Below are 142,670 nucleotides of genomic sequence, written 5' to 3' on the forward strand. Positions count from 1 at the left end.
CACGAATCCTAACAGGCTATTTAGGTTATATTATGTGAAACAAACGTGTTTTCTCCTGCTGCTGTCTGCTCACAGGGTGTTTAGGATTCTTGAATGACAATTTGTCAAAACCGGATCAGTCCATTTGGAAAGGGCTGCTGAGCCAAATATCTATCAGGATGCTCTTTCACACGAATACAATGAAAATATCCCAAAAAAACAAGTCACTAAAAGGCTAATTATTTTATAAGAGTTGAAAAAAGGTGTAAAAAAAGACGCAGCGCAGCGCTGTCCGTGGCGCGGATGGTCCAATCAGACCGAGCCTGGCTGCTGCGAGGGCGCACGCATTCACTTTTCCACGTCTGAGGGAAGCACATCGCCGGGAGGAAGATTAAACACTGAAACATCTGACAGTCCGGGTTTATGTCTCCCGAAGTGTCTGCGAAATGTCCACGAAGGCAGAACAGTGTAAGTACCAGTGCGTGTTTTCCCCGCCCCTGTTCTGTGGAAATGTGTTTTTATTTATTTTATTTGAACCAAGAAAGCGAATGTGGGAGCTGTCCTTGGTGATGGAGCAGGTCGCAACACGTCCTCTCGCTGCGGAGGACGGTCTGTGATGATGAAGCGGGTCGTGCTGTTTCATCCTGAAGCACCGTGTGAATGATTGATGTGGCTGGATGGTGGGAGGATGGTCTCAAGGTCGAGATGAAAGGCTCCGTTCTGAAATGATCAGATGGTATTAATAATATTGATCCTTCTCGTGGTTTGGTCCCACAGTATGGAAATCCGTTGCAGAGATTTTCCTTCATTTTTAACAGGTTGCAGCTCCACTCTGCAGCCTTAAAGACAGGAAGGAAGCCTGTTGTCAAGAAATTGTGCCTTTTAAAGTTGTGTGTTGTTCTGATTGTTTGACTGTCAGGGGAAATTATATGGATATTGAAACAATCCACAGCTTTTTTTGACTTAAATTCAACAAAGATTTTCTCTAAAATGCTTTAAGATCAATCTTTTTCTTAATCAAGCCCAGATATTAATAAAACATATTAAAAAACCCTGTAAACATACTGCCTAATAGTGAATTATTGCTTTTTTTTAAATAGAAAATTGATTGCTATTTTTTTAAACTTTCTGATAGATACCACAAAATCATGTTTCTTTAAGGTGTTTATGTTTTATTTATTAGGGAGATGTCTATATACACCAAAGTTAATAAGAAATATCTTCTTATAGGACAGTTCTCAACATGTGAGTTAAATGAATGCATATCATAAACATACAAACTCCTTTTGTGACATAATGGAATAAAAAAACATCAAAGCCAGAGATTTGGACCTCTATAAGGCAGGTTAAACCTGAGCTTATTTCACAATTTTCAGATGAGCATAAGCGCCATTTTCATTCGTTCAAACAGATTCAAATATAAGCAACATAGGGATGTCAGGCTATCACATAACTGTAGAAAGATAACTCCAATGAAATGAACTCTCTGCATGTAACCCATCCCCTTGGGGAGCAGTGGGCTGCCATTGTGCAGCATCCGGGGAGCAGTGTGGGATTAAAGGTCTTTGCTCAGGGACCCAGAGTGGCAGTCTGTGGAAGTGGGGCTTGAATTCAGAACCTCTGGATTCCAAGCACAATGGCCTAACCACTAGGGTGCCCCTCCCTCTGTGGACCACAGATAAATGTGTTTAGAAGTGAAGTATGTAATAATAATAATAATAATAAAGAAAGCCTGTAAAGCTGTGCTCCTGAACTGGAAGGAGAGTGTCATTACACAAACTGAAGCAGGTCAGGTGTTAGCATGGCTAAAAAAGGCCTATCAGTAGAAGCTGTTGCTCTAGATGCATCATGAGAAGCCAGATTACAGTTTTCAGATGCACACTCAGCGACAAATACCTCAGAGACCTTTCAGGGGACATGTCCTGTGGTCTGACTGACCTCACACTGAAGTCTTTTGACATAATAATCATTGTTACATTTGAAAAAAAAGAGGAGGAACATGCAAGACTGATAATGATGTCATGCTAACTGTGAATTAAAACTGGCTGAGGTTTTTGGTGTCCTGAAAGGGCAGAAAAATCAGCAGTTTTGGAACTCAAACAATCAAAACTTCAGGATGCTTCTTTGGAGCCAGTCTGTCTGTTGGAAAGCTAAATGCACGGGACAAAGTTTCCTGTAACAATTTAGGGGTATTGCAAATATAAAATACATAATGCATAATGTACATTGGGGGAAGCATTATGTAGAATGGATGTTTTTCTGCAGAAGAAATGGAAGCAATTTGCAAAATATTTACTATCTTGAAAAAAGAGCATGAAGTAATAAAATCCTAAAAACAGGACAGGGAAGTTTAAGTCCAAATGGGCCTTCCAGATGAACAATGACAATAGTCATTGCATGAGTCTAGTTACAAGGTACTTAAGGACAATAAGCTAAGTTTTTTGGAGTCTCATTCGCTGGCCCATAATTATAATCGTGCAGTCTTAAAAGGTGTGTAAGAAAATGCTGATAAATCTAACCTAGTTATACTAGTTCTACTGGGAGGAATCTCTAAAACTTTAAACATATTAGTGCAAGAAATTATTTAAAGGATACCTAAGATGTTTTACTTAAGTGAGATTGCTTAAAAATGGTGAAATGAACTAGGAGCAAACATGTAAATCTCAGAATTAAAAAAAAATCCCAACATAATGCAGGGTTTAAGGTCAGACAGAAGTACCGTAATTAATAGGTTATATGTGTTTTTATATACAGTTCATTTCAATTTTAGCTTTCAATTATATTTAATTTGTTATTTAGACCCATAGTCTTTATGTTCAGGGTAACAGGTCAGAGAGGAAGAGTCACTACTGAAACCGCATTAAGCAGGTCAGCACGTCTCTGCTCCAACTCTGTTTATTTTTCAAAAACAACAAAGTCCCATGGACACCACAGGGAGCAGAAGGACACAAGCAGCCAGCTGGGTTTGGTGCTGAAACGTCCCATCGTGTCAGAGTTAAAAGAACAGACGAGCTCCTTCTCACGTTCACACAGGCCAGATTTTCCCAGCTAGTCTTGGGACTTGAACCAGCAGCCTTTTGTTCCTGAGCATGTCTCCGTACGCAGTAGTTTGGGGCCTCCTCTGGGGCTTGCGTTGACCTCGCTGCAGCACATTAAAGGTCACCTAGTGCGGGCCGGACAGCCATGGGAACAGAGAACTGTTTAAAGCTGTAATTAAAACATCCGTGTTGGACGCCAGAGAGCAGCAGGAACTTTGCATTTATTGTCATTCATGTGTAGTTCTGTGTGTTTTCACTGAGATAAAATGGTGATTTCTTACTCTGCTCTTTATTTTGTCTAGTTGCCTCTAAGATACGATACTTGCAAGAGTATCACAACCGTGTGCAACACAATATTTACCCTGTGCCCTCCGGAACAGACATTGCAAACACACTGAAATACTTTTCCCAAACCCTCCTCAGGTAAGTACTCTGAGTGCATAGTAAGTACAGAGCTTCCTTCATGCCCACCTGAAGTTCAACACATTAGAATACTTTGACTCACTGCTGAAAGGGATGACAGTGACACCATATAAATCAGGACAGGAAGCGTAGTTAGAGAAGGGGGCAAAGTGTATTTATTATTGGAAAATAGTGTTTTATTAGTAGGTAGAGTATGGAGATGATGCTGTGATGGTTTTTGATTCACGGCTCAGCTGACCTGAGGGTTTCCCCTCCTCATGCCTCCCAGCGGGGCTGGAGAGGTGAGGCTTTACTCCTCAGACTGGGCAGCCTCAGGGTCAGCTCTCTCTCCTGGGTGCTGTGAAAGCCTGAAGAAGGAACAGCATGTTATTTGCCTCTCCAGCAGGCAGCCATTTTAGACACATTCTTTTTATAATGTGTTATTTCCCTTTTTATCTTATCTCATTTACTGGAATGAGTTTTTTTTTTTTTTTTGGTTGTCTGCTATTTCAACTGGATATAGCTGCTCTGTCCTTTCTTATTAGCTTTTAAAAAAAAACGGTGCTGAAGGGTGAACTTTCATGCTCCGCTTTAATCACTATTATCAGCTTATGGAGGACTCTGTTAGAGATTGGCAGCTGGCCTCAATTCTCCACTTTTTTTCTCAACCCCAATAGGATTATTTAATCTGCTGGAGGGTATCCTAGATACTTTCTGCTTTGCTGAGAGGCTGTCCTGCAGCAGCAGCGACAGAATCTGCAGCCTGCATGCTGTTGCACAGACCGACAGCGTCTGCAACTGTTGGAATCCTTGTGGTTTTTGTCACTAAGGCACAGTGACAGCAGAGTGAGAAAACAATCAGGAAGCCTTAGCGCAGCTTTGATGTCTTCCTGAAGAGCAGCCTCTTAGCCTCAGCTATGCAGAGCAACTCCCTCTACCCAGCATTAAGGGAGCTGAGTTGCTGTGCTGGGACTCTGGGATTCTCTATACACTTGTGCCTTCTGCAGCCGAGCGTGGAGAAAACCAGAGAAAAAAGAGAAATATGTGTGCAGGGAGCATTTAGAGTTAAAGAAAGCATTTGTAAAAAATGAAAGTTAAGATTTTCATGCTCGGTTTAATTGTAGTGTTGTTTGGCCGCAGAAAAGGATTTTGTGCATTTGTTTCCCAAAAGATGAGACAAATTAGATTGTTGCTTTTTATTGCATTACCTCCAACACTTGGAAACCAGAGGTACTGTAGCTGACAGAAACCTTTCAGCTTAGATTCACATTCCTTAGAGCACACATAGAGAGCAATGCAGGGTTTGACAGTATATGTACGTCACGTTTCTGTATCCGTGCATTCTACATGTGTTTGGTGTCCTATATGTTTGTAAATCTCTGTGTTGTGTCTGTGTGTGTGTGTGGGTGTGGGAGCTCATATGTGTTTTCTCTCTGTGTATCTGTCCACTGCGTGCGTGTGTGAATGAATGTGACTGTTAACGTCTGTGTTCATTGTTCAAATTAATGATGTCTTCTCTTCTGATGAAACGAGCAGTGAAAAAGTCATACTCTGAGCTGCAGTCTCTGGTCGCGCGTTCGCCCACTTTGAGCCTCGTAAACAAAGCCGACGCAGACCGAGCTCTTCCAGAGTATAACTTTGAGGGGATCAGTCCAATGCTGTACTGTATGTTCTGCTAGTAAATGTAAAAAAAAAATGCTTATATTATAACAGACGTTAATGAAATCCCCTTTCTCACTTGCCTCGGAACTCTATGCTGTAAGTCTACTTTTTGAGTGACCTTTAAGACAAATTAAGATTTTTTTTTTAAGAATCTGGGCTCTTTGTCATGAATCCTAATCATTTATCTGATAGGATAGCTTTAAAAAAAAAAAAAGAGCAATGCTCTCTGGCCCTCCCCCCTGTCCTCCCTCCTCCACCCGAGACACTCCACACTCAACCCAACTAGTTTTTGCTTTTGTTCTCCTTCTCCCAAAGTCCAATTTGTCCACCACCTTCCCCAGGGGACAGCAAACACAATTGTCCATCCTGCATTAGCTCACAAACAGTCATCTCCCCCTCTGATACAACCTATTCCTTTGTCATTAATTCTCTACTGTAGATTAGTTGTTACATTTATTTTAGAAACCTGAATCCATATGCCTGTTGGATCTCATTATTTCTCTTGATGATACTGGTACAGTATCATAACGTATGCATACGGACATTATTTCTCTGGTGCAATAAACATGTGCTGTGACCTAGGAGCACTTGATCTAACCTCACACACATGTTTATTATTGGCTCAAGCATGTTTCAAAAGTGTCACCTCTGTATTTTCCCGAACCAATCTGGTGTCACTCCCATCCTTGACAGCCCCACCAAAGACAAGGAAATTTTATTTGAAATTATGCACACCACGTCCAATTGGCCGTGTCTTGCATGGCAGCTGCAGACTTCTTTTTTGATTGGAAAAACGGCAGCCATTGAGGGACAGTCCATTGCACTGTCCCTTTTTGGAGAAGTATGGGGTTGCCACTGAAAACATGCCATTTTTTATATTTTTGCTCCTTGTCACCAGATACGCATGAGATGCAGTGATCATTTGCAGTTTGTGCTCATGTTTATTTTTTTATTTATTTATTTTTTTTTTATGATTGCAAAGCAAGTCAAAATGAGATGAATTGAATTAAAGTCACTCTGAACTGATGAAGCAGGGGAAAAATTACCCATGCCTTTGGTGACACGGTCCAATAGTGAGACACTGCATCCTATGTGGGGTTTATCTGGGTTTGTTTTTTTCTATTTACGCTGTCTCTGTAGTGCCATTTCAATGTAATGTGCTGTTTTTTTGTGTCTTTGTTGTCTCTTTTTTTCCCTTGTTCCCCTCTCCTACCCTACTCCCCTCCCCTCCCGCCCCCGGAGCAGCATTCTGTCCCGCACAGGCAGGAAGGAGAACCAGGAAGCTTCCAATTTGGCCGTGCCCATGACCATGTGTCTTTTTCCTGTGCCATTCCCACTCACCCCATCTCTAAGACCACAAGTCAGTTCCATCAACCCTACAGTTACTCGCTCCCTCCTTTACAGCGTTCTGCGCGAAGCCCCGTCAGACCGCGGGGGGCAGGGGCAGCAGAGTCGGGACGCTCAGCTCTCAGAGTACCCCTCTCTGGACTATCAGGGCCTCTATGTGACCCTCGTGACCCTGCTTGACCTGGTGCCCCTGCTGCAGCACGGTCAGCATGGTGAGTCAAGGCCCAGTGCACCACTGTTTGTCATCATCATCCTCGAGTCGCCTGGCCTGCATGAAGCCACTGCTGCTTTTTTGGCCTCTTTTTGTAACGGGAGGAGAGAAGTCCTGCTGAGGATCTTGAGGGATGCATGGGGTGCTTGGGAGCACGCTGGATCCAGTCAACTTTCATAAGCCATTGGATAACCCAGACATAATTAAGCCTTCTCTACTGTTTATCATACCTGACTGCATGTTTTTGTTATGCCAAAGAGTTAGATATATTCTAGATATAATGTTGTGCATAGACAGGCTAATGTGATGTTTTAGATATATTAAAAACACATCTGAGAATGATTCCAATATAATCACTCTGCTCTGCACTGCACTACACCTGCATCATAGTATCTTTATTAAAATAACAAAAACCTAATTCTAAAGCATGAAAATCCATCTACTTGATTAGATTTCTCTGATTTGTATCACAGAGTGTTTTTTTTTTCAGACCGCTAACTGACCTCTAAATCCGGTTGTTTTTTTGTTTTTTGTTTTTCTGCTGCTGTAATATTAAAGATCTGCCATTCCTGTTACCCTGTGGCTGCATACAGTATGAGGATGCTGTATGTACAGCTGATTGAAGGCGTGTTTGTGTATCTCTCTCTGTCTTTTTTGTCTTTGTGTTTCCCTTCTCTTTTTCTCATCAGATCTGGGGCAGTCAATATTTTACACAACAACCTGCCTCCAGCCCTTCCTCAGTGATGATATTCTCAGCACTTTGCCCTACACAATGATCTCAACATTAGCCACATTCCCTCCCTTCCTCCATAAAGACATCATAGAGTACCTGAGCACCTCTTTCCTCCCCATGGCAATATGTGAGTATGTCCTGATGAGGGAAAATTTAGAAAATGATTCAAATATTGTTTAAAATGGGAAAGCTAAAGCAGAGAGGCTGAACAACACGTGTTTCTTTTGTTTGTCTACATCTGATCTGTTTACATTTTCATGAGCAAATCTTCAATGATTCAATGACTCCTTACATTTTATCTCACTTAAAGGATTTAGACGATCAAACTCATTTTGATATCAAATATAAACCGAGAAAATACAAAAGCGTTTTTCCATTGATGATTCACTGAATTAAATGATATAAGCTATCAAATTAATCTCAGCCCATAAGCATAGAAGCAATATCCCTAAACTGTTTTAATTCAGCCAAATTAAAAGGTTTTGGAGCATCGTCACAGAATGTCAACCAGCTTTGAGTTTAGCTCCAAACTCTTTTTAGATGTGGCGACTAGGGCTGCAACTAATGATTATTTTGTAAATCAATTAATCTGTCGATAATTTTTTCGAGTATTCAATTAATAATCGGATATCAAAAGGTTCCTTATAGAAGACTTTTTATTAAATTAAACCAGGTGAGGATAGAGTATATTGACAGAAGAAAAAGGTTTTTATTTTAAATGCAATATATTTTTTACAATCAGGGTATAATTACTGCTCTAAGAGGTTTGCTCTGTCAGCTAAAGGCATCTTTTACTCTCTCTATACTCGTTTAACAACTAATCAATTGCTAAATTTATTGACGATTATTTCAATAATCGATTAATCCGATTAATTGTTTCAGCCCTAGTGGCAACGTCCTGGTTCCCTAAGCAAGTCACCCTGGTCCTGAAGCAGCAATGTAACCTCAGACCATCACACTAATACCACATGTTTTAATGTTTTTATTTCTTCTGAAATGCTGTGCTAGTTTTTGTATTACAGAGCAAAACAGCTGGTAACACTGCTGATTGGCAGCAAGAGAGTCTTTGGTTTGAATGCTGGCTTCATCCCAAACTTAAACATCATGAATGTTGGTTTAGTCAGTGTCTTCCTCTCAGAAATAGGAGAAGTTGTGCCTCTTGCTCAGTGTGAAAAAAACCCACTTCATCATAATTTTTATTGTTTGTTTTTACGGATCTTTCTTATAGGATGGAATTTTTACCCAGCCTCTTTCTCAGTCTTGAATCAGTAACTATAAAATGTAACCAAGACGCTACAAAGACGCTATTTTATATGTTTTTTTTCAGTTTTTTTTTTTTGTGACTACCTATGTAAATTGCTGAGCTAATTAAGTAATTTTGGGCATTCCGTTAAAGAATGGGTGGGAGCAGTCTTTGCGGATGTTTGTGACTTTTTTCTGATGCATCAGGAACTTGCATTTTCCTCCAGGGAGGGCAGAGGGCATTTAGTGATTTCTATGGTGTTTATGACCCTCTGCAGGGCAACTTTATCTGTTGCAATGCAGGCATAGCCTTAGAAATGGGTCTTTTAACCCATTCCAGCAATTTTGTCTTTAAACCTCTTGAGTTTCTTTGGTTTAGAATTTGTTGTGTTTCCTGATAAGATATTTTTGCCAACCCCATGCTGTCAGGTTATATCTGGCATATTAAATGGGGAGTGGCGGCCTAGTGGTTACAGCATTGCCCTGGGGATCCAGAGGTTCTGAGTCCCTAAGCAAGACCCTTAACCACAGACTGCTCCCCAGGCACCACACAATGGCAGCCCACTGCTCCCCAATGGGATGGGTTAAATGCAGAGAGTATTTATATATTTTTACAAATTATTCTTTTTATTATTATTTTTTTAAATATTAGGGGAAATTTTATGGCTGCATGAAGTTTAACTTGTTTTGAGTACCTTTCCCCTGAGATATACTGTTTTTTTTTAGCTTTTTTATACAAACCTTTTCTTCAGTACAATTATATCATGATTAAACAAGGGGGACATTTTCCCTTTACTATCCATTTTAAGCGAGCATTATATTTTACTTAACCTATTTTGTCTAATGTTAATTTATTAAGACTATTTTTCTTCACTCTGTTTGCTTGTGTGCAGTGGGTTCAACTCGTAGGGAGGGTGGAGTGCCTGCTTACGTCAATTTATCGGCCTCTTCTATGCTCATGATTGCAATGCAGTACACCTCAAACCCAGGTGAACATCATGCTGGCTGCTATAAAAACACAACTGTTGAATAAAGTGTTGCTATTACCGTTTACTAAATCCAGCCTCTACCTTTTCCAGTCTATCACTGTCAGCTGTTGGAGTGCCTAATGAAGCACAAACAGGAAGTGTGGAAGGTAAATATAGCACCACCCTTTCCCAACTGAATCAACCCTCACTGTAAAGAGGATCTTTATCATTTTGAGAAATATATATCACGTAGCAGGAGCAAAATTTTTTGCCTAAAACATTTGGAGTATTCCACAACTAATTATTATTATTTTTTTTAATTTAAGGTGCAAGTCACTTGTCAATTACATTTGTTTTCAGATTCATTCTCATCGGAAGAGTGAATAAACACATTTGTGTTATTCTTGAAAAAAAAAATCTGTAAATCTTTGCATTGAAATTCCTCTTTGGTAAAACAGCATCACAAACTCAGTAGTTCCATCGGGAACAGGGATGTTTTTGCAATTGCAAAAAACACCAAATAGAATCTAAAGAGACAAGAAAAAAAAGTTAGAGCTCGACATGGCCAGAATAAACCAGAAGTAGAATCAATGAATAATCAATCTCACCTACTTGGATGAAGAAAAATGATTTTAAAACACACAAAGATCTGTTATAGTCGGAGGCTTCATGTCATTAATGTTAAATAGAGATGCAGCTTTTAAAGGATAAAAAAATGTTTGTTGATCATTAAAAAAAAAAATCACATTTCCCCTACATATTTCCCTCATGTTTCCATTGGTTTTAAAAAACAATTTTTTTATATTTTCCTAAAATATTGAACATACTTCTCTACATTTTAAGGCTCTTTATGTTTCAGGACCTGCTTTATGTTATATCTTACGGTCCCTCCCAAGTAAAACCTCCAGCTGTGCAAATGCTGTTTCACTACTGGCCCAACCTGAAGCCACCTGGAGCCATCAGTGAATACAGAGGGCTGCAGTACACAGGTTAGATTCCCTGGATCCCATATTTGCTGCTTTAGAAGTGAGTATTATAATTACCAAGCAATATTTTCCTTCCTTGAATCGTTTTATTTGCACAGCCTGGAATCCTATCCACTGTCAACACATCGAGTGCCACAATGCCATCAATAAACCTGCTGTCAAGGTAAGTAAAGATCAGAAGTCCACCATAACCGGTGTATATTAGGTGTATTTTCAGCTTCCCTTTTAGCCACTCAGTAAATACATGAGAGGTGAGTCAGAGGTATCAGCTGATTTGCTCCACTCAGCTTGCATCTTATCCACTTTATCATCTCCCCCTGCCTTTACTCAACTGTGCTCAGAACTGACAAATAGAGTTTGAACTGGAGAGCAGAGATGGGGGCTGGATTTCAATTACCGGGAGCAGGAAGGCAGCTTGGAGGGAGGGGGGTTTTAATTGGAAGCGGTGACCCCGTGCAGCCCTTGAGGACAGGGTGGCATCAAGTGAGCACAGTAAATTATAGTGCACCATCTGAACATCAAGGCCAGGAGCATTTAGCACAGATCCAGGCACAACATATGCACACAGCCGTTGTTACTGAGTTTAAGAGAGCAGATAAAGGTGTCATGGTGTTTTATTTAAAAGGACACTATAAAACACTGCATGAATGGTCTGTATGAGGGGAAACTGTAGCATATCAGGAGTTGTTTTCACATTTGTTTAAGGGGATATTTTTTTATTGGATCTTTATAGCTTTATTATTTTTATATGAAATAATGATAACTTATCAGGTATTCAAATCAGACTGCACAATATTAGAAGAAAACATGATGTTTCACAGTGTTTGTTGAATACTGCAAACCCTGAATATGATTAATTTACATTTTTCTGGCTCTTTTACTACTTTCTGTTCATCGCATGCAGTGACGTGCGGTCAGGGGAGGCAGGTGAGGCAGTGCCTCACCAGCCATCATGGAAAGAAAGAAAATATATAATCATAAAGTAATTTAAATTGTTATATTCATCCGGTGGTTTGTACTAAAAAATATTCATTTTTCATTTAGCTTCACCAATTTCGATTTTTATTTGTTCAAAATCGCTGAATTTTCTTATTTTCCCATTCAAATGCTTGGAAGCGATGCCGGTGAGGCAGCAGCGAGCTCTGCCTCACCTTGGATTGCGCAACCCCTGGCTCTGCGCTGGCTGCAAAGCGGAGAGAGCATGTTGCTGTACGGCGTCAATAAAATGGTTTAAACAAATGTAATATGTGAACTTATTTCTAATAATTTGGCTTATGTATATAATGTACAGAGCTTTTTGTCACCAACTGTGTTTGTGTAACGTGTTTCGTGTAATGAGCGATTATAAACGGCAGAGAACAAGTTCGAGGTGAGGCAGGCAGTTCTCTTGCCTCATGGCAGGGGGTGCTCAAGAGACTGAAAACATAAGGCAGGAACAGGACGGATCAAGGAAGGCTTTCTTCCCTGGCAGTGATCTCCATTGAGACAGAGAGACTTTTAAAACTGAAGGAAGATAAGGAGGACTTATATTCATTTATAAGTAAAGGTAAGACAGTAATAACATTTATTTTGTTTTGTTTTTTAAGGAAATGTGTGTTTTGTGAGCTACAGTTTGTACGTATGTGTAAGGATGCAGAAGTGAAACATAACCTGTAAACTGCTGTCAATCTATGCATCTATTTGCAAATCTGATTCTGATGACGTCAGTGCCTCACCAGCTATGAACCTCACCGCACGTCACTGATCGCATGTGTCCTGCCTATTTTTGACAGCTTTAGCACTGAACTCACTCCAAATATAACTCATGCTTGGTTATCGAGATCATTGAAGGTCTGTCATAGAGGTTACAATATTATTGGCACATAAAATGTGTATACATCACAATTTAAATGTAATATCTTTTTAAATATTATGCAAGGAGCCCAAATATTATATCCAATAAATTATTTACATCATCAGATTGGTATAGATTAATACTGGGATGATGACATTAACTTGATATATTGTTCAACTCTTTCTTTAAACATATATATAAGTTATCATGAAAATGTACTCACTCAAAAACATCAATATGTCAGATTTTAGCATAAATATATCATATAGGCATACTGAAGGAAAAGAATGAATGAACACTTATCTAAGAGAATTCCCTGGTTCCAATAGGTTTTAGTTGCACACAAAAGTAGGAACAGGGAATTTTGAAAAATAAAGAATCTGCAAAGAAAAAAAGAATAGCATTAAGGCAAAAATGTGAGGTCATAATGTATGAATAGAAATGGTTATTTCAAAGTAAGTTATATAATTTAGTATGTTTTGTGATTGAGGATGTCTCAATCTTTTGCTGAAATAAATTCATGCAGTCAAAACTGTTATGTTGCTTTTACAGATGTGCATAGATCCTACTCTCTCTGTAGCACTGGGAGACAAGCCACCACCTCTTTATTTATGCAAGGAGTGCAGCCAGAGGATTGCAGGGTATGCATCTGTTTCACCTCTTTTCTCCAAAACAAATGCACAATCTCACACAAACTCACACAAACTCACATCTCCTGTTGCCTGCCTCATTGTTCCTGTATCCAACGCAGCCAAAGCGCCAAGCCATGGTTATGTAATTCCCCTGTGCCACTAATGAGATCATCATAAAAAAAAACATGCATGCACTTGTTCCTCATTTATCTAGAATGTGGACAATCATGATTACATGGCTTTGCAGCGTTTTGCAGGATGTGTGGTGTTGCTCTATTCAGGAGCTGAATTTGTTGTGTTTTATGGTGCAAACCTTTGAGTGCAGCATTTTACCATGCTCTCATGCAATGTTTTGTTATTTCTATGACCTTTTCAGAGATCATCCTGAATGGCTTGTTGATGTCCTACTGCCACAAGGTGAGCATATACAGCTGACAAGGTGGCTTTTTAACGTACTGAAAAAGGTTTTCCTCAGCATGAAACAGAGCCTGCAGAGCGCTACATAAATCCACACAAACCACTATCTCCACCAGTTTTCCTGAGTCTCAATTCACATGAGATTTTTTTTTAATTTTTTCTTTGGGCTTTTAAGTCTAAGCTGCTCTAAGAAGATTGGTTGTTTACATATTTCGGTTTTTCTCCTTTCTCTGTACACAATATTAACATCAGACAAAGAGACAATGAATATATAACCATTAAATTACTTAAGCAGGTTAAAAGATCCAAAGATCATAATATTATTCCCCAATGTAAAGAATTTGATATTTACTGTGTAAGTCTGGAAGGGGCCGTAAAACAGCGATCCACACTGAAATAGTGGTGAAGCTACTCAGTTGAGGGCAGTCTACCAAAAACACTCTAACATACTATTCCAAGGAAAAATACTGCGCTGACCAAAAAAAGAAATACAAATGCAGATCTCATATTTGCCAGCAAAACAATCCTCTTGATGGTGGAATCATGAATTCTGCTCTCTACCAGAAATCTTCAATGTCCGATCATAAACATGAGACTTTAAACCTAGAATCACTAATGTTCTGCAACGGGAAAATCATCCAAGTCATGTCCACCTCTGAAGAGCTCAAGGTTTTAAAAAGAAATAAAGGTTTTCCAAATTTCCTAGTAAAGGAGATGATGTGGCATGACTTTAAACACATCAGCTTTTATATCCACCCACAGAGTTCTAAGAACAAATACTTTTTTACCTTACTTAAGTAGAAAGTTTGGCTATTTATACTTTACTGGAGTAAATATTTTTTAGATAACTTTTCATTTGTACTCTTTACGTATTTTTTTTTTGCTATTATCTCTACTTTCTACTCCTTACATAAAAAAAAAAAAGACTGGTTAGTTTTGTTTCATTTGATCTCATTTTCATCATGGCCTGGTTGTATTAAAAAGAAATAAAAAACATTAAAATAATTTGTTTCATCCGGACTATAATTTCTTTGTGGTTGGAGTCGCTCTTGCACCAACTTGTTGTTCGCCACATACCAAAATAAATGATTTTTCAAGATGATGCACAGTTAAATTTGACACTGTTTCCATTAGTTTTAAAACTAAGAAAATTGTATATATTATTGTAAGTATAAGGAAGTTATCCTGCAGAATTGTAAAAAAATGTTAATTTAATAGGGTAGTACCCAATATAAGGTTTAAAGCATCTGTCCTTAACTTTTTTCTTTATTACTTTTATACAAGCAGTTTAAAAAAAAAATTGTACTTTTACTTGGCTAAAAAGCTTAAGTTGATACTCTAACTTCTATAAAACTGTTTTAAACAGTGGGATTTAGACTTCTATTTGATTAACATAATCCTCGGGTGATGTGTTTTTCTACTGTGTTTGCATTTACATGATTTTCTTTTAGTTTGGTTATGTTTTCTGGGGCCTTGCTCATTCTCCCTCCCTGCAGTCAGCTTCAACTGCTCCTCATCATCCTCTGTTTAACACATTAATTCCCAACACTTCCTTTCTGTATTTAAGCTCTCTGTATCCCATTGTTTTCCTCTGGATCCTTCTGTTCTTTTGCCAGATGTTATTTTACGATATTGCTTTGTTTTTCTGCATGTTTCAATTCATGCCAAGTTTCCTTTATCTTAATAATTATTATTGTTTATCATGAAATATCATTTACTCCCCCAACTGCTTTTTTTTGTCAGCATTTTGTTCTTGATGCCCTTTTGTGGCTAGTTGAAATTATTTTGTAATGAAGAGGGGGGCTAATTTCCTCGGGAGGGATAAAAAAATCTCCTCCCCACTTAGCATAAACACTTGATGGTAGCTGTTGCTACTAAGGTGGGACAGCCGGTCATTATGTTTGGGAGCAATCACTACGTTACACACAGCCAGACTGGTTGTTTTATTCCAGTAACACCTAAAATGGTCATTTAAAAGCTTTTTTGCCATCTATTCAGGTTTATCTTTATCTGAGGATCTAAGATCTCAAAGATCTTCAGGTAGATTGAGATATTTAGAATAAAGGAAATAATACATCCAACCACTGAATATGCCAGCATCTTGGTCCTACTTCTTTAGGACAAAAAAACAAAAATGCTGGGAGTCTAAACCAAACAAAATGTTTGTGAATGACTGGATAGATTGTTGTTCTTTTACAATTCCTAAGTGGTGTTTTCTGGAAGAAGTTAGGAATAAAAATAAATCAGTAATATGGCAAGAAGACCTGATTACTTGGGAAGTAATCTACCAAAATGTTTGACTTATAGTCATGGCATGATAAGCAGTGCAATGTTGATGTTGACACTGCTACTGAATTTGGACATTTTTGTAGAAATTGTCTTATAAACAAATGCTGAATTAATTATTCCTTCCATATAAGTAACGTGTATCAATGTATAATTTACCAAAAACAAAACAACTTTCCTAATTGTGTTCCTTCACAACATTTTAGAGAAAGCATGTCTATTTCTGATAAGATTGCACTGCAAACAAATATGTTTATATAAATAAGAAATGATACAAATTTTGGAGGCCTAATTTTACATTTCTGATTCTTCTTTAATACATCTGATCCATGACAGTGCCTTTGTTTTGTTCAGATATGATGTATTTACATGTTTAAGTGTGTTGAAAAGCTCATCCTGTATTATAAGATGTTATCTTTAAATAATATAATCTACAGAATTTCGTTTTGATATTTGTATTTTGAATATATTATGCCAAAGGTGCAAATGATTAGTTTAACATTTAAAGACGATCTGTTTAACATTTGCAATTCCTAACATGCAGTGTTAAATACTGCATACAGCGTTAGATTGAAAGGCAGCTTTATGTCTAATCATTGTAAATACAGAGGCACAGAGAAAGTATGTCTGCATTCATTATTCTGTTTAATGTTTTAAAAGTGATGCATGCTTATCTTAAAATCCAGTAATAAAAGGTTGTTTTTTTCATTCTACATCATTCTTCCTTTTCTTGCAGCAGAGATATCTGCCATTTGTCAAAAAAAGGTAAGCTGTTACCTTTACAACCTTAAAACATCTACAGTATTCTTCATGTTTTCCTTTCTCCCACTGTCTGACTTTAACCCACACTTAACTTTCCCTTCTATGTCTGTTAGAATCAGCAATAATTTGTTTTTGCTAAATGCCAGATCAATGACGAATACATTTTAACAATATTTTTCAGTGTCAAATGATTCTTTTCAAATGATTAGATGCAAGTAGCATGGGAATGTTTAGCCATAGGAAACGGTTTCTGTGTCCAGAAAATACATTTATTCCTAAGCTAAATGTGTGATTGAACCACAGAACATAAGCAGAAGAGCCTGTAAAGATACTAGCTGAAGTTGGGTAAACACATTGAAATGAGTCATGTCCTGAAAGACCAATCAGCGAGGAGGAAGCCTCTGCTGCAGAGGCAACAGAAGAGCCAGATGAAAGTTTGAAAGGGCACTTGGGGGCAATGGTCCTATTGTTTGAGAGATGTCCTATGGTCTGATGAAACTAACATTTAGATCTAATGACAGTTAATGGAGAAAAAGGTGAAGCTTGGAAAATGAGAACATCATCACCTGCTGTGAAGTACAGTGAAGGCACCATCACGTTAAAACGTTAAGCTGCCTCTATGTACATTTTTGAATCATTTATGATTTCTAAGCAAATGGGCCTTCCATTATTGTGTAATTTACTGTATGAAAATAATTTTATCAATACTTACATTGCAAAAACGATCTAGAAATAAGTAAAGAAAATTTTAAATGAAGTGTATTAACCCTTAATTTGAGCAGGTAAATAAGATGATTTGCCAATGGAATGATATTTTTTTCCACTTAAAATAAGATAATTAGATAATATGCACTTGAAATAAGAAAATACAATTGTTTTTTTCTTATTTTAAATGTAAATTGTCTTGTTCCATTAGCAAAGTGTCTCACTTAAGTCCTCAATTCAAGAAGAAAAATGCACTTATTTTAAGAAAAAAATACTTATTTAGTTCTAATTTTTTGCTGTGTAATGCTCTTTTTTTAATATTATTTAATGAAATATCTCTTTATAAATCATCTAATTAAATCTATATATTCCTGTGAAACCCTGTAAAATGTCCACCATAAGACATTTTCTTGCATAGATTTATTTTTTGGTTCATTATATTCACTCTGGACTCTAGGCTGTTTTCTGCGGTTAGATGTAGTCTGAGAAACCAGCCCAGCCTAAGCTACCTTATTTGAAACAAAGCTGCTGCCACAGGGGTAAAATGTTTATTTGCTTTTGCTGAATGAATGGCCACAGGCTAAGTGCTCCTTGCTGGTTTCCAGGGAGACTTTGGTCTCAGGTATTCCTATCAGGCCTGTGTTGTCCGTGGAAACAGACAGGCTCCACCCTGGTTGGTTCAGCAGTTTATAATCTATATTCTCTCCTAATCAGTGGGCCTTGTCCCACTCACCCTGAGTAATTAGATTTATACCCACACAGTCATTACTAACCTGGTCTCTACTTTTCATCTCAGAACCTACCTAAAAATAAACACAGGCCTGAAATAGAGCTTGCTGTTGTATTCTTTGTTGATGAACGGCCAATGAAATTGCTGTTGAACACATGACAGATGTGTTAATTTGATAGGGAGCAGTGTATTTCTCTAATGGCACAAGATTAGAGGCTGATCAGATTACCGCTGCTCTTCTTTTATTTTTAGAAAGCAGTGTGTGGCCACATGAAGCCATTTTCATCTCAGATGTGCTCAGAATTCATATCAGAGTGACAAGCTGCTTTCAAAACAGAGAGCAAGCATATTATAAGAGGGTTATCTTCTGACGTGTGGGGTGATTTTCAGTGTTTGTTAACATCAGAAATAAACCGCCTTCACCTCATCCTCCTCGTTACTCGGCTTGCCATCCTGCAGAACTGCAGCTCTCATGTCAGGAGGGCCGTGGTCACCTGCTTCTCAGCCGGCTGCTGCGAGCGCCATGGCAACAGGCCCGTCCGCTACTGCAAGCGTTGCCATGTCAACCACCACAGCAGCGAGGTGGGGGCTGCGGCGGAGACCCATCTGTACCAGACTTCGCCCCCTCCCATCAACACACGGGAGTGCGGAGCGGAGGAGCTGGTCTGCACGGTGGAAGCTGTCATTAGGTACCAACTGAGATCTTTCTGTGGTTCTATGACGTGAATACAAGGCAAAAATGATTACAGGTGCTGGTCATAAAATTAGAATATCATGAAAAAGTAGATTGATTTCAGTAATTCCATTTAAAAAGTGAAACTTGTATATTATATTCATACGTTACATACAAACTCATATATTTCAGATGTTTATTTTGTTTAATTTTGATGATTACAAATGACAACAAATGAAAATCTCAAATTCATCATATCAGAAAATTAGAATATTACTGAAGACCAATAAAAACAAAGGATTTATAGAAATGTTGGCCAACTGAAAAGTATGAACATGAAAAGTATGAGCATGTACAGCACTCAGTATTTAGTTGGGCCTCCTTTGGCCTGTATTACTGCAGCAATGCGGCGTGGCATGGAGTCGATCAGTCTGTGGCACTGCTCAGGTGTTATGATAGCCCAGGTTGCTCTAATAGTGGCTTTTAGCTCTTCTGAATTGTTGGGTCTGGTGTATTGCATCTTCTTCTTCACAATACCCCATAGATTTTCTATGGGGTTAAGGTCAGGAGAGTTTGCTGGCCAATTAAGAACAGGGATACCATGGTCCTTCAACCAGGTACTGGTAGCTTTGGCACTGTGTGCAGGTGCCAAGTCCTGTTGGAAAATGAAATCTGCATCTCCAAAAAGTTGGTCAGCTGCAGGAAGCATGAAGTGCTCTAAAACTTCCTGGTATGTGGCTGCGTTGACCCTGGACCTCAGAAAACACAATGGACCAACACCAGCAGATGACATGGCACCCCAAACCATCACTGACTGTGGAAACTTTACACTGGACTTCAAGCAACGTGGATGAAGTGCCTCTCTTCTTTTCCTCCAGACTCTGGGACCTTGATTTCCAAAGGAAATGCAAAATTTACTTTCATCAGAGAACATGACTTTGGACCACTCACCAGCAGTCCAGTCCTGTTTCTCTTTAGCCCAGGCAAGACGCTTCTGACGCTGTCTGTGGTTCAAGAGTGGCTTGACACAAGGAATGCGACAGCAGAAACCCATGTCTTTCATACGTCTGTGTGTGGTGGTTCTTGAAGCACTCACTCCAGCTGCAGTCCACTCTTTGTGAATCTCCCCCACATTTTTGAAGGGGTTTTGTTTCACAATCCTCTCCAGGGTGCGGTTATCTCTCTTGCTTGTACACTTTTTTCGACCACATCTTTTCCTTCCCTTCGCCTCTCTATTAATGTGCTTGGACACTGAGCTCTGTGAACAGCCAGCCTCTTTAGCGATGACCTTTTGTGTCTTGCCCTCCTTGTGCAAGGTGTCGATGGTCGTCTTTTGGACAACTGTCAAGTCAGCAGTCTTCCCCATGATTGTGTAGCCTATAGAACTAGACTGAAAGACCATTTAAAGGCTTTTGCAGGTGGTTTGAGTTAATTAGCTGATTAGAGTGTGGCACCAGGGGCCATCAATTTTGAACCTTTTCACAATATTCTAATTTTCTGATATGATGAATTTGAGATTTTCATTTGTTGTCATTTGTAATCATCAAAATTAAACAAAATAAACATCTGAAATATATGAGTTTGTATGTAATGTATGAATATAATATACAAGTTTCACTTTTTAAATGGAATTACTGAAATCAATCTACTTTTTCATGATATTCTAATTTTATGACCAGCACCTGTATGCCTTAATATCCTTCCTGCACAGATGTTTTCTCTCCCCTCATCTCCTTTCTGTGTCCTTCCTCTCATTAAATCCATTCAGCCTTCTGAAGGAGGCAGAAATCTATGCAGAACAGCGAGAGTTTGAGCTGAACAGGCGTCGTCAGATGGGCCTGTCTGCCTCCCACCACTCTCTGGACAACATAGACTTTGACAACAAGGAGGACGACCAGCACGACCAGCGTCTACTTAGTCAGTTTGGCATCTGGTTTCTGGTGGGTGTCAGTAGCGGTGGGGGGTTGATCAGAGTGGATTTGTGGAACGTTCTACCCACTTTGACGGGTTTTGCTTTTGGGTGCAGGTGAGCCTATGTACGCCCAATGAGAACACCCCAACAGAGAGCCTGGCGCGGCTGGTCAGCATGGTCTTCCAGTGGTTCCACTCCACTGCCTACATGATGGACGATGAAGTGGGAAGCCTGGTGGAGAAGCTGAAGCCGCAGTTTGTAACTAAGTGGTTAAAGACGGTGTGTGAAGTCCGCTTCGACGTCATGGTCATGTGTCTGCTGCCAAAACCTGTGGAGTTTGCCAGGGTAGGGTTAACGTTTAGCTATACAGACATGATACAGGTTTTTATCACCGCCTTGCATTTTAACACTAAAGCCCTGTATCCTCTCCAACAGGTGGGAGGTTACTGGGATAAATCATGTAGCACGGTGACACAGCTGAAGGAGGGTCTCAACCGGATTCTGTGTCTGATACCCTACAATGTCATTAGTCAACCACTGTGGGAGTGTTTCATGCCTGAGTGGCTTGAGGCCATCCGTACCGAGGTGCCTGACAGCCAGCTCAAAGAATTCAGGGAGGTGCTCAGGTACAAATTTGGTTTTAAATCAGTTTAAGAGTGTTCCAATCATTTGCCACATGGGCCAAAAATATAAAGATAGTAACACCCTAAACAAATATTCCAAATCAAAAGCCATATTTTGTTGTGAAACTTGTATTTGCCTATCAAGAATGTTTTTTTATTATTTTACCTAGAAGATGCAATGAAAAAGAAAATAATAATCCATATTAATTTTATGTGTATACTAGATTCAAAACATACAAAGGATCTTGCACAAATAGGCAGTTCTGCTCCTACATGCAACTTCTGAACTCACACACAGCCCACACACATTATATTTCGCTGTTGAACATTATTCTCTCATCAGCTTACAGTAGATATAAAAACTGAGGGATAAATTAACATCTAAACATTTGATATGAATCTTGTTGCTCAGGGTGGGGAGCCACACTGACTCTATGAAAATGAGCTCTAATAATAAAGGGGCTCCATGGACTTGTTATCTATTTGATCATAGGTCGTTTTGTCTTCAGGAGAATTTTTTTTAACTCTTTTTATCTTTTCTGTCTTATAGGTTAACTAAAGCTAATTTCCTGTCATTGGGAGTAGTTAGTCTGATCATCAGTCCTTCACAGAACAACTAGAGATATACAGGGCAAACAAACATGCACAAATACCATAGGGAAATTTACAGGCACTAATTGACATAACAGTCATTTTCTAGACAAGTGTGATGGTGATAGGTAGGTGGAGTACCCAGAGAGAACCCATATATACACACAAAGAACATGCAAACCCAATTTAGAAAGAGCTCTGACTTAGATTTGAAACAACGATCTTCTTGCTACAAAGTGAACACCCTGGTTCTGTGAAAAAGACATTTATTCTCTAGATTCTTGTAGATCAGCATGAGCCTAATAGTGTAACTGGGGAAACTAATACTGGTTAGGATAGACTAAAAAAATATATATTTCGATAGTAAGATGGAGAAAGTGCAAATAGAAGAACAGAGGTGAAGTGAACATCACAGCCTGTATTTGCTGATATTTCTGTGTTGATGCATTAACATGAACCTGATCTTCTGCTCTGTGCTCCACTTCCTGCAGCAAGATGTTTGATATTGAGCTGTGTCCCCTGCCTTTCTCCATGGAGGAGATGTTTGGCTTCATCAGCTGCAGATTCTCCGGCTACCCAGCGTCTGTGCAAGAGCAGGCCCTTTTATGGCTGCACGTAAGTAAACACGAACTGACGGATAATTTGCACAGCGCTGTGCCCTGCTCTCCTCCTGCAGCTCCGTCTACAACGCGTGTGAATTGAACAGGTTGTAACCGAGCATGAGAGTCCGGTCGGGGGCCCTGCTGAATATGGATCTGGGTCACAGACTGAGACTGAGAGAGGCAGCAGGGATTTGGGCTTTCATCTCATATGCACTCACAGCTTGCTGCCTGCTATAGGTCAAAGAGTTTCATGATTTCTTTCTCAAGTTTTACTGAGAGATTACTTACGTTTCCTCTCAGAAAACAGGTCAGAGACAGAGCACCTGTGCAACAGACTTCATGTGAATTAAAAACCTTATATTTTGATAATAATCCCCTTCAGGTTGACAAAAAAATTTACCAAAAGACATATTTCTGGAGTCCCATCTTTTGTTAAAAAGAACAAAAAAACCCACAGAGTTTTCTCTTTGGTCCATTAGAGGTTTGTGGTTTCTATGTCTTGTCTGCACTAAGGTGCTGTCAGAGCTGGACATCGTTGTTCCCCTCCAGCTGCTGATCGGGATGTTCTCGGACGGAGTGAACTCGCTGAAGGAACTGGCCAACCAGAGAAAGGCTCGTGCCTCCGACCTGTCTGGCAACACTGGAGCTCGCCAGGTAAGCAAGCCGCAGATATTTAAATAATGGTTCAAATAGAAAAAAAAAATCTCCCTTTTATTTATTTTCCCTCAGTTTGTTTCAGCAGACATGAAACATTCAGAAAAATATTGTCCTACATTCTGTCTACTTTGGAAAACTGAGATGTCCACATTTATTTTAGTTCTTGAGATCTGTATTTTAAGCACTCACAATGACGTGCTGTGGTTGCTATAGTAACCATCACTATCTAAAAATAGTCGTCTTAAAGGGATTTAATTAAAATTGGCTGTGATGTGGGATTTTGTCTAAATTCTACATTTGTGCGGTTCATGATCAAAGAGATGTAAAAAATAAAATAAAGACCGTGGAACATTAAGGTAGGATGCATATCTGTAATGATGGTGCCACATGTTGCTTCAGGTGAGCGTTGTGTCAGATCCGGGCCGACGCGGGCAGCACAACACCCTGAGCCCCTTCCCCAGCCCCTTCAGGAGCCCCTTCCGCAGCCCCCTGCACTGCAGCCCCTTTAAAAACCTGGGTCACGCCACTGGCAATTGTGCCTTGGACCTCGACTGTGATGATGATGACATGAACCTTGGCTGTTTCATCCTCATGTTTGACCTCATCTTGAAGCAGGTGATGAATGACCTTCATTTATCCTCATACGCTTTTCTGTTAGTTTGCATAAAATTATATTACTGTACCTTTAAATTATATGGGGAACCTGGTTAATGACGTCATGGCTTTAAAATCTTCCAATTATTTGATTATCACTGTGGGAAAATTTAAAGAAATTCCGGCCTTTGCACCTTTGTTCCATCCTTTTCTATATGTTCAAATAGCTATATGCAGTTATAAAACACCATTATAAACATCCAGCCATCAGAGAGACAAAAAGGTTTTGGTGTAAAATCTATGAAAGACCCCAGATGAAAAGAGGAAGTTATATTAAAATTCTGGCTGACTCTAGCAAAAGCATTATTAACAGGAGAACAAGTCCTTATATAAGCTAAAATGCCACTCAGTAAGAAAGAAACAATTATTAAAGGAAAGAAACCATATTAAAATTTGTAAAACCTAGAAAGACATAGATATTAAAATTGTGGAGACATGCCCAGTGGTATGATAAAATTAAATCTGAAGCTCTCTCATGTAACACTGGAAGTGCAGCTCTGGAGTACAGCATTGGCCCTATAATGTGGAAATGCATTTTCTGATGCTGGAATTGGTGTAACAATTAAACAAAAGCTAAAAACAGTTGAAAATATTAAAATTTGGCAGAAATGGGTTTCCCAAAGGAATAGAATGGCATAGAAATATCCTTCATTATCACACAGAGGGCCGGATTTATCAAGATCTAATTTTGCGTGCAGTAATTTGCGCTCGCAAACTGGAATTTTGCGCGAGGGGCTGAACCATGGTTTGCGGGTGATTTAACAAGAGCGATTGCGTAACTGGTGGCAGGTGCAAAACTGTTGGAGACGCCCTATTTAAATGATGGTTTTGCGCGTTTTGCAGCAAAGTAGTTTGTTGTTTGTGCAAACTAGTGCATTAAGAAATTTTAATCTTACAGTGACACCCCCACCCCTCCAAAAAAAAAAAAAAAATAATAATAATAATTTTATATATATATATATATATATATATATATATATATATATATATATATATATATATATATATATATATATATATATATATATATATATATACACTTTGGCAACCTTTATTCCCTAAGGTGGTATGTGGCTGAATTTCTACTTCACTGCAGTAAAAAAAAAAAACGCATCCCCGCAGCATTGGCATGTTGTTCCACAGGCGCAAGGACGAGGTCGGGGTTCTCCGTTAGGGCGTCTGGGCGACATGGCATTTAGAACGTCGGACAGCACTTCTGAAAAACGAGATTGGGAGATCCCAGATGCAAAAAAGTGCAATGTTGCAAGGAGTTTTGTTATAGCTGGTATTGCGTGGGTCCTCCTTGTGGCTGGCTCCAAATCCATTCGGAGTTCCCCCAACAGCTCCAAAATGGCAATGCTGGATAAACGATATGTTTTGATGATCGTTTCCTCGTTCATTGCAAAAATATTCACACAGAGTGAAAAAATGCGTTCTCTGCGTCTCCTTGCTTCATTTCGATGTCTCCTTCTTGCGACAATAACCGCTGCCATGTGTGCGCAATTACGCATACAGACCATTTGCACCTTCTTTTGAAACGTGTTAAATATAGTCAGATACCGTTAGCAAAATTGCTTACAAGTTTAATAAATCACTTTGCGAGTGCTATATTAATATATTTACATGTTCTCCTCCCACAAGACGCACTTTTGCGTGTAAACGCCCCATATTGCATATTCATTGCAGAAAAAGTACTAAATGGATAAGAGGCGCTATTTAGCACGTTTTAAAGACCAAATCATTTTAGCACGCTGTTGATAGATCAGTTTGTACATTTTTTAGCGTGCGCAGTGAAATAGCTCACGTTTTTATACACACAAACCTTTGATAGATCCGGCCCACAGGCAGTGTTGTGCCTGAACGCGTTCATTGAACGAAAGTTCATGAACTCGTTCATATTTTGGGCGAACGTGAACTGAACGTACTGCATTCTTGCCTGATGAACGTTATTGTGAACTTGATCATTCTGGTGTCTGTGAACGGCACGCTCTCTCAGTTCAACTCCGTTCAATAGGTTGTCAGATTTCTATAGAGTCCTCCAGGCGAAACCCCGGCTAAATCACACCGTAAACATGCCTTAATATGTAGCGGGAAAAACACCCAATCTGGCAACACCAGCTACCAGCGTCGTAGCCTACAGCCGCGTGCGTCATCTAAACAAAATGCCTTGTGAAAGCCACAGCAGCGTGGAGGCGACAAAGCAGCAGTATGATCACTTAAAACAGGTTTATGACCAGGTGGTCGGTGGGGATGATGGCAACAAGTTTGCCCGCCGGCTTTCAGTAAAAAAATCCGCACTTCAGTAACCTTAAATTCCTACCTCAGCCTGGTCCCTCAGTTTGTGTTAGTAAAATCTTCTTGAGCGGAGGTCTTCAACAGGGGATCCGCGACCCCTAGGGGGTCTACGGAGGTACTGCATGAGGGTCTGCATGGTTAGTTGATATTTTTATATTCCCCCCCCTGCAATTTTCCCCCCACTAATTGAAATGTCTTTAAATACTCATTAACATGAAATCAACACACTGTAGTAAACAGATAAATGGAGACAAAAGATGTCTTTCAGTCATCAATGCACACATTCAGCGACACACAAGAGCTCTTTCAAGCTGGGCACCGTTTCCTTCACAACAACCAGGAATCAGAATCAGAAAAACTTTAATAATCCCAGGGAGAAATTAATTTCTTTACATTACTCCATCTGTAATAGAGTGACTATATGACACAATTTCATACAATATATATAGTTAGGGGGTCCCCGCTCCATCTCGCCATCAGTTTGGGGGTCCTTGGTCTGGAAAACATAGAAGACCCCTGTTCTTGAGGGTTTTACTATCCATGTAACTTGTTTGTTAAACCTGCCTGGTATAATTTTCCAGGATTCCAGTATTCCTTTTTAGTATGTATTGAAATGGCATTTCAAATGGAAAAAATTATAAAAAAATAAAAAAAAAACATTTGCACCTTAAAGACTACTTTCCTATTTTTCTTTTAATAATTACTCATAAAAAAGACCATTCAAGCAGCACATTTTTCCTGATGTTTTTGAGAATATACTGTAGGGGTGAAAGCTGCAGCTGCTACTAGTGTGAAGTGAATGGACAGCAACAAAGCGTTAAAGCAACAATGGGGAAATGCTGTCCCCTCAATGCTAATGTAAACCCTGGTTGGATAAGGATTCAAAACTGGATATGAAGATGAAATCTGACGCACAGTTTCAGTGTTACAACTGATAAAATAATTGCTGTCTGTGGTTCTACAGTAGGCTATGATGTAATTGAGCAATATATATATATATATAAAAAAAAAAAGAACTATGAACTAGTTCATTTTTTGGTTTTGAATTATGAACTATGAACTGAACTAGTTCATTTTAAAATGTGTGAACTAAACTTTGAAGTAGTTCACGTAGAAAGAGAACTTTCCCAACACTGCCCACAGGGTATATTTGGGTGTCTCAGTGGTAAACCAAATAGGCAAATAAAAGCATCTAGGTAGACACAGAACTAAAAATGAAAAAAAAAAAGAAGATTAAAAAAAACGAAAACATACTATACAGAAAAAATACCAAAAACTCCACTTTATGGGTGAAAATAAATGAAAATTCTGACAACCCCAGAAGAGAAACGTTAAGGGAAAAAATAAACTCACAATGCTCCCAAACATACTATGAAAGTATTTAAAAAGCTTCTGAAGAAAAGCAAGGCCAATGTTTTAGTGGTAATATCAGAAATTTCAGGTGAAAAGTTGTGTATGTGAGCAAGACAGCCTATGGACCTAATACCCTAATACATCAGCTCTGTCAGAATGGGCCAAAATTATCAGCGAGTGGAAGAATAGACAAAATGTTTGACCCTATTCATACAGTTCAAACATTAAATAATTTATTATGTAAAAATCTGATCCTGTAAGTTAGCAAAAATAATAAAATTGCAGAATAATTTTTGTTTCTCTCATATACTTTTAGCATTTAATGAAAAGAAATGAGTAAATTCAACAATTTTCCAATGCTGGAGATATCTACTTTATTTTATTCTACCCAACCTAAATCAACTAAAAAATGTAGAAAAAAAAACAAGGTTTCATTTTTATACAATGTAAATATCTGGTCTCAACTGAAAGCAGCAGCTTAAAAAGCACAGACACAGTTTGGTACAACTGTGGCCCCACAGGTGGGATCTTGAAATTTGTGTCGTGCTCCACTTTCTGTCCCGTTACGTGGCTGTTTCCCCCGTGCTGTCGCAGATGGAGCTCCAGGATGACGGTGTGATGCTGGGTCTAGACAGCAGCCTGGGGAAAGATATCGTCGGCATCATCAACAACGTCTTTCAGGCCCCGTGGGGGGGCTCCCACACCTGCCAGAAGGATGAGAAGGCCCTTGAGTGTAGCCTGTGCCAATCCAGCATCCTGTGCTACCAGCTGGGCTGTGAGCTTCTAGAAAGGCTGACCCCCCGGGAGGAGATACGCCTTGTGGTGAGACACGCATAAATTAACCTTGCATCAGGGAGTTATTGCTTTATATGAAAGTCCTCCCGGCTTATTTTCCCCTGGACTGGTGCCTAATATACAACAATCTAGCTGTTAAAGCCTTTTTTTCTGGCTGATTACACAAAAAATAGGAAGTGAAACAGATCTGAGAATTTGAAGTTCAGCTACAAATACAGATGTCTTGCCATGGTTCACTTAGACTGATTTATCTCACAGGAGAGATAAATAAATATATTGTCTCTGTAGGAGCCCACAGATTGCTTGGAGGACACCTTGATCCCCTGTCAACCAGACTTCTCCATTGGGACAGAAAATGGAAGTGAGGAAGAAGAAAACCTGAGTGAAGCAAACAATGATAACCCCAACAACCATTCTCCTGAGAATCCAGGTCTGGATCAGTTTCACCAGAACACTTTGGAATTATTTCAACTACTGCACCTTTGATGCCTGTATCCATCTTACTTAAAGGTATATTGGAGGATTTTAGCGAATTTTTTAAAAGACCCGCACTTTCCACTATAGAAAAAAAAAGCACATGCGCAACCCTTTACCTGCTTCCGAGAAACGCGTGCAAGAGCATGCAGGAGCCCATTTCTCCTAGAGGAGGTGCAGGGACGCAATAAGATGGTCACTCGGATGGATCTCATCTCACCCAAATTTACATATAAAAGGTTTCACTGCAAAGACTACTGGTACTTAAAAAAAATAAATAAAATCATGATATGCTTGTATGTGTGTTTGTACTGCAGTTGAATTTTGGGTGTGTTTGCAGGGTAAATAAGGATCTGTGGCCACTGTATAACTACTAACGATGCACATTACAAAAAAAAATAAACTTGTATTCACTGAAAAGTTACAATATAGACCTAAGTAACTTTTACTAGCAGTTATGTGAAATGGATTCTTCAAATAGCATGCCAAACTTTACCTTTTAAGTAGAAACTTTGCAACTGAGGCATCAGTGGGAAACCTGACCTATGCTTTCAGTTTATGCCATTGCGAGAAAGAATCTCCCAAAAAAGCTGTGAGAAAAGTGAGCTTCAATGACTGAAACTGTAGCTCACCATACATATACGCCTGAAAGTGAGCATGCACAGAAAATGAAAGCTAACGGGACGAGCATGCATGACGGCCTTATGTAAACATATAACCAGAATGGTTGACAATTAGGAGGACCAATTATTTAGATGATCCACCTGGTAAAAGAAAATCCTCCACTATACCTTTAAATGTTTCAGGTCTTGAACCAATCAAAGTTAACCTGAGTTAATACAAAATTCTGTTTTTAAATGTTTTTTTTTATTCATTGTGGGAAAGAAAGCGCCCCCCTTCATTGAATCGCCTATTGTTTTGTCTCAAGTTCTTTAGCCATCCCCAGAGCAATAAATAAAATAAACAACAAAAACAAATCTGTCCGACATTGGGATGCAGGCTAAAGATCTCCTAAAAAAATCCTTAAGTAGAAAACCCATCCCTCTTTTGTGACCTAAGGCTTAAGACGATTTTGCCAGTTTCTGCAAAAAAATTTAAATAAAAAACTCACTGTTCTTGTTGCATCCAAGGGGACACAAAGAGCAATGTTTGTCTAGACAGGTGAAGTAATTATTTAAAAACAGTCTTTTGTATACATTCAGGTTCTGTTCATGATTCAACATTAAAAATGTCTGCAGATGGTCGATGTTAGAACATCATGTCCACTCTACAGCAGTTTCCTTATAATGATGAGAGGAGAGAGCAGTAGATGTGCAATATTAACTGCAAAGCCTGGTTAATAGGAATATTGTATTTACTTTTTTTTTTTTTTGCACTGTGTTCAACAGTTTCCTTTCTTCCAGCAATGAAGAACAATTCTGACAAGAAGTTTTCCTATCAGCAGCTCCCTGTTTCTTTAAAGCTGATATACACTATCCTGCAGGTAACAGCTCTTAGTCTGTCAAAATGAAATCAGACTGTTAAAAAAAATCAGACTGTTAGTCATTCATGTTTCTGGTATTATCAGGAAATGTCCAAGTTTGAGGAGCCCGACATCTTGTTCAACATGCTGAACTGTCTGAAGATCCTGTGCCTTCATGGAGAGTGTCTGTACCTTGCACACAAGGATCACCCTCAGTTTCTGGCCTACATCCAGGAGAAGATGCTCATCCCCAGGTAAACAGAGAACATCAAATCAATGCTGTTAATTTGAGTTTGGATGTTAAAGCTTGGGTGTCCTGTATTTTAGCCTGTGGTCTATGCTGAAGTCAGAGTTCTGCCAGCTGGCCTCTCTGGCTGTGCCGCAGCTTCTCCATGCGCTCTCACTGTCCCACGGAGCTGACATCTTCTGGAAGCTCATTAACACAAACTTCAAGAGCAAAGATTGGAAAATACGTTTTGAAGCTGGTGAGACAATTTTTTTTTAAACATTTTTTTAAGATTAGTATCCTAATCTTCCCAAATATTATTATGTCCTTTACGTATTTTTGCAATATTCTCTACTCTATAAGGATTTATATATTAATAACCTTGACTCTACTCTGAAGCTGATTTTGCCTATATTTTTTTCCATATAGATCAATGAGATGTTTAAGGTCTAAAGATAATGTTACAGCAGATAGAAGCCAGCTTTATAATGCACAAAAAAAAAAGCCATAATCCTTTAAAACAGGTGATAGGACTTATAAATGTACACATACTGACTTTCTGGCTGCTGCACAGACCAACGGCTTCTCCCACACTGACAGTGCTCACTTTTAGCTTTTCTACTTGACTTTGTTTTAGGGAGAGTCTTCATAACAAGTTTATAAATCATTTACTAAGACATCCTTTCCAAAAAGTATTATAAAAATATATATATAAAAAAAGCAAACGTCTATCAAGTCCCTGACTGTAATGATCTGGTCTTATTTCTGGTACACGTTGAAACAATGCAACAGTTTCCAGTTCTGGATGAAGATATAAAAGATAATTTTTCAGAATCATTGTGATGTGACCTAGCAGATGTTAAGGCTCTAAAGGTACTAAATGAAATAAATATATGCATGATGAACTAATTAAACAGATACCTGATATCTCAGTCAATTTTGATAGGTATGCAAACAATTTTATTGGTGCTTGGAAACAATGAATTTAGCATATATTTGATTAAAAAATATGTGTTCTTATAATTTTCTTATAATTGTTTACAATTTTAGGATGCTTTTTTTATGGTTCCAAAAATATAACTCGTTTACTTTTAATAGAGGTCAATTAGGCAATCAAAGCTATTTTGATATAGTTTAAGTATCAATTTTATTGCCTCATTTAAGAGAGAAAAAAGAACTGCTAGAAAATTAAACTCAGGGAACTTATTTAGGTGTGAAATAAAAACCAGAAGACATAAACTAAAAGAAGGGCTAAATGATTTTACCAAAAAACAAAACTTCAAGTTTATCAATTTTTTATTTTCTCACTATAAGCATAGCGCTGTTTCGGAGTTTGAAAACTTGTATGACGAGAGTCCGTTGTGGCAGGACTTAAATCTTACTATTGTAAAGTACTGACCCACATTAAGGGCCTGATCTTTGGGTATTCCAAATAAGGGGTGCTAAATTGGCTGTGCAATTCTTTTTTTGTGCGTGAATTAAGTGTGCATCTTGCAGGTCATGCAGAACCCATTAATGACCATCACGAGTGAAAAAAAACCCTGTTTGCACAGGTCAGAAATGCGCACTTTCAGGCGCATCATATTTAAATTCAGACATTTTTTCCTGTTGATTTAATTATATAAAGATTGCTTGCCATTCTGCAGCATTTGTGCCGTCCTGCTTTATCTTTACTAGTATTATTTGACTATTGTTTTTTTTTTAATACAATGTATGCAATGACTGCAGAAATCTTTGCGTGTGAGTTTGCATCTTAGTTGAAGGAAAAAAAAAGTAAAAATTAGGGCAACATATGAGTTGGAGATTCTAAAACTCGACTTGCATGTGGAATATGTTTTTACTTGCAAGTCCTCCACCAGTTGCATATCTTTGGACACAGTTAATTCATGGTTTAACAATAACGGTAATTATAATTGCTCCTAAGCCCAGGTTGTTTCAATTGATTTTTTTCTTCAAAATACATAAGATGCGGGTTAATAATCTCCTGATTTTCCTAAAATAATATATATTAATTTATATCTGAATAATCCCTTTAATTTGAGTTACTTTGCAGCATTAAGTAGCTTGTTTCTTCGTCTACAGTGTATACTTATCCAGGGTATTCCTGATAAAGACAATTTTTTATTGCATTCCCCTCAGTTGAGAAGGTGGCAGTTCTGTGCCGCTTCTTGGACATTAGTGCTGTGACCAAAAACCACCTGCTGAAGTACACCTTAGCCCATGCTTTCTGCTGCTTCCTGGCCTCCGTGGAGGATGTCAACCCCGCTGTGGCAACAAGGGCCAGACTGCTGCTGGACACCATCAAAAGACCAGCACTGCAGGTGAACTAACAGTGGGAAATTTTCTTTATTTCTTTTTGGATCAAATATATGAATAGAATAGCTTTTTTGCGTGTTTTCTGCTCTAAGTTTCTGATGAAAACCTTACATTTCTTTATAGACTTTAAGGCTATAGTTAGTATTAGAAAAAAAAACTGTCAAGGCTCAGAATGGAGGACCCAGTATCCAAGGCAAGACAGACACTGGGATTATATTAAGCTTATATTAAAACTCTGTTATAGTTATTATATTAAACTCTGTTATTATTAAGACTCTACTGATCTGCAGCAGCAGTAAGGCAGGAAACTCTGCAGGAGAGAAACACAGGTTAGTGACCATGATAATCTGAATGAGGATGATTATGAATGCACTAACCTGGTTAAACAGAACAAGTTAGGATCAAGCTGTTAGGCTGCCAACAAGATGCGGCACCCGCCGCATCTTGTTGGCAGCTTAACAGCTTGATCCTAACTGGCAGCCTAACAGCTTGTCAGGCAAACAGATCAGAGTGGAAAAACTATTTAAAACCTGTTAGGAATACACACAAATTTAAGTCAAATCAAAACAAAATATATTTTGTGGTAGTGAATTGAAAAAAAACAAAAAAAAGTTCCAACATATTAAGTGTAATACATTTACCACTTTATTGTGTATTATCTCCATAATTTGTGAAAGATAGAAAGTTGGATTCCACAAAATTTTTCTTCACATAAAAGATGATTTATTCCTAAAATTAAAAAACTAAATTTGAGTTTATTACTATATTGCTATATAAATCTTATGTATTTTAGTTTTTCATCAGTCCCAGATACCGTACTTAAATAAACCCTTTCAGTCATTGTGCCTTTAAGTGTGAAGATTTTTCAGCTGTGGAGATTCTGTAGTTTAGCCTTTGATAAAACCATCCATTTTCTTTTCTGCAATCTGTTTTAAAACTATGTTACATTTAGTGCCTTTAGATTCTTTTTTGAAACCAGAAAAGTTGTTGGGAGATTTTTTTTTATTCCTTTTTGCTCTAGATTAAGCAGGTGTATTGATAGTTGTGTCAAAAGCATAAGGTTTTCTTTAGCCTGAACACTTTTACCTAAATTTAAAAAGATGGGGAAAAAAAAGGAAAAAAAAGAATAGTAACTGAAATGGAGCCTATTCGTGCACTTCCTTTTTTCTCATGTGAGACTTTGATTTGAGTTTAGCGCTCTGAAGATTGTAGATCAAATGATTTTAAAAGACCTATAAATGTACAAATGTATGTCTATTTAAGCAGTGTATCTGAATATCTGCTGTGCACAAACATCCTGATTAATAAATGTTATGATAATCCTGTTCAATTCTGTTTTATAAACCTGTTCGCTTTGCAGGGTTTGTGTCTGTGTCTGGACTTCCAGTTCGACACCGTCGTTCGGGATCGCCCGATCATTCTCAGCAAACTTCTTCTCCTGCACTTCCTGAAGAAAGACATCCCTGCTCTGAGCTGGGAGTTTTTCGTCAACCGCTTTGAAACACTATCTCTGGAAGCTCAGCTGCACCTGGATTGCAACAAGGAGTTTCCCTTTCCCACAAGTACGTAGTACGTCGGATTCCCATTTGGATGAATGACAGGTGATAACCTTAACAGACTAAGTTTTCTATTCTGTTTTCTTTTTGACAGCCATTACAGCTGTGCGGACCAATGTGGCTAACCTCAGCGATGCAGCAATGTGGAAGATAAGAAGGGCTCGTTTTGCCAGAAATCAGCAGAAAAGTGTTCGGTCACTGCGTGACAGCGTAAAGGATGACTCCAAACGGGCTTTTTCCCTCCCAGAGTCACTAAGCAACCGACTTCGTGAGTAGAGCAAGACAGTTTGTCTAAGCCCAAAAGTTCACTGCAGCCTGTTGTCAATTCGGTTTGTAAAGACCTTTTAATTCACAGCTCACAAAATTTGTCAAAGTTTTTTAGAATCCTACAAGAACTTTTTAGGTATTTATGCTCTTAAACAAGCATAAATCAGATGATTACCGCTTAATAAAACTCTGCAATAAGTTTAAACAGATGCTAAGAAAAGAAGCCATTTTATTGATGTGTGATAAAAAACAGACCCATCTTAAAGTTGCAGGAAACTATCAGCGAGGGTTGGTGTTTGTTACTCGTGTTTTTTGACATGTTCAAGTGACATATGTCTATAAGGAGGCATGGAATTAAAGAGAGCCAAAGTAAGTACAAGTGAGAATTTGAAAAATGTGGTAACTCTATATTTATGAGATAATGTTAAATCATTAGATTTAATAAAATCAGATCCACATTTTAAAAGACAAAGTTATAAATGTCATGTTTGGCTTGAGAAAAGACCCAAATGTGGAGACCAACTGGAAAAAAACAATTACAAGGATTTCTTGCACAATGATAATTAGGTTAAGAAGAACAGGAACAAGAAACAGAAAGCATATATGATAAGGTGAGGTCAGGGCAATTAAGTACAAGAAAATTGGTAGAGCTTATCAAATGAGGAGCGGCTGAAGCACAGTCAAGGCAAGAAAGCTGAAGGAAGAAGTCTAGTAAAGATAGCTTGAATTGGGGCACATAAACTTTAAAAAGGAACAGATAAAGAAACCTATAAAACATTTATAAATAAACAGCAAGTCAATTCTCAAAAAATACATACTTTAAAACAGCTGAAAAACATTGCTAACACAGAAGAGGTCTAATGAATCGAGAGAATCATTGCAGTGATTATCAAAGATCTTAGGATCAAGATTCAGACTAAGTTGGCCATGAGAGACGGTACATTTTTTTGACTGGTTTATTTGAGGTTTACTTCTTTATCCTGCTAAAAGTCTCAATGATGACCCATTTTCAGTTTTCAGGGAGAGAATTCCTGGGTTATATAATGCCAATCACTCCAACATAGTATGTAGGGATTTTGATATAGAAACTGTCCATAGCATCACATATAATTCACCCTACATTACAGTGGTCATAACAGGTCTGATTACCCTGCTGTCATTTGAGCAAAGCACACTTGTTGACTATAAAGTGTTCAAGAGTTTATATGGAAATAGGGAGACCCCTGGTGGCTACACTTCTCTAACTGGGCTTTGGTATTATTATTTTTTTTATTCTTTTCCTCATTGTCTTTCTTATAAAATAAATTTGAGTCTTCCAGCTGCTACATATTCAGAAAATTATAAGTGCAAGAAAACCTTACATCTGCTTAGGGTTACATCAAGTAGATTAAATGTTTTTTTTTTTTTTTTTTCCGTTAAAGCAGCTTTTATAATCCTTGATTGTTTTTTTTCTCTCCACTGATTAAATATATTCAAAATAATTGCTGGAGGATTTAAACGTTCCAGTGTAAGAATAGGCTTAAAATGTTGATTTATTCTGCCATTTCATTCATTTTAATCAAAGGGGAGGTAACCGAGTTTAACTAATAATGCCTCGTTTGTGTAAGCACAACTTAAATGCTATGTACAGGTGCTGGTCATAAAATTAGAATATCATGAAAAAGTAGATTGATTTCAGTAATTCCATTTAAAAAGTGAAACTTGTATATTATATTCATACATTACATACAAACTCATATATTTCAGATGTTTATTTTGTTTAATTTTGATGATTACAAATGACAACAAATGAAAATCTCAAATTCATCATATCAGAAAATTAGAATATTGTGAAAAGGTTCAAAATTGATGGCCCCTGGTGCCACACTCTAATCAGCTAATTAACTCAAACCACCTGCAAAAGCCTTTAAATGGTCTTTCAGTCTAGTTCTATAGGCTACACAATCATTGGGAAGACTGCTGACTTGACAGTTGTCCAAAAGACGACCATCGACACCTTGCACAAGGAGGGCAAGACACAAAAGGTCATCGCTAAACAGGCTGGCTGTTCACAGAGCTCAGTGTCCAAGCACATTAATAGAGAGGCGAAGGGAAGGAAAAGATGTGGTCGAAAAAAGTGTACAAGCAAGAGAGATAACCGCACCCTGGAGAGGATTGTGAAACAAAACCCATTCAAAAATGTGGGGGAGATTCACAAAGAGTGGACTGCAGCTGGAGTGAGTGCTTCAAGAACCACCACACACAGACGTATGAAAGACATGGGTTTCTGCTGTCGCATTCCTTGTGTCAAGCCACTCTTGAACCACAGACAGCGTCAGAAGCGTCTTGCCTGGGCTAAAGAGAAACAGGACTGGACTGCTGGTGAGTGGTCCAAAGTCATGTTCTCTGATGAAAGTAAATTTTGCATTTCCTTTGGAAATCAAGGTCCCAGAGTCTGGAGGAAAAGAAGAGAGGCACTTCATCCACGTTGCTTGAAGTCCAGTGTAAAGTTTCCACAGTCAGTGATGGTTTGGGGTGCCATGTCATCTGCTGGTGTTGGTCCATTGTGTTTTCTGAGGTCCAGGGTCAACGCAGCCACATACCAGGAAGTTTTAGAGCACTTCATGCTTCCTGCAGCTGACCAACTTTTTGGAGAGGCAGATTTCATTTTCCAACAGGACTTGGCACCTGCACACAGTGCCAAAGCTACCAGTACCTGGTTGAAGGACCATGGTATCCCTGTTCTTAATTGGCCAGCAAACTCTCCTGACCTTAACCCCATAGAAAATCTATGGGGTATTGTGAAGAAGAAGATGCAATACACCAGACCCAACAATTCAGAAGAGCTAAAAGCCACTATTAGAGCAACCTGGGCTATCATAACACCTGAGCAGTGCCACAGACTGATCGACTCCATGCCACGCCGCATTGCTGCTGTAATACAGGCCAAAGGAGGCCCAACTAAATACTGAGTGCTGTACATGCTCATACTTTTCATGTTCATACTTTTCAGTTGGCCAACATTTCTATAAATCCTTTGTTTTTATTGGTCTTCAGTAATATTCTAATTTTCTGATATGATGAATTTGAGATTTTCATTTGTTGTCATTTGTAATCATCAAAATTAAACAAAATAAACATCTGAAATATATGAGTTTGTATGTAATGTATGAATATAATATACAAGTTTCACTTTTTAAATGGAATTACTGAAATCAATCTACTTTTTCATGATATTCTAATTTTATGACCAGCACCTGTACATTCAAACATTTTAGGCAGTTTTTACAGCAAGAAAACTGTTTTATGACATCCCAGAACTAAATGTGTGGTCTGACGTTTTGAGTTCCTTCTATCATGAAGTCCAGCTTTGATTTTTATTGAGCCCTGATTTAGTTCAGCACTTTGTGTGATCAGGAATTTACCTTAATGCCGTTTTCTTTAAAAACAGCTGGACTTGCATGAGCATGTCACAGTTTTTATCTTCACACCTCAATGTTTTCATTAGCAATAAAGTGGTTGTATTTTTGTAATTGTGTATTTAAAAAGCATGGATTTTGCATATGTGTCCCATGCCACCATCCCTGTACATTTTCCTAAATTTTGTTCTTCATCTGTGGTTTTTAGCACTAAGGCTTACAAGGCAAGAGCAATCTGCACCGACACTGGGAGATATGATAGAGAAAGTTCTGCCAGGTAAACCACAACCCAAATCTGAAACATACAACTCAACTTGCATATTGCACCCTATTCAGGGAGATACCAAGAGCAGACATTCAGTCTAACGGGTGAAATAGAAACTGAGGTCAAGTGTTTAAACTAGATTACCTGAGCTGAGTTTTAAAGTATTAAATAGAAAATAATGAAAATGTGAACTATTGCAAGCAGATTGCTGCTCATTTGTTTTTGTCTTTCCCATTTACATATACCCCATAAACGCTTTGTACTGCGTCACTGCATGATGGTGTGTCCGTGTCCCTGAAGAGATTGAGTTGACTCCCCCACCTCTGTGCTGTCACCCTCCCCCCCTGCTGCTGCTCCCTGCCCTCTCCCCTCCTTGTAGCACGGTTCCTCCTGCACTTTAACCCTGACGCTTCAGCACCTCTTGCAGGCCAGACCCCTTCTCCTGAGGATGACACCATTATCAGAGACCTGCTGCCTGAGGACGCTGGCATCGATCACCAGACAGTTCACCAGCTGATCATGGTGCTCATGAAATTCATGGCCAAAGATCAGAGCAGTGCTGACGCTGACATCAGCAGTGCCAAGGCTTTTAACACCGTGAAGAGGCACCTGTATGTGCTGCTGGGTTATGACCAGCAAGAAGGCTGCTTCATGATTGCACCTCAGAAGATGCGCACCTCCACCTGCTTCAACGCCTTCATTGCTGGCATTGCACAAGTGACTAAAACTATTTGAATTTCCCAGATTTGCCTCATATTATTGTTCTTATATTAAGTGCACTGTAAATCTGAATGTGGTTTCCTTCAGGTGATGGACTACAATATCGGTTTGGGAAAGCAGCTGCTGCCCCTGGTGGTGCAGGTGTTGAAGTACTGCGCTTGTCCTCAGCTCAGACATTATTTTCAGCAGCCGCCACGATGCTCTCTGTGGGCTTTGAAGCCACATATTCGGCAGATGTGGCTCAAAGCTCTACTCGTTATCCTTTACAAGGTATTTTCATTTTAAATTACAATACAGAAGATCATAAAATTTTCCCTGGAGTAAAGTTTCTCTGTATGCACACAGTATAGTCACCATATAGTCTTTAGAATATATATTCTTTGCTATCTTTTGATTTTTTTTTTTTAAATAGCACGAAAACCTTTTCAAAAACCAGACTGTGCTATTACTATTATTATCTATAAATATAGACATTTCATCATTGGCAAATGTTTGTCTTATAATAATAATAATAATAATACATTTTATTTCAAGCGCCTTTCAAAACACTCAAGGTCACTGTACATATAAAAACAATAAATGGTAGAAAGCAGTCGTCATAATTAAAAGAAACAACACAAATTACACAGAGGAAAGTAATATAAAATCATAATGAAAAGGCAATCTTGAACATGTGGGTTTTGAGTTTGGATTTGAATACGGGTAAAGACTCGGTTTTGCAGATGTCAGAGGGGAGAGAGTTCCAGAGTGTGGGCGCAGAACGTGAAAAAGCTCTGCTCCCCATGGTTTTAAGACGGGCTGAAGGAACAACTAAGTGAGTGGTAGAAGAAGATCTAAGAGTGCGGGAGGGAGTAGAAATTTGAAGTAAATCAGAAAGGTATGGAGGGGAGAGATTGTGAATAACTTTAAAAGTAAGTAGGAGGATTTTGAACTGAATTCTATACTTCACAGGTAGCCAGTGGAGCTGCTGCAGGACTGGGGTGATGTGATGAAAAGAAGGGGTTCTAGAAATGATGCGAGCTGCTGAGTTTTGTACTGACTGAAGCCTGTGAATGGATTTTTGAGGAAGACCAAAAAGAAGAGAATTACAGTAATCAATGCGGGAAGTGACCAGACTATGAACAAGAGTGCAGGTGGAGCTAGTGGAGAGAGAGGGGCGAAGGCGATTGATATTGCGTAAGTGAAAGTAAGCGGAACGGGTAAGGTTGTTAATGTGAGAGGAGAAGGACAAGGTACTATCAAGGATGACACCCAGACTCTTGACCTGAGGTGAGGGGGAAATTATGGAGTTGTCAAATGAAAGGGAGAAACTGTCAGCTTTGGATAAAGTAGATTTTGTTCCCACTAAGAGGATTTCGGTCTTGTCATTATTCAGTTTAAGAAAGTTGGAGGTGAACCGGGATTTTATTTCGGTTAAGCAGGAGATTAATGAAGGAGGTGGGAGTGAAGAGTTTGGTTTACAGGAAAGATAGAGCTGGGTGTCATCCACATAACAGTGAAAATTGATGTTGAATTTCCTAAAGATATTGTCAAGGGGGAGAATGTAGATGATAAAAAGTAGGGGTCCTAGAACAGAGCCTTGGGGAACACCGGTGGTAACTGGAGAGGAGTTGGAACGATATGACTTAATCTGAACAAACTGAGTGCGGCCAGAAAGATAGGATTGAAACCAGGCTAGGGGAGTGTGAGTGATGCCAATTGTATAAAGTCGATGGAGTAGGGTAGAGTGTGAAACTGTGTCGAAGGCTGCACTTAGATCAAGAAGAATGAGAATGGAAATTAGACCAGAGTCAGCTGCTATTAAAAGATCATTGATTATTTTTAAGAGGGCGGTTTCAGTGCTATGACGGGGACGGAAGCCAGACTGGAACTGTTCATAAAGGTTGTTGTGAGTTAAGTGAGAATGAAGTTGAGAAGCGACTGTTTTTTCCAATATTTTTGAAATAAAAGGTAAATTTGAAATTGGCCTGAGATTATTGTAATTGTTGGGATCTAGTCCAGGTTTCTTCACAATAGGAGTGATAATAGCAGTTTTGAAAAGAGATGGAACAATTCCAGAACCAAGAGAGGAGTGGATGATGGCAGTTATGAAGGGGAGGAGAGCGTGAAGGCAGGATTTAACCAGGGCAGACGGGATGGGATCAAGTGGGCAGGTGGAAGATTTAGATTTGTTGATAAAATCAGAAATATCGGAGAGGGTAGGGAGATAAAAGCTGCAAAAAGGCTGGCAGGGTGAAGGGGTTATAGGGGAAGGGGGTGACAGGATAGGAGGCAGGCACTGGTGAATTATTTTGATTTTATCATTGAAAAACTGCATAATCGAATTGCAGGCGTCGGTTGAGCATAGGTGGGGAGGAAGAGAAGCTGGGGATTTGAAAATATTGTTAAACACCAAAAACAGAGTCCGAGAATTACTTTCGTGTGAGGAGATCAGGTTGGAATAGTAAGTGGATTTAGTTATAGTGATTAGTTCTTTATATTGAGTTATCTGAGTTATATACATTTCACTGTGAATTGTTAAACCGGTTTTCTTTTTAAGTCTTTCAAGTTGACGGCACTTAGCCTTCATGGTCCGGAGTTCAGGGGTAAACTAGGGGGCGGAGTGGGAAAAGGTGACAGTCCGGGATTTTGTTGGGGCAAGGAGGTTCAAAATATCATTTAAGCAGTTATTGTATTGAGATGTCAGTTCATCCGGTGAGGAAGAAGAATCCAGGATTAAAGTTCTTAGGATGTGTGAAGAGAGAGTGTCCAAGTTAATGTTCTTAATGTTCCGGTATGAAAGGAGCCGTGGGGTCTTTGCTGTGAAGAGACGGGGGGAAATGCTGAATAAAAGGAGGAAATGATCAGATATGTGAAGATCCTCAGCTGAACAGTTAGAGGGGGTAAGACCAGAGCAACAAATTAGGTCAAGAGTATGACCTTTAGAGTGAGTTGGAAAATTGGAAAACTGATCAAAACCAAAATTGTCCAGACAAGATAGGAAATCTCTGGCGAGGGGAAGGTTAAAATTGTCCATGTGAATATTAAAATCCCCCACCAATATTACATTGGGTGAGAGAGAGGAGAGGAGGGTTAGAAGATCTGTTAGTTCATTTAAAAAGTCACTATGTGGCTTGGGGGGGCGATAGACGGCCGCAACAATGGTAGGTGTAGGGCCAGAGAGTGTACAGGACAGGCATTCAAATGAGTTGTAGGAAGGCACAGTGACGGGAACCACCTTCCATTTCTCGTTGTAGAGTACCGCGAGACCGCCTCCTCGGCGCGTCACGCGGGGCTGGCAAAGGTAAACAAACCCGGGTGGAGTGGAGTCATTTAGTTGTGAATAGTTATTAGGCTGTTGCCAAGTTTCCGTTAGAATCAGAAAGTCCAGTTCACGGTCAACAAGGATGTCTTGGACGAGATGACCCTTGTTTGTAAGCGAGCGGATATTGAGGAGACCGAAGTTGAGGGTGATGTTTTGGAGTTTGACTGGAGGCTTAGCCGACCTAGCTGGGCTGGCTAGCACGCTGTGGTTCACAGTCCGATGGGATTTACGTTGAGAGCGGCGAGTTGAGGACCAGTAGGATTTAACAGGTTTGGAGTCGCTGGGATGGAAGAGTCGGCGAGATCCGCGGTGTGTGTATTTCCGGCGGGGTAGGAGAGCAATATCAGGGTAGAAGTTTAAAGATGCTGGCGGAGGTTCAGTCAGAAGTGAGCGGATGCGGAGGAGCTCTGTTGCGGTGTACTGGATTAGACCAAATCCAGGACGGAGAAGAGGCAACATGAAGATCAGGATTATTACGGTCCAGGTGAAAATCTGTGGAGGCCACATGATTTGTAGCAGCAGCTGGTCCGGGGGGTCGAAGGGCTGGATAGAGAGGCAGGTAAGATTACACTTTTGCCGAAACTTGACGAAGCATGAAGAGTATCTGTAACAAAGTTTCAGAGTAGCTCCAAGCGTTGGGTTGTGGAGGATTGTTCATTTAGTCCATGAAATTATTCGCAAAAATTGTAGAGCACAGCTGTCGGAGAGTAGCGGCGCCAGAAATCACGCCAGCGTCCACTCAACCGGAAGTGGACGCTGCATGCATCTTATGCATCTTACATTAAAGAGTCATTGCTGAGTTTTCTAAAGATGGCGCCAATGGTTGTGTCATAGTATTTAACCCATTCAACATAGACGTGCTTGACGTCACATCCGTCGAACAGCACGGGAAATTCCGACCAAAAGTATTTTCTAGAAAATAGGCTACAGGCTTATACTTGATGCACCCGTGCTGAACTACTGATGTGTCATTCTACTCATCAAATGATGCTTTAGTCGTACACTAGGGTCAAATAAAAAGGCTACTTTAAAGATATTTGTATATCTTTAAAGTATCGTATATAAACGTATATAATGCCTCTTTAAATTAGATTAAACATTTCCTTTTCCAGTTATATTGACAAATAACTAAAAAAAATTAACTTTGGTCTTACTAGATCTGAGGACATGTCTCTGTATCTGTCACAGGCAACTTGTAAAAGATTATCTGCACATGACTGGTTTCCCTGGGGATGAAAATACTCTTAATACTTCCAGCTATCAGGATCTTTTGCTTTTGCTGTAGAGTTGATTTACAAATTTTGCACCAAAACATGTTCATCTCTGCGACACAGAGCTTGTCCCCTCCATGGAAAGATATTCCTACAGTATTTATTGATTTACCAGACTAACATGTAATTTCAGTATCCAGAAGGAGCTCCATGGCTCGTTTGCTGATATCTTAGCAGAAATTATATAACGCCTTGAAGTAGAGTGTTTAATTAGGCAAGACTTTGATTTAAACTTTCCCCCCAGTGTTTCTTTTCTCCAGTTCAATGCTCTGAATCAAGCCATACATAAGTAGAGACTCATTAAATCATATGGGATTATAAATTAAAGAAAAGAAAATATTTCTCTCATTATGCTGGCATCTGGCAAATAGAAATCATTTTGGTAATTCTAACAGAGCAAAAGCAGAAAACTTTAGTCTGATTTAACGGTCAGAAAGTAAGGAAACATGGTTATGCGTTTCTTTTGTAGTGTTCATAAATATCAGATTCAAACCACTTATATTCAGCACCCTCCACATGTATGGTCACTTCTGGTAAAAATGTGGTTTAGCCTTAAGCTAGAAGACAAGTTAGTCAATTATTGTAGCCAAAAAATCTCTGGGTTTAATAAAAAACAAAAAATAGATTAAAGCTCTAATATTAGCCCAGTTATACAGTGGAGAGAAATCTAATGAGTTATATTTACTTTGTCCTTTTTCATCTTCAGCCCACTTCTTATTTGTCGTTTGTTCTTCTTGATTTGCTATGGTCTAAACATAAGGCGACGTAGTGAATTATTTATTTCAAACACTGAAGGATATAACTTATAAGAAATCAATTAACTTTCCATTTAAGTAAGGCAGAAAAAAAAATTACAGTCAGATATAATAAAAAAAGGTAAAACCTAAAACACCTTTGACTGCGTCTAAGAAGGATGGAGGATGACCTGTGACTAACTGGATTATATTTTACATGCATTGCAGTACCCTTATAGAGAAATGGATGGCAGTAAAGTTGTCCTTCACCTGGTCCACATCACCATCAACACCCTGAATGCTCAGTATCACAGCTGTCGTCCTCACGCTGCAGCCGGACCGCTCTACAGCGACAACTCCAATATAAGCCGTTACAGCGAGAAGGAAAAAGGTGAACGTGGAAATGTTTGGATCCTCATTCTTTTTATCAATCAATCATAACTTTTGATCAGTAGATCATGAAAGAGTTTCGGTGAAGAGATACTCTTTCTCATTGGCGTTTTTAAAGCACATAGTCCAACAACCTGTCCATTGTTTTAAAATTTTAAGATTTTTTCTAAAATATAACAATAAATATAATTTCTGGTGAGGTAAATAAATGAACTCCTTACTTTTATATTAATTATCTTAAATATGAATTATTCTTGAAAAAAAAGTTGTTAATCTAAATCACGTTTCTACAACAAACATTAAAGTAGGTATTCAGAGTGCCAGCTGATTGCGTAGACTCATTGACTCTTCAGCACTTCCTCACACGAGCATGCATGTAGTAACAGTGGAGAGGAAAACTCCCTTTTAACAGGCAGAGACCTCCAAGAGAACCAGCCTCAGAAGTAGATATAGAAAATGTAGTTGTTAACCAGCTCCACAGGCAGCCCCGTCCAGGAAAGACACAGACGAACAGACGAGCTCCCAGCCAGCTCTCATGTCAGAGGATGAAGAGAGCACATACAGTTAGTTACAGTCAGAGAAACAGGACTACACTCAAAAACAGGACAAGCTCCGACATCTATAAACAACCCTTTAAATGGTTGCAGCACAACTGATATTTCTCTCCAGGACAGTGTCACAGCCAAACAAGAACAGAGCAGATGAAGCTACTATGATGAGAGAAAGGAGAGATTGCATAAACTTATGGTTTGAACTAACAAATACTGCAGAATGGGAGACTTGAAATGGATTTAAGCTTAATGATAAAAAATGGTCCTTATGTCCTCAAGCGGTCTAAACAAATAGCAGTAAAACTAAAGAGATCGCTCAGGATAACCTGAGCCACTCTACCTATAAGCTTTGTCAAAAAGGAAAGTTTTAAGTTTTAAGTAGACAGGGTATCTGTCTCACATGGTAAAACTGGTCGTGGGTTCCACAGGAGAGGAGCCTGATAACTAAAAGATCTGCCTCCCACTCTGGTTTTAGAAATTCTAGGAACCACTAGTAAACCGGCAGATTGAGAGCAAAGTGCTCTGTTAAGGAATGAGAAGATCCTCGATATACATAAGATGGAGCTTGGGCTTTTAAGGCTTTATATGTGAGAAGGAGAGTTTTAAATTCTGTTTTGGATTTAACAGGACGCCAGTGAAAAACAAATTAACTCTGGTCCAAAAACAATAACTTCTATTTTGTATGAGTTCATGTCATGCTCTTTGCTAAAATAAGTGCCGTAAAACCTGAGATTATCCAACGAAAAGTGTTGTTTTAAATTGAACGCAACGAGCTGTGTGTGTTGCACGTTGCTTTCGTTCATTATTTAGAAAACTGATCCGTTCATTTTAGCTTTCACTAAAAATATGAACATATTCAGTGAACATCATTCTTTTAACGCCTCTATACAAAACACTGCTTGTGAGAGTGTCTAGTTTGCAGCAATTGAAGAGGTGATGAAGAGCCGAAAATCCATCCTCCTACCGTGATAATCATGGTAATATCACCATGGACATTGATCTAAAATTAATATCATGGTTTATAGCCTAACAATATGGTATTACTTCTTGAGAGTGATCTAAATATTTGATGGTGGGTCTCTTTTTCTACTTTATTTAATGAAAATTGTGTCATTTCACGAAGGAGACTCACTGTTAATATATCTAATGTTCTGCACTGTTCTGTTATGTCAGAAGAGGACAGTGTCTTTGACGAGTCAGATGTCCACGACACACCAACTGGAGCTGCTAACAAGGAGTCCCAGACCTTTTTCGCCCGTTTGAAGAGGATTGGTGGCAACAAGTCTGTAAAGTATCAACCAGTGGAGCTAAACGCCAAGAGAAGTAAGGAGCTTTAAGTCTGGCATGCATGTTGTAAACCACAACAATTATCCTTTATTTTAATTTCAAAAGTCTCTTTCCTTTCAGCCTCATTTTTATTTTGTGCGTCAGGTGAGATCGAGCTCTCAGAGTACCGTGAAGCCAGCGCCCTCCAGGACAGCATCCTGCACTGCGTCAGGGAGGAGAGCACCAGGAAGAAGCGGCTTCAGGCCATGCATAAGCAAAAGTCTCTGGACATTTCCAACACGGATTCCATCCTTTTCAGTTTGGATGAACACCGGAGGAAGTCCTGCATCGATCGCTGTGACGTGCAGGTGCCCCCTGTGGTCCTTCCATCATCCGCGTCCCGCAGACAACAAGGTAAAGGATCGTCTGATGGCTCATCGGTTCGGGTTGATCCTGTTGATCGGAGAGGTTCCAGAGGAGGCCAGTCTGACACATCCAAACCCGTCATCCCAGAGGTCCGTCTCAGCTGCATGGAGACTTTTGAGGACAAACTGGATCAAGGGTCCTTGGAAGGATCAACTCAGGAGAAGGAGGATCAAGACCTCATTGACCTCTCGTCAGATTGCACCTCAATTCCAGAAAAACACTCTCTGCTCTCCATGTCCGACAGTGACTCCCTGGTTTTTGAACTGCTGCCCCCACTGAGAATTGTGGAGAGCGATGAAGAGTTTGACATTAACACAATAATAGGTTCAAGATTCAGTGGGAGTCCAAAGGTCTCTGCATCTTCTGCGAGCAGTAATACTTTGCGGTTGTCTCCTGTGGTTCCGGTAAGGGTGGCTGACTGTTCAAGTGCAAAAAAGGACGTAGAACTTACCGTTGGAGAGAAGAAGAAATCTTCCGAGAAGAAGCTCATAGATTTGACCCCAAGCGCCTCCTTAGAGATCCCTGAACGTCTGGAGAATGTTTCCTGTGAAAGCCCAATGACCTTGAAGCAGAAGAGAGATCTGCTGAAGAAGACCCCAAATGTTCCAGTCACCTCATTAGATGAAGCCTCTGTGATCCAAGAAGACATGAGGACAGAGATGGGTTCCAGTCCCTCCGGCAAGACTGTCTTCCTGGACATCCCGGAAGACAGAGCTGAGCCGCCTTCGTCGCCTGAGAAAAGTAAGACCAATAGCAATGAAGAAGAAGAAGACGACGGAGACGACGAGGAAGATGATGAAATGGGGGATGAAGCTGATAGCAACCCCAAAACTGAGCACGCAGACGACACTGACGAAGCAGAGTTCAAAATTCAGATTGTTCCTCGGCAGCGGAAACAGAGGAAGATAGCCGTCAGTGCCATCCAGAGGGAATATCTGGACATCTCGTTTAACACATTTGACAAACTGGGTGTAGAACCAACGACTGAGGCTGGTAAGATCCGGGTATACACAAACAGACTGAGATAAAAAGCCTGTTATCTTGTTGGATAAACAACATAGTAGAAACTAGGGATGGAACGGTTTATGAAAACCATCCGAACCGTTCGGTTCGACTGTCTCGGTTCGATTCGCGTGTGTTGCGTTCGGTTCATGCGCTGCTCCTTTTTCTCATAGGCAAAGCGTGTTCACTCGAGCTTCTTTTCCAAACAACTGCTTTATGATCAATTGCAGCAGTTCTGCGCAAATTAATCGTGTCAAAAAATTGTCACTTTTAAACACCACAATTTTTTAACTAAATACAAATGCTGGGAACCAATTCTTTTTTATTACATCTCTTTAATATTTTGTTCTATTCAGCTACACAAGCATCCTCTTTAAACTACTAAGAATTGTACTATAAATGTGACTTTACCCGATTCTTATGTACACCTTAGTAATTTATTGATATTCCGCACAATGTCCTCCTTTTTGGTGCTATAGAAATGGCCACCCTACCAACATGTCAGGCTAACAATCAACATATACCGAACCGAACCGAAAACCGTGACCACGAAACCGTGAGCCGAACCGAACCGTGGATGTTGTAAACCGTTCCACCCCTAGTAGAAACCGTTAATATTTAGCTTCAAATTTACCTTTGAGCAAACTGAAGGACAAAAGCATGAGGTCTCAATAAAGTTTTATGATCAGATAGGGTCTAAATATGATTTAAATGCATAAATTAGTAATCAGTTCTTTTTTTAGTTTTCATAGTCATCATGTAGAGTAGATATTTGGTTTATCTAATTAAAATCCCACCAGATAACAAGCTTGATAGAAAAGTATTGTTTTTCAGGGTTTTTTTATCGTTAAACTTGGATGTTAGTCTTATATATATATATATATATATATATATATATATATATATATATATATATATATATATATATATATATATATCTTATATATGCAGGACATTTAATGTCTAACTCCTATAATATCAGATTTTGATGTAGGAACCAATATTATCTTGCTTCTAATTGATAAAACCTGTCTGAAGGCTCTAAAGCTTACTAACCCTTCTAATGACAAATATCCTTTTTGTTTTATTGAGACTAATAACATAGTTCTCATCCAATTAAGGATAACCTAAACGTTTTATTTCCATTTTTAAAGCATGAGACAAACAAATAACCCGATTTCTTCTTTGCTGTTCTGTTCAAAGTCTAGTCAGATATTTTATGAAATCCAAAACACAGTTGAAGGCAGAGCAGAACTCTACTCTGACATATAAATTGTGACTCATACGTTCTCTTTGTCATTGTTTGCAGATCACAAAGGTATATCAGCCTTGGAAAAACCCCGGGAATCAGCCTCCGCTCCAACTCTTGAAGCTGCTCTGCCAGAAACAAGCCATCGCTCTTCAGTGTCAAGTAGGAAAAACAAACTGCTCTACAGGATCTGTTGTAGCAACATCTAAAAGCAGAGAGATGTTTTTTTTTTTCTCTGAGTGACAGTAAATTTTAAATTCTGAGAAAAGTAGTTTCTGTTTTAGATCAATGTGGATTGATTACATTAGTTCTATTTGCTACATGCCAGACTAATGACAGAGAGCCTTCTTTTTTTAATTTACCTTCTTCAGATTTACACGTCTGTTTACATTTCTTCAGTATTTGTTAGAATATGCCCATTAAAATTTATGACCACTGTGAGAATTTTTGGCTCTCCCTCCACAAGCCTCTTACTGCAGTTTGGTGTAATTTTGACCCATTGCTTGCAGTAGAACTGATGGGTCAGGTTTCAAAGCCCCCTTTCTCACCCATACTTTTTCAGCTCTGTCCATAAATTGTTTACTGATTAAGGTCCTTGTCATTTTATTGCCCTCCAGCCACTTTTTTTCTAATTTCTCAGTATCTTTACAGTAGAGTCTTTGAACAATTGGAAGAGATTTATTCTCTATACTTTAACTGCCTGGCTGATGATGTTCTTTCTTTATTCCATCTATTTTTTTTCAGTTTACCAGTTCCTTCTTAAAAAAAAACTGCCCCACAGCATGATGTTGCCACCTCCTTACTTCACAGTTATAATGGTGTGCTCAGGCTTGTAATCTTTACATTTGTTTTTATAAATGTGAGGACGGTCATTACACGCTTTCAGTAAACCACCGGACATAGGCGGATGACTTCTTCCTCCCTTAATGGCCTTTCATCCCATGTCTGTAAAGGACTGGTTCCCCTGAGTACAATACGTTCTCTCTAACTAGCTTATGCCAGTAGCTCCTCTTTTCATTTGGAGTTGATTCAAATATCTCATACACAACTTGTTCATCTCTGCAACACAGATCCTATATCACAGAGATGGAAATTGCACCCACAGTTAAACCAGGCTTACTAAGGTCAAGCAATTTTTGTTTTTGCATATTTCTCTTGATCTTTTCATAATGTCACACAACAAATCAAGGTTAAACAAATGCACATGTGTTCCTCCAGTAGTAGTATATGATAAATAACACCATCATAAGCTCAGGAAGCTATGATGTCATTATCATTTGGGCTTTGCAAAATTGTTTAAAGTCTACCTATCCATCTACTACAGCTTATCCGTCAGGGTCAAAGGGCGAATAGTGGGGTAGACTGTAGCAGGTTGCCACTCGATCACAGGATAACATGGAGAAACACAACCATGCACAGACTACATCACAAAACAAATTTTTAGCCTAATAGTTAACCTTATAGTCAGGTTTTGAGACTTTGAGAGGAAGCCTGAGTACCAAAAGAAAACCCCCACATGCATCGGGAAAACATGCAAACTCCATGTAAAAAGAACCTAGGCCAGGAATTGACTCCAGAATGTTCTTGCTGTAAGACAACAGCACTATCAAGCCAAGTCAAGCTTTTAAATTTGGAGAAAGAAAAAAATTTTTTTTGCTTTTTGTTCTCTCTCATTATTCTGACACACACTGTAGAAAATAGACATCCTTCTGGTAATCCTTAGGGACCTATAACTATTATTCCTTTATTATGTCAGACATGATAATATGGGGTTTTGATTTTATACAACTCCTTAAATAACAAAAATGAAGTATGTCAATTATTAAGACAAGTATGCAAAATAAAAATAAATGATTTGAGATTATGAACTGCTTTTCTTGTCCTTGTCTGTCCTTTAGCTCAGTACCGGCAGGCAAAACGAGGCTCTCTGGGAGCTCTGACGATGAGTCAGCTGATGAAGAGGCAGCTGGAACATCAGTCAAGTGCGCCACACAACATCTGCACCTGGGAGACCGGTCAGATGCTCTGGACTTATCTCTGTAGCAACGTCACCTTAACAGGAAATAATGTATGCGGAGAATATGAAACAAACACTAACGGGAACCATGTCCTCTTCTTGGTAGGTCCCACCAAAACAAGCTTACTTTCAGCACCGAGCACAGTCAGCATGTTTGTTCCAGCACCTGAGGAGTTCATCGACGAGCAGCCCACCACCATGTCTGACCGGTGAATAATTCATCTGTTGTACCTGTTTGCAAACCTAAGCTTGATACCCAGGGATCGCTTGATATATTTTTTTGCTTCGCCTAAGGTGCCGGGACTGTGCTGCTGTGCTGGAGGAATATGACGAGGAGACTCTAGCTCTTGCAGTGGTAGTTCTGTCCATGTTTATCCACCTCAGCCCTGATCTGGCTGCTCCCATGCTTCTCGACATCATGCAGTCTGTAGGCAGGTAGGGAACAGTGGCTCCATCCGCACAGCACTTCAGAGTTTCATAACTGGCTCTTAGAGCTGATGCATCATTTCTCCCTGAGTTTGTATCAACTGCTTTGACCCCTGTAGGCTGGCATCGAGTGGCAATTTCTCCGGACAAGCTGAGAGGTATGAGACGGTGGAGCTGAGGTGTAAAGACTTTCAGATATTCACACAGAATTACTCAGCCTGTTTGTTTTTTGTGTTTTTTTAGTATGCTGATCCCTGGAAATGTAGCAGGTGTGGCCAAGCAGTTCCTTCGTTGCATGTTTCACCAGCTGGCCCCTAATGGCATCCTGCCCCAGCTCTTCCAGAGCAACATTAAAGGTCTGCTTCATCTTATTTTAACTAAAGTAAATCTGATTTGGCCATATATAAAATCATCTTTTTCTTAATATCCTCACAGATGGGGGTTTCCTGCGAACCCTTGCTTCCTCTCTGATAGACTTCAATGAGCTGAGCTCTGTTGCAGCTCTCAACATGCTGCTTGAGGTGCTGGGTTTTTCTTCTTGCACTAATGTAATACAACCAGCAGGGGGAGCTATTGTCAAACAATAAGCTTCTCTGGGTTCTGTTAGTAGAAAAAACAAGAAACTATATAAACAGAACTTCATGTGAAGGTGGCAACATGGTGATACTTTATTGTAACTGTTAAATGAAACATTAAAAAATATAAATATTTGAGCTGCCTGCACTTCCAAGCGTTCAATCCAACTGCTTCTACAGGCACTTGGTTATATCAGGACTGAATGATCACCTACATGAATATATCCTGGCTTAAAGCAATGCCTTACATAACCCTTTTATGTTTAATCCCTTTATGTTCTCTAGGGCCTAAACAACAAAAAGAGTCTACCAGCAGGGGGCACAATGCTGCACTGCCTGGACAACATTGCCACCTTCATGGAGGCTCTCCCTATGGACTCTCCCAGCAACCTGTGGACAACCATCTGCAATCAGTTCCAGACCTTCCTCACAAAACTGCCCTCTGTGCTTCCTTTGAAGGTAGATATCAACTCTTCCGCTCACTCAGTCATGCCCTGATACGCTTTAATGTGATTACAGCTGAAGGAAAAAGCATCTAGCGTCGTCCTTGTCTGATTCAGTAGGAGAGTCTTTAAATTGTAATTGATTTGACTCTGATGCTTTTAACCTTGGATGCTAAATTAGTGAACACACCACATCCAGGAACAGGGCTATGCACTGTGCTGCCATTTGTTTTTGTTTTTTTTCAAAGTATAGTCGCCTATATTAGACAAATGTGTTGCAATGTTTCTCTCTACAGTGCCCAATGGATTCCAGTTTAAGGATTATCATTTGTCTTCTAAAGATCCCAACAACAAACGCGACTCGGGTAAGTCCAGGGGAAAATCTTGGAAATTTGATTGACTATGTGTTGAAATTCAGCTTTTAATGGTGCAAACTTCTTGAAATGTTGCAGAGTCTCCTGGAGCCTTTCTCTAAGCTTCTGAGCTTCGTTATCCAGTATGGTTCCTTCAGCCTTTCCTACCTGGTTGAAATGTGCGGGCTGTGCTATAAAGCCTTCAACAAGGTACCCTTTAGTCAGAAGGAAACCCTGCATAAAACACAAACACATGCTGTGTATTCTACGGGTTGAACTGTGTGTTTTAGGGTCAGCAGTTAATTTCTCTAGACACCTCTATACTAACTTTTTAATACAGGCTAAAATTGACAGTACCAGTGAGCCACAAACATTTTTTTTCAATATATAATATTTATTTTATTTCACTACATAATTAAATAAATACTTATTGTAAATAACAGTTGTAAAAGTTATGAGATCATTCTGTTTTAATAGTTCCAGAAACAGTTGATTCCGTTGTATTCAGAATTAATAAAAAGTCTTAGCCAAGGTGGATTTCACTTTTGAACACATCTCTGTAATACTGTGAATCTTTTTTTTATGAAACAGAAAGAAGACATTCCGAAATGTGGTTTGTGGTCCACAGAAAGTCATTTAGAGAGCTGCAAATGGCCCCCAGGCTGCATTTGGATACCCCTGATCAATACAATTTGGTATTGCAGTTATAGCATATATTTTGATTAAATATTGCAATAAATTACAAAGGAGGGGCTTAATCTGGAATCAAAGTATTCTTTGTTTTCATTGTAGATACATGAGGTTATACAAGGTGCAATTTGATTCTGGGCATCAAAGCTTTCAAATCATAAAAGAGTAAAAAGAAGATTGATGTAGTGTTAATTTGGGTTAGCTTTGCTCCTTTTAGGTCATAAAGTAATTTAATTTAAAGGATCAAATTTCAAAGATAATCCCAGGGGTGACCTAAAATAATGGTAGAATGAATAAACATCCCCTAAATGCTTAGGAAAGGCAATAAATGACCTATATGTGTCCCACAGCTAATTTAGATTCAAAATCATGTTTATTAAACATATTCAACCAAGACGTCTGTTTCTAAAATTAAAGATCAATTTACATTTGTGTTTACATTTCATAAAGAGAAATTTCATAAATTTATACTCTTATAATTATTTGGTGGAAAAATCTCACTGGCACTGCAGCTTCCAGATTTATTTATAATTACTGACCAGCTTTTTCATGTTGGTGATGAGCTTTGAGTGTTGGATGATGGAATGCCTTCTTGCCATCACCCTAATCTTGAGCTCCCCTCACATTTTCTTTTTCACATTCAAGTCAGGACTCTTGCATGGTTGCTCAATAAAAGTGCAAAAAAACCACACATGTTGATAAAATTGAGAGATCACTTTTAACGGTATATACATTGTTATATTATTTAATGATGCAGATAATCAGATTTTTTTTACCTTAGAAGCTCACATTGAAAAGAACATAGGATTCAGACTAAAACAAAAACTCATGCAGTTAGTCTTTACAGTATTAAAAATAGAGCAAACAATAAAAAGTAACTGAAATAACACAGTTTGTTCCCGGAGGGTTAGGAGTTAAACCGATCTGCAGCACTGGAGTTGTTGAGCTGGTGTTCACTGGTTTCTTGCTCATCACTTTTAGGCGACGCTCCTGCTTCCCTGGCTCCCCACTCAGCTAGAAATGTGGCCACATGTCACAGATGATGAAGTAAATAATCAGCCAGTACTGATTGACGAGATTAGTTTGTGCTGTAGCAGGTGATGTATGGCACATTTCTTTGTGACAGAGATGGAGCTTGCCCTGTTCTCCACCACTGTCAGCACTGCATACTTTATGTCGCCTGTTGTATTGATTTTCCACTCTGTTTAATTTCTCATCGCACAAACCCAGCGTTTCCGAATCTGCAGGAGCTTGTATAGAATCTGTTTGGCTCCTGCAATGTGATTTTGCTTTGTTTTTGGTGCTGCTGTAGCCTCAGAGGTTAAAACCTTTAGAAATATTACCACTTCTTCCCTCATGCACCATTTCCCTGCTGCACTGCATAATATTTGACCAGACCCTCTTAGTGGAGCTTAAGAACAGCTGCTTGATTTGCTATTTACCGAAATGGCACGCTCCATTAAGTTTTAATTATAATCCAGCGGTGTACAGGTACGCACAGGCACAAAGCCACACAAGGAGAACCGTCAGTTCTGCAGGTGCAAAAGGAAACACGTGCCCGCTCTGAACACAGGCAAATATGACTGCAAAGAGAAAGAGAGACACAAACCGAAAGCCAGAAGATGACATTGTGGTTTGTAAACAGGCAGCTGGGCTTTGTGTGGAAAGGATGCACAAAGAGAGCAGCCTGTCCTCAGGGAGGGAGAAGGCAGCCTGACAGCCTCATCTGAGCTGCCTGGGACTCTGGGAGAAGAGATCTGGACTGGCCTAAATCTACTCCTCAGCCTCGCTATTCTCAGTATCCCTGCCTGCCCTCCTCTCTCTCCCTCCCTCCTGCTGCCTGTCCTTCCCCCTCTTTTCAAGCTACAGAGTTTATGCTCTCCGCGCAGCATGAGTAAGGAAGAGTGATAATAGAAAAAGGCAGTCTTGCTGCTCCAGTACATTTACTCCCCTCTCTATCCCCTCTCATCCAGGAGAGAGATAAGTTCTACATGTCCCGCATTGTGGTGTTGGAGCTTCTGCAGGCTCTCAAGTTCAAGTCTCCCATACCTGATACAAACTTGTTACTGCTGGTTCAGGTAAAAATGCTTTGTTCATTTCAGCAAATAACATGATTACAGCCTATTTGCAGCTCTGTAAAATAAAATTCCATGGATATTGTCAGTTTGTTTGTGCAGATATAGGAACACGTTTAGCAGAATCCACTATCATCCAAAAGCACATGATCTCCACGCTGCCAGGGGTGAGACTTAAAACTGTGTGTGTTACAACGCTATTAAGATGGGGCTAATAAAACAGCAGGAAGAACAGACGGACCTCTGTGGTTTCTCAATAAAGATAAGCTGTTTTTATCCTCAACAGTGTACAACTGCGGCAATGGAATGCATAAGGCAGTACATCAGTGAGCTGCTGGACTTCATTGCAGATATGCACACTCTAACTAAGCTAAAAGTAAGTCTGTTTCTGTACAGGAAAGCCTAAGCTTTTTTAACACATCACCCATAAAGGCAATTTCAAATCTTAGAGTGTTGTTGATGTTTTCGTTGCTAAAAATTGCTTTTTCAGAACCATATGAAGGCGTGCTGTCAGCCGCTGCACGAGGACACTTTTGGGGGAAACCTGAAAGTAGGCTTGGCCCAAGTTGCAGCCATGGAAATCAGCAAAGGGAACCACCGTGATAACAAAGCTGTAGTCCGGTATCTCCCCTGGCTTTATCATCCACCATCTACCATGCAGCAAGGGTAAGAAATCTTAACAAAGGGCAGTTTGTTAGCCTGTGTCTGTGCAGATGTTTTTTTTTTTTTTTTTTTTTTTTTGCCTGTGCAAAGTAGTGAAAATAAGTCAGGCGGACAAACAGATCAGACAGGTAGGCTTAAAGGTCCAAATACAGAAACAGATAAGAACCAGACAATAAGAACATTATAGAAATGATAGAGGACCCTCAACACCAACGGCTCAAGAATGATCTGGTGATGCTTAAATATAAGCAGGAGCAGGGGGATTAGATGAGCAGTGAGAAGTTACAGGGCAGAGCTAGACAGGTGAATGAAATGACCAATCAAGCCAGCCAACAATGGCAAGATCATGACAGTTTTACAAAAAATTTATATTTTTGTGTTAGTGTGACATAAATTCAGAGGACTTGGATACAGATTAATATTGGGTGACATTAACTATATATATATATATATATATATATATATATATATATATATATATATATATATATACATTTAAATTAACTTATTGTTAACTTTATACCACTGCAATGAACGTTTCCTATTATGTTTCCAGTCTTTCCTCATGTACAGCACTCTGTCTTGCTATTGGAATGTGCTGTATAAACTTGTCTTGCATGGTTTTACACATAAAACAGATTGATAATTTCTCTTTCACAGTTTTACTGTCTTAATTACCATGGTCTGTGTTCTGTGTTTTTGCTTGAGCATTACAGAACATTAATTTACCTCTAATGAAGTAATTCATTGTTACCTGTGATGCTTCCAATATAACAGTGAGATTCAGCCAGTCCTTTGCAAAATAGATAAATCGTAAAGGAACTGCTTTGCAAACTGTTATTTTAGCTAACCTAAATTACATTAAATCATATTTAATATTGCTGATTAAAATTGACCGGCTGATATTTCTGGAAGATATTGGCACTTTTTTCCCTTCCTTTTTTTTAGCACCAGCTGATACCTGCATGCATTTGTTGGTTTAATGGTGCATTCAAAAGCATGCTCCCTCCATATGCTATTGCATTGGTGTTGTTTAGCTAATAAATGTTTCTGTTATTTCAATTGATAATTGTGCCAAATTTGTTTAGACCATGTTATTTTTACCACATAGGATAAGAAAGAGAAAGCAACATAAACCTGAAGAGTCAGCCCCCCAAAAAATCAGCAGCACATATATTTGTTAGACTGGCAAATCAGTATCAGCCTTAAAATATCTGTAGTGGTTGTTCTGTATAACTGATAGCAGCTATGAATCCAAGTCTAGAATTTAAAAAAAGGATGTTTATGTGTGCACATTTAGGCAGCCAGATTATTGCAGATTTTTATTTTCTACATTTCTTTTCCCTCTAAGTTTCTTGATTTGCCATGGCTTCTCCTGTTCCTTTAAAAAGTTCAAATAGTTGCTGTGTAGTCAAGAGGGTGCAAAGCGAACGTCATATGAAGTGTTTAAAATGCCTTAACTTCCTTATTAGGAGGAAGAATGAGCAGGATCAGGGAGGCACATGTACCGTTTGCTACCTTGGGACTCCAGTTCAAGACCAAAATACAATAAATGTTTATTCAGTCTCTTACATTAACCCTTCTCTCTTTATTTTATTACTACCATGCATCACTGTTACTTAGGATCTGCAAGACTTGTTTTCTGTGAATGTTCAAGTACTAATTGTAGGATTCCATAGTGGCATCTTAATACAATTTACTACTAGCACTATTCCATTGACACTAATATTGATGACTAGAACTATCTGACCGTCCAATAGTTTATGAAAGGTATAGAGACACTTCTTCAAAAAAAAAATAAAATCAATATTCCTACAGTGAATCATTAATACCTCTTGATTTTTTAGAGATGTGGAATCAAATGTATCCCCTTGCTTGCAAAATTATATCACACATTGGTTTAAAAATAGTCTGGACTTTGCGATGTACGTAATTCGTCTTGATAAACTCCACTTTATAATCTCTCACAGTGCAAGGCCTCAAAGCAAGAATAGAAGGACTGTATGGAGCAATAGTGCTGTGAGAAAATAATTTCCCCCTTACAGATACCTTCTACTTTTTTGGTTTTTGTCACACTAAAATGTTTCAGATCATCAATCAAATGTATACATCTGACAGAGACAACACGACAATACGTAAAAGCATTTTTCAGGGTTCTTTTAAAGTAGACCCCTGCTTTAAATGAACATGCAGCCGTGTGTGGCTCTTTAGACTCTCCACAATGGCTCTTAATAGTGTCCAAAAAAGATATAAAGAACTAACTAATATACTATAATAATGAATACCAGTCTCAAAACCATTATCATTTTTTACTAAAGAATATTTAAATTGAGTTTTCACAACAGAATAGCATTAAAGTCATCAGAAATTTCTTTATGCGCTATTCTTCTTTTAATTACTCTGCAAATTATGTTTTATTATTATCATACCCTATAGAATAAAATCCATGCTGCATGTTTATGAATCGTTTACTTTTTTATTGTCTTAAGCTAAAAAAATCAAATCAAATATTCGTTGTTTAAGATGGCAACAAATTTGCAATGGCAAATATTTAACAAAAACAATAGTTTTTTTATTTTTATTAAAAGGTCATGTAATATTTTGCGGCTCTAAATGAAAGGTATAGGATTGATTACATTGGTTAGATCAAGAGTTTTCCCAGAGTCTCACTCTTTGAATAATTTACAGGCCTCAGCTAGAGTGATGCTTACTAAAGCTTGAACAAACAGAGCTGAAATGGTCATGGCGTATCAGCATGGCTTCCTTTTTTAAGGCTGAGTATGAGAATGATGGATGTAAAGCCTGTATTGTTAATATGAATTCATCTTTTTGTTTTTTGTGCCCAGGCCAAAAGAATTCATTGAGTGCGTGTCCCACATCCGTCAGTTGTCCTGGCTTCTGCTAGGGTCTCTGACACACTGTGCCCTGCACCAAGGCTCCACCTCCTGTATGCCCATCCCGCTAGACGCTGGATCCCACATCGCAGATCATCTTATTGTCATCCTTATTGGCTTCCCGGAGCAGTCAAAGGTCGGGCAGACACAGATCCCATCATTAGTTTTGTTCTTATGAGCTGCCTCTTTAAATCCTTGTTAAATATTATTTTTCATTGTTATCCACAGACATCAGTGCTGCACATGTGCTCCCTTTTCCATGCTTTCATGTTTGCCCAGCTGTGGACAATCTACTGCGAGCAAGCAGCAGCTGCACCATCACTGCAGAACCAGAACCAGACAGAATTTTCATCCAGTGCCATCCTCACTGGCCTGGAGTTTTGGAGTCGGGTCACCCCTAGCATCCTCCAGCTCATGGCTCACAATAAAGTGGTAAGAGTTCACTTCAATGCTTATACAATGGGATAAACACTTGTCATGTAAAACGGAATACCTGCTCTATATTTGTCTCACAGATGGTGGAGATGGTTTGTCTTCATGTCATCAGTTTGATGGAAGCCCTACAGGAATGCAACTCGACCATCTTTGTGAAGGTTTGACTTTACCTTTGGTGTTTCTTTATGTAAATGTAAATTTGAAAAAGTATTTGCCCCCCTTAGATATTTTCTGCAGATTAGTTTCTGTAGATATTTGTTTTTTTTACCACATTCAAAATTCAAAATTGTCAAACATTTTCTTTTATATCAGATGACGATAATCTGAGTAAATACAAAAAACACATTTAAACATTTTGCATCCGTTGTCGCGGACCTCAAAAAAAATCCTGACTATGCGATGGACCAGTGCAGACCTCAAGTGAAAGGGCGCAGACAAAAATCAGATGTGATTGGTCCTCGGTATGCCTTTCCGGCTGTCTGTGTGGTCGTCCTTCTCAATTCAGTGTCGGGGTGCAGCATTTTTAAAAACCTAGAAATAACTATAATGGACAACTACGACGAACTGAGCAGGTTTGGAAGTGCAACCCCTTGTACGATGCCTCAGACAAATTATATAAAGATGCCAAGGTCTCTGCCAAAACGAAGTTCTCGTGACCATCCGCCAAAGTTCTCACAAGTTTTTGAATAGGCTCCCTCTTGCACTTTGGCGGGAAACTGCTGTGCGCCCCTAGAAATTCCAGACCGACGGTGCAGAAGCATACCAGCAAAACTGGTTCGCAACCAGACCCAAGCAACATTTTATTTGTGCGGTTACAGAAGTCTAATCTGCCCTTCAGACTCCATTCAAATAGTCTCTAATGAATGTTCAGGTTTAAGGCTTGATGTATTAATGCATTTAGGGATATTTATTTAAAATAGTAGCAGATAAATGTACATAAAATTTAAGATTGCAGTCAAACAGTGAAACTCCATCTGGTTTTACAGTGAATAAAACTTTGCCTAAAAGGTTTAGAGGATGATCTTTTATGTTCGGGTGGATCATCTACATAAGTGGTCCTCCTAATTGTCAATCATTCTCGTGATATGTTGATGTAAGGCTGTCCTACGTGCTCGTCCTTTTAGCTACCTTTTTCTGCGCATGAGCATTTTCAGGTTCATGTGTTGAGCTACGGTTTCTCACCGCTGTTCTTTGAAAATAGCAGAGGGTTGTAAGAAAAAAAAGTGTCTACAAAGTGTATGAGAAGAAAACAAAAGCCTCAGAAGAGGAAGATATATCCCAGAATGCTTTGTGCATAGAGCTCTCCTTGCAAAGCAAAGTCCACTCTATATTCCCCGCTCTATATAGTGATTGAGGGATTTAGAGGTTAGGGTGAATTTTCTGACACAGTAAGCTTGTTTGAGCTATGAGAACAGCAACTTTTAAACAGAACGTGCACAAGGAGAAGCATGCTCTCGCATGCGTTGAAGCTAGCCAACCAAAATTTAGCACATTAACTATTCAGACAAATGGAAAACAAACCGGAGACAAACCACAAAGCATCGATCGTTCACAGTCAGGCTCGGTGAGCGTTAGCATTCAGTTCAGAACTCTCTTACATTAAAAAGTTTCAGCCTTTGGAAACCACAAAGCACAACACATGCAAAAATATCTTTCCTAACTCTGCCGAAGCTTAGAATACCTCAGGAAGCATCAGATAAAAAAAGGGGAAAATTGTTTCACTGTGTATTGACTGGGGTGGTTCTCGGAGAGATTTAAAATAGTCCAGTGCAAAACAAGAGGAAGATCTGCAGGGCTTAATTTGATCACTTATAACAGTTTTGAGAGGATGTCTCCTCAGAGTGGCAACTGACAGCTTCGTTGCAGGGGCGCAGCGACACTAACATAGCTTCAAAACAGCAGGTTCGCCCAGTTCACCGGCTTCATAGTGCCACCTCGGTAGATAGAATCAGACCAGGACCCTACAGCGTGCGGCAAACAAGGGTCAACCAGGGGGAAAAGGGATGATGCAGGATTGTGATGAGAAGGCACTACGTTCAGTTGTCTCTGAATCCTAGACAGATAGCAGCCTTCTTCACCAACTGATGTCAGGGGGCTCGGCTCGATTACATCACTGACACTTAAACTCCATCTTCTCTACATAGTTAAAAAATAAAATCAATAAAATACTGAAAACATAATAATGATTACAATAAAGCAATGTTTTGTAAAATCTAGACCTTTGGTATAGCCTTTGAAATTATGTCCATATTTCTCAATTGACCAAACTTCCATGTGAAGAAATGCACTTTCCTGTTAAGAAGAACCAAATAATTAGGTTGAGGAGAAATTACTTTTTTTCACGAGCCAGGTTAGTTGTGACTCTTTTTTTCACCTTTAAAACGCTACATTAAAAAAAAAAAAAAAGCCTTTTCTGTTTGTCTGATATTAAAATGTATTTGATTGTGAAATATTAAATGCTGACAAAAAACAAACACAGACTAAATCTCCAGGGGAGCAAATAGTTTTTAGAGCAGAATATAAAAATAACATTTATCCTCCCCTGTTTTTAGTTAATTCCAATGTGGCTGCCCATGATTCAATCCAACCTTAAGGTAAGGCTTTCAGTTATAAATGAAAAAATGTCATGATGTTTAGATCATTTTGAACCAATATTATTGGTATTCTTTTGATCACCAGCATCTGTCTGCGGGACTGCAGTTGCGCCTTCAGGCCATCCAGAACAGGGTTAACCATCAGTGTCTGCAGGGCCAGTCACCTGGAGCCCCACCCTTTGCACTGTGCAAATGGCTCCAATGCACACAATTCAAGATGGCTCAGGTGGAGATCCAGTCGTCAGAAGCAGCCTCACAGTTCTACCCGATGTGACCTGTTCTGCACTCGTTGCTGGGTCTTTTCTGTCCCGACACCCGCATGCACCTGCCTTAGCTAACCAAAAACAGGACTCAAACTGATGCTGTGCTGGATTTATTTTTAAAAAAATAGCATTTTAGGAACCTTTAATACTTGTATAACAAATATATGTTATTTTAAAGTAATTGTGGTTGAACTGCTGATCAAAGGTGGGGTAAATGTATTTTGTGCCTAAGGAGAATGACTGTGAATAATTTATATTGTCCCATGTTAGTGACAATAAGGGTGTAAAAAGCAGATGCTTCTATACTTTACGCTGATTCTGTTACACTGATATCCTATCACTTTTTAGGTTGTTTGGTTTCAAGCTGGATATTAAATTTTTTTTCTAAACTCAGAGCCTCTGTGTCATTTTGTATTATTTGGCAACTCCTTGAAAATTCAAATGTGACATTCACCGCCCTTTGATGTTGTCGCCGGTGTGGAAAATGTCCAGTTTATCATAATGAAGGCGAGATACAATCAGCTCTGTAGTCCGCTCCTCTGAACAAGAAACCGTACCTCAGGCGCCTGCAGGAAAAAGAAAAAAAGAAAAAGACATGACGGGCATCACCCTGCTCCTCGTCTGAGATCCTTGTCAGACTGTCAGTCACGCTGCCTTCCATATTCAGGGCTCAGATCGATCAGGGGCCAATCTGAGGCGCAGCAGGAGCTTTATAACTCGATAACATGGAGCCAGACATTGGAGGTAAACAAGACCATTTCAGTTGTCCCCCCCCCCCCCCCCCCCCCCCCCCCCCCCCCTCCCAACCTTACCTGCACCATCCTTCTCCTCTTTGGCAGCTGCAAAACTGATTGGCCCGCCCATATACCAAGCAAACACAATTACCTTTTGGACTAATGCGGTTTGTTGTGATTAAGCATTGTTGTGGAGTCTAACTTTATTACCACAAAGCTCTTGTCTGAGAATAACAGATGACATGACAGCAGAGCTAGAAAGAGAAGCAGCACATTAATCTTTGTTTTCATCTTCATTCCTGCTGCAAATATTTCATTATCAAGCCTTAAGATGAATTAGATATTAATGTATTCAGGTGGGTGAAAATAGTTATTTCACTTACCAAAATTTCTTTATGTTATAGATATGTTCTCAATGTCTTAATTTAGTGACTTTGTATTTGTTAAGACCTATGATGACAAGGGGATATGATACTGTACATTATGGCTAATAAGCATGGACAAAGTCCTAGGCACAGAAAATCAAATACTGCGGTGACCTCCAGCTGGCTGAATCAGGCTGCAGCGCCCCGTCTCATCAACCTCTAGTCTTGGCTCATCAAAGAACCGCTCTCCTGCTGCCCCCCTGTGTGAGTAACCGCGTATTCAAGTGATGATGGATGCAGGTGTGTACGTGCCTGTGTCCTACACCCATGCATAGGTGTGTGTATGTGTGTGCAAGTCTAATCACGTTCCCCTTTGCTCCTGGGGTTATATCTGTCAGCCACTGCCACCGTTGTGATCGTTTGAACTCGCAGGCCCTTTCTGATAGAGAACCTCTCTCATTAGTGGTAGCTTATGTAATCAGTGTCCCACAGGTATCCAGCTCTTTCCCCGCCCTTGCCTGCCTCCTGTAGGACCATATGGGGGCACTGACCTGATGAGCAGGCAGCTGGAGGTACTGAGTCAGGGTAATTAAGACTGGCCCATGGTCTCAAAGAAGCAGAGAGCTGTGGGAGGGTCCTTAGAGAATGTGAAGGTCAGCTTTGAAATGACTATGCAAGCTTTCACACACATCACCAGGTATGTGCACAGGTGGTCTACCTTGATTACAGAATGTACGAGTCTACGTGCCCTGTTTGCACTACCCTCTAAGAGGCTTGGAAATTTGTTGACACAGTTACAAACCCTGGTAACCTCTGCTGAGTGCTGTCACATTGCTTTTATTACACTCAGATCCACAGTGCCTTGGCTGGACAATGCATGAATGTTTAAATTGCTCACAGTGTCCACTGGCATCTCCATCAACCACCATCTAAAGCAGAGAAGGGAGAGTAGGCCTACTATAAGACTCCTCTTTCGCATTTTAATTCATTAGCATTACTCTTCAGTGATTAGCTGTTTGTTTCTTTCTTGAATCAATGTTTCTTTGAAATAAATCTTGGAAAAGCTGCATATTTCAAACTTTGCCTGTAAGCAGGTATTTGCGAGTAAACAAACACAGGAGAGTCCATCATCTTCCGCTCCTCCTTCAACTATTTCCGACACAAAAAGGGTCGGCCAATCATGGCAGTATTGTTGGTTTAGGCGGCACATATAGCTGTGACAAAAGCAGCCGAACCAAAATAAACACAGCAGCGGAGGAGGACACACTATAGCTGCTTCAATCACACCTGTTTTGTTCAATTCCAGGATTTCATCTCTAAAAGAGAAACAGCAAGGATGTGTTGTGGTTCCTCATGGAGTCTGATAATTTTTCCATTTGTTATCATAATTGGCTAAAAGCACATTTTGGTAGGAAGGGTTCTAGGTGTTCGGTGGGTTCAACTGAATGTCCCTCTTTTCTCCAAACTGATCTGACAAGACCTTTCCCAGATTGATCACGTGTAGACCTAAACCTGAGTGATACACATTATTAGCAAGACTGACTTCCTAGGGTAGCTGTTTTTGTCCAAATGATAAAGAGGAATTGGAAGTGGTTTTAGGGGTACATCCCAAATGCATTTCACTTAAACATGTGACACCATCTGAGGGGACGCAAACAAAATTTGAAATGGTTTAAGATGTAGTAGTACAAAACATTGTATCACAAATAAAGAAGTCGACCACAGAGAAATCTTTTTACTTTTTTTGTTTTTTTGTTGTTTCCTTTTTGCCCGTTAGGCATACTCACCGCTTTTGATGAAATCCTTATGATCCTAAATTTTCTGCTCTGCGTAATCTTGACCCACATGGTGAAATATGCCTTTTAGTTGTGATTCATTAAAGATGCAATGTGTGAGACAAACTGAGGGGATATACTTTGCTCTGTGCACACAGATGCATCTACACATCTATTCCATGTTATTATGTACAGTTTTATTTACAACTGAAAAACTCAGCAGTGAGATCAAGTTTTGCACATTTTTTCATCTGTTTGTCATAATGCACAAATTTTGTGTGTACTACTGATTGCCATATATACATGAATGGCTTGCTCCATCAACATGACAACATTGACATGGATCTAAATGGTAGCACATTGAGAATTACTATGTTTAAATGCCTGATCCGTTACACTGTACATGAATCAACAGTCCAGAAGGCAGATTTTTAAATAGCAATATTTACATTCATGCATCCATCATTTTTCTCATATAGGTACATGGTGGGGTATACTGTTTGCTAATACTTGTGCATGTTTACATGCAGGCATGTGTTTCTTATTTTTTCTCTCTCCAAAATTCAACATTTTAGCCAATATTTATGCTTCTCTGACATTTACAGAGATTCTTATCTCAAAGCCCTCATCTGCATGCACACTTGCATACAGACAGATACTCACTTCCTTTCACACTCACATGCACGGACACACGGTGCTTTAATGTAGCAAAAAAAGCAGAGTTGTTTTGTTTTTCCACTGAGGTTGTGGAGGATGGCTGTGACAGCACTGAGTCACAATCGTCCCTGCTGTGGACATCCTCAGTTCAACCTGATCTTGTTGCTATTGGCTAAGTGTTCTCTCTAATCAGCCACAGTCAGCCTTGGACAAATATCCCCTAATTCTATAATTATGGGCAAATTGGCGAATGAAAAAAATAAAGATCATGGAATGTGAACAATGTATGGCCGAGGGCTTCTGGCTGAAACCCTGACCAAATATGTGGAATGGGCAAGTCCAACCAACTCAGCTGTGGATGTACAGGATTGTGTTGTGTTACCAGTTCAAAAATGTGATACTATTGCGTGATGATGTGGAGAAAAAAAAGAAATGTCTGGAAAGCACAGAATTACATAGCACGTCATAGAGACCCAGACTTTTTAGCATATGTCTCTGGAAACACGAAGAGCAGTCATGGGAAAAAGAGAGTACACCCATTCAGTAGCTATAGCCATTTTTAGCAACAATACATATTAACAGAGTTTGCAGAGCTTGATAATACAAATAAATAAAATTTTTTTAGGGGAAATGTTACGTCACTCTCCACTCCAATGTTGCCTTGGATTATTTAAGTGTCTGCGCAGTTTTTTGAATACCACTACAACCTTTTAATTAGTCTGAAGTCTGGGATTTGACTAGGCTATTACAAAACCTTGGTTCTTTTTGTTTTTTAGCCATTAAGTTATAGTTTGTAGCTGTGTTTGGGATCATTGTCCCATTGATGATCCAATATGTGTGAAGCATTAGCTGTCAGACAAGGCGATTCTCAGTAAGATACAAAGTAAACAGGTTTCATGGTCAATTTAGGGTGCTCAGGCCCACCAGGATGTTTGAAAATTGGTATCAGTTTTATTTCTAAAAATGTTGCTGTTAAATATGGGGGAATAAAACAACTTCTTTTTGGTCTACTTGGCTAATTAACGTTTGAGTTTTCATTCAAATACAACTCTGCTAAGCTGGGCTGTCATTTTCTTTTTGAAAGAAATAAGATTTATATCACCCTTTCATGTTGTTTCTAATTGTACTTTCATGAACTTTACCATTTAACAGACTACCAGAGAGCCATTGTGTCTGAAAAGGAGAACTTGGGCTGAAATTGATGGGACATTACAATTTTGGGAGGATCAAAAGCTTAAATAAAATGTTTTCCACAAGTGGATTATCTTTAGAGAAACACTTTTCCAGATTAATATGCAGCAAGAGTTTCTTTTTTAAGATCATTGCTATTTTTTCTCCACCTTGGTGTTGTTAATACAGACTTGTATGCAAAAAAAAAACAAGATAAGTCAATGATTATATCTGTTTAGCAGCACCTGGCTGCTAATGCCACTCATCAATCCAAAAAAACACCAAGGGCGGACCTCTTTTAGCCAAGACTGTCAAGAGAGAAAAACTAAATAGCAAAAATGCTTAGCAGAGTTTGAGCAGACTGACAGGAAGATAACTAATGATTAACATAGTTTACAAATTATTGACTTAAAAATATCAGAGCAATCAAGAAAAAGACAAATTCATCATTATATCCGAAATCTGTAGGTATGTCTGTAAATTACAGGACAGCTTTCTTTAAGTATAAAAATAAATTTGAAGATAGTTAAATAAAATAAATAGATTAAATAAAAACACAAATGACTCAAATATATTACAGGAAACAGAAGTCTTTTTTGCCATGGTAAAAATAACCAAGACGTCCCATGTTGATGCCGCTTCTCTTCTTCTCTGTTAAATATTAATTTCTTTATATTGCATAGTCAGATGAACCCACATCTCAGAGGCAGATCCTGCCCTTCGCAAAGCATGTGCTAAAACAGAGAACAAAAGGTGGACACTGTGACAATGAGGAGGGTTGTAAAAAAATCTTTCATTCTCTGTAAAAACATCATGCAGTTATTGGTTGCGTGTGCCCTGTATGGATACGCACAGGATTGTGGGGCAGCTGTGTTGTCTGATGTCCTGCTGCAGACGTGAACAGTGCGTGAGGTCTGGATCTGCTGCAGACTGGCAGACTGTCCCTCTCCAGCCAGCAGCCAACCAGCCTGTCAGCAACACTTGCTGTTACTGAAAGCATAATGCCCAGTGCCACTTTTGACACCACAGGGAGTTGTGGATCTGTCTCTCAATCCTTTCTGCTGTGATTTCATTCTGATTTCCATCTTTTTAACTCCTCTTTAGCTGAATGCAGTCTTCAGTCCGGGCAACATGCCAAACACAGAGGAGAGGTTTACCTGCCTGAGATCTTCAGGTGAACCCATGTTGCACTAAAGGTCAGAAAGGGTGGGTTGTCTTCAGGAAACATAATGGAGACATGTTGGTGAGTTACTTCCTGGACAAGGAGAAAGTCTATACCACAGTGTTGTTGGTACCAATGACCTTCTTGTTGCGGATGCTCATGGCATATTCACCACGACTCGTCCCATTCTCCTCCTTTCGCAGTGGTTTCCTGTAAATAAATATTTTCACAACATGAGGAAAATTTGTCGTAATGTTAATCCTGCACTGTAACCCATGTCATTACAGATTCTTGTTTGCTTTTCTTTAAGCTGATTTGATTTGATGCTCTGTTGGGGTTGTTAAACTAGAATATCCATCCAAATAAGCTCAAATTTTAAAGGTCAATTTTGCAGGGAGACAGGAGTGAAAAATACACCACCATGCAGCCGATATGGCAATTACCTTCTTGGACTGGGAGATGTAATTCCCCCCCAAAAGTAATAAGCATGCAAGGCTGTCAAAACTGCTTTGGAAATACATGCATTATTTAACCTCTTGTCATATCTGGGCTCCAAACTGGATTCCATCCTTTGTTGTGAGAATGTTCTGCTACAAAATACAGCTACAGTTCATCATCCCTTTGCTGCTAATAGCTGTTTTTGCTCAGTGCAGCCTCTTTCATGCACTCTATAAAGATTATTTTGGGTTATATTATATTTGTCCAATGTACTGTGTTTTTCATTTTCCATCAGCCCCCTCAGCCTATGTCCCCAACCCAAGCTTATGTAACTTAGAGACAGATCTGAATACAGTTAATACTGTCATTGTCCCACTCAACACTGTACATCAGCCAGACCTGCACGGAGGACCCCAGAGCGAAATTCTTGACTCTGTGTCTGCTCCCCACTCCTCATGTGTGAGAGTCCAGTAAATCTCTAATGCTTACTTTTAGTGCAGTTCTGCAAAAAAACATATCTAATGCATCATGCAGTTAGAAAATTAGGTAGGAAGGGTATCCTTAGGTGGGCTTATATGTGATGCAAAGCATTACTATATAAGGAATTACCAGAATTCTTTTCATTTTTTAAGAGGACCAAAAATCCAATAAAGATAGTACATAAAAGTGGCTTTAAGGAACTGAACATAAAGCATATAGGACAGTGTTATAGAGAAATGTTTGTTTGACATGTTCAATAAGACAGCAGACATTTTAGGCTTACATTATCACTCTTTAAATAGGTGGCTTTCAGTAAATCACCAACAGACTGCTGCAGTAGGAACTAAAAAACAACAGAGATGTTTTACTTATATGACAGATTTTTTTCAGCTAAAGTGCGCAGAAAGGATTTCTATTTTACTAAAAAGAGACACATGGTAGGTTTAGTCTATTATGTCTAAACTGTATATGAATAGCCTCAATATATTATCAGTTTTTTTTCTCCTTCCTTTATTTATTATATAAATATATATTGATAAATGTCATTAACCATGTCATTTACTCAAAGATAAGGACTCCCAAAAATTCACAAAGAAGGAACACCACTCAGACCCATTTCAGCAGCTTTAACTCAGTAACTTACGTCATTGCTAAGCAGCTTACCAACATTTTTCGCCCCCTTTGGTGGGAAACACACCACATCACATAGAAAACTGCAAATACTTTGGAAAAAAATCAAACATTTAAAGATGTTGTGAAGAGAAACCCTTTTATCTTTTGATGTTACTTATGTTTTCACGTGCATAACTATATCAGAGGCAGTGAAAACAGTCAGAAAAGGTCTTCAACAAGACGGTGAACAACAGGACTAATTTCACTCTGGACCAGAACTGCACCCTATTGGGCCTTTGTCTTTCCACAACCTATTTCAAGTTTAGGGATAATCTTTACAGACAGGATGGCTTCCATTGGATCTCCCGTGTCACCAATTGTAGCCAATCTTTATATGGAAGAAAGGGAAAAGAGAGCTTTGGACACTTTCAGAGAACCACCACCAAGCCATTGGTTTAGATATGTGACTCATTCGTCAAAATCCAGCTAAAATAAGTGGAAGCTTTCACAAGACACATTAACTCTGTAGACGACAACATTAAATTTACCAGAGAGGATGCTAACAACTACAAGCTACCATCTCTGGAATGTTTGTTGAGCATGGGAGGTGATGGAAACCTCAACATTGAAGTGTATAGGAAATCTACTCATACAGACCAATATGTTCTTTTTGACTCACACCACACCCACTGGAACACAAACTTTTAGTCATCAGGATCTTACAACACCAGGCAGAGAATGTCCCTACTAAAACAGAAGGAAAGCACAAAGAACAGAAACACATCAAAGATGTTCTTCAAAACTGTGAATACCCAAACTGGGAGTTTGTCAGCAAGGAAATCTAAGGCTAAGTTCACACTGCAGGCCTTGATGCTCAATTCCGATCTTTTTGTGAAATCCGATTTTTTCGCTTTGCCGTTTATATTTCCGAATATATGCGACTTGTATTGGATCTCCTGTGTGAACTGTAGTCATACAACGCAAGTGTCCCGCATGTGCAGTAGTGGACGCAATGACGTCACAGGCCAGCGTGCTCTTTTTTTCCGGAAGTAAACATGGATGGTAGTGCCCACGCGCATCTAGTGGTTTTTTTCCAACCATAAAAACACAATATTTTCAATATAGTTAAACATAAATACTGCTATCCGCATCATCATCTGCCATGGTTGTTGTTTTTCTTGCCGCTTCTGCGTAGCAAGACGCAGAATAGTGACCTTTGTCAGGTATTAATGGCGTTCAGGTCGGATGAATCCGACCTGGCCGTTCACACACAGGTCTCAATTGAAAAGGTCAGATTCGTATCGGATTCAGGACGACATAGCCAAGTGGCCTGGGTCGGATTGGAAAAAATCGGATTTGTGTTGTTCAGACTGCCATGAAAAGATCAGATCCAGGTCGCAAATGGGCAAAAAAATCGGATTTGGGTCACTTAAGGCTGCAGTGTGAACGTAGCCTAAAAGACATGCAGACATGCAGCAGAACATAACGATGAGAAGATTAAATGCAAAAACATAGGCATCCCATATGTTGCTGGAGTCTCTGAAAAACTCAAGAGTATTTTCTCCAAACACAAAATCCCAGTACATTTCAAACCTAACAAGACTCTCAAACAGAGACTAGTGCATCCTAAAGACAAAACCCCCAGACCAAATATGAGCGGAGTAATGTATGCAGTTCAATGCAGTGGAATTCTCTGATCTTTATTTTGAAGAAACCAAACAACCTCTCCACAGACGCATGGCCAAACACAGTAGAGCAACCTTCTCGAGACAAGACTCGGCAATACATCCACACCTGATGAACAAAGGACATTCTTTTGAGGACCAAAATATTCACATTTTGGACAAAGAAGATGGGTGGTTTGAGGGGCAGATTTCAGCTTTCAAAAACCTTCAATTGAGTGATTGAATGATTTCTTCCCGCTATCATTGCAACCCCAACCCCATTACAGGGGAACAGAGCACCTCGCCTCTTCCGCCAGGCCAACAATTTCCCTTCAACAACCCACCTTTCAGAGACATAGACAGTCGGGTATTACAGCCTAACAGAAAAAACGTAATGACCCCCATTCCAAAGGGGCAGGCCCAGTCGTCAGGTTCAATTTGCATGTTTCTAGTTGAAAACAAGGCTTCCTTTATGGTCGACTCTATAAAGCCTTGAACTCAAAACTATTTCTAACATTTTGAATTGAAAAAGCTTCATGGATGGGAATCGAAACGTCTTCAAACTTGGAAACAAATTCCAGGCAACTGTTTTTTTTTTTACTATTTCGGAATGACTATGACCTGGATGACTGAGAATCTTAACCAGCACGAACCAGACTCTTGCCCCTCTTGTACAGAGACTGGATGGCTCTAAGTAAAGGCCCCTTTCTCTGTAATACTGGAGCATCCCCTACAGGGCAGCACCAGGGAAATGCTTGACCTCCTCTAGGTCCATAAAACACATGTGGACCAGTTGGGAAACTCCACATGAAAACTTGAGCACCCTTAAATACATTTAAACATAAATTTCTAATTTATGTTTGTATAAAACTTTGAAAACTATTATTGTCATTTTCATTCATGTTATAATTGTGTACTTCTTTGCATTGGTCAACCTAATGAAATGAAAAAATAAATGCAATGAAATAGCCAGTTGTAATGTCCCAAAATGTAATATATTGCACAAGACATGGATATTTATTTAATATACTTTAGACTTTAGGATACAGTAATAAAAAAATAAAAAATGACCTTAGTTTGAATTACCTTTCTAGTTATAACTTTAATCCATTATAAAAGGAATGCCATAAATTATTGTAATTATTGTGAACACCTGTTACACAGATAAATGTAGATGATCCTATGCTTTTTAATAAATTCAAAGTTGCTTTCTTTGGCTGAAGGTCATGAAAGTTAGCGAGAAAAAAACTGCGAACAAAGTGTGAGACTATGACTAAGACTTGTGTCATCTGGCTGGGCCTGTATCAGAGCACACCAGGGGCACAGGATGGTCATGTAGGACAGGAGCTACCCGCTGTGCCCATGTGGACTCTCTTAGAAATAAAACTACTCAGCCTCAGGGTGTAAACACATTCTGCTGTTGGGTTGAAGATACTGGGCAGCTGCAGCTGTAGCTAAGGCAATTAGGATAGACCAAAACTTCCCTGATCATAGTGTTTACAGGCAGCCAGGGAATTTCACTACATTTGAGGCATCATAATAGAAATGTAGCTCAAGAAAGCGTTACATCATTACTCAAAACTAGCTTAATGCCTTTATTTTCATGTGCTCTGTTCTTTGTATATTGGGTGATCAAATAGATCGCAATATCACTGACTAAATGTCTCAGTCATTATGACTGCTTCCTGAACATCTCTTTAAAATGAACTGCAATAATCATTAATCAAATTTAAAAACCATATCAAAATGCAAAGCTTAGGTCATTAAGGTCTTTAAGACGCATGTAAATATTTAACCAAATGATCTTTATTGTGATCTTCTAGTTCAGAACTCTGTAAAGTTTTAAAATGGCCAACAATAAAAGCACAATCAACTACAAACTGAATGCAGCTTTGCCTTTTTATGGGGTTGTTGCTATGGTCATGCAAGACTACTGCTATCAGCCAAAAAAGATCCTCTAATTTTTCTTATGAGACCTTGTCTTTTCTGAATATGTTAACAAAGAGATTTCAAAGAATAGTAGATTACATTTGGCCAACAAACCTATTTATTATAAACAAATTCACTGATGTTTAACTTCAGTCTAACTTTTTGTTTATGTTCACTGTCTAATCTTTAGTGTTCCAGTCAGCTGTGTTTTTCTAACTTTATCCATTAGTGGTGGGGACCATTTAGACCACAAGGTGGCTCACTTAGAGTCTATGACTCCCAACCTACCTTTCTTTAAAGTAAGGCCTTGATCAAGTACATTTTTTATTCAGCTAATGATGATCAAAACTAATGAAAAATTTTCATTTACAAACTCTCCTTAACAGTGAGCAATAAATAATATTTCAGTGTCGAAGCTTCAGAAAAGCATTACTTAGACATGAGTCTGTATTCTGCGTATTCGTAGCAATGATTCAGGCTTATATAAGTTATCAGTGTGGTTTTCATATTGGTCAAGGGACACTGGACCGGGTGCTAGAGGATTCATTGAAGTTTGCCCAAGCAGTATATGCTTTATGGACCTGGAGAATGCATTCTACTGTGTCCCTCCTGTGGGAAGTACCCCAGGAGTGCGGATGTACCAGGCCCTTTGATATGGGCTGTAAGGTCCCTGTATGGCTGGTGTAAGAGCTTGGTCTGCATCGGTGGCACTTGTTTCCAGTGGGAATTGGACTCCGCCAAAGTTGCCCTTTGTCACCGATTCTATGCATAACATTTATGGACAGAATTTCTAGGCGCAGCGAAGGTGTTTAGGGGATCTGTATTGGTGGCCTTATAATTGCATCTCTATTTTTAGCGGGTGATGTGGTTCTGTTGTCTTTATCAGCTGGAGCAGTTCTCAGCTGAGTGTGAAGTGGCTGTGATAAGGATCAGTGCCTAAAAATCCGAGTCAATGGTCTTGAGATGGAAAGCAGTAGAGTGCCTACTAGGATTTGGGAGGATATCCTTCCGTCACACGTGGAGGAGTTCAAGTACCTCGGGGTCTTGTTCCCAAATGAGGGAAGAATGGAGCAGGAGATAGGTGGTTTGGTGCTGCATCTGCAGTAAAGCGGTTGCTGTGTCGGTCTGTTGTGGTGAAAAGGGAGTCAAAAGGGGAAGGTCTCATTTACCATGAGACCTCCCTACCTTTATACCTTTTCTCCACAGGTTGTCAGGGCTCTCCCGCAGAAATAGGGTGAAAAGTTCAGTCATCCGAGATGGACTCAAAGATAAGCCTCTGCTTCTCTATGTCGAGAGGGGCCAATCGAGGTGGCCATGTCATCTGGTTAGGATACCTTCCTGGTGAGGTGTTGCAAGTAAGTCCCATAGAGAGTAAGACCCACAACATGCTGGAGGATTAAGGATCAGAGGATTGTTTCTGCCTCCTGCAACAAATCAGCTCCCCTGCTCCCTGTACTCAGCCTCCTACCCATCTCCACAACTACAGTCATCCGAGTATTTATGCAGAGGAGTTTGTCTTGTATAGAAGTCTGATATGTACATAGTAAAAAAGGAATAGTAAGAGTACCGTCCCCTGTGGTGCTCCTGTGTCACTGACAACATGGTTAGACACTTGACCCTTCTGCCTCCCAAACTGGGGTCTGTTTTCAAGCATTTATTTTTGTAAATTGTTATAATTTTCTGCTTGCAGCTGATCAAAGTATAATATTTAGGATAATATTACATCAAAACAATTAAAAACATTTTCTGTTAAAATACAGAAGTATCGTCTTACTGAAAAGAAGGATCAAAACATGCTTAAAAGTTTGAAAAGGTACTTTAAATCTAAAAAAAATGCATCAGCAGATGTTCTATATTATTAAATATGGCGATTTTAAAAATTAAGCAATCAGATTTCAAGTAAAGAACAATTAAACAGCTTTTTTACATTACGATTGGCCATAATTTATGAGTTCTTATTTCCTTGTCTCACTGTGGCTCCTTTCTAATCCATCTCGCATAGACCTCATGTTCTGCTGAATGTCGCCTATAATCTTTATCTCTCTCATTAAGTAAATTGGTCTGCTGACCTCAGCATCTTTTTCTGTCTATCTTATCTGTTTGGCGCACTGCTTTTCCCTGTTTCTCTGGGATACATGGAGTGCTTTTATTTTTTCAATTTGTTTAAAGTTGTAGAAAGAGACTAAGAACCAAAACATGATTTTTTCCTAAACAAAAAGTAGTGCCAAAAATTATATTTCGTTGATTTAAAAAGCTTTACAGGCTTACAGAAGAATTACTTTAGGTATTTGCTTCCAGCAAGGGAAATAACTTATTATTTTCCTCTTCACTTTACAGTTTTTATTTAGCCTTAAAAGCTGCATTGAAGGGAATAATCATAGGCAAAAGCAGCAAGCGTATAAAAGCTGTTTATGTGATATTTCATGTGTGCTCCTGCTTCTTTCTGCTTCAAGCTGCATGAATTTTTAGCGTTGTTTATTTTCCCCAGGATGTAATCTCTCCGCGTACTGACCATGTCACTTCGGGCCACTGCACGGGGCACAGTGCCGGGCCCCTCAAACCGACCTCTGCCCAGCCCTTCAATAATAAATGGCATGCTGTTGGCACATGACAGGTGGCAACACAACCCTTCGCAGGTGAGATGAATATTTTATGTCAAAGCTGTGCAATCACAGTGCACACATTCCTGTTTGAAGTTTTGGGGAATTGGATGGTGGAGAAATTGGGACATGTGTTGAGCTGTTTACAATTAGACTGGCCATCTGGAAATTAAAGTAAAAGTAAAAATATTAAATTCAGGCTGTAAGACGTCGCTTTAGTTTTGATGTGGTAGAATTGCCAGTTTTGAAAATAAATAATGCATTAGTAAATATTTGATAAATCGTCATTTTTGTTGTTATTTTGTCTCTGGTTATCTATTGAAAGCTCTTCTGTTACCCTTGGAATCCAACCAGTCAGGATAAATTATCAGTGGACCGGTCTCCCAGAGCACAGAGCGATTAGTAGAAGCATTCATTAGTCGGATGCTTTGGGTTTCATTTGTTTTGGCTTCTTAGATGGCCAACTGCCTGGACTGCAGCATCATGTCTTTTGCTTTGGATGGCACAGCAACACTGAAACACAGCATGTGTCTGAATCCTCTCCTCTGTGCTTGCACACTCCCCGGTGGTGTAGACTTTAGGAAAGGATTGTATGGAAGTCTTTTCTGTTTCAGCCCCTTTGCTTCTGACAGATGACTGGCAGACTCAGATTGTAAAAAAGAACTAAAGGCTAGGAGGGCCGGGACCTGCAGAGCTGGCTCATCCTCTGTCTGCGATGCTCAGACTTTGGCCCTCAGCCAGTTGATTTTTTTATTGGGAAAGCCCGGACCACTGAGCGGCTGGAAGGGCTATATATAACCGACTGTGCTCTTCACTGTGAACAAACTCTTTCTCACATTATTACTGACCAAGATGCTCAATTACTGCCTTGGCTTGCTTCAGTAGACACACTGCATCTGTCTTTTTCCCTGCCTTGCTTTCTCTGAGGAATGATTGTCCATCGGAGCATTCATCGTGATAAGCTAGACAGGTCACATTTTAACCTGACCGGCTCACCTACTAGCTGGTGACTAATGAATGTGTGATGACGCAGTATGGAGCTGTGTATTCTCACAGCTTGCTGAGGTATGAAGCCTGCAGACTGGAGCGCCCTCGGAGCTTAAGGACACAACCTGCTTGCATGTATAAAAGATGTGGTCTGCGACTGAATGACTGCGCAAATTAATCTATAAATAATAACTTGGCTTTGGAGCTTCAGCTCGTATTGCGATGACACGGTCTTACCACTGCTGCATTAAAAATGGTGCCCCTTGGCTACGGGAGGGGTGGAGATTTGCCATAATGAATTCCTGAGCCAACCACCCATTACTTCCACACCCTGACTTTGCCTATTTGTTTTTTTTTCTAAAGAGGGGAGGAATAGATCTTGCTGAGGGAGGCCATATCTGGGAAGCTGATATAATATACTTCCATAAATGTATGAAACTAAATCTCGCTGTGGTCCAGAGAACCACAGCGAGAGAAATCATCTACAGACGGAAAACACATGAAATAGTGGTGAACATTCCTGCCAACAAAGATTACACCAAAAGCCCATCAACAGCTCCTCCAGTAGGTAACAGAGGAACCCAGGACAATATCTACACCACTAGGCCTCAGCTCCTTTAGTTAAAGGAATAGTACACCCAAAACATGATTAGCCTTCATTTTCTACTCACCCCCATGCTGAACAACACTCTGGAGTACTTTTTTGATATCTCAAATGCATCTGGAGATCTGGGAGGCTTCTTGCTGTCTGCTGACATTCAAATAATGGAGGTCTATGGCGCCCGAGACAGAAAGTTCCATAAAAGTCCACAAAAAACGTGTCAATATTCCTCCATACTGCTCGTCCAATGTATTCCAAGTGTCCTGAGTCGGTAGTGTCCATAATTTACTCGAAACAAAGTCATTTAGAATGTTTTTAGAGCATAAACAGTAGTGTATAGGATTTCCTGAAAGCGCGCGCCTGCGAGTTCACGACGCTACGGAAACCGCGGCAGACCAAACCAGATGAAAGTGCGCATTCAGCTCGGCAAAGAACTCATGCTCTTCCTCAACACTGAAGTCCTCAGACATTTTTCTTGCGTTGTTTCTTTCTTTGCACAGGTAAACAGCACATTTCTTCTTCTACGCTTGCATTATCGGCAGAGCAGACGCTGAATGCGCACTTTCATCTGGTTTGGTCTGCCGGCTTCCGTAGCGTCGTGAACGCGCAGGCGGGCGCTTTCAGGAAATCCTATACACTACTGTTTATGCTCTAAAAACATTCTAAATGACTTTGTTTCGAGTAAATTATGGACGCTACCCACTCAGGACACTTGGAATACATTGGACGAGCAGTATGGAGGAATATTGACACGTTTTTTGTGGACTTTTATGGACCTTTCTGCCTTGGGCACCATAGACCTCCATTATTTGAATGTCAGCAGACAGCAAGAAGCCTCCCAGATCTCCAGATGCATTTGAGATATCAAAAAAGTACTCCAGAGTGTTGTTCAGCATGGGGGTGAGTAGAAAATGAAGGCTAATCATGTTTTGGGTGTACTATTCCTTTAAGCTAATAAATCATGATTTAACAAATAGAAAGCCAGAGAAAAAATGGCAATAAGCTGACCCCTAATAACCCAAAGTTACATCTCATATTTGCTAAAGCAAACAAACAAAAAAAATAGATTAATTAATTAATAAAAATAAAAAAAACATTCTGATAATTCTTAAGACTTTTGGGAAATTATTTCATGGAATGACCAGAAGAAAGTGGCTGGTGTAAAAAACTAAGACAGCATAACAGTAACACGACATCACACTGACACACAAACATAGTGGTGGAGGTGTAATGGTCTGGGGCTCTAGTGCTATGTCAGGACTGAGGCACCTCTCTGTAATGAGCAGAGGAGTGAACTTCACTCTTTACCAGAACATCCAGACAGAGAATGTCAGGTTTGCCTTTGAATAATAATAAATATTTAAAAAATTGAAGATTAAACATGAAAGTTTTTTACTGACCTAGTCAAAGTAAACATCCAATGGAGATTCTATGGCATGACAATAATCAGGCTCTTTATTTTTTAAAGATAAATGGGGCCAATTAAGTGCAAGTGCTTGGGGATTTCTCAAGCAAAAAGAAACCCCATGCACTTGATGGGAATTGCTGCTACCGAGGGTGTCAATAACAGATTTTAGGTTTGGAGGGTAATTACTTATTCATTTAGGAGCAGGCTGCTTCGGACAGTTTTACTTCCTCAATTCATGAGATCATCATTTAAAAACTGCTTTTTGTATTTACTGGGGACTTCGGGTTATCGTCTGAAAATGAGATTTTTTATGCAATCAGAAACACTGAAGTTTGACAAAACAGAAGAAATGTGTGCATATTTTCCACAGCACTTGAAGTAATCACAGCAGGGATTGCTGGGTGGAAACAAATGTTGAATGTTTAACTGGAGGTCAGAGAGCCTGTATTACACGTTGCAGCTAGAAATGTTCAAAACAAAGTCTGAATCTGCTGCGGCTGCAGGCGCTCAGCTCAACTTCTATCTTTTAATTCGCCAAATGGGAAGGAAGCTAGGAACGCTTTGTCTTATTTGATCAATAATCGCCACTTTTGTTCATGTTCACAAACCATGTTCAAAAGCATTAGTCACTTATGGAAATTATTACTAACTATATTGTTTGCTATATTTACTCTTTGTAAAACCATTTAAAGTGCTGGGCTGTATGTTTCCTGTTCTTAATCATATAGACTCAGATTTGAGTTTTTTGATGATTTATTTGTTCAATAAATTATATATTTATTTATATTGATTTTGTTAATTTGCCTGCCTGTTCGCGGGTATCCATTGCTCCTTTGTACATTATTATGTGTCTGCATATTAAGCCATTTCTGTAAATTCTTTTTTTTTTCTCTATATTACAGAATTCCTAACTGCCTTACTTTTTATAATTCATGAGTTCTTATTGTCTCGCATTGGGTCCTTTCTAATCCACCTCACCTAAACCTCGTGTTTTGCTGAATGTCGCCTATAATCTTTATCTTTCTCATTAAGTAAATTGGTCTGCTTACCTCAGCATCTTTTCTGTCTATCTTATCTCTTTGGCACACTGCTGTTACCTGTTTCTGTGGGAGACATGGAGCTAAAACTGTGCTTTTTACATTTTAGATTTGTTTAAAGTTGTAGAAAATGTTTTTTTCTGTTCAAAGAAGCAATTTCTTTAAATTCTGATTTTCTCTATTGACATAGAATTCCTAACTGTGCAATACCTTCTATTTTGTTTAGTTTTGTCTTGTATATTTAATACATTTAATTATTTGGCTCTTTCCACCAACATCATGCTTCCATCTAAAAGAGAAAGGAAAATAGAAAAGTGCAAGCTGAAAGTTTTAAGTTGGTGTACTGGTGAACTGCCTCAACTTCTCTACAAAACATCTTTTTATTTGACCTTTTGACTTATTATTTACAATATTGGTATAATTGCTGCTCTAGGTGGGTTGCTCTGTCAGCTAAATGCTGATTTTACAGTCTCTATACTACCTTAAACGATTCGATGACTAATATGGTTGACGATTATTTGACTAATTGCTTAATCACAATTAATCTAATTAATTGTTTCAGCCCTAGATAAAATGCAAACTCTGTGCAGAAAGATTTGAACCCAGGGCTTTGTTTCTGCAAAGCAACAGTGTTACTAACTGCATGTTCTGAGTGTTTCTGATAATTTCTTGTGGATTCAGAGACTGAGGTTGGACTCTGTTAAATGTGGCTCTGTCACACCAACATTGCTCATCCATGGCTTTAGGAAGCGGTGCTCAGTCCAGTTGTTCCAATGTTCCAAACCAACACTGTGGAAAATCTGGTCAGCACCGAGTGCCTGACCTATAAGTTCCACGTTCAGTACCCCTGATGGCCACCGACAGCACTGCACTGTCACAAAATTGTATAGTCTCTCTCTTTATTCCGGATTCTGAAATCAGACCACTTTGGATGAGCAGACTAAGAAGTTATTGGGTTACTTACAGAAAAGGTCACATCCAGCCTCTTAGATTAAATCATACATAAGAAAAACAAAAATATGTCTGATCAGGGAAGCTTTATATCTTTTTTATTGCCTAAAAAGAACTTGTAGCTCAGCTCTAATGTTTAAGTCAAGCTCAGCCTGCAGTAAAGCAACCCTCTGGGTCAAATTACTTATTTAGTGATGCATCTGAACCCCTAAAATTATAAATGCAAGTTTTTGGGAAGGGCAGCCTGCATGGAGCATTGATACATCACCAAGAACTGAATAAATATATCATAAATTAATCTAGTAGTTGGGTTAAAAGTTACACAGTGATACTTTAAAAAAGTAGGAAAGTCTTATTCTCTTTAACTGTTATTTAGAGACTGAGCCAAACTCCAGAAGAGGACAGTTTATTCTGCTTTGCCCTGAATTTGATAGTTGGCATCAGGCCTTCAGGGAAGTGACGCTTTCTTATAAGGGCCAAACCCAGACTTGTCCATTGGATTGTCAGACAGATAACAAAGATCTGTCCCTCCTGAAGAGTCCAGTAGCTGCAAGCTTTTCATCAAATCATCCATCATTTGCATCACACTCATAGATGTAAGGATTGGCTGTACCTGCTCTGCCAGATTAATAAAATCCATGAAGGTCTCTATGGACTTTTCTCGAGCCACTCTAAAGGTCAGAGGAAATTTTTATAAAAAAAAAAAAAAAAAGACAATGATTGTACCTAACCTTTTGATAGCCTTGTAGCAGATGATGATGGCAGAAAGAAGGAAGATAACTGAGGCACAGCTCACTGTCCCAAGCACTACAGCGTCCACTTCCATCCACCAGGGCCTCAACAGCGGCACCATTGGCTCTGCCACTAAGAAAGTAGAGAAAAGAAGGGGGGACAGAAGAGATACACATATATGGAAGATTAAAAAAAGGCAGTAAATCAGACAAACTGTTGGAAAATGTAACATGTTAAAGCCCAATAACAATTTTGACAAAGTATCTGGCTCAGCTTTTATACAAGTCAGTAAATGAGCAGCACCGAGATGATTTTGCTCCCCTGCTCTTTGAGCTGTGTCCTCGCCTGTACTGGAGGTCTTAGGTTCAGCATTCAAAGATATCCAGTCTGACACCATGAATCATTTAAGGACCCGTCAGCCCCCCTTACACCAGCACTCTTGTCTACACCAATTACCATTGCAAGAACCTCCTGCTCTTTCCACATTAGATCTGTGGAGTCGGACCACTCACAGGGATGTTGTATAACATTACGTGCATCAGCAACTCCCTGTCTGTAATGCAGAGCTTCTCTCCACGCATTATGCAGAATTTCATGCTCTCCAAAATCCGTAAGATCAAAACAATGGAGATTTATTCAACCTTAAATAATACACTGCACAATCCTTACAACAACAATCTAATAACTCTGTATATGATGTTATTACAGGGTGAATGAAGTTCAGAGTTTTATACCAAACAAATACTTCTCCCCTAACTTTAAATTTTCCAGTGCAGCACATTTCTCTGAGGTAAAAGTATGGCTCTCACTGCTTCAGTACGCCCTAACATAAGTCGCTGTAAACTCAAAAGCTCTTCTCTGCCAAACTCTCCTTTTAATCCTACGTTTTGTCAACGGCTGAAGGGTTTAATTCAGTCAGTGTTAAAGATCTACCGTGCCGTAAAGCTCCAATCCCTTGAATTAACCTGCCGTACCATTTTTAGCAGACAGACATTTATTTAACACGCAGCTCTCTCCTTTTAGCAGACAGATATGGACTCAGTCTTTGTCCTAGTTTTTCATGTTGGTCATGCATATTCGATGCATTTTTAAAGACTACAGAACTTCAGCTCTAAGACCTCTTCAAATCAGGCTACATGGGGAATATCAAGATAATTATGCCTCTCTTTAGTTTAAAAAAAAAAGAAGCCCCCTCTTAAAATAAATTATTCATGCCTTCTCTACCTTCAGCGAACAGTTCCATTTTAAGTTGGCGGAGAATATAAATTGGACCACTTATGCATTTCACGATTTACTGGACACTGAAAACATGCAGATGCAGCATTTACAGGGTAAATGAATAACTGGGTACCACTGGGCATTCAAACCCCACATTTGGCTGTCAGATGGCCATGGCAGCACTCATGCAGTGACCTTGACAACAGGCACAGAAGAGTCTATAACTCTTGATTTTAACTCTCGGGGTGAGTCAGGAGGGGGAAAAAAGAGATCCATCCACATTGAATGGACGGGGAGAAAAAAATCATTGAAGGTGATAGATTAAAACCTTCCTTCCTACTTCTTAGTGATTAAGTGCTCTTCCTTTTCTCTGGGCTACAGGGTGACTGATTCCAAAGAGTCCCAGTAGTAGCTCAGAATGGCTGCATCATCAGCAACACTTGTCCCATATTTCAGTGCAGTGTTCATTTGGAAGCCTGAGATGATTTACAGATCATATCAACTTTCAGCGAGAACGCTCAGAATACTTCAGATGCAACTTGATACTTATTTACACTTTAGTAAATAGAGACATGATCATTTTAGTTCAAGGTCTGACATGACATTGAAATCAAAGCCTTTTCTTAATGAGGTAAATTGAGATTTTAAAAATCATCTATATTTGCTCAGTGTCACAATAACAAAAGGGGATATATTATTTTTCTTTTTACTTTCATCAATATTTTTATTATATTGATGTTATATTATATTTTATTGTATAGTTTTCAAATATGGTTAGTGGATCTTTCAAGCAGTATGGCCGGATCCATACATTTCGTTTATCCTCCCAAGATTTGAGTGAATTTTGACCTATTCCTCCTAACAGCCCTGGTGGACGTAAGTAAGGTTTTCAGCTCTGCCCCCCAAAAAACCTGTTTGACTTGGATCAGGGCTTGACAACAAAGACAAATCCAAATAAGACCTTCTGTTAGGAATCCTGTTCTGTGTGGGTTGTGTTTTTGTTTGTGTTTTCCCCTTCCACCACTAGGTTGCGCCCTGTTCTCGTTGGCCCTTCCACACACCTGCGGCTGGTTGGCTCATTATCTGAGGACTCTTAAGCGGGGGACTGCCACTACCTCGACGCCAGAGTGTTTGAAAGTTTTGGGTACTCTAGCCAAGCTGAGTTTAGCTGAGTCTAACTGAGTCTTTGTCTCTCTGAGTTCTAACCTTGCTTTTTGTCTTTGCCTCTCGGCAGGAAGTCATCCTGCAAACTGGATGTTTGGCCTTCTCCCCCTGGAAGGATCGTTTGAGCTTCACATTGAGCAGGGGATACAAACTGGATGTTTGGGGCTTCTCCCCTTGAAAGGATTGTTTGAGCTTCACACTGAGCAGGGGATAAATCTCCACACGTACCGTGCAAGTTCTCCTGGAAATCTAAGTGGCAGGTCGCTCCATTGCTCCTCAAGGAACCAACCTAACCAAAGTAAGACCTGTCTGCCCTCCAACGAGTCAACCAAGTTCTGGAATAATCCACACCGACTGGATTCTGGGAAGAACACCTTTTGAGAAACATGAGTCCTGTTTCAATCTACGTTTTTGCAAGTCATCGTTCAAGTTTCCCACGGAACCTGAACTTAACTCTGAACTTCCCTTCTCACTTCCAGTTCCGGTTCACCAGCTCTTTGAGTTACCCTGGATCCAACGCATCGTGTGTTTTCAATAAACATGTTAAACTTTTACTCTGGTTCTCTGAGTGGTTTCCTGCATGTTGGTCAGATCCCTTAAAAAGAACATGACACCTTCAAATTAATAATTACTTTAAACACACCACAAGATGAGCTGCAAATTACTTAAAGAAGAACAAATTTAAGCTCATAATGCTCATATAGAACATTGGCATGTAGACCTGAAAAGGGCTTTGTGAGAAAGGCAGCCAACAAACCTAAGACAATAATACTAGCTGTATTAGGACGAAAGGGCCAAAATTCTAGCAAGTTGTGAGAACCCAAATAGTTTGACCCAAGCCATAAAATAAAACTCTGCAAATTATTGAAGAAATTATTGACATTATTAAGGGATTCCGCAGCCCTAAATGATCTGAAATTGCTCTGATTCATTGTAGGAAATGAAGATAAAATGTTTAATAGAGTGGATTTAAATATCTGGTTTTAGCTGGATAGTTTCCAGTCTGTCAGAGGAAATATTATCCACCGCCTCAACAAGCATTAGATCAGCACAGATGTACTGTAAAAGCCCAGCTCCTTTTGGTACCAACATGGACTCTTGATGCTGCTGGCTAAACTTTGAAGGTAGAACTACTGCACTGTTTCATAAGTACCTTGTTAGCTAATTAAAAAGACCCATTTGTGTTATAATCGGGGGAGGCGGGATTCCTCTCAGGGAAACCCTACCACTGAACCTCTGAGCATGGTAGCCCAGCAGGCATGGAGTTCTCAGACAGTTGGATACTCCCCAAGGTCAGACCCAGCATAAATTAGTCCTGTGTTCAGTTGTCAACATCCTGCTGGCTCTATTACATGCACAGATGTAAGAGTGAAAAACTGTGCTTATGCTCTAATCTCAGAGGGAGGGCGATGGTACATTTTCCCCACTGTGCGAAAAACAAAAAGAACAGCCAAGCTTCAAACACTTTCCTTAAACTAGTTCTCTAACTTTAGTTCCACCTGGGACCGGAGCACTGGCAGACTTGAAGGGAGTCAGCGGGGAAACCAGTAGGTTGGGGTCTTACCTGTGGTTCCCAGAAGCCGAGGGGGAGGTGGTGGAGGAGGCGGTGGAGGGAGGGGAGGGTATCTCCTACAGTGACACGCCACCTGGCACTGTTCGCCAACTTTCTCCGCCACAGTCCGCGAGCATGACCTCTGGAGCTCTCCCTGATGGTGAGGGAAAGGAAAAGAGAGGCTGTATCACTCAGAAGTATCATCAGCACAACACAGTGTAGCACAAACAGTGTACACTCAGCAGCCTCCCAGTTAGCAACACCGTGGATTTCCTCCTCTCAGCATTCCTTTCACATCACAGCTCCACTGTTGTTGTCACTGGGGCTGCTGTGTGTGTATATGTAGTACATGCGGAATAGTATCACGTCGACGGCTTCTGCTGCTGCTCTCCCTGAAAGAAGCCACCCACCAGCAGAGTGGGCAGCAGGCTGCCCCGAGGAGTGTGCGTTGGTGGACTTGGAAACTCGAGCAGATCACATTCCACATGAACCCTGGCAACACTGCATGCGTGTGAGAACAGCTCACCACCTGTAGGCAGCTGCAAGGGGGCAAAGGTTAGAATAGTCATCGGTAACATATGCCTGGTGCAGGGATCCTGGTGGGAATGCTGAGAACAGAAAACACAACTGGCTGTTTTATGTAGAGGAAGGCTGAAGGTTTATGTGTGGGTCTGTGTGCACAGCTGGATTGTTAAAGCATCACAGCACTAATTAGGACACGCTATTAAATATTGAGTTCTTCGACTTCTAATTTATTTTTCTTTAATCCCTGGAAAAGTTATTTAATTGTGCTAAATGCAATTAATGTTTCACTGAATGTTTAAACTAATCCTCTCAGCAAAAAATGTGTTTTTTACTGTGGAAAAGTTAGAAAACCCAACCCCTTTATAGCTGCTGCTACTCCCTTCAGTTCGATGAGTCTTGCAGCAATGGGAGGGAAAATGTTCATATGTGTGCTCCCCAGTCTCACATCAACATCTTGGTTTTTACTATCTATCAGGACTTTGCATACCTTGATTTTCACACAGTTCTTGGTGGATTGTGTGTTTTATTTGATTTTCTTTTATTTTTTTGTATTTTATGGCCCATTTTTACATCAGAATTCTTTTTTTTCTCAGATGATTCCCATTTTCCTCAATCAACCTTTATAAACTGTACAATTTGTAGTAGTTTTATGACAGAGATTACCTATTTTACTATAGATAATTATTTCAGACGCACTGATCTTAGTCCTTATTTTTAGAAAACTTTGTTTTCTTCGAGAGCAAAGGTCTCCCTGCACCCCGACAAAAACATGTAAACTTGGGCCTTTTCTGATTGTAAGGTACTTCCATAACAGCAGCATGAGCCTGATGACACTTAGGGGTTAATGGAGACCTCCTTTAACATCTTCAAGGTGAACATGATTTAACCATCAGACCTGGCCATGCACATATATTGTTTTGAACATCCTTGTCTTGTACACTATTTTTCAGAAATGCTCTTATCACATTTATTTGACCCCTCTTCCCACAATCATAAGCTGCTATCATTTTCTTTCTGAATTATAGTTTTAATAGTGAAAAACCTCTTTTAAAACATGCAGAGAGGAAATAAATGGGGGTGTGGGTTAATAATCTGGTAATAATTTATTTATTACCAGAATTTTTTTACATCTTAGAGTACTTTTGAAACATATTTTTTAAATGTTGTTTACTTTTATAAAACACATTTTCAGATATGTTAATTATGTACATTTACACATCCAAACAAAGACTTTCCTGGGGTATTTTCACATGACTTCCACATCTAAGCAAGAAACCCATAATAGTATGATAGCTGCGGCAAGATGAGCACAGATAGACCAGGCTACTGTAAGTTAGTTCAGCATCTCTCCCCCTCATCACTACATCTAGTTAGATGTGTGCAACCCCCCCAGCCTCCCACCCCCATGCGCCTTAACGCGGTGCTTACCTTGCATGAGAGTAAAAGCTGTGAAAGGAGGCAGTGAGCGATGAAAAAAGGCCAAAAACTTAAAGTAAATGGCATCAGATCCCGGAGCAGCATTCCTCCTGATAGATACTAGGAAGGGTTTCCAGCAAATGAATGCAGAGGTATACATAGGCTTGAAGTGTTTTGCGAAATCACCATCCACCCTTTCCACTTCAGCGGCTGTAGCTGTGACAGGCGAATAGTTTATGCCCCAATCATTTTCCTCTTCACATCCCGCTGTCGATCGCATAGGACAGGCGAGCTGGTGGGATGAGCAGCAAAACCTCGATCATTCACATCTCCAAAGTAGTTTTTTTCCTCTTTTTCAAGCCTCCTATCTCTCTTCTCTCTCTGCCTCTCTCTCTCTCTCTCTCCCTGTAGCTATCTCAGATATGGACCGGAATCACGCCGCTGCTCCGCGCAGTGTGAGGGCGGTGGACGGCCAGAAGCTTACATCTCTCCGCGGTTGCGAGGAAGAGCGCAGGACGAGGCGCGCAAGCCATCCAAGTTCAGGAGGAGGGGTGTCAAAAACGAGAAGTAAAAGAAAACAGAGACGGGTCCTCGGGAGGATCGTTTGCAGGGAGTCTCCGCAGCGGCATCACCTCAACTTCCCGACCTAAGGATTCAGGATGGGCGAGTCCGGAGGGCAGAGCCGTGGGTTAAAGTGGCGCATCTCCGTGTGCGCTGCTTTATACGCGCGCTCACATCAGCTCCCCCTGACAGCCAAACAAACCACCTCCTCCTCCTCCTCCAAACCAGCAGCTCAAGTGTTTGTTTGAAAAGCCATCAGCTCAGCCTTCCTGTCTTTGTTTATGTTTTTCTCCCCCATACAAACCAGTGCAAAAAGTGATGCCCACAAAGATGATGATGCGTGTTTTGCGTCCCAAAGGATAAACAGTCCTGATCCAAACTGACATTTACTGCCAAAACATTAACAACTTCCTCACCTTTTCAACCAATAATTTTTTATTTTGCAATGAATCCATATTAATTTTAATAAAACTGAAATATGACAATAAATCACTCTAAACTATAAACTATTTTTCAGATATCCCTTTTCCTAGAAAGTATTTTAAACTAAATTTAATTTCAGATCAAACGTCTTGAGGTGGTGCTTTTAATTCCAAAGTGTTAAATATGCAGTGTCAAAGTAAATTGACTCTTTTAGAGTTATTAAAACAACTGGAGTTAGAAAATAATGCAACCACTTCTGGCATTTACTTAATCATATTTAGTTATTTTAACACAATTGTTTTATGTCGTACTCTGCTAACATGAAACAATTGTGTTAAAGTAACTAAATATGTAGTAAATAAATGCCAAAAAGAGTTGCATTTTTCTTTTCATTAGAGTTAGCACTAATTTAGAGTGAAACCAAATGCACTCTTAAAGTGTTACTTTAACACTGGGCCTGGGTTTGTTTTCATTGTCACATAATGCTCTTTTCTTCTGGTGCTATTTTGTGAAGTTTACCTGCAGGAAAACATCTGCACACTGCAAAAACGATCCAGAAATAAGTAAACATTTCTTAAATTAAGTGTATTTGCCCTTAATTCGAGTAGGTAAATAGCATGATTTGCCAATTAAATTAGTATCTTTACTCTTAAAATAAGATAATTAGATCATATGAATGTAAATTGTCTTGTTCCATTGGCAAAGTGTCTCACTTTCATCCTCAATTGGAGAAAAATGCATTTATTTTAAGAAAAGATGACTTACTTAGATTTTCATTTTTGCTGTGCACATGAGGCTCCCACCACTGTGCTTTACAGTTAGGGTGGAAAGCTCCCCCTTTTTCCTCCAATTTTTTTTAATGTATAATCTAGTTTTACAGTGGGTAGCATGAGCTTTCTTCTGTCTCACCTGATTTCCCTGCTGCATGTAAGACAATACATTTCGTTTTATTTGGTTCCAAATTTACTAACGTTCTTGAGGTTAAACAGCTGAACATGGGGTTCATGAGAGCACAGGACAAGTGGTGGAAAGATTGAGGTCTCCATCCTTGAGTGCAACTGCAAATCTTGCTCTTTATGTTGCTTTATGGCTTCTTCTTTGCTTTCAGCCAATACTGGTAAATGGCCTCTTTCATTATTCTGAACGATGAAACGATGGACATTCCCATAGCGTTGGTTCTTACATAACACAGACTCCTAGAAAGTATATCGAGGAATGAGCCAGATGTGTGGAGCTCCACTGCTACGCATTCACAAATACCTCTTTCACTCCAATGATTTAAATTAAACAATGCAGCTGATGGTGATCATCTGGACTTTATAAAATTATTAAAAAGAAAAGTAAGTTTAGTGCATATAAACATCTGAAAAACATAAAAAATCATGATAACTTCAGCTTTCATCAAATGACCCAGAAGAGAAAACATTGATTCAGATTTGACAGTGAAAATAATATGTTGTTCACATTTTTTATTTTCCTCTGTGTAAATCTGTGGTTTTGGCTATAGTTAATATGAGGTGGTGCCGTGGGGCAGAGTGGAAGATATGAAGCAACAATGGTCGGATTTCTAAAAGCAGAGTTGCATAATGTTGTTGGTGGTTTTCACTGGGCACGGTTATGAAATTAGCCTGCAGTCATACATGGTACCAGGGAGCCAACGTGACATTCAAACGGTTGATTGACAATGAGGATAAAACCTTAGTGCTCATATTTGTGTCTCATTTTAAAATAAGGGAGAGGTTTTACCTTTGAATATATATGTTTAGATTTTTCCTCTAATTATGTTCTTTTTTAAATCTCTACCCTGCAGGAAAGCTTTATTTATTTTCCCTACAAAAATGAAGACTTTTATTCATCTTTAATAATAAGTTGCAGTTCTATGTCGTCTCTCCTCTCCTGGGGTTTATATAGTTAAAATGGGAGCCAACTGAGTCCAGGTCCAAATAATTTAAATAACATCTGAGCCTACGATCCAAACTGCTTTGGATTAAGATCAGTGAATTCAGCAACCAGCCCTGCAGCCTTTTGTTGTGGCTGAGCATTCATCACATGTCTTGCCTATCAAAAAGCACTTCACAGACAGTAATGGGATGAGCTCATACAAAGAGCTGTGGATGACTTTTAGAGTGGAAAATCCTCAGCTACTGCATGTTAGGCTACATTTGCAGAGCTTTTCCAGAGTTTCTGAAATATAGAACAAGCTTGGCATATAGTCTGCAGCTCCAGCTCATCCATCCTCTTCAGCAGTCAGTCAGAGAATCGATTATGTGACAAGAGGAAAGCTCTACATCCTCCTGTTTCCTTCCTGCTACCTCACCTCATTCCAACAACACACATTCTGGCACATCGTACATCACGGCCCTATAAACTGATAGGAAAGCCTCTTTATATAATTACTGTAGTCTTTCCCTGTTGCCTCTCTTGCCAAGATAGTTAATCTGCATCTCTTAGCAAATACAGGCTTAAGATACCAAATGCATGAGATGAAAGATTTTACATCCCTCAGTCATCCACAGAATAATAATGTTCAGCTCAGATTAGCTCAGCTGCCTTTATCTTTTCTATCTGTGTTTCTCTTTTATTATGCCAGTGTGTGTGAACATTATGGGATCTGTTTGCACATGTACAATGAACTTTAGAACAGAAGAAGTACACTGCCATCTAGTGGAAAGTATGAAACCATTGACACCTCAAGCAGAAGCTGTTAAAGAGAGAGAATGGTCACCTTCCCTGTCCCAAGGGCAATTTAGGAAGACAGACTATTTTTTTCTTTACTTTTTCCATGCAACACCTTGCAAATGTTTTGATTTAAGCCTTATTTCTTTATGGTTTGCCCCCAACGAGACTGGTTTACTTGCAGCGTATCTTAACACTTTCTCAAGATCTTGTTCTTTGATTTTTGTTTTTTTGTTTTTGCATGGTTCATGTCCAAAGACAAAGATGTTTTCAGTTTCTTACAGTAAATCTATCAAATAATAAAGAGAACGTCATTTTGATTTAAAATATCATTTTGGCACCAACATGGTTACCAAATGGAAACCTGGTATAAACTGAAGGACAAGCTCTGTATGAGTTCATCTTTTATTTGGGTTTCAAATAATCTTTCCTTATTTTATAAACGATAGGTTGACACATGTTTAGTTCTACATCCCTAGTTTTATACCTGTTCTCACAGCAGTGAACATCCTCTTCATTTCACTTCTAAACAGCAAGAGAGTGTCTTTTATCAGACGCTCTCCAGATCTGGTGGTGCAAGACAGACTGGCACAGAAGATGCATCCACGCTAGAGCTAGAAACACCTGTAAGAACCTGTTAAAAATGATAATTTACTGCAAAATAAACATTTCCTTTGGGATTAATTAAAGGTATAGTGGAGGATTTTCACAATTTTTTTTGACCTGCCCTCTCCACTTTTTAAAAAAATACACAAGCACAACCCAGTGAAAAGTTTCCCAAGAGGAAACGCGTATTAAATGCGTATGAGAACTTTCACAAGCCCATTGAGTCTCCTCTTGCTCGCTCTGTTTAAAAGTTGCTGCTTGCATCGCTTATACAGGCTTAGTTTCCAAAAAAGATAGACATTTTTTCCACTATGTCAGACTCACCACCAATAAGGGAAAATGGGGACGAGCACGTAGGACGGCCTTATGTAAACATATCACCAGAATGATTGACAATTAGGAAGACCACTAATTTAGATGATCCACCTAGATAAAATAACATCCTCCACTATAACTTTAAGGATTTTTGAATTAAATTGAATAGAATATTTTGACAGTTAGCACTACATCTTCTAATGATCAGCTAAAGGGCAGGTAAAAAATAAGTGAAATAAAAAAAATAGATTCTAAAGGTGGTGAGATTTTCAAGGTTGTATAAGATCTAATTTCCATCTTTTCCCAATTAGAGAAAGTCTTTGCCAACTGATGCTCCCTGTCTTTTCTATCTACCTTGAGATTATCATCATTATGGTCCTTCATATGAGTGCCTGCTTTTGACACAGTTTCTCTACATACTCTTCAGAACAGATCCATTCCATCACAATCAGCGACACTCCCCTCATTTGCTTTTTGTCATGTGTTTTCAGTTGATCCAACTCATTTTTCAAATTCCTTTTCTGTCTTTGCTGGTGTTCCCCAAGGCTGAGTATTGGTGCCACTTCTAATATCTAAGATCACATGGAAAAAGCTGGAGCAGGTCATAAAATTCTTAGTTCACATGCCAATGTCTAACTTTTCTATGGAAAATGTATAACTTAATGACACATAAAAAGAAGAACAAAAACAACTTTTTTTAAAACCTAGATAATAAATATAAACAAACGTGTTTACTATTTCAGAAAAAGGTTTGAACAGCTTATGCTGGTCCTACTACGTTTAGTTGTTAATAGTTGAGTGATACGCTTCTTGTAGTTATGAACTATGTCCAACATCAATCTAAAGAAAGTTTGCTACACTTCTTACTTTCTGAGGGGAGATATTTGAGGAAGTTCTTCCCCTTAAAGCACATTTCAGATGTCAATATTCTGCTGTTGTCAGTTTTCCTTGGACATTATCATATCATTTTTTTGATGTGGATTTACTGGTAATATTTTTGTAATGTTTCTTTTTAACTCCATTTGTAGCACATGGACCCACAATTTACCCATGCTCCTAATGCCCCACCGGATTTTAATGGAAAGTATTGTGCATTACTTTTTTACTATAAAATAAATAAAGTTTTGCAGAAGCTATCACAATTAAAGTGCAGTGGAAGGTAATTGCATATTATATTTAAAGTATGTTATTGCAAATGTACACTATATTGCCAAAAGTATTTGCTCACCTGCCTTGACTCACATATGAGCTTAAGTGACATCCCGTTCCTAATCCATAGGGTTCAATATGACGTCGGTCCACCCTTTGCAGCTAGAACAGCTTCAACTCTTCTGGGAAGGCTGTCCACAAGGTTTAGGAGTGTGTTTATGGGAATTTTTGACCATTCTTCCAGAAGCGCATTTGTGAGGTCGCACACTGATGTTGGACGAGAAGGCCTGGCTCTCAGTCTCCGCTCTAATTCATCCCAAAGGTGTTCTATCGGGTTGAGGTCAGGACTCTGTGCAGGCCAGTCAAGTTCATCCACACCAGACTCTGTCATCCATGTCTTTATGGACCTTGCTTTGTGCACTGGTGCACAGTCATGTTGGAAGAGGAAGGGGCCAGCTCCAAACTGTTCCCACAAAGTTGGGAGCATGGAATTGTCCAAAATGTCTTGGTATGCTGAAGCATTCAGAGTTCCTTTCACTGGAACTAAGGGGCCAAGCCCAGCTCCTGAAAAACAACCCCACACCATAATCCCCCCTCCACCAAACTTTACACTTGGCACAATGCAGTCAGACAAGTACCGTTCTCCTGGCAACCGCCAAACCCAGACCCGTCCATCAGATTGCCAGATGGAGAAGCGCGATTCGTCACTCCAGAGAACGCGTCTCCACTGCTCTAGAGTCCAGTGGCGGCGTGCTTTACACCACCGCATCCGACGCTTTGCATTGCACTTGGTGATGTATGGCTTGGATGCAGCTGCTCGACCATGGAAACCCATTCCATGAAGCTCTCTGCGCACTGTTCTTGAGCTAATCTGAAGGCCACATGAAGTTTGGAGGTCTGTAGTGATTGACTCTGCAGAAAGTTGGCGACCTCTTCGCACTATGCGCATCAGCATCCGCTGACCCCGCTCCGTCAGTTTACGTGGCCTACCACTTCGTGGCTGAGTTGCTGTCGTTCCCAAACACTTCCATTTTCTTATAATACAGCTGACAGTTGACTGTGGAATATTTAGGAGCGAGGAAATTTCACGACTGGATTTGTTGCACAGGTGGCATCCTATCACAGTTCCACGCTGGAATTCACTGAGCTCCTGAGAGCGACCCATTCTTTCACAAATGTTTGTAAAAACAGTCTGCATGCCTAGGTGCTTGAATTTATACACCTGTGGCCATGGAAGTGATTGGAACACCTGATTCCAATAATTTGGATGGGTGAGCAAATACTTTTGGCAATATAGTGTATATTTAAACAACTGGTACTGTGAATTGGTTACCTGGATTTATCAGTATTGCTAAACTGATATTAGATGACCGAAAGAACGAGATCGTGGATACAAGCGGCCGAAATGGGTTTCCTCCATAGGGTGGCTGGGCTCTCCCTTAGAGATAGGGTGAGAAGCTCGGTCATCCGGGAGGGACTCGGAGTAGAGCCGCTGCTCCTCCACGTCGAGAGGAGCCAGTTGAGGTGGCTTGGGCATCTGTTTAGGATGCCTCCTGGACGCCTCCCTGGTGAGGTGTTCCGGGCACGTCCCACCGGGGGGAGGCCCCGGGGAAGACCCAGGACACGCTGGAGAGACTATGTTTCTCGGCTGGCCTGGGAACGCCTTGGGGTTCCTCCTGAAGAGCTGGAAGAATTGGCTGGGGAGAGGGAAGTCTGGGCCTCCCTTCTTAAGCTGCTGCCCCCGCGACCCGACCCCGGATAAGCGGAGGAAGATGGATGGATGGATGGATATTAGATGAAGTATGCAATTTTTGTATACCGGTATTACTGCAAACGCTCCCTAGTCTATAATCTGGAAACACAACAATTTGGCAACATATCTTCTCCAAGCCCAAGTGTTCTCTTTCAATTGTGGTTTTAAACTTTGCATAACTGTAACATAATTGAGAAGTTTATCTTATCCAACTTCAGCACAGTATCAAAAAGACTTATGTTTATTTATTTCTACTCTCATAGACCCATCTATTTCATTTGACCTGCTCTCACCAGAATCAGAAAAGCATGCTAAAAAAAACAGCTTGAAAGGAAAGTGTTAAGAATTAAGGTTTAAAGGGTTAAAACTTTAGCCTACTACTCTATATTTAGTCTTTTGACAGTTGCACAAGATGTCTAAACAAAGCAACATCATGTGCTGAGACTGTGCTTTAAATATCTCATAGCATTAGCCTGCAATAAGGAGCTAAGAGAAAAATCAGGCTGCATTATTCTCAAATTACTGTCTGCCATCTCGGTAAAAAAAAAAGGCATTTTAATTACCAACTATCACTTTAATTTTCCAAATCTGTTTCTATTTTTTCTTCAATGTTTACATTTTTACTTATATGAGCATTAATGTTTTGAGTACTGTGTAGTAAAATGGAAAAAATCCTATGAAATCTATGGAAGTCTGTAAGACCGTTTTGGGTGCAGCTTTCTCTGTAGATTTCGATGGGTTTAAATGTGCTTAAATGTAGCAGTTCAACAGACTTTTTTTTTCTCATACATTAGTTATTGCGGGCAGAAATAATACGTACAAAAAACTATAGAAACTCATGAGCAAAAACCTAGAAGTGCCTAAAATAAACCCTGGCTACTTTATCCACAGTTCTTCCATTCATGGATGCTTCTAAATATGCTTTTTCTCATTCTTTATTCTCTTGAAAAGCACAAGAGTGGGTGACAGGCCTGTTGGGGGGGGCTATTGTTAACCAGCCTATTCAGTTAAACACAGAGGTGAGACGAGGAAGAACGGAGGGGGACAATAGGACCCTACAACCCCAAAAAAACCAAAGGGAAGCACCGCCTGGTGCAAACCACAATAAAAATCTCCACACTAGCACTTTCACTATTAGGGAAGAAGTCAGTCCTCAGGACTGCTCAAAATTGATGACTTTTAATCCTGACATATGTTGAAGACATTTAAGATATCTCTTCTATGGTAACATAAGGCTAGTGAAGATTTCCATATTTGGACAATATTTAGATTAAAATACAAAAAAAAAGGTTTAGAAACTTTACATTTACTTATATTTTAAGAGTTTCCACACATTCACATCAAATTAAAATAATTAGGACATTGTCACTCAGGAATCTGATGAAGGTTTGCCTCATTTAAGACTAAGACATTTAATTTCATATACTCCTAACGACATTAAAATTAACACGATGCTTAGATTCAAGGAGCAGTCTCTGGCAATCACATTGAAGACTCTAGTATTTTATCCTTACTTTTGGCAGATTTAGAATTGCAAACAAGCTCAGGACCCACAACAAGCTAGTTCAGATGCAAAATAAATATTTTTTAGTGTCATCATGAATCCTACTGTTGATATAAAAGTGCAGGGCCCATACAGTCCAAAAGAGACTGTAAAAGTTTTTTTGTGAAATGAGAACTTTGCAATGAAGACATTTTTGCTCTTGTAAAAAAAAACAATAAACTGATGACCAGAATAAAGTTTGTCAACGAGGACTTAGATGAATATCATTTGGAATGTATTATTTTTATAGATTAGTCAAAATAGCATTTAAAAAAAACTTCCGGAAGCTGACCCTATTTTAACTCTAGAGTACAGAGGTGGAATTGTCATGGTTTGGGGATGACTTGCTGCAGCAGAACCTGAACAACCTCCTGAAATTCTACTGTGGATCAGAAGATGGCGGAGAAAAATGTAGAAATATTTGGAAGAAATGACAACTGAAGAATAACTGGGCCCTTAAACATGAGATTGACCCCAAAACAGTTAGATAATAACCCTAACAAGGGCACAGAGGAAAAAAAATGGATGTTCTGGACTAAGAAAAGAGCAATGCCAGGTTCTGGTCATCTTATTATGGAGGCAATCCTTTTCTGAGAAAAAGTTTCCTACTGGCTGATTTATTTTGTTTAATGAATCAATCAAGGTTAAATTTTATGTTTATTCACCACAGATCTCTTTCTTTACAAACATAAACCAGATCAAATATTGATATATGAGATTTTTTAAGAACTAAGTATTTAATCACTTGTCTTATTTTTTTTAATGGCTGTTAATGCATCACCTTTCATTTCAGAGCTTCTGTGCTTCAGCAGAACGATACTTCCCCGGCTCAATAAAGGGATGAAGCTCAATTAGCATTTCACAAGTCCCATTTCACCCCTCCGCTGCAGCCTTCCCTGTGGAGCCCATGCTTTTCTGGGGATTGTCCTGTTTTGGGCCCTTGTTGCCGTTGGCAGGGTGACAGTATTCGAGTGTGCAAACTTGTGCCATTGTCCTCCGGCCAGAGGGAGCCATGGAGACCCCATAATATGACCCAGGAAAATGTTTGCTGATGGCAATTCTATGGGCTTTGTCCGACTCTTTCTCCTTCATGACGACTCGATTTAAGTCTCTAAATGTTTGACTACAAATGCAGGAGTGCTATCCAGCTCCTTCCCCTTTGTCCCGCCAGGTTTGAATGAGTAATTCAGCCTTTGTGTCGCTCGATTGAGGGTGCAAACAGAAAGACAAGATTCTTGAGCGCTCAAGCCCCTTTCCATGGTTATGCGCTCTTTAGATCCCCCCACACCAAATCCTACAGCTGACATCATGTGGACGGCTTCAAAATTCAACTTTAACCAATGCAACGGGAAGTTACAGTATTTCTAATAATTTGGAGTTGATTTTTAATAAATCATTTATTTGTTTACAAAGAGCTGTATGGGGAACTATTGCATCCAAGCGCAGTTTTGGACAAATATCGCGTTACCCGGGCTGGGCTTTTCAGGTCACCATGGTAGCAATTTGCACTGGTGAAGAATTTGATACCAAGGCGCTTGGAGACTGATTGGAGTGCATTGTGAGCCGTCTGGGGTCGCTGATTGGTTCAAGGAAAAGAGCATAACTACAAGGAGTTTATATTCATTCAACTTGTTGAAGTACCGCTGAGTCTGGAGGAAGAATTCAACAAAGAAGGTCTCTGAGGGAATCTAAGAGCGGTGAGCATAAGCTGGGTTATCAATAATTGGTGAAATTTTGGCTGTGCGCAATTACGCGGAGTCTAATCTGGTTAATTCTACATTCCAGATTGTGGCGGAGGATTACGCTTCTCGTTTTTAACATGAACGAATGAAGTGAACCAAATAGACTCTGGTAAACATGTCAAGTGCTGACAGTGAAGTTAAAACGTTGCTCAACTTTGTAAATTTGGCATCAAGCGACATCAAGGCGGCCCTGGATAAGTCGGCTCCTTGCAGGCGCTCCGTGGATCACCGGAAATACCTACAGAAACAGCTCAAGCGCTTTTCACAAAAGTTCTCCAGGGTACCGAGATGCCAAACGCTGAGATCTGCGGACTACAGGTGCACCAGAGGTGCAGGAGCCGAACGTCAGATGGGAAAGGTGATAGATAAATCCAGCTCCGATGCGCAACAGAGCGTCGGAGGCGTGATGGAGCAGGTGCCAATGAGGAAACGACAACTGCCAGCTTCATTTTGGGAGGAACCCAGGCTAATCAAAGCTAAGAGAGACATATCATGTATGGATTTAAGAGAAAGCAGCACGGGAAGTGATGGCAGCGAGGACGAAAAGAGGAAAAGGAGTCAGGATGACGCTCCAAAGACTCCAAAGACCACCATCTCCTCGTCCAAGCGCGGCTCTGCTGATAAAGAGGTCCTTAAACTGGACCTGACTTCCCATCACTCTGTGTGTTTCTGCGGCTGCTGGCCCTTCCAGTTCCATGAAAACCAGGTCCTCCACAGTCAACTCGTTGTGCCCCATCCTCCCATGGGCCTGTGGAGCAAGCCAGTAGGACCAGAGCTGGAGAGATCCGAGCATCCTTATGGACAGAAACTTCACAGGCACGTTGTGGTCAAACCCATACCGACCAAGCCCACAGCTCATTCTCCAATCTTCAGCGTTTTTGGATTCATTTAATCTGTCCACCAGAGAAGGTGAAACTGTGACAATTTGCTCTGTTTATGCTTTTTTTTTCCTCTTGGATTTTGGAAACCAGACACTTCTTTAAGCACTTACTAGAATACTACGTCTATTTGTGATGTTTAAGCCTAAAGGAATAAATTGCACTTTTCCAATAAATGAATCAGCTTCACTTTTATTTTCTCCTTGTTCAGGAGCATTTCTTACACAGCAAAAAAATCTAAATCTAGATAAGTCTTTTTTTTTCTTAAACTAAGTTTATTTGTTCTTGAATTGAGGAGGTAAAAGAGCCTTTTTGCCAATGGAACAATACAACTTACACTTAAAATAAGAAAACACAATTGCATTTTCTAATTTCAAGTACATATTAATAATTATCTTATTTTAAGAGTAAAATTACTCATTCAATTGGCAAACTATCACCTTTACCTACTCAAATTAAGGGTGAATACACTTAATTTAAGACATTTTTACTTATTTCTAGATCATTTTTGCAGTGCATTACTCCTGGGCTGTTGCAGTCTTTCATTTAAAACATAAATGTATTTGTCAGGTAATGTTTGTAATGATTTATTTTTAAATAAAAGACTTAAATTCCCTAAAGAATTCCCATTGACACTTTTTCTAGCCATCCCTGAAGGGTTCTTAAAAATAACAAACTGATTAAAGAGCCTTGCTGTCACATCAATTAAATTATAAATAGATATTTATACACTAGAGGGCTGTTACAGATTTTAGATAGGAAATATAACTAAAAAAAGAAACAGGATGATAAATATAGTCATGCACACAGACACAAAAAGCTGAGTTTATCTACTCAGTCATCATGACTCAGATATGTTTTCAGTCTGCTTGGCAGATGTAAACTTGTAATAGATCTCCTTCTGTCTCTCCCAATCTGAGTCCAAATCCTTAATCTGCAAAGGTGCTGCAGTGGACGAGGCGACACTGGAAGACAAAATTAAATATATGAACTTTAGTTTTAAACAAACAGTTTTCTTTGTGAGGAAATGAAAGCTGAGCATTTCCTCATCATTGTAACGATTTTCATCACCTACATGACTTCCTCTTGATGGCGTGCCATTCTTCTCTGCTGTCCAGGAGCTCAGTGATCCTGCTGCACAGCTGAACATGACCAACATGGTCCAGTAGCATGTCTATGATGGGTCCTGCCCATTTACGCATTAAAGGTGTTGAGATCCACTCACAGAACTGAAAAAAATAAATAAATAAAAAAGACCTGCATTACTTCAATAGGGAGTTACATTATAAGAGTGTGAAATGAACAGTGACGCTTGCTTTGCCCACCTGAATTGTCCTTTCTGTTCTTTCATCACAGTTTAAAGGCAATATGCAATCATATCTATGGTTGCCAGCAGTTCTTATGTTTGATCCTCTTGAAGAAGGGTGTGAGGCAGCGCCGTATGTGCAGGTGAAACAGGAGAAGGCATCACAGCCATGGTTTAAAAGGCACTTCAGTAGAGGTAGATTATTCCTACAAAGTGCAATAACAGCTGGGAATGTAGTAGCAAATGATGGGAGTCTGGCGTTCAGATCAGCCCCTCGCTCCAGAAGCAAGGAAACGGTGCTGACACAGCCGTGACGTGCCGCCATCAGTAGGGGACTGACTGGGTCCAGGCTTAGGCTTGCACCGGCGTTCAGCAACACCTCTGCTGTCCTCCTGCTGCCATTGGCAACAGCAAAGTAGAGAGCTGTGGCGCGTCTGTCAGCGTACTGGAGGGAGTGACTGCATGCCAGAGTGGCGTTCACGTCTGCACCTGCTTTCAGCAGCACAGTGGCTGCAGAGTGCCTGTCGTGCTGTGCTGCCAGGTGAAGGGGGCTGATCCAGCTGTGCCGGAGCTTGGCTCGGCCGGTGACTGACACCAGCATGGAAACGATCCTGGAAACAAAGGGAGCAGATGTATGACAGTGAAAAGGGAGCCCCGCACATATATATATATATATATATATATATATATATATATATATATATATATATATATATATATATATATATATATATATATATATATATATATATATATATATATATATATATATATATATATATATATATATATATATATATATATATATATATATATAATATATATATATATTATATATATATATATATACATATATATATAGAGAGAGACAGAGACAGAGACAGAGAGAGAGAGAGAGAGAGATTCCACAGATTTGTTTCCTGAACATGACAGATTTAGACTAATGTGATAAAATGCTCATGTGGACACCTTTAAATAAATATTAAAGTATTTTTTGAAACCAAATATCTTGTCCTGCTAGTTTAGAGGTCAGTAAACTTTTCAGTAAATGTGTTAAACTGAGGGCATTTATGTTGATTTTTATTATTTCTCTAGACCCTTTGTACACTGTTATTATTTGTATACCTTTACTAGACTGGTGATTCCTCTGAAGCATAAGCAGAAAGGCTTAAAACATTTGTTGGATTTACTTTTTCTAACAAATTTCTAATCCAACATGACATGCTTTACTTCATTTCTTGTGGCTTGGACCATGAGTAGTACTGAGTCTGGCTTAAGAAGTCCCAGAACAAGTTTTATGAAGGTTGATGCTCATGGTTACAATATGAAGCCATATTTGTTTTATTTCACGTTACATATTTTTTTGTATTGTGCTTATTGGCAATTTTCTTTCAAGTTTTAACAAACATTTCTTTTGTTTCACTTGAATTTAACTATGACAAGCTTATCAAGACACTCCCCCATTGGTTACCAGATGGGGGAGTGTAGGCCTATTGGGCTGGAGCAGTGCGCTTGTGCTCTGAGATGGTTGCTAGTATCCAGTTTGATCCCCACAGGCTGCCACTTTGGGTCCCTGAGCAAGACCCTTAACCCCACACTGCTCACTGGGAGCCACACAATGGCAGCCCACTGCTCCCTAAGGGGATGGGTTAAATTCAGAGAGTGAATTATGTTGCTGTACTTTGTTGTTTCTAATTGCGACAGTGTAATGACAATAAAAGCAACAAAAAAAAGATTCCTTTTAACTTAAACTAGACATTTCAATATCCAAATAGTGCACCAAAGCTTTGTGTCTACACTTCAGAGGCAAAACAAAAAAAAGTACGGAAAATCTAAGTAAATCCCCTAAAGATAGCCTCAATTCTAATTTAAAGTTCTCCCAAATAAAATGTATTGGAGTAGGTAATCCTTGATTGTGTTTAATCATTTTACTAATTAATTAGTTATTTGTGACATAAATGAGCAAATTAACCTATTTTTCCTTCTTGAAGTGTTTTGTTTCAATTACATTAATCAGCTTTTAACTCATTTAGTCAGTGTAGGAATTCAAGTAAATGTCCAATATGAATCATTTAGCTTAAATAAGAAAAGAAAAAAGGAAATGAAAAAAGAAAGGACAAAACAAGAAGAAAAGAGAAATAGCAAATAATAAAGATGAAAAAACAAAACATAGAAATAGAGAATAATGGAAATGAAGTACAAAAATGAAAAAAGAAATGAAGAACACAGAAAATAAAAGTATTAAGGGCAAACCTTAAAAAATAATTAACCAAAAATCATAAAAACAGAGAATAAAGGTAAAAGAAAGAAAGAAAATATGTGTAAAAGCAAAAAAAAAAAAAAATGATGAAAGGGGTAGAACTAAATGAAGACATTACAACAGAAATGTGAAAAAAATCACAAAAAAAAAAAAACCCAAATGGCATTAGATCTAGAACATGCCAAAAATAATTACAAAAACGTTTCCACTTGATTATATATTGAGCACAATCAGTTTATGTAGAGCCTAAAGAAAACATGTCACTGTCATTCAAAGGGAAGAAAGACTCTGCATTCCTCCCCCGCTGGACTGGATGTCATGTTGATTATGACTGAATTAGAATCATTTTGTAAGCAAGCTCACAATACCTTCAAAATAGTGGTTTTAAACAAAAGGCATGCTAACTCACTGATGGTGTCCATACTGTGCAGCAAAATGCAGAGGCAGCAGTCCGGAGTTATCAGGTTTGTTTGCATCTGCGTTTTTAGTGAGAAGAAAAGCAACAATATCCTGGTGTCCATTCTTGCTGGCTTCATGCAGAGCTGTAACACCTTCACATGTCTGCATGTTCACGTCTGCACCTGAGAAAGAACATCACTTTATTTGACCTAGGATGAAATCAGAGGCACCCAAGTGGGAATGAGTTCTACCGAAAACTACCTTTCTCAATGAGGTAACACAGCGCCTTCATCAGTCCTCGCTGAGCTGCTACAATAAGCGGTGTGACGCTGTAGGTGTTTGCTGGATTGATCATGGCTCCTGCTCGGATTAGTAACTCGCAGATCTCTGTGTTGTCCCTGGAAACAGCCTCATGAAGGGCCGTCCAGCCCTGGCCGCACCGCTGGTTCACCGTGGCGTTGTACAACAGAATAAGGTTTACCATGTCCACATTTTCCAGTTCACAAGCTGTGGGGACAGAGAAGTCATCATTTCACTCACGGCCATGCCTCATGGCACCCCTTAACATCTCTGATTTCACAGCTGTACCTTTATACAAAGGGGTTTCTTTGTTACTGTTGCAGATGTCGCGGTCAGCGCCTGACTCCAGAAGGCAAAGCACGCAGGACAACTGTTGATACGACACAGCCAGCAGCAGAGCTGTCTGCTCCTGCAGGGTCCGCTTGTCCACTGAACCCGGATGAACTACGACAAGAAAGCACATCGATCCTATAAACAATCTTTAAGCCTTTAATGTAATCCCAAATACAAATACATTCATGTAGATGTAGGGCTATATCTTTCTTTTCACATAACTTTATAAACAGTCAATTTTCTCTCACTGCTTGACATTAAAAATAAGGTTTTAGTGTCTCAAAGCCTATTTTTAGTCTGTGCTAAGCTTTTTACAGCTGTGTGTTTATGTGTAAAGGAGGATGAGGTGAAAAGTCGAATGATTCAAAAATATGAACACATTTGTATAAAAATATCAAGGTTTAAACTGTATGGTTTAATGGTATCATTTAGTTGTCATATAGCCAATTTTCTTAGTTATATTCTAAATTTCTCCTGGATATTATGTTAACATGACACCCTGCTCCCTCTGCCACCTCTATTCCCTGAGGACATCTGTAAACCTGCTCTGTGTGCGGCCTATTATGGAACATTAGATCATTCTATCAAGGATAACAATAATAATTGCAGATAATGCACACTCCTGTTTTCTGTAATCAAATGCAAAGGTATATATTGCATAATAAATGCATACTAAAAACTGGCTAAATAAATTTTATTGATTCACAGATTGCCACAGAAGGCCTATTGTATTATATGTCAGTGTGAATCCTTAACATCTGCTTATGAGGGCTACTCATCTACATTCGACATTAATAAAAAACACTGAAATGTTAATATAACATAATTTTGATTAAAAAAAGTATACTACATATAATAATTTTTAACAGTTAAGTATATATTGTACCATGTTGCAAGGTTGAAAACCATTTATACTAGTCAAGAGATTTAAAAGCCAAGCTAACACATTTAAAAGTATTTCATTCAGCTCTGCTTTTACTCCATAACAACAATTAGGACCTCCTACTTATAACTGTAGTTTTGAGTGTTAAGGGTGAGGGCAGGGGCAGATTTACCATTAGGCAAAACTAGATAGTTGCCTAAAGCCCCAAGTTCCTGGGGGCCCCAAATAACTCCTTTTACATATATGGTTAACACAGCTATTACTTAATTCTGCATATTAATCATGTTTTTGATAGAAATCCTTTAGTTAAAATGCCATCAAAATGTTTATGATAGTATGTCTCTCCCCCCACTTCTGTGTCCACTACATTGAATGAGTCCATTTGCTGCGCATGTGAAAAAAGGTCCAAACAGATAGCAGCAAACCTTTCCAAAACAAAGGGTGCAAAGAGCAGTGTTGCCAAATAGTGCTTTTTTCACGATATGTAGTATCTTTTCAAACCCCTCTTGCACTTTTATTTCAAATCTAACACCAAATCTAGCAACCATTTTCGGTTACGGGAGACTTTGGCGACAACATATAAAAGCAACAAAATCTGCTCTCCAGAGCAAGTAGATTCTTAACCCCACCTCCTGCTCTCTTGTCTGCTGTCATGATTCATGCAGCTATCATTTCATTCAACTGAAAAATGGAGAACAGATAAGCAGATCATGGCTTGTCTACAGTGAAATGAAGGACTGTGTTATTTACTTTTTCCTGTGTTTTTGGAATCACAGGAAGGAGCAATCAGCTAAGTGTGAATGGGCTTAATGATTGGAAAAATCTTTCGTTCAAAAAATAATGCAACCATTTTTTGGCATTTACTTAATCATATTTAGTTACTTTAACACAATTGTTTCATGTTAGCAGGGTAGGACATATAACAATTCTGTTAAAGTGTGATTAAGTAAATGCCAAAAGCGTGTTCCTTTTGAGACGGCAAGAAAAGTCAACTGAACACATTGTAAATATGAAAAAGAAAACATAGAAAGGAAAACAACAAGAAAAGGGATAGCAAGAGAGATAAAAAAGATGGAAAAAATAATGTATGTCTATTCTATTAAAATGTCTGCATCTGTATAATGGGTCAGTTTTATGTGTTGTCTTTTCAATTCAGAGGGCCCCATGCCTGTTTTTGCCTAGGGCCCCCAAATTTCCTAAATCCACCCCTGGGTGAGGGGGAAAGGGCTGAAATAGAATTGACTATACCTTTCAACAGGGTCTTCAGACATTCAGTCTGCCCAGAATAGGCAGCAGCGTGCAAAGGTAGCCATCCGTCTTTGTTTTCTTTCAGCAGGCTGCTGGAGGAAGATGCTGCCAGATCATTGAGTGTTTCCACATCTCCACTCCTGATGGCAGAAACCACAGGGTCAGCATCCCTGGAAAGGATGACAAAAGGCATTACATTATAATTAGATGGATATTTAAACAGCTCACTTTTATTTTTTGATTGATTTTATGAGATGATTTGAGCAGCTGTAATAATCCTCCTTCTTGTACACAATAGGTTGCAGTATTGCGCATAATAAACACAGCCGAAACGCTTTGAACGCATCGCAAAGACTCACTCTGGAGGCTCTGGTGATCCTCCTCTCCTGGTATCTTCCCCCAGTCGCGACAGATCATCTCCACATTTACGCCCCGCATTACGGAACTGAGATAAATAGTCGGAATAGTTGAATTTGGTCATTTTTTTTGCGCCGGATTTGTTGGTGCGGCGACGGACAAAGCCGCGGCTGAGGAGCGCCGCGCCGCGCAGGGCGCAGCTGCTCCAGGATTATTTTGGGAAAGAAGCGTCAAGCGGTGGTTTGACGGCTGCAGCCATATATGTCAAAGACTCGGACATCCAGAGAGATAAGGAGAGCGGCTCTGAAGATAAGGGCGTTATTGGCTGTTTTCCAAAACACCTCATTAATCTGCTGTAAAAGAAATAGACCAAACACCTTCAGTGACCCATGCTCTCCCTTTGAAAGCCAAATTACTGGTTTGTTTTCAGCTGCTGGCTTGTTTGGTCCGACATAAACGTCCCATTCTTATATAAAAAAAAAAGCCTGTTTAAAAGTTTGAATCAAAGTTTGATTCAGAACAATTACAGCATAATACCTAAACATATTTATTCATGGTTACATTTACAGATTGTATACCAAGTTCTCACACGAGCAAAAACAAATGTAACAGGATCTCTGCAGCTCATTTGTTTATCTTTTCCAATTTCTTTAAATGCAAAAAAAGAAAAAAAAAAAAAAAAAAAGATTATCTTAACCAGCCACTCAAGTTCAATGGGTGGCAGTTTAACAGACAGAGGGAGGAGTTAACTCATGACAGATAAAATGCAAATCACTGACGTCAGCAGGAAGGAAAATTTGTAGCTCAGATCTTTGGTTATCAATAAATGCTTAAAAGAGCTAATTCAGAGGGATATAAACATTAAACCTTCATCTGTTTTTTTTATAATTATCCAGAAATACACTGGATTACCCAAGCTTTTTTATATGTATATATATATATATTTAATGTGACAAGTATCTCTAAAAATCCTCCTCAGATGCCATCCGGTCTATGTATTTGTGGCAAAATTTCCTCATATTGTGGAGCTCATCCGCTCAGTTTGTCATCAAGAAAATTAATCTATATGTCATCTTTTTTGGGGGGAATGGTCTCATAGTAAAATCTTCTAGGTGGTGTTAACCTCTATCTTAATATAATATTGGATTATAAAGTAGGATTAAAACCTAAATGTCTTTTATTTGGCTGCTTTAATCCCATACAAAAGAAGAAATGTTATTTGCCTTTTCATCATCCTTTCTGAATTTCGTATACACACAAAATTTCCCTAAAATCTTTAAAGTTTTGCATGTTTGCAAAAGCTGTGAAAGCTAGTATGCTACGTAACGCTGCCCTTGAGCTTCAGTGATCGTCCTTTCTCTTTTTTTATCTGTATTATAAATAAATATACATTTTTAAAAAAAGGTCTGTGATTACAGGTCAATTTATAGAGTTTTTGTTTCATATATGTAGACTATTTTACATTTAAGATGATTGGAAAACAATGGTCGGCTTGGAATGAACAGGGGTGAACATGCATCTTTACTGTGTTGCTTCTGCAGCAAGCCACAGAATTTGCCACTCATTCAAATGAAACTCACCTGCAGTGAAGAGCTGTCAGAGTTGCAGCTCTGATTTTTATTTTTATTTTTTTTGTATAAACGCTCAGAGGCTGTCCAGAGAGCAGGATCTAACAAGTCAATTTAAATGTTGTGTATTTGTCTCAGATGTTGGGGTGCAGAGCTGAGATTGCCTCCATAAACCCAGTCAGTGGTGTCCCAGGGTGTCCTCTCTGTACTCACAAAGTACATTTCACTAGTTAAAAATAACAGGGATGCCTGCTGAAGTCGAAATCCCAACTGGAAAATGCTGCTTACCACTGCACTGTGGAATAGCCACAGTAAACCATACATTTATTTTCAAGATAAATAAATAAGAAAAATAGTGTTTGGCTAATTATTTCTTTGTTATGATGCTTCTCTGCAATAATTGACATTCTGTTGAAAAAAGGTGTTTATTTCCTCTTAAATTGGGGCTTTATTTTGAAGGAAATCACAATTGCCAACATTTTTAAAATCCTCTATGCCAATGCCAAACAACTTATTCTGCAATTGACTCTTGTTTGTAGCCATTATTGAATTTGATGATTGAAGTTTGAAGAGTTTAGACATGCTGGCACTATAATGTTCTTTTCATTAAACCATCAGGAGCTAGAAGTGAATGGGAGAATCCTACACATCCACAACAGTAGCTGTGGCTGTGATGATCACCCCGTATTGTCCCATGATCTGCAGACCTAAAATCTAGAGGTAGTCTGAAATAAAATCTGCTCTGCCAGGTGATAGTTTGGTCATAATGGAGGATTGAGTTCCCCGCCTGAAGATGTGGGATAGTCATTATGCCAATTATTACCTTTTTATTACTATTACTCATTATCTCACAGCTTGCCCTCCATTGATAACAAGAGTTTCTTTTTTGACACCCCCCCAAACACACACACAGACTCACACACACACAACTGAGGTGTTACTCTTAACCATCATACTGCCTCTACCAAGAGCTGTTTAGCATCGGCAGAGGATTTTGCAAGTTTTCAATGTGTGCAACCTAAATATAGAAGTCTTCTGCTTAGCCTCTAGATGTTTGGTCTTTGGCAGTAGTCTAATGCAAAGCGAAATGTCTGGGGTTTTTAATATAAACATGAAGTATTCCGTTAATTGCAAATAATCACCCAAGAGTGATGGCAGGATGGGATCGTATCTGTTGGCTTTCCTTACCTGGAGAAGTTTGGGGAACTGAGGAGGCTCTGGGAGCAAAGAGACTGTCTCTGCTTGAAATCCTTCTTCAGCCTGTTGTAAAGGAACCTGGGTCTGCTAACTGCAGCCATCACTGGAAGAGACTGGAGGACCAGGATGACTAACTATTGTCTTCTTTACAAATAAGCCGTAACAACGGTGGGAATAATATCTGAAAAACAGGAGATGGAAATAATTACAAGTACTTACAACTCCAGAGATGTATAAATATGGACAATGTACAATATGTCCAGAGTTTTAAAGAGAGCAGGTTTAGAGAATAGTTCAGTGCACAGTTCAGCCCCTCATTTAAAGAAGATGAACAGTGTGCTGGGAGAAATCAGAGCAGCTGCTCAGTGTTTGAAGTAGGATGCCTTTTAAGGACATGAACAACTGTGTTCAGTTCCACTAGATTCTACTTTGCAGAGTTTATGTCTGCAGTACCACGGTGACCCAAAAAGCTTAGGTTAGGAGTTCTGATAACAAACACAGCTAAAAGGTGTTTATTTTTTTCCTTAACAGAAATCCATTACACATTTGAACCAGCCAAGAGAAATTTAGAGACAGTGAGAGCAGCACTATGAGCACAAAACTAAAAATAATCTTAAAAATAAACCATATTTGAAAGACTCACCACTGCAGAGTCGTCTTTGTCATCCTGTTTTGAAGAAGTTGCTCTTTGCAAAGCTGTCGGCAGAGTGTGAAAAGGTGCTGGAGGAAACCAAGTATGACAGCTGATATTGGTTTCACAATCACTTCTGCGGAAGTTTTTGTCAAAAAGTGCTTCCTTATTGTGAACTGGAGTTGGCCCCTAGCTTTTTTCTTTTTTTTGTCACCAGCACACTATAAATTTGGAAGCAGGATAGATTAAACACACTTCTTATTACAATTACTGTATGTTGTTCATAATAAAGTTAAGATTTAGTATTTCGGGTCAGTTTTGAATCGTTTATAATGATTTCATGTTTGTTTTTGTTTTTTTAGTGAAAGCAAAAACAGAAGGAAAGTAAAATGTTCCTTATGTCATAAAAAAACCCTCTAATCCACAGTTAAATGATTCAAAAAACTCAATAAACCAGTGCTTGAAATTAAAACCTATATGTTTGTGTTAAAAATAAGAGAGAAAATCCTCAAAAATGATATTGCTGTTGTGAAAAAACAGATATTTAACACATTTTTGTCTGCATGCACAGCATGGCTCTAACTGTAGACTAAGTGAGACTCTGGTTTATTACTGCTTAAACTACTTTTAAGAAGTTAAAAGTTTGCATAAAGCACAAATTCATTCATTTGCCTATTTTAAAACACCCTTGGTTTTAGTTTATGCAGGAATTGCTTGAATGAATGTGTCATTTATCAGGAAATACCCACGCATGGAAAAAAAGGAGCCGTTCCTTTGAACTGCCTTATATCATCACAAGGAATTCCGAGATATTTTTACATGGCTTAAGCATTTAACAAGGAAGGTAACAGGTCAGATATCCATGACGAGGAATGATGATGTTCCTGTTAACAGCAGGAAAATACTTCAGTAGTTGGATTATCACCAACCACTGAAGTATTTTCCTGCTTCTGAAGGAGAACTCAGGCCAGCATAACAAAGAAAAAAATACTTGGATGAATAATAGCTTTGGTATTCTACTCTCAAATACAAGCTTTTCATAGAACGATTAGGTGCAGCATTGATTAGCAAATCTCCAACTTTCAAAAGGAAAGACATGAAAAAGAGGCAGCTACCATTTAAGGTATAAAAACACTATGAAACAGTTTAAATATAGAAAAAAAGTTTTTGGTTTATTAAATAATGTCATATTAAAAATTATTGAAACCCAGTAAAAAGTAGTAAAATCTTTGCTAATTTTGAAGCTATTTAACTCTTTTTAGAAGGACTGATCAGTTGTTCCACTATGAAATGTTGACAATACTTCAGGTCAGAAGAAAGATGATGGTAAGATAAAAAGTTTAGTTTAAACCATTATCTGCCAGGTGTTTGAATACATGTGAACCTTTCAATGCATATAGCATGCCTTCAAGGATCACTGCTTTCAGGGATCCTTATCATGGTTTGTTGTGCAATTCTATCTCCAAAGAATGCTTTCCACAGTTAAAAAAAACAGAATGCCGTCAGAACCAAAAACAAGCCTTATTTTCTTGTTTTTAACTTTTGGTTTCGTTTAAAGTTTGTTTTTCCTTTTAAACTTTTCAAGTTTGAACAGGCTTTTTTTTTTGGTTTATCCTGCTTGTTATGAGTAATAAAGAAGTTTTGTGTCAAACACAACCACCAAAACATCTAGACTCCACCACAGAACCGACAACTTTTCAACCCTCAGAAGGACATCAGAGCAGAGAGAGGAGACCAAGATCTGATGGAAGTTGGAGCACAAACCAGAATGGGTTTTAGCAACTTAAACAGCTTTCTGATCCAACACTTGGTCCTCTGAAGTCCTGTTATTTGATCAAGTGTGTGTTTTTCTGGTCCTAGAAAAATCTAGACTTGAAAAACTTACCCTTTTGGACGTCCCTCAAACATTTGCTCCGATTAAGGACAGATAGTAAGAACTTTCAGAGTGTTTTCATGTCTGAGGATGTTAGTCCATTTAAAGCTAACTCTGGTTTGGTATCCATCTAGAAGCAGCTTGTTAGAGAAGATGAGAACACACCGATAACTCTAGAGTGTGGACGAGAACAGCTTACTGTTTATGGCATAAATATGATCTGTCCTTATTTTGACAAACCTACACATGAAGGCTGCAGGCTTGGGCCAAACAGCTTCCTGATGCCAACTTTGCATTGCATTCTGGGATCCAGCAGATTAAACCAACATAGGCTTTTGCTTAAAACATAAACTGATATGCAAATTAAGTTTGCCTGAAATAGCACCAATAAAACACATTGTAATTGGATTAAATTTCCTTTTGCTGGGACTATGACATCTGCTTCCTGTAATACTTTTGGATCTTCAGGCCCACACATATCTGACATGTAAACAGAATAAACGTAGTAAAAGCTTTTGGTTGGCTTGGAATTTTCTCTATGGGAAAAGAAACTGAGCCACTAGAACGAAAATACACATAAACAAACTCTTCAGCAAACTTGGACAAAAAATAAACAAACTCAAGGCGTAAAAATGCCCTAAATCCTGCACAGGATGCTTTTGTTTGCATTTTAGAAAAAAGAGGAAGATTTTGTCAAGTCACAGTAAAACTTAATCATCCTTATGTTATTCGCATAGTCATTTGTCTTTTTGGTTAATTAGTGATTAAGACACACATGTCATTTTTACTATAAAAAAATGAATTTATCAGGGAACATTTACAGTTGTCCTGTTTCCAACTGAAGTGCAAAGTTGTGGATTGAATAACCAGTGTTGTATAAAGTACTGAAATCTCAAAGTCAAGTAAAAGTATAAGTATCTCTCCAAAATATGACTTTGGTAAAAGTCCAAGTCACTGACTGAAATTTTACTTTAGTAAAAGTCTTAAAGTATGAAATGGCTTGTACTTAAGTACTATAAGAATTACTGTAAAAATAGATGTACTCAAGTAATGTAGTGAAAAGTATACAGTAAGTAAAAAGTAAGTGCAGTTTGAATGACTTTTGTTTTCAACATTTTGGTAAACTTTGAAGGTTCACTTAAAATAATATACACAACCAAGTGTAGGATAAATTTAGACTGGCTTTGCGAAAAAGACGTATCCTATTGGTGTTGATGAACAAGCCCAGGCAAGACCCGACTTTGTAGTCAGTAGGGGTCAAAACACTTGCGTTTCTCTTGCTCTCTTTTTTTTTTTACTTGGTAACTAAACCAAACACTGAAAATGTATCGGAGTAAAAGTATGCAATTAATTTTGTAAAAGTAGTGAAGTAAAATGTATACTCTTGGAAAGTAAAAAGTACTCCAAAATATACTTAAGTACAGTAGTTAAGTATTTTTACTTTGTTACTGTACAACACTGGAAATAACAACTATTTTATAATAGATTAATTTAATTCCTTTGTGTAAATCACACAATTAGGGCAACTAAGTTATGAAGTCAAATATGTCAACCTTAAGAATGATTATTTATTAATATCAGGCTAATGAGAAAACTATATTTTGTTAAGTGATTTTTTTTTACACATACATATGATTACATTTTTATTCCTTGATTGCTACACCTTATGCCCCCTCTAGCAGCATTTCTTAAAATCTAAATGCATACAACCACTTTGCACCATTCCCTCATGGTTCCCCCTGCAGGTGGTGGGCCAACTGGGGGATGGCCTCGCGTCGCTCCTTCGGGCTGGGCCCGGCCGGGTCCCGCGAGGAAGAACCTGACCACCAGGCGCTCGCCAACGAACCCCAACCCCAGGCCTGGCTCCAGGGTGGGGTCCCGGCTCCGCCGTACCGGGCGACGTCACTTGCCTCGTTGTTGTGCTCATCATAAGGGTTTTTGAACCGCTCTTCGTCTGACCTGTCACCCAGAGCCTGTTTGCCTTGGGAGACCCTACCAGGGGGGCATTTAGCCCCCGACAACATAGCCTCTGGGATCACCCAGGCACTGAAACCCCTCAACCACGTTAAGGTGGCGGTTCAAGGAGGCGGTTGGAGGAGAGTCCCTGCTTCAAGTGGAGGAGCTCAAGTATCTTGGGGTCCTGTTCGCGAGTGAGGGAAGAATGGAGCGGGAGATCGACAGACGGATCGGTGTGGCTGCTGCAATAATGCGGACCCTGCACCGGTCTGTCGTGGTGAAGAGAGAGCTGAGCGAAAAGGCAAAGCTCTCAATATACCGGTCGGTCTACGTTCCTACCCTCACCTATGGTCATGAAATTTGGATCATGACCGGAAGAACGAGATCCCGGATACAAGCGGCTGAAATGAGCTTTCTACGCAGGGTGGCTGGGCTCTCCCTTAGAGATAGGGTGGGGAGCTCGGTCATTCGGGAGAGGCTCAGTGTAGAGCCGGTTCTCCTCCACATCGAGAGGAGTCAGTTGAGGTGGCTCGGACATCTTCTTCGGATGCCCCCTGGACGCCTTCCTCGGTAGGCGTTCCAGGCACATCCCACCGGGAGGAGGCCCAGGGGACGACCCAGGACACGCTGGAGAGACTATGTCTCTCGGTTGGCCTGGGAGCGCCTAGGGCTTCCCCCAACAGAGCTGGAGGAGGTGTCAGCGGAGAGGGAAGTCTGGGAGTCTCTGCTTAGTCTGCTGCCCCGGCGACCCGGTTCCGGATAAAGCGGGAGACGACGAGTACGAGTTCTTATTTCTTTAAGTATTTGTTTTTGTGCATGTTATAATATAATAGTCCTGAATCTTCTCGAGATTGACTAAAAGGTTTCTATTGACTAAAAGGTTTCTGGTATTAATGGAGTGGTGCTGGCTTTATTCTAGAGTCCTGAGGTCTTGATTTTCATCAGTGAGTTCTGCTGCCCTCACAACCTGTTGCAGTGTCTTCTTGTTTCTATGTTGACATTTTTCCAGCCTGGTATGAGATGTAGTTGTTCCAGGTGAGGTCAAAGATGTGGACACATTGGGACTTCATTAGTCATCAGCTCTCTTAACCTCATTGAAATGAAGAGACAGGAGTTTTGTGCTCCAAGATTTCTTGAAATCCTTATTTACCTATTTTTCCTTTGAAATCTTTCTGTCCTTAAGATTTTTTTTAGCATCATATTGTCTAGATAACGTGCTTGCTAAATTCTCGATTAAAAAAGCCATTAGTTTGAACAAGTCTCCAACTACCTGAAGCAGCTCTCCTAGAATAGTTTTATCTAGTAAAACTCTGATTAATACCAAAGCACAAATGGGAGGATTCAATGGGGATATATCAACACTAAGGAGGCTGAACCTTGTCTGCAATTTTTGTAAAACTATTTTTGCTTTTTAACATGCAAGACCTTGGTTATAATCAAGTTTCCCAAGTACTGACATAACAGACATGTCAAAACACTGTTATAGCAGATATTTAATATTCTCAGTTTGTATCATGAAAAACATTCAAAGAAAGAAACAAACATCCAGATCTTTGCTGCTTTGATCTTGCATTTTTAATGTTAGAAATCTTGATCATTCCAAACAATTATAGTAAAGTAAACAGATTTTCAAATTTGGAACTGGACCACAATTAAATACAATTGTCTCTCAGTCTCTGATCCATGCCATGGAGCAAGAACCACCAGTGGTGGTAACTAGATTAGATTTCAACTAGATTGCACTCTGTGTTGAATTCATTGGCTTAGAAAACCTTTAAGCAGAAAAGTCCCAATTGTTAAAACTCTCTCTAGTCTAAAAAAAGCCACTCATATGTCTTTATGAAAAAAACAGATTAGATTTTAGGAAGCTTACATATGGATATCCCTGTGGTGTGTTCTGCTCTGTTCAGTTTGCATACATGTCCATTCTCAATAAAACATTTAAAAAAAAACTAAAAAAAAAAAAAACTAATGGCGTCTGCCTGGTGGTTGCCAGGCAACGTATACACAAACCCAGGAGGAAGGACCTTGATTGTCTGAGACTTATACAAAAGTTCGATGCATACAGCTTTTCAACTGTAACCGAGCGGTGTTTTTTTTCTTTAGGACTGCTGGAAGAAGAATTTAGTGCAGACATGACGACTTCTCGTCTCCCGTTTCTGGACAGGGATCCTCATTCAAAACCACAGATGGAAACAAAAGTGAAAAAGGTCTTTGTTACTGAGCTGGATGACAACAGGTAGGCATGATCTGCTCACCCTGAGAAGGATAAAAAAAAATAACTAAAACACTCTTATTAACATTTTATTTAGGGACAGGAAAAAAGAGGAGTACCACATACCTGCAGCTACAGAGGTAAAAATTAGTTGTTCTTGTTTTGACGTTTGCTTTAATTGTGCTTGTTGCATATTATTGAACACTTCAAAAGGTTTGGGTTAGAGCACCTCGTTTATTTCAAACGTCCCAGACCAGCAAACTCCTAGAGGGTGGAGTGAAAATGCTAAAAAAGACGCTGATTGCGAGAAAACAAGCCGAGCTGCATGATGTGGACGTCCAGCTTGCACTCAAGAGACAATATTTCAAAAGCTGCATGGAGGCTCTGGCTCATAAAAGGTTAGAGCTGGAAACAAAACAGCAGCAAGTGAGTTGAAATCTTCTGAAGTTACTGAAAAGAAATGCTAGAAAAAACTGTGTTATAGTGTTTGTTGGTTTTGGATTTTCTCTCAGGCTAAAGAGACAGAGATGAAATTCGAGAAGTTTGTGGCTGAGAATGAAGCAAAGCGACAAAGAGCAATGAAAGAGTGTAAGGCCATGAGGGAGCAGAATGCCCTGAAAAAGAGAGAGATAGAGGATTTGACAGAGCAGATGACAAAACTGGAAACCAGGTTAGGTTGTGAAACAGGTAGTTTACTGTGAGAGAAGGTTCTCCTTTGTTAAGCCTATCTTAATTTTACAGGCGGAAAGTTTTAGAGCAGAAAACTGAAAAATACAGAATCTACGAGGACTATTTGTTGAAAACCCTAGATCGTCTCCCCAGCAGTAAGTCAACATCTCATTATAAACACCTGAAACCACATAATCCCGTGCATCCTATATATTATAAATAAATGTAATCTCACATTTCAATTGCACAAAACTTTCACTGTTTTTGGTCTGTTGGATTACAAAAATAATTTATTTAACTTAGAATAAATATCACCTGGTTAATTAACAACATTTGAGCTAAATTAAGGTCTACCTAACATGTCAAACGCACTTCCTGTGTTATTATAGAAACAAAATCAGCCAGAAAAATTCCAAAAAAAACTATAGTGGCACAATGAGCATGGGGACATTTGATACTCTATATTGGCCCAAAAATTGTGCAGATTTTGGAAAGAAATGTAAGGGCTGCACGGTGGCACAGCTTGTAGCACTGCTGCCTTGCAGCAATAAGGTCTTGGGTTTGATTCCTGGCCCAGGATCTCTCTGCATGGAGTTTTCATGTTCTCCCTGTGCATTTGTGGGCTCTTTCCAGGTAGTCTGGCTTCCTCCCACAATCCAAAAACACGAATAGCAGGATAATTGTCACCTCTAATTTGTCCTTAGGTTTGAATGTGTGTGCATGGTTGTATGGCTCTGTGTTGTCCTGGGATGGACTGGCGCCCTGTCCAAGGTGTACCAGCATTTATCCCATAGACTGCTGGAGACAGATGAAGCAGGACAAGATGGATTGATGGAAAGAATGTGTCAATACAACCCATAAGAATTTTAATAGGATGTTGGCTGCAGCTGTAAAAGAAAAATATAAGTTGTCAGTTAAAAAAAAAAAATGATTTAAAAAAAACACCCTCTCTCATTATTCTGGCATTTATTGGATAGATAGATTATTAATGTCCAAAGGAAAAAAGGAATCTGTTCTTAAAAGGTTAATATATGTCAACCTGTTAGTTATACCTCTCCATCATGATGGACAAATGTATGTGCCATCTTTTACAGTTCACCGCCACATTAGCAATGAACCTTTGGTAATGCCTGTTATTCGGCGCCACGAAATGCTGTCCATTACCCACCAGGAACTGCTGCAACGTCACAAGGACATGCAGCTGGAGGTGGAGCAGGGTCAGCAGCAGCTGGAAAACATGAAGCAGCAGCACAGCATCAAACAGCTGGTAAGAGACCTAAACCTCTCAAATAATGCTTCTGAATATCAGATGGCTTTAATGATTCAATCTTCCACACACAGATGTCCAACAGGAAACTATATGAACTGCTGAGCGAGTTAGAAGGCCTGGAAGAGAAGAACAAGCAGGCAGAGGTTAACTTACTGATGAGACGACGTGTAACCAGAAAGGAGGTTTGTTTTCTTTAACGTTAAAGTTGCAAAATAATTGAGCTGTTCAGAAACAATACAATGTGCTTATGTGTCTCCCAGGCTGTGGAAACTGGAAGAACACTTATGGCTGTTAAAAATCTTGCACATCACTGTTACCTTCCAGAGTACGGAGATCTGGAAAGCATGAGTGTGCCGACAATGATGGACATGGTGAAGGTAACATCGTCATCTATGAACTTCTATAACTGAGAATCTGTGAAATCTTAGCAGATATATTTATATTTTATATTAATTGAAACAACATTAAAAAATACAAGAAATATAATCGATAAGATCTGAAGAAAAAAGTGTTTTTTTAAGTATAAACAAAAAAAAGTTTTAAAACTTAGGACACATTTCTTAGTATATAAAATAGATCAAATCACAAACAGACCTAACATATTAGGAGCACATAGAGTATTAGAGCATGGTGTGCTACTGACTGATGAAGCAATAATAAATATGTCAGGATCCAAAAGGCTGTCTGAAGCTTTCAGCTTGTCAGTTTGGTGAGAGATTTCAAGGGGTAAATTATTTGGAATAACTGCAAGTTGAGGATATTGAAAACAATTGACCACAAAACTAGCTAGAAACTAACTAGAAAAAGATTAAAGCCCATGCAGAACTTGATCCTCAAATATGAAAATTAAGTTAATTACTCTGGCATTTAGCCAATGTGAAATCACTTTGTTAGTCTTCATCAATGCAAACTAGGAAATATTTACTCAGATACAATATCAGACACCAATAGGAGAAAAGAGTTGTGTGTCTATTTTTAACAGCCTATAAAATGTGGTTTCCGTACACAATGATAACGAAATGAATGTCCAAACAAATATTTTAGGAGTTCATTCTGGACAGCGCAGACACTGAGAGGAGAGTGAGGAAGCTGGAGTCCTGCTCTACAGCAAGTCTGACTGACAAAAGATGGAGAGAATCACTGAAAAGCATTGGAAGCAAAGTTCAAATCAAAAGTTCAAGCAGAGTCAGTAAAATGAGTGACACATTCAATTGATGCTGGTTTTTTCCCCGATCATTTTCACACTGACTTTGTTGCTAATTGCTTTTTTTACTTATTCTGGAAGATTTTGTCAACATTTTTCTCTGTTAGGCATATGTAAGACTTTTTCATTTCTATACAACAAAGTTCTTAGGTTCCAGAACCTGGAAAGGTCATGGGGACATAATTGCTATTCTATTGAAAAATAAATGTTTGGATTCAAATGATGCATCTATGTTTCTTTGTATATTTAGAAACTTTGCTATGTTAACAGAGATACAGAGAAATGACTCTTTGAAGGAAAGCTTTCATTAATACACACAGGTAAGACGATATGTTTTATTTTCTGATGGCAGTTATAGATTAGAAAATGCAGTTTACAGAATGTGGCCAAAATAAGTTAGACCTATCTTTGGGAATTTGTGTAATCTCTTTTATCTCTAGTACATGTTTCTAAAGACTGAGTAACAAACTGCATGATCTCTTCTTTAGGTCTTTTTCTTCAGGCACCTTTGTTCAAATTATTATTTTTAATCCACAAGTAAAATCTGACAGTGAAAAAAACTGGTTCTCCAACGTTGACATTAGCCGATGGGTTCAATTCTATATGTATTGATTGTTAGCAGTATCACATATTGTGGTAAAATATTGCTTTTTCAAAGTGGAAATTTTTCCCCTTGGGGTAAATCAATTAAAGCTACATTGTGTAATAATACAGGGATTTATTACACAAAAGTATGTTATTTATCATCATCTATGGTGTGGTTTAGAAATTGCTATTTAAAATTGCATAGGAACGGGTCGCATTTGTATGGAGGCAGACATCTTTACTAAGGCAGGGCAGAGCTGACAATCTAGTGACAGTAGGGACCCCATTAGGCTCCAGTGTGACTGCGGCTAGTAAGGCCTGTAACCTATAAAATCTATATGCAAAACAAACTAATAAAATTCTATTTACAAAATTATCTATGTAAACAAACCTCATCATGACTTAACAAGAAAGGTGATGTGGACATTGTGGGAGCCATTTTGCACCGTGACGGGCTCCGTATTACTGGCAGGGGCGGAACTAGATGGGGGGCCATGGTGACCATGGCCACCCCTACCATTTATTCCCTCCAACACAGACGGTGGCAGCAGTAATTCTCGCAAGTGGAAATTTTCTAACTTATTTAACATTTAAATTTTTCATGTTAACAGCTGACTCTCTAGGACACTTTAAAAAATAAAGTTGAAGATTATAAAGGACCAAAAAATAAATAAGTAAAATATTACAAAGGCAAATAAATAAAGAAGCTAATTAAAATAGTTATATACATTTATGTCTCACTATATAATTTAATTTCTACTTACATTTATTTGTTTATTGTATTTTTGGTGGCAATTAATTGTATGCTTATTTATTTATAGAGCATTTATTTATTTCTGTATTTATTTTTAAATATGGCAGAGTTGGTCCTCCATAGGACCGCTGTCCTCTAATCCGTGACCTCTGAATTAAACCGAAGCCAAGAGTAACGAGTAACATTTGTTTTAAAAATGTAAGGTATAGAATGTACAGATACTTGTGTGAAAATGTAACGAGTAGAAGTCAGAAGTAGGAAGAAAAATAAGTAATGGAGTAAAATAAAGATACCTAAAAAGTGTACCTAAGTACAGTAATGAAATATCTGTACTTCGTTACTTGACACAGCTTGGTGTCAGTGACAGGGCCCCGAAGAGGTCAGGGGCCCCTAAGCAACTGCAGTCTCTGCTTACCGATGTTTACGCCATTTGCTTGTATCTGCACTACTTATTGCGAGAGACTCAAAATTCAAACGTATATTCACTGTTCTTGTAATAGCCTACATGTGTAATCCAGTCACTAAGGAGCGATTATGACGTCAGCGGCAAGCGGCGTACTGGCCCTTTAAATGGATTGCACATGTTCTTCCGCAAACATCCGGTTTTCTGAAAGTGGAAGTTACATGTTTTACGAAACGAGATCTTGCCCGTATTTTGACGCATGTTGTGTTGCGTGAGACCGTGTGAATCTGCGCCAGGACCCTAAGCTGCTGGACTGTCAGCAGATGGAGGTCTGCAGCCTGGTTTCCTGCAGAGAGGACATCTCATCGCTGCTGGCCGAGGAAACGCCGAGTCCCAAGTATAAAGTATGCGGCCTAATGTGTAGATGCATCATATTTAGACGGGCCGTTGTGTTACAACTATAATTCCCCTGTTGTCTAAGGACTTAGGTCGCCAATTTTCAGCTGTGAGGAGGGTTCGCGGTGATGGAAACTGCTTCTATAGAGCAGTCTGCTTCGCACATCTGGAATCTGTCCTGCACAGTCCCAGAGCCCTGCAGAGGTCAGTAATGCATTGCACTCTTTAGAGACCCGAGAATAAACTCTGCAGAACTGAAGGTCCCTGCAGATTAGAATCTGCTCCATTGCCATCAGGGCTATGCAGAGTTCATCAGTGTTCTCTGCAGAGCTCCAGAGCCAGCAAAGTTCAGCAGTGGGCTGTTCTCTGCACAATTCCCGGGCTCTGCAATCAGGGTTCAGACAATGTTTTCTGCAGAGATTCAAAACCCCAGAGACGGATCTGCAGTCTACAACCCCAGGTCCTTACCAATCTCTGCAGGTTGCACAAAATATGCTCTGCAGAGGTTAGTGGGACCCTGTGCATAAAAAAATAACAAAAGTGTTGTGTGTGTGTGTGGTCTTTGTTTCAGATTTAAGGACCAGATCATACAAAGTAGAGGAGTTTTGGTTTCTGCAGGATTCGATGAGACTTCATTCAGCCAACACATGAATAGAGTAAGTTTCTCTCAAGTTTCTTTTGTTAGCAGACATTTTCTAACTATTCTGCCCGTTTAAAAAAAAAAAAAAAAGGTGTACAGTAAACGCATTGCAAGATAAAAACTTTAAGACCCATCATGAACAGTTATTGCTTGTTATAACAGTTTATTTAAATCCCATTTGTCGTCTTTTAAAGTTGTAGGGAAATCATATTTAAATGTCACATCATTCTGGCTTAAACATGTATATAAATGAACTCTTTATCAGACCATATTGTCCTAAAACGTAGAAAATTTCTATAAAAAAAAATAAAATTCTGTCTTAAAATCAGTGTTTTGAGTTTTTCGTTATTTTATGCAGGCCAGTTAGTTATACCTCAGCCTGTACACCTAAATTCGGCCAATCATATATATCAACAATCATGTGTCAATCACATTTTTTTAGGCATCTTAATTCATGTCGCAGCTAATATACGCAACGGTTGAAATAAGAATAATTTACTTTCCCATTGAGTTCCGTCCAAGTGTTCACTGGGATGGATGTCTGTGTCTTCAGCAGGCGTAGAGCTAACAGAACTGGCAGCGTTGTGAGGCAAGGGCTCAATCATGTACGGCTGTAGCCTTCTACACCTAACCAAGCCCCTGCCACCATTGCGTCCTCTTGCACAACACCTTTGTCCCCGCTTTCCTCCTCTAAATAAAAAAAAATTATTACAGAGATTCATCCATGACGTCCGACCTTCCTAAGACGTTAAATAAATTTGAGGCCAGAGATTCATGCTAAAATAAGCTTGCATTTTTTTTTACTTGTTTGAAGTTAAATAGGACTACCTGAAAGCAACATCAAGGAATTTTAATAATGATAATAGAACTTTATTGATCTCACATTGGAGAAATTTACCTCTGCATATTACCCATCCCCTTGGGAAGCAGTTGGCTGCCATTGTGTGGCGCCCGGGGAGCAGTGTGGGGTTAAGGGTGAAAATAGTAATAAAACAATCAGAAACAAGATTACAAGTCTTTTTACTGCAAATTTAAAGATAAGTTAAAGGGTCAATTTATGAAAGCCCACCTTTGAGGTCGAGTTATACACCTTTATTTATTGAATACTGTTGCTAATTTCAAGGATTTCCAAACAGCAGCTAAACATTTTAATTATCTTTGTTTCACTTGCGTTTCTACTTGTTTAATAAGTCTGCAAACGTAAGCAGCCACAGAAAGCCCAAACCAGTTGACTGAGTCTAACTGGTTTGAGCTTTAGGTGACTGCTTGTAAACTTTTTTGGCACTTGGATCAATAATTATCCAAACACGCACAGCCTTGAATGCATTTTCTAAAGAAAATAAATATTTCCTGCCTCCTCAGCTCTGTTTACGTGTTTTGGCTGATGGCTGGTTTGATCTGCAGGTTTTCCATGTGGTGGATCAGTGCATGGCTGCAGAGCATGAAGACGTCCTCCTCAGGCTCTTTAACGAGCAGCTCATCTCAGACAGCGTGGTGCAGTTCCTCAGGCTCCTCACATCTGCGCACCTTCAAACCCACGCAGAATTCTTCTGCAACTTTGTGGAGGCACCGGATCTAAAGGTGTACTGTCGTCAGGTAGTTAATAAAACTCTGCTGGGAAAATTTAAGTTTCAAATGGATCCAAGGCGCTGATGAAGTCTTCCCTCTGCCTCATTCAGGAAGTGGAGGTGATGGCTATGGAGTGCGACCACGTGGACATCTTGGCAGTGTCCCAGGCTCTGGACATCGGGATCCACATTGTGTCTATGGAGGGGGATGAACGGCAGCTGGTCCACCACATCATCCCAGAGGGAGCGGATCCCTCCGTGCATCTTCTCTACCAGATGTCGCATTACAACATTCTCTACAGACAAACTCAATCCGGACAAGCTCAGGAAATAACAGCACCTTTAAACTAAATAAAAACACATACGAGGCTTTTAGACCCTTATGAAAAGCGACTTTTATAAAATATCAGTCCATCAAAATAGCCACACAATAAGCAGCTATTCTTAATCTATATTGTGTGAGATTCACAACTGTTTGGTTAAACCACCTCACACCTGCTTCTTCCCCCGTCTTTTCCTCTGCCTTTTTCCTTTCTGCTGCTGAGGAAGGCCTATCTTCAGCTTTTGTCCATTCTTCTGTCCTGAAATCCTGGTCAGAGCGCTTTCCGTCCCCATGGCGACCATGTTTGCCAGGGCGAGTTTTCCCATTTTAGTTGGGTACTTTGTTCTGACCAAATTCTTAAATATTGGCTGTGTAATTAGATGCTTTAAATGCTTCTTCAACCCCTTTACCATCCTCTGCTGCTCCCGGTCTACCTCTTGCTCTTTAGCTCCACCTGTGGACAGACACGGCTCATCAGTTTTTTTTCTCTCCAAGAGTGTATGGCTGCAGCCCGGAGACCTCCCATGTCACAGTGCTTATCTGATGGCTATTGTCTGGTGAATTTAAGCCACACCAGCATACTCTTTTCTTTCAAAAACTCACGTTTCACATCCTCATAACTTGTCCCTTTTTTTGTTTCAAATTGTTTCTCTGCAGTTTTATCATGAATAATTAGCTACATCGCAAGAGCGATGTTTTAAGATACTGTTTGATGACTCACTCAAAAACTAGGTTGAGGTATGAGTCCTGTAGTGTCAATAATTGAAAGGGCAGAACAGGGCATGTTCCCCCAGGACATTTTGAAATTAAGACTCTTTGAAATGCTTTTTCCTGCATTTTGAGGTGGAATGCAGTTAGATAGTGGGGAGTATGTGTGCTTGACTAGAGGTGGACATTTCATACGGAACACATGGTATCATTTTAAGGTACAATATTATGTGTCATAGGTTAGTTCAAACAATCAGAAAATGTAATGCTAAGCTCACATTGCGCTTTGAGCAGCAAAAAAGCTTCTGCTGCCTTATTTTTGCTGCCTGTACACATTAGGGTCAGATGCGCCTCACGAGCACCTTTGATGCTCCTAAAGCGCGTCCAGTGAAGTGTGTCCAATGGCAGAGAGCGGCTTTGCGGCTTATATTTGCTGTAATAAGTCAGTAAAAACTAGGGTTTATATTTTATAAAGTGAGAAAATCCAGTTTAAAACATCGTCTGTACAGTCAGTTCATCAAGATTATGATCATGCCTTAAAATGTTATTTGCTGTTGGAACCGCTCAGATCCCTTCATACCAGCGGGGCGCCGTCACTGAGAATCCCCAGCAACAGCCGCCTCAGGCCCAGTTTCCTTTTGGGGCTTTTTTCCCTACTGTTCGTGGCGGCTGGAAGAGAATTTTAGCGTTTTTCAGTTATATGGTACAAACTGCAAGCATGAGAATAATAAAAGTGAAGAGATTTAGTCGACAATCGACATTTTAAGTTAATTTAGGCGTTAATAAACTGTCTCAGTATAGAGACCATAGTTCTCTACATGAGCAGCGCTGTGTCTGTCTCCCTGCAAGCCTAAAATCAGCTTCTCTGATTGGTTGATGTGGCGCGTCGAGCAGCAAAAGTTTGATTTTTCCAACTCCAGCATCTGCAGCCTGTGGAATTTTGAACATTTGAGCAAAGTTTCCGGGGGAAAAACATTTAATAACTGATGTTATTAAATGTAAAGTTTAATTTTTAAAAGTTAACGGCATAGAGGTTAAAAGGCTTAAGTTCACCAGACAAGCGCCATGGAGTGAGCGCAACAAGACAGACTCTCCTGACTGCAGCCAAACCTATTCAATCTTTTTTTTTTTTTTTATTGAGACAATAGATGTTACTGAGTAAATCTCACCCATAAGGAGATCATCATCCAGGTCCAACTCCATGGCCTCTGCTGCCTTCTTGAACCAGGAGTCATGCTGCTTCTCTCTGCTGTTGTAGAACTCAATCTTTTCTATCTTCCTGGCAATGTTCACTCGCTCCTGTAAAGTCCCCGGAGATTAGAACAAGATGGAACCTCAGTCAAAGATCCTGACATAGAATCCCAGTAGCTTTTAGTTCTGGTTAGAAGTACAGCACTGAGGACCAGTTTATTTAAAAGCACTTTATCTTTCCACATCCTCCCAAGCCCCTCATTTGACAATCATCTAAAAGGCTTTACTGTCACTCATGATGATGATGATGGATCATACCTTGATGGCCTCCATGCATTTGTTCTCCACAGGGAACAAGGTTAGCTCCTCTTCCTTTCCAAGAGTCTTGGAAATCTTTTTGAAGTTCATCACATCATCTGGGCCTACGAGCACTAGACTGAGACCCTCCTTGGCGGCTCTCGCCGTGCGGCCGCTACGATGAACATAGGTCTCTGATGTTCGAGGAACCTGAAGCAAAAATAACAGTTGTCTGATGGTGCAATCTCTACTTTAGTTTAAATGTATTTTACTAAATTTCTGCACAGATTTCGCAAAGCAGATTGCACTAAATGATACGGGAGCAATCCTGCCAATGAAGTCCAACAACTGTTTAATTTTACATCAGATCTTCAACAAACAAGTAATTCCAGAGTAATAGCTTTGTTTTTCATAATATTTTAATTAGGCCTCAAGGATCCCTCAGCCTTTCATTTTCACATAACTGTATTAGTGTTTATCACAGAAATCGGAACATTTTGGAGGTAAAATACAGGTTTTCTCTGCAGTCTTTGAAACTGTTGTTGGCTTTCATTCAAAATACTTTTAATACACTACTATGACTAACAATTTTGTTTTTTTATTTCATTGTGTGGAAATTTCTTTGAATTATTATTTTTTATTGTTTTCCATTGTGTGAAGACATTTTTTATGTATTCTATCAACTATTTTTCATATGTGGGAAGTAATGTACTCTGTTTTTGTTTTCCTAAAAAAATAAAATATAAAAAAATAAAATTAAAAGAACAATTGTGTACGGCAAGGACTAAATGAAATGACTATGTTCATACTTTTGGAGTAATTTGTATGACAGGCATTTAAAAAGCATGTTAATACGACTCCTGTCTGCAAAATGAGTTTTTTTTCCAGAAAATTTAAGAGGAACTGATTGAAGGAATAATCCTGCAAAATCTGCAAGTCTGCAAACCAAACTGATGCGGCTGATTTTAAACAGAAAGAATAATACATTCATTCTGAGATAAAAACAAAGCATGTAATAAAGTTTCAAATAAACCATAAATAATCTCTTAAGTAATAACTAAATAAAAATTTTAATTGAAGTTCACACATCCAAAATGAGGCTGATTTGGTCTCATTGTGTTGCTAAGGTCTGGATATTAATAGTTTTTTTTCAATAAAAATTATTTGCAAAAACATCAACTATGCTGAATAAATCCCTATGGCAATAAAAAAGATAAGCAGTTTGCTGAAAATAGCTACTTTTAGAGTAGATTTTTGTCTATTTTGAGTATTAGAGGTTTCTTAAACTCAAAAATAGGTTTACCTAAACCTGACTTACTTGCAGCAGAGTCTACAGCAAGAATAACCTTAATAAAATACCTTAAGAATCGCAGGATTTTTTAATGCTTTTGGTGTTTTTAGTATCCGAATTACAAATGACAAAACTTGTACTAATGTTTACAATATTATGCATGGCTCTCTGCTGACTTCTTCACGTTATTAGAAACTTGTTTCATGATTATATTGTTTATCTAAAGTTTCGCCTTCAAAGGAAGGAAAGGACAGATGGACTGAAGGAAGAAAGGAAAATGGATGGACTGAAGGAAGAAATCAAAGAAGGAATCGAGAAAACAATGAGTAAATGAAGGACAGGAAGTAGTAGAAAAGGAAATAGGAATAAAGGAAAGGATGGAACCAAGGAAGAAAAGGGGTACAGCAGAAGAAAGGTAGGACAGAAAGAGGCAAGGTGACAAAGAAGGAAGAAAGGATTCCAGTAAGAAAAGAATGATGGACACAAGGGAGGAATGAAGGAAATCATTTAAATTACTAAAAAAAGAAATCAGAAGGTAGGTAGAAAAAAAGGATGTTATCTCTCATTTCAATACTTTACAGACCTGCTCATATTTCCTTGACAGCAGTTAGTAAATGTGAGAACATGTTGAGGTTGAAGACGAGAGGCCCTCACCTGATAGTGGATAACATGCTGAACGTCGGGGATGTCGAGGCCTCTCGCCGCCACATCAGTGGTGAGAAGAACGCAGCTGTGGGGACAGGTTAGGACGTTTAATGTCAGAGAAACCTGTCCATAGGTAGGATTCAGTATTTCAGATGAATTCCGATTAACAATATTTGACAAATCACGGTTGTTCATGTCCCGTCAGTAACACCCAGGGGCTGCAGGACTTACTTCTCTCTTTCAGCAAAGCGTTCCAAGTTTTTGAGCCGTTGCTTCTGGTGCATGTTGGCATGCAGAGGGAGAGCACAGCAGTCCAAGATGGCCAGCAGAGCAGTGAGCCGTTTGATGCAGTCGATGCTGTTGGCAAACACCATGGTGCGACCAGGATACTGAAGCAGGAAGTAGTACAGATAGAAGTCCTTCTCCTCCTTCTGACAATGGATCTGCGTTTCGGTGAGGGTCTCCACGGTGGCCTCCTTCCTGGTGAGGTCAATGACTTTCGGTTTGGACTTAATCCCCACCTTCTCCATGAGGATTTCCAGTTTGCTCCTGTTGTCCAGCTTCTTCTTCTTCTGCAGGACGCGGCTGGGCAAACCGTGGACCATGGTCAGAGTGGCGGAGAAGACGAATGTCTGTCTGGTGGGATTGAAGTGTGTGGTGCTCAGCATCTCCAGGAGGCTCTCCAGCTCAGCAAAGTGACCTCTCTCTACCATGCGGTCGGCTTCGTCAATCACCAGACACCTGCAGCACAACAGCAGAGCAACAATTTGATCATCCCCCAGGCTTCAGCTTCCTTAGACTATCTATGTTTCTCTACAGCCCCTGCAGCTTTCCAGGGGCAGAGTAATCAAAGCAGCCCCACATCATCACTGAGCCACTGCTGTGCTTTCCTATAAGACCAATGGGCCTCATGCAGAAACCTTTTGTACACACAAATTTGTTCTTAAATTGTTCCTGAGGAATTTAAGAGAAAATGCCAACATTTTATTTCTAATAAAATTTCTGATCTTCTCCCAGGTTCGAACACATTTTATGAGTGCTTCAGACTTGATGTAGGAGTCCTGCACAGTAAGTCAGCTGTTATGCAAACCTTGTTTTTCACTAAATGATCACATTATTTGTAACTTAGAAACTTTTCCATTTTATTGAGCTACATCCTTATATATATTATGCAAGTCAGCAATTATGAATTACATTTTTATTTCCTGATAACAGAACTATTGGCCACTACACCTGCAGCTGGCATGTTTATTCAAAAGAAAGAACAGTTGGGGAGCTCTATGTGAGATCAAGCTACTATTGAAATTACATCTGGAATAGAAAATGGATAGAAACTTAAAGCTACAGTGTGTAACTTTTAGCGACATCTAGCGGTCAGACTGCAGACTGCAGCAACATGAACATCTCCCCCCACCGCTTCTCCCCCCCAACAGTACGACGAGCGTTACGGGACAAAATGTCTTCCACGATGTCCGCATCACCTACCTTCTCAAGTGATGAGGTCTGTTTACATAGATAATTTTACAGATAGTATTTCATTAGTCTGTGTAGGGTATAGATTTCATGTAGACTTAAGATAATAAATATACCCGTTATTTTTTCTACATCGTTGTGACATTTTGGCGATCTCGCAATCGCTAGTTTGTTGGCTCTGCGCTGCCGTAGCCCAAAGATGTCTGCCTCCATGGCTGCGAGACCCGCTCCTATGTAATTATAAATAACGAATTCTAAGGTAACGCAAATATTAAGGTTAAGAGGCTGAGCTCGTAGATGATGATAAATAACATAGTTATGTATTATATATTACATTTCTGACTGTATATCCCTGTAATTATTACACACTGTAGCTTTAAGGCAACACAGTATGACCTGCATTAATTTAACTTCAGAACACACCATCTTGGTTTGTTATTACATAAAATGAGGAGCATTTGGGTTTAATTTGTCTAATTAAAAACTTGCCGTGAACATTTTCATGTTTATCTGTTGTATGATAGAGATTTGAGACCTAAGGAGAATTTAGCGAAGCCAATTAACCTAACAGTCATGTTTTTGGACTGTGGGAGGAATCCGGAGTACCCGGAGAAAACCCAAGCATGCACAGGGAGAACATGCAAACTCCATGCAGAAAGACCTCGGTCTGGGAATCGAACCCAGGAGAGACTGTAAAAAACTTTAAAAAAAACAACTAATGTCCGTCTTGGAGGTCAGAAAATGTGGAAAAGAGCTGTGTTTTCTATACTCAGCATAACCCAGGTTTAAGTTGTTGATTAAAAACAATGTTGCTGTTAGCATTACCTCACAAGTAGTACCTCACAGTCTTCTACCTTCAGCAGAGGTTTAGATTTTGGATAATATCACTGCAATATTGATTTCATTTAATCATCTAAAGCAGATGAATAATTGAGCATGAATTGCAAACACCCAAATCCAGTTTAGCAGTTAAAATTTAAGTGCTGTGGTGCTTTATGGGGGCTGTGTAGTGTGACTATCCAGAGTACAGCTGCACGGTTTATCACTATCAATACCAATGTCTAACATACCACCTTTGCAACGGACTGTTTGGAGCTCTGATTATTGGTTATTTAACAAAAAATTTAATTAACTTGTATTTTAAAAATTATTTTGGTTATTAACCAGTTGGAAAGAGACTCACTGCAGCAGATGTTCGCCCTGGACACAAATTTAATAGCGGAAAATGCCAAAAAGGCCGCAGAGTGATTCAAGCAGTCTTAAGAGGGAAGAATAAACTAGGAATAATAATCAACCAACATCGCCATTAAAATATTTACCAATATTAGATTGTCAAATATCCTGCAGCCCTAATAACTTGGAGAGCAAAGGTTGCACAAACTATGGCCTAAATGACCAAAAAGCATCAAAACTCTACAGAGGCAAGTCTTAAAGGCAGATTTATGCTTACACAGCATCTTTTTCTACATTATATTTTATTTAAACTGCGTAGTATGCTGTCCTCCAGGTGTGATCATTTCCTCTAGTGTGTACAGGTTACTGCTACTCTGCTTGACATAGCAATTCCTTTATATAAACTGTATGGACCCGTAGCCAGAGGTTTATGAAATACGACTCACTTTAGCTGCCTGAGGTTAACCAGATGAGGATGCTGCTCCTTGATCAAATCCCACAAACGTCCTGGAGTAGCGATGAGAATCTCCGGCCTGCGCTTCAGCATCCTCCGTTGTTTCTGCTGCGACATTCCACCCACCACTATGGCTGTTTGGATGTCTGCAAGAGGGGAAGACAAGGGTTGAAACTACAGAGAAAATTTAAATTGTCTTAAAACAGATTTAAACTAATTTTAGTGTTTAAACCGATTACCTGTGAATTTAGCGACAGCATCGATGTGGTGTTTGACCTGAACAGCCAGCTCCCTGGTTGGAGTGAGAATCAGTCCGAGGAGAGGCCGGTTCTGTCCATCATTGGTCTTTTCCTTGAAATCAAACTCTGCATCATCAATCACTCGGACACACCCCAGCTGCTCGTCATCCTCAGCCTTCTCTTCCTCCTCATCAGAGCCCGTCTCAGCCTGAAATACTTCGCTCTCATCCTCCTCCTCTGGAGCCTCCACCACGTCATCCTGCTGATCTCCCGATTTGGGCTCCTCCTTGTCGCCTGGATCAGTCGTCTTCCTTGAGCTGCTCTTCCATTCCAGGATGGTGTGGATCATGGGAATACCAAAAGCTAGAGTCTTACCACTTCCTGCAATTATAAATAAGTTTCAATGATCATGGATTAGGAAATGTTTGCTGATGAAGGCCTTGGTGGGAACTTCAAGTTGTCTTACCGGTCTCAGCCGCCCCAAGGATGTCCATGCGATCTCTGATGGCTGGAGGCAAAGCCAAGGCTTGAATGGGAGTGGGTGAAGTGAAACCCAGCCTGCTTAAAGCCTTCAGCACTTCAGAGGGGACGTACAGGTCCTTCCAAGCGCTCACATCCGAATTTTTCTCCTCAGAACCAGAAAGTGCTGCTTCTGTCCAGTTCTTTGTCTGCATTTTGGGCTTTCTTTGATTCTGACTTGGTTTTTCTTTTTCAGGAGGTTTGAAGTCGGTCTGTTCCTCTGTGATTGCAACCTGGTCTAATTTTTTCATTTTCTGCCTATTTTTCTTCTTCTTTTCTCTCTTATCTGTGTTAATAGACTGAGCATGTTCAGAGATGGCTGCTGATTCTTTCTCACCCTCTCCATCCTGCTTAGTAGCAGCTTCACCTTCCTCCATCAGGTCCTCGTTGGTCTCTGGATCACCTGAAGCCACCTTCTCATGTTTCTTCTTTTTCTTCTTAGCAGGTTCGGCTGCTTCCTCTCCAGTTTGCTCGGCTCCTCTCTTCTTTGCCCGTTTCTTTTCCTTTTTCAGCTGTTTTGCAGCCTTGCTGCTGTCTACCAGACTGTAAGATGTCAGCTCTTCAAAGCAAACCAAGTCCTGCAGGCCTTCCTGAGAGAATAAATGAGGGTCCAGCTCCACTGGTTTCCATTTGCCTTTCATATCGAAGCTCCGTTTTACTGAGGAGAGACGTTTTTCTCCAGTTTTTGCCTTCTTTTGCTTCATTTTGCTCCAAACTCAACAGATTTCCCAACTGAATCCTGGAGTAAGCTGCCACGCGCTTTAAAAATATATCAGATTTTTCCAAAGTTATACCTCGGTAATAAATAAATGAATGTCTACCTGAAGATTATCAATAACAACAGTTTGTCTACAGTAAAGCGACTTCGGGCAAATCAGACAGCACATGACACGAGGGCGCCGCCATGACAGTTTTTTACTTCTTCTTCTTCTTGGATTTATTGGCGGTTGGCAACAAACATTTAGTAGCATTACCGCCACTTACTGGTATGGAGTGTTGTTCGTGATGGACTATCTACTAATATAAACACATATACCGTATAAATTTTAAGGGTAAAAAAAAAAAAAAAAAAATAAAAAAAAAAATATATATATATATATATATATATATATATATATACGGTATATATATATATATATATATATATATACGGTATATATATATATATATATATATATATATATATATATATATATATATATATATATATATATATATATATGCACGTATACATTTACTATATATATAGTAATATATATAGTATAGCGTATGCGTGTGTATATATGTATATATAGTAAATGTATACGTGTATGTATATGTATATATAGTATATGTATGGGTGTGTGTATACATGTGCGTATATATATATATATATATATATATATATATATATACATATATGAGTATATTTCAAATTTTCGCCTCATATGTCTTCTCTGGCTTTCATATTTATGACATTCCAGTATAACATGTTCTATGGTTTCATATTTTCCACAGTAATCACATTTGCCAGTAGTATGCTTTTGAATTTTGATTATTATAATTAAGTCCTGTATGCCCAAATGTTAACCTTGTTATCACTCTCCCCTCCTTCCTATTTCATCTTCCATTTCTTCTTTTTTCTACTAACTTCTGAATTTGATAAAACCGTCTTCTTTTTTTTCTTCTTCCCACCTTTTTTGCCATTTTTCCAATTAGTTTTTTTTAATAATACTATTTCCCTCCGATTTAGTAGTTTTATCTGTAAAACTAATAGGATTTTAAATTGCCCTCTTTACCATTTTATCTGCCCTCTCTTTTCCTTCTACTCCAATATGTGCTGGAACCCACACAAATGCAACTATCAAACCCATATTTTTTATTCTGAATAAGGTATGAAATATTTCTCATAGAATGTCCATCCTTCTACCTGATTGATTATATTTTAAACTTAATAATGCAGAGCTTGAATCTGAACAAATTACTGTTTTTAATGGTTTTATGTCTTCTACCCATTGTAAAGCTAATAATATGGCCAACATTTCCCTTGTGTATACTAATAATCCATCTGAAATCCATTATCCTGTTTTTATGTTGAATTCTGGTATTACAAAAGCTATTCCTATTTTCCTTGTTATTTTTGATGCATATGTATACATTTGAATATATTGACAATAACTGTCTAAATGTAACTGTACTAAAGTAATATCTACTGTGTAAGATTTATCTTGCTTCTTTTCCATTATCATAACTGAACGACAGTATTATCACATGGTTTGAAAAACTGTATTTATTTAACGACGTGAACAGTCAGTCAGGGTTAACTCCTGCGCAACAGATGAGTAACTTTCCCAACAAAATACAGACAAAATCTTTACTGAAGCCAGAAAAATGTTCCTCCACTATAAAGCTTGTTTAGATTTTATCTTCCATTTTTTTCACTCTCGCTTAATATTGTGGGTTTTTTCTGTAAATGTATGCTCTTTCATTTTGCTCTGTTTTCTTATATGTGGTTTCTGTGCAGGGTGTCTGAACATTTTGTACTTATGACTTCATAGTGTCAATTTAGATTCTTAATTGCCTTATTGTAAAAAACAAAACGCAGTGAAAAAACATTTTCTAATCGTTTGCTGCACTGCTTTACACGCTGATACAATACAGTTTTGAGTAATTTTTTTTTATTTATTTAACCATAACTTGAATATTATTCCAACAATTACCTGGAAAGAAGGAAGCAAACAAGCAAGTTAGCGGTATCTCCATACAAGCAAACCCAGCCATCCAGTATATGGAGTGAAGCTGTTCGACTGTTCAATTACAGCCAAAATCATTCATACAACTGGCATATTTCTTTTTACAAGTACTTTATTCATCCATTCATCCTTTTTCTGTCATGCTTATCCCTGTTGGGGTAAGGTCGCCAGTCTATCGCAGGCCAACATAGACATTCACACACACTCACAAGGAGAATTTGTAGAAGCCAAATAGCAGTTGTGTTTTGCCGGAGTACCAGGAGAGAACCCACTCATGCACAGGGAGAACATGCAAACTCAGTGCTACCCACTGCCCCACTGAGCAGTGTGTATTTTATTCAAACTAAACTATTTCATTTACAATCAGAATGTAGACAGTAATCTCTAACAAGATACAATGTTAATGTATCAGTTTATCAGTCTTAAAAAAAAAGCAAATTGAAATTTGTTTATTCCTTTCTGAAGTTTATTACAGGAATCTCTCCCTTTTTATGATTTCCAGCCATATATTTTTATTTTCACGATTCATCCTTAATGATGAGCTACAAGTCTCTGAGGTTGGAGGACCTCCTTGCTCTTACCCTGATCTTTACCTCCCTTTATCAAATTTTTGGGGAAAAGCGATACCCAAATATCTGCCCAGAAAAAAACAACCTTAAAAAAATCATTTAAAACCTAAATAAGCTAATTCTGCCTTGACTAAGAAAAAAGCTTTTGAGAGGCTTTACAACTCAAGGCCCGCTGACTACAAAAGTTAAACAGCAAAAAAAAATTACCTTCTTTAATATGGGAAATATTTTTAATATGGTTTAGCTTGGAAGCGGGAATCTAAATAGTTAACAACGGTTAGTCAAGTAAGCTTAATATAACTTATAGCTGTCATTTCATGAAGGCATTTCTCATGTTGCATGTAGGTTTTATGGTGTGTTCAGACCGGACGCTGCGTCTGTGGTGATTTCTGCGAGCACTGCAGGGAGTTCACCGCGGTTTGCATAGGAATTCTATGTGAACCTATGTGCCACGTCCGGTCTGGACGCACAATTGCCGAAACTTGAATACACCCTATAGACACAACAAAGCAAAAAAAAAAAGGGTTAAAGAAAAAGCATCACAAAAGGCTGACCAAAGAGCAAGCAATATCCACAGGCTACTAGAGATTAAACTGATGCATGAAAAACAACTATTTTTTAGAGGGGTCAATGACTCTCCCCATGAACAAGACGCAGTTTGTGTCCTCGTGGTATATGAAGAAGAAGAAAGGTCTGTTGATGGTGAACATCTTGGGCAGAGAGTAGGGAATGATACCGATGGTGGTGCTAGCAGCTGCAGTTGTTCCCGTCTCATCCACCTCAACCACAGCTTTGTGCAGCACCTGCGGTTTGACATTAGGGATAACAGAGTTCAGGTGGAAACATAGAAAGATGTGGCTTAAACATGGAGAACGTCACACAAACCTCTGACAGTTTGAGGCCACTGTCCTTGCTGAGCCTTGTAAGATTTGCCGAGGTGTCAAAGAGGCTGGTCATGCCCATTTCTGGCAGAATATTGTGTAGGGAATACTCCTGCTCCATCTTGATTTTAGGCATGCTGACTTCAAGTCTTCTGCAAACAGAACATGACAATAGGGTTGTTTAACTTATACATCTATAATTGAATGATAATTGACAATTTTGCTGCTGGTCAACTTTAAAAAGCCCCAGTTTGGATGGAAAAAGTAAAATTATGCGAAATTGGAAAATTCTAACATGATGGACAGGAAAGACATGCAATTTTTTAATGGAAGTAGGACCGTACGTTTTGCGCAGCAGTTTGACCCAACTCAGGAACTTCTCAGCAGTGATTTCATCATCAATCACTGTGTAGTCAATGCCTTTGTTGGGTAGCACGATGAGCATGGAAACCCCTTGCTGGTATGGCAGTTTGAGCACTTTAACTCCAAGAAGAATGTCCTCCATAGTGTAGAACTTATCCTCCTTTAACATCATGGGCACTTGCATTATATTGTAATTGTCAATGTAAAAGGCTCTATCTCTGGTCAAATCGGCATCAAAAGGGATCTGCCAGGCTCCTGTATTGGGGACAACATGGTTAGACTGGATGCAAATAGTCTGGGGGCAAAGTTGATCACGCAAACACGTCAATGAGCTTAATTCAGCTTACCTCTGAAGAAAATACTGTTGATCAGCAGGAGCTGAGTCGATTCATCAAGAGTAGAAATCATGTCTGCAATTTTATCCTCAGTCTTCTGTCTGATGTAGTCATTTATGTAAATGACGCTTTCCACCGTGTCTGCAAAGTCTACAGTTTTAACGTCTGCATGGAAAAATGTCCTCATTTTGTCCTCAAACTCTTTATCGACCTCGAACTGCTGACGGATAAAAAGGGCCATGCTTTGCTCCACTTTCAGAGAGCCGTTCTGCGCAATGGTCTCCTGAAGAAGTTGAAAAAGTCTCGGGATGAGTTCTGGCTGGTCGGCCACTTGCAGCTGCTCCAGGTTCAATCCCTTCAGGATCTCCTGGTGCGTTTCACCACCAGACGCCATCAGCAGAGCTGCGAAACTGGTGGAGATACTGAGAGGCGAGAAAAAGACGTTCTTGTCGTGATAACTGGATATTTTTCTGTAAAGGTTCATGGCAAAATCTATGTTCTTGTAGGAGAGATCAGAGATGGTGATGTTTTGAAGCGCTGCTTGATGGACAGGAGCCATGAAGCACAAGTAGGTCACAACAAAAATAAAAGCCATTTCCAGTGTGTGGGTTCCCATGTTTGATCCTGAGAGGTTTGAACTCAGAACCTGAAATATAAACATTTTATGTTTAACATTTTCTAAAGCATAAAAATTAGATTGTCACAAACAAAAGGAATTTAGGACTTAAATATTCTCCCAAGCCTCACATACCTTTCAGCTTGAGCCAGATGAGTTCTGCAAACTGCATCTGTTGTTTGGGGAAACAAAGTACAAGTATGCTCTGCTGGTTGCACATTAACCACACACAACAATATTAGGGGGGAGGTTTCCTTGCTTCTGCTCAGTTGATTTCCATTGATAGCTGATTAACAGGCTTTTGCTGAACTGAAATCATCAAAATCAAAATAATTTTGGTTGGAACAAAATGGAAAGTCAGGTAGAGGAGGATGAGGAACGCAGTTTCAAATGGGAAAGAGATAGGGGAGGTAAAATGGGGGAAAGGAGGTTTGAGAATCGAGGAAAGAAACAGGAATTATAATAAAACAGTACAGATGAAGGAAGAGTTGTGCGAAGGAAGGTTGTCAGAGAAGAGATAAAAATAATATTTAGATTACTACGCAGTACTTAGAAGTACTACGCAGAAGCAGTGGAGAGTTCAAGCACAAAGAACAGGAGAGAACAAGAACATCTGGTTATTAGTTCAAGTGTTTATTATACAAGATAATTTAAGATGTTTAATAGTAAATGGAAAGTAGACTTAATGAGTATGTGGATAGTTTAGAAAATGTAATTTGTAATGATATATGAAATGTAATGATAGATAAAAGGGACAGGAGGGACATTTGATTATTATATTTAGGATATAAAGTAGAGCATCTTAATATATTGGCTATAATACTGTCATTTTGTTCCAAAATCCATACTGGTAGGTGGTGGTAATGCACATTCAAATTGTTTGTCAACCACCAATAAATCTCACAAAGAAGAAGAATCAGCTGTGCTGAAGCAGGGAAACATCTAACAGCTGCAGGACAGAAGCCCTCGAGACTTTGGGCATACCTGCTCTATGCATTTGCTCTAATTTAAACATGATATTACTCCTCATTATGGCAGGTTTAGGTATTTTGGGTGTATCAAAGATGATTTGACATAGATGCAATTTTAGATGAGAATTATCCAGTTTATGTTTTCCAGAGAGTTTCTCAACACATTAAAAAAATGAAGACTTTTGTCAAATAATTAATTCCTTTGTCACAAAATAGCTCAGTTGAACATATTTGCCACTTTCTTTTGGTAGAAATACGAATAATTATCTGTAACTGCCTTTAAGACCCGAAATGAAAACGCAGCAAACAGAGTGAGTTAATATCACTTTAATCCTGCAACACTGACCATTATATTAAATGAAAGACTGTATCGCAACATGAAACAAACGCAAAAAAGTTACAGTAAGAAAGAAGTGAACGAAAACAAATGCAATGACTAAAAAAAACAAAAAAACATTTCATACTTTCACACAAGTGCATTAAAAAAAAAAAAAAAATCAGCCAATCATGACAAGCAAGAGTAAAAACATTCAATCTAGCAGGAAGTCTTGAAGCACAGCATGTACTTTACTTTGCATGACTCCCAGCACCTTTCAGGATAAATCCCCTCCAAATCTGTTGTTGGTTCCAGAAAACATAACTCCTCAGACACCGATTTGCTGTGATGTGGTCTGTCCAGGAAAGCAGAACCTGATAACCACCCTTAAGTGAAGCTGTAACTGGTTATAGTTTTGGACAATAAATTACAGCACTTTTTTCCCCAATCTATCACACTTTTGTTATGTTCTGTTTGTCTATTTTGTTTTTTCAGTTCAACAAACTATGAATCTCAATAAGCATTTTTCTATCATTTATAAAAAGTCACTTGATACATGTCAAGCAGGGATCTGTGTCCATGTAAGGCAGTTGAAACCAGATGATTACAAACAGTAAATATCGCCTTTGTCTGACATTTAACCTTTCTTTTCCTGTTTTAGCTCACTTAGTTATACGAACATTTATTCTATTTAATAAATTACGCAAAAAAACTATAACTTTTTAAAAATGTCCAAAAAGATTAGAATGGCCAGATGATTTAATGTTCTTAAGAATCTGGTAGGTTCATTCACAACAGCGAAGTTAACAGAAAGCAGGAACCTGTGGACGCGTATCGGGACACCTCAAGCACTCCTCGTGTGACTTCATGGAACAAACATATGGCATAAATTGGCCAAGGTATTATGGAAAGTCTTCTCAGGTTGGTCTCGTTTCCAGCTGACGCGTTGATCTGGTCAATATACAAATATAGGCAACATCAGAATGGCTAACCATCATACTTATCTAGTAAAAGTAGGGCACTATGTCCAAGAGTTCCAAAATAGTCCTGGAAAACATGGGCTGAAAAGCCGTTCTGCATGGAAGAAGTAATTACTCCAAGAACAACAGAAAAGGGCAGATTGTTCTGTGGTAAGATGAAATAAAAAATGTTTTCTTTGGTCATAATGACCCTTTTTTGACATTTGGAGGAAAAAAAAAAAGCTTGTAAACCTGAGAATATAACCCCAACAATGAAGCACGGGGGTGGCAGCATCATGTTTTGGGGATGTTTTTGCTGTAAGAAGGACGGGTACGCTTCTGAAAAATGGATGGAATCATGAGAAAGAAATGTTTGGGGAAGAATCGAAACAACCGGATTTTCAGCAGAGAATTTAAAGCTGAGGCACAAATGGGTATTTCATGTGGAAAATCACCCTGAATATACCACTTAACTGGTTATAAAGTATCTGAAAGAAAAAAAGCCATCACAATTCCCTCATCTCAGTCTCATCAAAAATGTATGGACAGACATACAGGGATGTGTGAGCAGGTGGCCTGTACACCAGCCTCAGTTACACCAGTTCTGTCGGGGTGAAACCTCTAACTATTGGGAGAAGATTCTAGAAAGGGAACCTAAATTGTTTGAGCCAAGTCAAACAGTTTAAAGGGCCTTTACATCAATAGGAACCATCCTTATATCACTGAGCAACATAAATCCCAGCTGAACTAAAAGATACAAGGTTCTGTCTGATTTAATGTCAAACAATAAGGATAAAATCAGTTTTATGTCCAAACAGTGTATGTATGTAAACATCTGGTTTCCACTTTATATGACATAGCCACATTAATTCAATTAACAGGTAGTTTGAGGGCTCCCAGAGTAAAAAGATTGGATGTTTCTATCACCCATAGTTGAATGATAATATACCGACTTTCCTTCTTGTTTTTTTAAAATGCTTTTTTGATATTCCACTAATGTCGAAAAAATACCACTACTCCCCCTTTGTCTACAGTGGACCCTTGTACTGTTTTCATTTAATGTCTATTTGTACATTTTAAGAAAGGAATAAAGTAAAAAGATCAAAGATGGCCGTGGAGGGAAATTATCACTGAGATCAGGAATAAACGACCCAGAGACATGAGTGTTTATGACCAAACGACACTGGTGCGGTGAGAATTTGTTGGATTATTTCCAGCTGTAAAGGTGTTGTGATGGATAAAGACTCAGAATAATTTTTCTTACATTTTTGTTCCACAAAACCAAACTTCGCAGCAGGAGACTACGTTACCTATAAAGCTTTTATCTGTGTCCAAAACGTTGGTCTCACATGGCTTTCATAGAATGCCTAGCTCATCTTTTTTACCTCCTACACATACCCAATGCATGTTTTTTTTTTTTTTGTCTTTCTAGGTCTTTCTAAAAAAACAAAAGAACTGGAATAAAAAACAAACAACCAACCAAACTGTATAGAATAGAAAAGAAGGCGCCATGGTAAAAAAGGCAATTTGCAATCTTGAATTTACTGCATCATGAGTCCTCTTGAGCAAAGGTGACCCCTTTCCCCCACTCTCTGAGCGCTTCACATAGTGCTGCCTCTTCATCGGCGTTCTTCTCTTCTCTATGGTCGGTCAGTGAACTAACACAGGAAACCATGTCCTTACGTCCTTGTGTTTGCATATGCAAAAGGTTAGAGGAGGGAGCAAAGATACCCCAGTCAGGGGGTTCCAATCCAAGCCACTGGTAAACAACGCAAACTTTCCACAACTTCACTGGCTGGACTTTTGCTGTTGTTCTTCCTCAGAGGCGGTGTTTGCTGTTCCTGTGTAAAGTTGTGGGTGCAGGTTAATATTTAAGGATACTGTGAAATATTGCAATAAACTATAAAACACACTTATATTCTTTATACTAGGACAAAAAATGTGAGTTTATAAATTGAATGCATTTAAAGTAGCACTGAGTAACTTTTAGCCACTAGGAGCACTAGACCTGTAACTTCCCATTAAACAAATGGCTAAATGAGGCAAAACTGCATGTTTCATTAAGGTACTTGTAAATTCAAGGCCATATTCACCCCTGAAGACTAAGTCCAACATCAGAAAATCAAAAATATTACTGATCAGTAAGTATAAACTTTTTTGTTACAGAACAACAACCTTTATTATCTCCTTAATTAATTATTTCCCATGTCTAATGGAAGAGAGACAGTCGTAAAGCAGCGCTCTAGCTCATGACTCATTCAGTTGCATAGGCAAGGTTTAAAGCAGCGCAGCCCGCTTTTGTGCAGAACGTTGACTTTTATAGAGCTATATCAATAAAGCTGGATTGGAAATGTTTGATAAGATCAAGAAGGGGCTGGGCCAAACATAATGCTAATAATGAATAATAATAATAATAATAATAAAATCAAAACAACTAAATCAGCATTGTGATTAATAAATAAAAAAAACAACACTTTTCCTTTCCAATAAACTATCTTTTCTTCATGCAGACATGTTCAAACCGGCCCAATGAAATACTCGCATCAACCATAGAAAAGCACATTTTAGAAGTGTGCTCTTAACAGAGCCCTTTTCTGCTACTTTCAAGTCTATTTTTCTTTTTTCACTGTTAATTGTTTTAAATTTCAATCATCTGATGAACGGCCTGTTTGAATTCTGTTTAGAATAAGTTAGACAATTTATCTTTATTATTTAAAGTTGGGTTGCTCACCTGACCCATCGGTTGGTTGTGTGTCTAGCTGTTGGGGAATGCTTGGCTGAGCTTGTTGTTGCTGTCTAAAACAGGGATCAGAGAGGATTTAGTCCAAAAAGTGTCTTCTATTCTCTAAGGAGGTGATGAAGAGCCTGTACCTATCAAAGTAGGCCTGTCTCCTCTTCCTCAGCTCCTCGGCTGTAAGTGCATCGCTTTGGCCTTCTTTGGGTCCATCATTGGTGCGAACCGATTTCACACCTGCCACCTCACCTTCTGAGGACCTGTTGCTCATCACTGCTCCTGCAAAATCAGAAACATTTTACCATTGCCCAAGACTTTTCAGAGTTCTACCAAATGCACATTAGCCATAATTCAGCTAATTTCTTCTTTTTTAATCACATTCACAGTACAGTGTTGAAGAATTCTAAAGATCTTTGGTCAGTTCTTCAGGATGGAGCAACAAACCTACAGAGTTTCTTAAAAACTGCCCCGGTGTAAGAACTGAAGGCAAAGGCTAACTCAGCATTCCTATTAACATGTAAATTCTAGACTTCCCCAGAGTCAAATGTGCAAGTTATAACTCTCTTCTATATCCAGTCACCTTTAAATTATGACAGCCATTATTACAGCATTCAAGCTTCCAATAAGGAACAAATAAAGGAAAGGAGACA

The 142,670-nt window shown here is 39.2% G+C and overlaps 9 protein-coding genes across 28 annotated transcripts in view; 4 read left to right on the forward strand and 5 right to left on the reverse strand.

Moving 5' to 3' along the window:
- Positions 1-287: 287 nt before the first annotated feature.
- On the forward strand, positions 288-62,783 carry LOC119771430 (protein unc-79 homolog). Of its 16 annotated transcripts, none has more exons than XM_038267375.1 (51): positions 289-447; positions 3,320-3,440; positions 6,327-6,640; positions 7,329-7,499; positions 9,508-9,603; positions 9,694-9,749; positions 10,442-10,571; positions 10,667-10,731; positions 12,955-13,043; positions 13,411-13,451; positions 16,474-16,502; positions 18,394-18,623; positions 20,376-20,547; positions 20,634-20,864; positions 20,955-21,145; positions 22,225-22,348; positions 22,849-22,989; positions 23,392-23,607; positions 27,889-28,116; positions 28,378-28,519; positions 29,952-30,046; positions 30,131-30,279; positions 30,353-30,510; positions 32,391-32,572; positions 33,928-34,129; positions 34,218-34,391; positions 37,997-38,065; positions 38,433-38,770; positions 38,861-39,043; positions 44,311-44,473; positions 46,197-46,346; positions 46,431-47,708; positions 49,027-49,128; positions 50,865-50,981; positions 51,090-51,192; positions 51,278-51,418; positions 51,529-51,567; positions 51,653-51,765; positions 51,845-51,930; positions 52,270-52,443; positions 52,724-52,792; positions 52,880-52,990; positions 55,444-55,548; positions 55,635-55,712; positions 55,832-55,921; positions 56,036-56,211; positions 59,055-59,238; positions 59,331-59,534; positions 59,618-59,695; positions 62,090-62,131; positions 62,217-62,405. In XM_038267375.1, exons 1-51 carry the CDS (start codon positions 426-428, stop codon positions 62,403-62,405), a joined length of 8,151 nt encoding a protein of 2,716 aa, XP_038123303.1. In that variant the 5' UTR covers positions 289-425. The 16 variants fall into 16 exon arrangements, with proteins under 16 accessions (XP_038123297.1, XP_038123301.1, XP_038123299.1 ...); XM_038267378.1 differs by having other exon boundaries at positions 426-447; positions 29,967-30,046; positions 46,455-47,708; XM_038267369.1 differs by having other exon boundaries at positions 288-447; positions 46,200-46,346; positions 50,865-51,192.
- Positions 62,784-67,204: 4,421 nt separating this feature from the next.
- LOC119771446 (proline-rich membrane anchor 1-like) lies at positions 67,205-88,380 on the reverse strand. The gene is given in 7 exon segments (XM_038267406.1): positions 67,205-68,467; positions 81,696-81,828; positions 85,643-85,784; positions 87,584-87,687; positions 87,690-87,744; positions 87,746-87,800; positions 87,802-88,380. Coding segments are annotated over 7 exon segments (639 nt in total). The 5' UTR covers positions 87,852-88,380; the 3' UTR covers positions 67,205-68,367.
- A 9,686-nt stretch (positions 88,381-98,066) lies between these two features.
- On the forward strand, positions 98,067-99,417 carry LOC119771424 (protein FAM181A-like). Its single transcript, XM_038267359.1, has 2 exons — positions 98,067-98,294; positions 98,383-99,417. Exon 2 carries the CDS (start codon positions 98,455-98,457, stop codon positions 99,229-99,231), a length of 777 nt encoding a protein of 258 aa, XP_038123287.1. The 5' UTR covers positions 98,067-98,294; positions 98,383-98,454; the 3' UTR covers positions 99,232-99,417.
- A 371-nt stretch (positions 99,418-99,788) lies between these two features.
- Positions 99,789-109,800, reverse strand: LOC119771447 (ankyrin repeat and SOCS box protein 2-like). Of its 4 annotated transcripts, none has more exons than XM_038267409.1 (9): positions 109,712-109,800; positions 109,060-109,249; positions 105,947-106,116; positions 103,771-103,926; positions 103,444-103,689; positions 103,193-103,364; positions 100,543-101,134; positions 100,293-100,446; positions 99,789-100,182 (listed from the first exon to the last, which is right to left on the reverse strand). In XM_038267409.1, the coding sequence occupies exons 2-9, from the start codon at positions 109,167-109,169 to the stop codon at positions 100,052-100,054; spliced, it is 1,731 nt and encodes a 576-aa protein (XP_038123337.1). In that variant the 5' UTR covers positions 109,170-109,249; positions 109,712-109,800; the 3' UTR covers positions 99,789-100,051. The 4 variants fall into 4 exon arrangements, with proteins under 4 accessions (XP_038123337.1, XP_038123338.1, XP_038123336.1 ...); XM_038267410.1 differs by lacking the exon at positions 109,712-109,800 and adding an exon at positions 109,288-109,376 and having other exon boundaries at positions 109,060-109,181; XM_038267408.1 differs by lacking the exons at positions 109,060-109,249; positions 109,712-109,800 and adding an exon at positions 106,315-106,677.
- A 5,740-nt stretch (positions 109,801-115,540) lies between these two features.
- si:ch1073-416d2.4 (coiled-coil domain-containing protein 42 homolog) lies at positions 115,541-119,106 on the forward strand. The gene is made up of 9 exons (XM_038267404.1): positions 115,541-115,767; positions 115,841-115,883; positions 115,996-116,169; positions 116,256-116,413; positions 116,485-116,567; positions 117,507-117,679; positions 117,754-117,864; positions 117,943-118,059; positions 118,727-119,106. The coding sequence occupies exons 1-9, from the start codon at positions 115,664-115,666 to the stop codon at positions 118,895-118,897; spliced, it is 1,134 nt and encodes a 377-aa protein (XP_038123332.1). The 5' UTR covers positions 115,541-115,663; the 3' UTR covers positions 118,898-119,106.
- Positions 119,107-120,712: 1,606 nt separating this feature from the next.
- On the forward strand, positions 120,713-123,607 carry LOC119771432 (ubiquitin thioesterase OTUB2-like). Its single transcript, XM_038267386.1, has 5 exons — positions 120,713-121,032; positions 121,110-121,228; positions 121,596-121,680; positions 123,069-123,260; positions 123,344-123,607. The coding sequence occupies exons 1-5, from the start codon at positions 120,952-120,954 to the stop codon at positions 123,581-123,583; spliced, it is 717 nt and encodes a 238-aa protein (XP_038123314.1). The 5' UTR covers positions 120,713-120,951; the 3' UTR covers positions 123,584-123,607.
- ddx24 (DEAD (Asp-Glu-Ala-Asp) box helicase 24) lies at positions 122,156-132,473 on the reverse strand. The gene is made up of 8 exons (XM_038267385.1): positions 131,492-132,473; positions 131,026-131,406; positions 130,779-130,932; positions 127,918-128,427; positions 127,696-127,771; positions 125,772-125,960; positions 125,432-125,561; positions 122,156-124,008 (listed from the first exon to the last, which is right to left on the reverse strand). The coding sequence occupies exons 1-8, from the start codon at positions 132,246-132,248 to the stop codon at positions 123,722-123,724; spliced, it is 2,484 nt and encodes an 827-aa protein (XP_038123313.1). The 5' UTR covers positions 132,249-132,473; the 3' UTR covers positions 122,156-123,721.
- A 2,715-nt stretch (positions 132,474-135,188) lies between these two features.
- si:ch1073-416d2.3 (protein Z-dependent protease inhibitor) lies at positions 135,189-137,311 on the reverse strand. The gene is made up of 5 exons (XM_038267403.1): positions 137,176-137,311; positions 136,437-137,070; positions 136,071-136,344; positions 135,731-135,878; positions 135,189-135,648 (listed from the first exon to the last, which is right to left on the reverse strand). Exons 2-5 carry the CDS (start codon positions 137,038-137,040, stop codon positions 135,457-135,459), a joined length of 1,218 nt encoding a protein of 405 aa, XP_038123331.1. The 5' UTR covers positions 137,041-137,070; positions 137,176-137,311; the 3' UTR covers positions 135,189-135,456.
- Positions 137,312-140,631: 3,320 nt separating this feature from the next.
- atxn3 (ataxin 3) overlaps positions 140,632-142,670 on the reverse strand; it is a 5,140-nt gene continuing 3,101 nt past the window's right edge. For both annotated transcript variants that reach the window (XM_038267391.1, XM_038267390.1), the window contains exons 9-11: positions 142,158-142,299; positions 142,018-142,082; positions 140,632-141,127 (exon numbers count right to left, since the gene is read on the reverse strand). In XM_038267391.1, the coding sequence (XP_038123319.1) occupies positions 141,075-141,127; positions 142,018-142,082; positions 142,158-142,299 (260 nt within the window). In that variant the 3' untranslated portion in view covers positions 140,632-141,074. The remainder of the gene's footprint in view (positions 141,128-142,017; positions 142,083-142,157; positions 142,300-142,670) is intronic.

This window comes from Cyprinodon tularosa, unplaced genomic scaffold (assembly GCF_016077235.1).
Source record: "Cyprinodon tularosa strain WSP-4 unplaced genomic scaffold, ASM1607723v1 ctg671, whole genome shotgun sequence".
Classification (NCBI taxonomy): domain Eukaryota; kingdom Metazoa; phylum Chordata; class Actinopteri; order Cyprinodontiformes; family Cyprinodontidae; genus Cyprinodon; species Cyprinodon tularosa.

Bases quoted from the DNA above. Each gene is read 5' to 3' on its own strand.
- LOC119771430 (XM_038267367.1), top strand. From the start codon at position 426: ATGTCCACGAAGGCAGAACAGT. The intron at 10,572-10,666 runs GTTAGATTCCCT...TTATTTGCACAG, and splicing joins CAGAGGGCTGCAGTACACAG to CCTGGAATCCTATCCACTGT. The intron at 20,548-20,633 runs GTGGGTGTCAGT...TTTTGGGTGCAG, and splicing joins AGTTTGGCATCTGGTTTCTG to GTGAGCCTATGTACGCCCAA.
- LOC119771424 (XM_038267359.1), top strand. From the start codon at position 98,455: ATGTCAAGTGCTGACAGTGAAGTTAAAACGTTGCTCAACTTTGTAAAT.
- LOC119771447 (XM_038267407.1), bottom strand. From the start codon at position 106,427: ATGACCAAATTCAACTATTCCGACTATTTATCTCAGTTCCGTAATGCG. The intron at 103,365-103,443 runs GTAGTTTTCGGT...GTTCTTTCTCAG, and splicing joins GTGTTACCTCATTGAGAAAG to GTGCAGACGTGAACATGCAG. The intron at 101,135-103,192 runs GTGAGTTAGCAT...CTTTGTTTCCAG, and splicing joins GCACAGTATGGACACCATCA to GATCGTTTCCATGCTGGTGT.
- si:ch1073-416d2.4 (XM_038267404.1), top strand. From the start codon at position 115,664: ATGACGACTTCTCGTCTCCCGTTTCTGGACAGGGATCCTCATTCAAAA. The intron at 115,884-115,995 runs GTAAAAATTAGT...CAAACGTCCCAG, and splicing joins ACATACCTGCAGCTACAGAG to ACCAGCAAACTCCTAGAGGG. The intron at 116,568-117,506 runs GTAAGTCAACAT...CATCTTTTACAG, and splicing joins CCTAGATCGTCTCCCCAGCA to TTCACCGCCACATTAGCAAT.
- LOC119771432 (XM_038267386.1), top strand. From the start codon at position 120,952: ATGGAGGTCTGCAGCCTGGTTTCCTGCAGAGAGGACATCTCATCGCTG. The intron at 121,681-123,068 runs GTAAGTTTCTCT...TTTGATCTGCAG, and splicing joins TCAGCCAACACATGAATAGA to GTTTTCCATGTGGTGGATCA. The intron at 123,261-123,343 runs GTAGTTAATAAA...TGCCTCATTCAG, and splicing joins TAAAGGTGTACTGTCGTCAG to GAAGTGGAGGTGATGGCTAT.
- ddx24 (XM_038267385.1), bottom strand. From the start codon at position 132,248: ATGAAGCAAAAGAAGGCAAAAACTGGAGAAAAACGTCTCTCCTCAGTA. The intron at 127,772-127,917 runs GTAAGTCCTGCA...CTGTCCCCACAG, and splicing joins CGCTTTGCTGAAAGAGAGAA to CTGCGTTCTTCTCACCACTG. The intron at 125,562-125,771 runs GTATGATCCATC...GGGACTTTACAG, and splicing joins AATGCATGGAGGCCATCAAG to GAGCGAGTGAACATTGCCAG.
- si:ch1073-416d2.3 (XM_038267403.1), bottom strand. From the start codon at position 137,040: ATGGGAACCCACACACTGGAAATGGCTTTTATTTTTGTTGTGACCTAC. The intron at 135,879-136,070 runs GTACGGTCCTAC...TTCTGTTTGCAG, and splicing joins GTCAAACTGCTGCGCAAAAC to AAGACTTGAAGTCAGCATGC. The intron at 135,649-135,730 runs GTTTGTGTGACG...GTCAAACCGCAG, and splicing joins GTGGCCTCAAACTGTCAGAG to GTGCTGCACAAAGCTGTGGT.